At 35.4% G+C, this 144,179-nt stretch overlaps 7 protein-coding genes across 10 annotated transcripts; 3 read left to right on the top strand and 4 right to left on the bottom strand.

Moving 5' to 3' along the window:
- Positions 1–4,633: 4,633 nt before the first annotated feature.
- LOC123541845 (procathepsin L-like) lies at positions 4,634–11,425 on the top strand. Its single transcript, XM_053531394.1, has 9 exons — positions 4,634–4,777; positions 5,266–5,411; positions 6,169–6,274; positions 6,815–6,961; positions 7,596–7,719; positions 8,456–8,556; positions 9,299–9,459; positions 10,105–10,215; positions 11,100–11,425. Exons 2-9 carry the CDS (start codon positions 5,266–5,268, stop codon positions 11,197–11,199), a joined length of 996 nt encoding a protein of 331 aa, XP_053387369.1. The 5' UTR covers positions 4,634–4,777; the 3' UTR covers positions 11,200–11,425.
- A 1,734-nt stretch (positions 11,426–13,159) lies between these two features.
- Positions 13,160–24,319, bottom strand: LOC123542259 (procathepsin L-like). The gene is made up of 9 exons (XM_053531983.1): positions 24,162–24,319; positions 21,607–21,737; positions 19,255–19,360; positions 18,093–18,251; positions 17,163–17,286; positions 16,008–16,112; positions 14,976–15,132; positions 13,940–14,050; positions 13,160–13,688 (listed from the first exon to the last, which is right to left on the bottom strand). Exons 2-9 carry the CDS (start codon positions 21,735–21,737, stop codon positions 13,589–13,591), a joined length of 993 nt encoding a protein of 330 aa, XP_053387958.1. The 5' UTR covers positions 24,162–24,319; the 3' UTR covers positions 13,160–13,588.
- A 4,461-nt stretch (positions 24,320–28,780) lies between these two features.
- Positions 28,781–53,457, bottom strand: LOC123542260 (procathepsin L-like). Of its 3 annotated transcripts, XM_053530853.1 has the most exons (11): positions 53,299–53,457; positions 51,802–51,932; positions 50,176–50,281; positions 38,499–38,629; positions 34,567–34,672; positions 34,051–34,209; positions 33,187–33,310; positions 32,688–32,788; positions 31,694–31,854; positions 29,613–29,723; positions 28,781–29,390 (listed from the first exon to the last, which is right to left on the bottom strand). In XM_053530853.1, the coding sequence occupies exons 2-11, from the start codon at positions 51,930–51,932 to the stop codon at positions 29,291–29,293; spliced, it is 1,230 nt and encodes a 409-aa protein (XP_053386828.1). In that variant the 5' UTR covers positions 53,299–53,457; the 3' UTR covers positions 28,781–29,290. The 3 variants fall into 3 exon arrangements, with proteins under 3 accessions (XP_053386828.1, XP_053386830.1, XP_053386829.1); XM_053530855.1 differs by lacking the exons at positions 50,176–50,281; positions 51,802–51,932; positions 53,299–53,457 and adding an exon at positions 40,476–40,636; XM_053530854.1 differs by lacking the exons at positions 28,781–29,390; positions 29,613–29,723; positions 31,694–31,854; ... (3 more) ...; positions 34,567–34,672; positions 38,499–38,629 and adding exons at positions 44,410–45,408; positions 45,648–45,758; positions 46,475–46,635; ... (1 more) ...; positions 48,798–48,921; positions 49,241–49,399 and having other exon boundaries at positions 53,299–53,455.
- A 1,799-nt stretch (positions 53,458–55,256) lies between these two features.
- On the bottom strand, positions 55,257–62,452 carry LOC123542652 (procathepsin L-like). The gene is made up of 9 exons (XM_045328591.2): positions 62,302–62,452; positions 60,636–60,766; positions 59,193–59,298; positions 58,867–59,025; positions 57,883–58,006; positions 57,397–57,497; positions 56,733–56,893; positions 55,807–55,917; positions 55,257–55,571 (listed from the first exon to the last, which is right to left on the bottom strand). The coding sequence occupies exons 2-9, from the start codon at positions 60,764–60,766 to the stop codon at positions 55,472–55,474; spliced, it is 993 nt and encodes a 330-aa protein (XP_045184526.2). The 5' UTR covers positions 62,302–62,452; the 3' UTR covers positions 55,257–55,471.
- A 2,155-nt stretch (positions 62,453–64,607) lies between these two features.
- On the bottom strand, positions 64,608–72,716 carry LOC123542641 (procathepsin L-like). Its single transcript, XM_045328576.2, has 9 exons — positions 72,564–72,716; positions 71,839–71,969; positions 70,273–70,378; positions 69,135–69,293; positions 68,474–68,597; positions 67,676–67,776; positions 66,632–66,792; positions 65,547–65,657; positions 64,608–65,062 (listed from the first exon to the last, which is right to left on the bottom strand). The coding sequence occupies exons 2-9, from the start codon at positions 71,967–71,969 to the stop codon at positions 64,963–64,965; spliced, it is 993 nt and encodes a 330-aa protein (XP_045184511.2). The 5' UTR covers positions 72,564–72,716; the 3' UTR covers positions 64,608–64,962.
- A 5,653-nt stretch (positions 72,717–78,369) lies between these two features.
- On the top strand, positions 78,370–128,812 carry LOC123541847 (bifunctional coenzyme A synthase-like). 2 transcript variants are annotated; one of them, XM_053531526.1, is made up of 11 exons: positions 78,370–78,454; positions 86,659–87,230; positions 89,020–89,176; positions 90,816–91,030; positions 92,038–92,169; positions 92,764–92,890; positions 94,068–94,195; positions 95,415–95,496; positions 97,756–97,856; positions 98,967–99,113; positions 126,909–128,812. In XM_053531526.1, exons 2-11 carry the CDS (start codon positions 86,685–86,687, stop codon positions 127,017–127,019), a joined length of 1,746 nt encoding a protein of 581 aa, XP_053387501.1. In that variant the 5' UTR covers positions 78,370–78,454; positions 86,659–86,684; the 3' UTR covers positions 127,020–128,812. The 2 variants fall into 2 exon arrangements, with proteins under 2 accessions (XP_053387501.1, XP_053387502.1); XM_053531527.1 differs by lacking the exon at positions 126,909–128,812 and adding an exon at positions 102,155–106,701.
- LOC128550964 (galactose-3-O-sulfotransferase 2-like) lies at positions 127,135–128,037 on the top strand. The gene has a single exon (XM_053531165.1). The coding sequence runs from the start codon at positions 127,135–127,137 to the stop codon at positions 128,035–128,037; it is 903 nt and encodes a 300-aa protein (XP_053387140.1).
- Positions 128,813–144,179: the final 15,367 nt, after the last annotated feature.

The raw sequence follows: 144,179 nt of genomic DNA, 5'->3' as shown, positions 1-144,179 counted from the left end.
GTTTGAATAGGAAGTGAGAGTGTAGAAGCAAAGCCAAAGATAAAAAAGATCGAAACAGAAATAGTGTGGTGAATTTTTAGAAAAAATGATGCAAATATCGCATTAAGAGCTTCGGTGATAGAAAATCTATTTCTTGAAATGAGCTACTTAATTAGAAATACCTAAACTATGATGATAAATGCCTGACTTAAAGTAATAAAAGAACTATATTACAGTAAATCAAAGGAATAGTGTATAGACTAACTAGTTGAAGTCCTACAGATCTCTTCTGATTAGTTAATTACCGTACATGTACTGTGTAAACATATGCTCTGACCAATATTTCAGTTACTCTTCTAAAATGGTCCTATTTAACCATCGTCACGCGGACAAAGTAACGTAAATATATATCATATAATGAATCATCACCAGATTTGGAATCATTTGTTTAGGGGCTGGAGAAGGATTCCATATGATATTATAAATGTTACTTTCAACATTATTTCAGTCATGTAACGGCGGTCAGTTAACTTAATCAGTGTTTCTGGTGTCTCTACACTTACTAGCCTTTTCCCTGCAAGTAACTGCCAACATCTCCAAATGATTCAGAAAGTGGAGGAAGAAATCACTCCTGACAATGTCTATTATCAAATCATCATTGAGAACATTCACCTCTCCCGTTGATCGAACTCACGACCCCGCGATCCATAGATCTGCGCTCTACTGATTGAGCTAAAAATACTTGTTTGTATACATGACAGTAAAGTGATTTTAACTATTTACGTGAGAATTTTATACATTTATATGTAATTCATTTTCCGATGTAGTCTTCTTCCTCAAAACCTGTCATATTTTTTCTTTCGCACACAAATCTCAAAAGGTGTACACCATGTAAATGTTCTTTTTATAGTCAGTTCAAAGCTTAAATTCAAGTATTATTGCTGCCTGAAATGCAAGAAATGCATTTGCAGTGTCATTTTGTAATCATTTGATCAACAATTTTTCTAACTGCACACCTGACTTGTTTTTATCTCTGCCAAATTTTGACAGATTTGAATGAAAATTGGACACATTGTTTAATGACCAGCTCAATTAAATAAACATAACAACGATATCAATTGTTCATACATTCGTTGTGCCATGACAGTTTAAATAAGGTACCCCCGCCTCCCTACCAAAAATGTCACTGAAGGAATGCAATTTGGTGCTGGTCTGTATGTGGCAAATACTGTCATCTGCAGGATTAAACAATTTTGTCATTAATTTGGTGTCATTAATGACGTCACAAACCTGATAAAAAATTAATATCTACATATTGAAAATATTAACAGATGTTCCATTACAACAGTTGAACATTCAGAATGTGATAATTTTAATATCATTGAATTAATAGGATCAAAGTGTACTACTGTGATTTGGAATTTACTAATGTGACTTTTAATTTAAGGGTTACCTTATTGTTACCCTTACAGTTAAATGAATTTACATCAGGCTATGATCGTTTTTATGTTATATTATAATAGAATAATCATTTAACATTGTGTAAAACATTCATCAAATCTGTCAACATTTGGCAATAAAGGGAAAAGAACAGGTGTGGAGTCAGAAAAGTTGTTGAGTATATTGTTAATATACGCACCATTTTGCTACCGTTAGCAACTTAGAAGTCATTTTTAAAAGTTCAGTTTTGACCTTGAAAATACATTAAAATAACCCTTGGATACAACATTTCCAAAAATATTTCTCTAGTTCATCCACATATAAAGATTAGCAAACATGTCAAGTAAAACACACTTTGCCATCGTATGCCACTTTCCCCAGATATATAAAGATTAGCAAACATGTCAAGTAAAACACACTTTGCCATCGTATGCCACTTTCCCCAGATATATATTAATATATATAATATATTATTATATATATTAGATATATATTTTATATATTATCATCAGTTTTATTTACAAAATAGTAAAGGGCATTGTGACACAATATTTAAACCAATTTAGATGGTATATGAAAATAAAATAAGTGCACAGCGGCATAGTTTATTTGTAAATGCACTTTTTTGACCTTTGACCCCGTTGTACTGTAATGAGGAACCCTAGAAGGCGACAGCCCCTTTTGAATTTAATGTTCGATTCTGAGGAACACTTGAATACTTATATCCGAGCATTAACAAAAAATGCCATCAGAAGTCACATTTTCCCAAGATATTGGCAGACTATTAACATTCGTTCTTGTGCGGTGGACCAGATTCACGACCGCTTGTTCGTCCTTCATGTATGCGTTAATCTTGCGGTCCTAGTGCGTTTCATGCACCCAATACACCGATCGCGGGAGCAACAAGCAGCAGCGGGGGATGCCTTTCGTCACCGGATAACTTTCTGCCGCATTTTGTTTCTATTCCTTTGGAGTCTGTCAACGCTATACGGTGTAGTGTGACTGATACTTAAGAAATAAATCACCCTGGAGTCTCACACTTGAATAGCCGTCGCAGAATCCAGTAGGAATGCGTAGTGTCCAACTCTAGAGGGGATCAGTTACCACACGCTGTGCTTATCGAACTTGGCATTTTATTATCTTTTCATAAATGTACAAAATACAATGACAGATCAAAGCAAATATCATGTTTGGTTCTTTCGTATCTTATAAAATACATTGTCACAGTATTCAGAGTGTGGAAGAGCAATTTCAGTGAGTCAGGTTTTACGGTGAATCGACAAAAAATTGTCAAATATCGTCGAGTAAGTCCTAGTTAAAGACGCCCTTTAATGGTTTAAAAGTTGTGACGACCTGTAGCACATACTATATATATCATGATGTAAGCATGCATCTCTTATTGTAACAACAACAACATACCGTCAAATAAGTGAACAAAATGTCTGATGCAAAATGCAGTGCATTTTGAAACAAATAAAATTATATATGCAGTGTCTGTAATAGTAAAATGTTGATCTTTGAATGATATAAGAAAAAGTACACACGTTAATTATACCACGTGCACGACTGTTGTTCGTGCTCCTTGTCCTGAAAAATGACCGGTGTTTTGATAACTTATTTTCTACACAACACTATCAGTGATAACTACATTTTATTCTGTTAAAGTAACCCTAAACAACTTGAAAAAATCTAGTTAAAATATGATATAACATATATGAAGTATCATCTTGCTATATTCAAAAGTAAGAAGGTTCATGTAACAATTATTCAGAAATTTGTTGATGTCATAACAAGAGTATGAAATATACGTATTATTTTATGGACATGCTTAGCTACTAAAATTATTTCATTGATCTTATTTTTAAACTGACTTAACCGTGACTTCACTGGTGTCAATTTTTCATGTTGTTGACAAATTACATAAACTATAACACTTTTAATCTATGTCATGCTATTATTTGTGAATGCTTGATTTTACATAATGTACCGTGCAAGTTATATGCTTTAAAAATTTGATAAAAATTGAAAAAAGTAGTTTTAACTTAGAACAATGTTATTTTTTTAGGCTTAGCGGCATTTTCTACAGATGTTATAACACGTAAAAACATGCGTTATCTCTACAGTATTAACGTCCTTTTCAAACGTCTGCAACGGATTTCCTTGATTCCGTGTTAGTAAAATCCTAGATATATATAGTCAAGTTGTTTTTGATGATTTATATCGCACATGCACGTTATCTCGTGTGCACCTGTTGCAGATAGGTCAACTGAAAGTAGATTACTTCCGTGCAGCTGCTAAAGCCAGCCAGCTTCCCCTTACAGAACTGCCTTAGAGGAAGATGTCATTGAAAGAGCTGCAGATCCATATCGTGGGCGGAGTGTGAAACTCTTGTGACTGTAAATATCAACTAAACAAGAAGATACACTAGTTTGATAAGTCTCAAACGCCTGAATTTTGTCCTCAGTGTCATTGACACTTAAGAAAATTGATGAAGATGGGGATGGAGAGTGGGTGTAAGACTGCAACATCAAGCAAAGTTAGGATTTGGTCTACAGTGGTGGCTCGGCGCTGTGACAGTAATGAGGATCAAAAATATAGTATTTTACTGATATGTCCACAGACCATTCAAAATTTTCATAATAATTATTATGTCAAATTCGTCAAACTGACCCTCTTTTAATGTATCCGCCAGAAACAACAGTTCTAAATATTATTTATTTTTTGCTACAAAACGGTAGACTTTTAATGCTTTCAGTTTAGTAAATGAAATTATAAACAATAATTAGGTCAGTAATTTAACTGAAGTGAGTTCACTTCTGATAACGGTGACTGTTGAAATGATGGGAGCACGGCTTTGATAACGGACGTTAGTTTTAAAGGGACACATCTCCATATGAATGTCAAAATCCTCCACATTAAGAAGTTCACAGTGTTGGCAATAGTTTGTATTTACAAATGAAAGGAAATATACCTACATACTATTTCAGTGAGTTATACAGAGGCTTTATCTATAAAAAAAAAAGATAGAAAGACGATTGTTTATCACAGCTTTCTTAAGCTTCAGCCACGCAGTGCAAATTGTTTTTTAAATTTTATTATTTGTAGAATATGATCATTTCTTATGAATTTACGCTATTTTTTGTTCAGACAAAAGTTTTAAACTTCAATCCTCGTCGTTATGCGAGCCCCTTTAAACAGACAACACAACACTATCATACCCCACTCATAAGACCGTTTGTTTAGTTCATTATCTAAGGGTACACCTGATAGCAGGTCATATGATAAACACGAGTTATAAAGTATTATAAAGTAGTTTGCAGGCGGACAGTTTGACATACAGACGTACAAAATTACAACGGTAAATTCTTTTCTTTTTTTTATTTATTTTGCGTTTGTTTTTTTAATCTATGTGTTTGGAGTTGATGTTTTCTTTTACTAATTACTTAACAAAGCATGTTTGGAATTGAATTATGCTTAACTGATCTTAAAACTTTTACTTTAAGATTAAGTACGAAGTCAGATATGCTTCGAAATGTAACACGTAACATCAAATACTAGTAAACTAGATCTACAGTTTTAACTTTATTTATAAGATTTAAGTCTAGCAATAAAACTTCTATGGAGCTGAAATCTGCGTAACACTAGAAAAAAATGTTTAAGGCGTACAGAACGTATTAATGCGGCAGATCAATTAAAGGCTGACAAAATTATACATCATTCGAGTTACAGATGCACTAAAATATAAAAGCTACAAGTACAAAAAATTGTATGTCAAATCAACCATGTGTTATACCATTCGTCTTCTATGTCACATACTGATTTACAAATTCTAACAATCTCTTACAGATGTTCCGATTCGCCGTTATCGTGGCTCTTATAGCCTTTGCCGCCGCCGCCAGGATGGCAAAATTCAACCCTGCACTCGACAACGAGTGGCTGGAATACAAGAACTTCCACAACAAAAATTACCAGTATGGTGAGGAATTTACCAGGTAAACACATTTTGTATTTATTAATAGAAATTTTCTGTCTGAATACAAGCTGTACTTCTCTAATGAATTAAATACCCTGTATTCAGCTCCCGCCGGATACGGAAAATATTAAATGGTCGGACCTATTATTTTTGTTGCAATGTACCAGGCCTTAAGAAAGTATCAGCATATTCAGCATTATTAAGAGTTCTCAGCATAACTGGCCTTATTTAAGAACATTTTGGCTGAAAAAAACAGTGGAAATACGTAAATGTGTACGATAAAGTTGTCATTAATGCAGTACTTTAATTGGCTCGGGTTTGATTTTGCCAGATCGCATCACACTTGGCTCTAGCGTCTTGTGGGGTCCTTGAACATTGCATATCAAGGCACTGTTATACTAATTTTAACCCTATCATAACAAAGTTGACCTCTATGGGCGGCGTAGCGTTTACAAAAATGCTCGAGTTATTTATATTATCTAATTGCCCAAAGTATATGAATATGGAACAAAATACTTTTTAATAAATGCGTTTTCTGACGTCTCATACAAAGAATTTTTCGTAGAAAATCTGAAATCAAACAGTATCATTTTATTTTATAGATTAGAATGTAAAATTTCTAATTGCATCCACTGTCGACACCATCCCTTTGAAATTCTTTCATCTAAGCTTATTTAGGAGAATTTTATTTCTATATTTCATATCTAGAAAACAATAAAGTAATGAAAATCGAACGTACTACCAATTCCAAAATACTGTAAAATTTGTAATTGTAGACGTGCAATCTGGGAGAAGAACCTGGATTACATCAAGCAACACAACCTGGAAGCCGACAGGGGAGTGCACACTTTCTGGCTGGGAATGAACGAATTCGGAGACATGGTGAGTTAAACTCTACCACTAACTAATGTGTGAAAGTTGTCACGTACTTGCGGACAAGTCAGTACAGAAACTTTTGCAAGATTATCTGACCGTAGTTTATACTCGTCCACAGTGTAGGTAAATTTGTCAACAAGTTCGCTGCCACAAATTTAGCACACTAAAATGTATATATTACACTGAAAAAAATAAAGATGAACTTGGTGAAATGAAAAGTTAGATATTTGTTAAAATGCAAGAAAAATCTAAGTGCTCTGTATCATTTCAAGAGCGTTGCAACGGTTTACTACCTTCTGCAAAACATAGTTGGTTATCTATAAGAATATCTCATAAAAATCTTACATCAATAAGTTTGTACCTCTAGTCACATTCAGAGTACTCACTTTCAATAGATTTTTTTGGAAGAAATTATTTTTCACACAAAATGTGTGGGCTGGTCCCTTTAATGTCTTAAAGTTACGAACAATGCAAGCTGAAACAAAGACTTATTTCAAAACAAAGTATTAAATTTGCTACATTATCTGGAAAAAAACAACTTTTCAGACCAACGAGGAATTCGTACGTGTGATGAATGGTTACAAAATGGCCACCAAAACTAACGGTACAGCATACTTGCCCCCAAGTCACGTGAGCCTACCAGACAGCGTTGATTGGAGAAAAGAAGGATACGTTACACCGGTGAAAAACCAGGTACGTGGTTTATCCAGAAAATATATAGGTATCAAGTAGTCAAAATTACAAAACTGTTTGAGGTCACTTTATTTTTCACCAACGTTTCGGCTACATTAGCTTTCCTCAGGGTACAAAATAAACATTCTAAAGGAAATGACGTCAACGTCAATTACGACGACGTCAAAATTTAACAAAGAGTTTGGATCATAGTATGATGCATCAACATGATCAATACTGGTGAAAAAATGCAGTATAAATGCAGTGGTTAAGGGAAGGCACCAGTAAAAACTGATTATGAGATATACAAAACATTACTATATAAGTATACAACAGTACCCAAATGATACATCCAGGAAGTCAAATTTTAAAAGCCTTTTCAAGAAAAGGAACCGGACAATTTATTACTTTGACATTGGAGCGAACATTATCATATTAGATCTACACTTAAATCAATGAATCAAGCCACAACGGTATGCATAAGCACTCAACCGGATCAAAAGATAGAACAACTTCAGTTTGTCGGCGAACTCTCAAAGAAATCCCTTTTGGGCAAGTGTGTTTTACAGTTTATTCAAATATCAGTTTCAGAAACCATTCAAGTCATTACCCAAGGCAAATAACGTTTTTCACGAGTCGCCTTGTCTTATTTCAGGGCCAATGTGGTTCATGCTGGGCATTTTCCACAACTGGATCACTCGAAGGACAAACATTTAAGAAAGCTGGAAAACTCCCATCACTTTCAGAACAAAATCTGGTAGACTGTTCCACTAAACAAGGTATAGTTAACATTCATGTATCAGGAACTTTCATTTGTTCATAAGGTACAGTCTTTGTTGCAAATAAACTTGAAAATGCGCACCGCTAGTTCGAACAACACACCAGGCACTGATCAATGTATGGTTACTGGCCTCCGCAATTCAACAGAGCACAGGTAATTTGGAGCTCCAGAAAAATACATCGTTTTCAATACACGTTTCTCGCACCACCTAGGCAAAACCTAAGTTATAGCACATCATCCAATCGGCCGTTTTTCTGTCATGGTTGGCTCTTTAAAGACTAGAAGGGCAAAAATAAAAAGGAACATGGCAACAAATACACTGTGTCATAATTAATTCCTCACTTATTTATCTTTATCAACTTTGTTTATGGTACATGAATTCCTGGTCAGTTTGCTAAAAACCTATTGCTCGCTGTCGTCCCTTTGGCTCTAGGGGCATATGTTTTGAAACTTACGAACAATTTCCCAATTATACTATTTTGGAGAACCGAAGCAAACTGTTCGATTTTGAAATGCGAACCATTTAGCATAATTAAGTGACATCAGAAATAGTTTCAGAATTATTTTCTTTAAGTTTTGACTTAAGCCAGTGCAGCAAACAAACCGGTCATATAAAACAAAGTATAAAACAACGATTTGTAAAATGTCATGTAATCAAAAATATAGTCTTGTTAAGTACTGATGAAAAAAAAAATTCAATGATTATAATGTTATTATAAGTATCATTATGTTAGGTAACCAGGGTTGTCAGGGTGGTTTGATGGACCAAGCCTTTAAATACATCAAAGAAAACAATGGTATTGATACTGAAGCCAGTTACCCATACAAGGGAGTTGTAAGTGAAAACCTATTACAGCTTGCGATTTGATAAGTGTACGCGTATGTGAATGATGTGTGTCCAGTGGGTACATGTCAGCCCTGTATCTGGAATTTTAAACATTTAGTCTTACTCTTTGGAGGGAGGAGTTGGGATACTTAATATTTTGTATAGTGGTTTATTACACATGCACGCACGCGTATTTGCATTGAAATCGCTCTGTTACTAAAATATTTAAATTATCATCTTTCATTTAGTTCTAAAATATTATGTATGAATATTGGAGTAAATGCCGAATTTGACTCTTGCAATACTGCTGGTAGTGCTAAAAGCGTTGTACATCTTTTACTTGTTGTAAAAACACTGTAGCGATGAAACAGCTTAAACAGATTTCACGTGCACTTCCTTGGTTAGAATACACTACTTTTAATATTGCGCGTGAACTGTTATAGTCATGGCCTCAAAGGGAGATGAAAAAAGGCAAAGGATTCAGTAAAACATTCTGCAATATTCAAATCTTTGACGAATGGTAATGAAAGTAATTATCAGAAATAGGATTTAATAAGAAATTAACGTATTTTATGTTCATAACGGAAATTGTGGCAGTCATATTTATTTTAAGAAGAAAGGGCATTATTGGCCTTTTATATTCACATTTACTCTTCTGATGCTACCAAATAAAAATGCTCAATTTTTCAGAACGAGGATTACAAGTTTCGATGCCACTGACAATTATAAGTCTTAAATGATCTTTTTACAGAACGAGAAATGCAAGTTTGACGCTGCAAATGTCGGTGCCACTGACACCGGTTTTGTAGATGTAAAAAGTAAGAGCGAATCAGATCTCCAGTCGGCTGTTGCCACAGTTGGACCAATCAGCGTAGCCATTGACGCCTCACATATGAGCTTTCAATTATACAGGTCGGTTACCTTTCATATCTGTATTCATTTGACAGACTATGAAACAGTGGACTGTTCTGCTCTGGTAGCCAGCACTATTGAGTTATCCATATAGTTAATAGGAACCAATACTTGCTGTCCAGTTTCATAATATTTAATCATGTGACTGCTCTGTCTGCGCCAGGCTATATTTAGAACAGGGTGCATGCATTGTAAACATTTCGGAAGTTGGAACACTTATCTTTTTACTCCGTTGCGCAGAATGTTCGAAATACTCAAGGGAATATAGTTTATATCACCAGATGATGTACTAGTAGCATCTAGTAGTATAGTCTGTTAGCAATGGGTCTTATAGTGCCTCACGTGAACATAAGGAAAAAAATGTTGCTACTGTTCTTACGTTTCGTTTTAAAACCTACATGTGTATACATGTGCCATTTCATGACTCGGATGATAGTCCTGCCTGTCTTGATTGATTTTGCCAGTCCAGTCCATGTTTTAGTATACTTTTTTTTTACTGATATAATCGATATACATGTACCTCGTTTAATTGTTTTTGTCAGGGAACTTGGACCATTTGCAGAACGATGTCTTATCATGAAAAGTCCATTGGAAAAACATCTATTTTATATCAAGTTCTATTTTTAGATCAATTTCTATTTTTAGATCTGGAATCTACCACAGCTTCTTCTGCAGTCAGACAAGACTAGACCATGGTGTTCTTGCTGTAGGATATGGTGCTGACGGTGGAAAAGATTACTGGATCGTCAAAAATAGGTACTTTTTATATACGTTTCAATATCTTTGTCGCTCACCTGTGTGTTAGGGTGTGCTCGATTGCCTTGTCGGAACTTAGGTGGAATTGGAGTCTATATATCGTACTATTTCCCAGTGTTTGTTTGTTTGTTTTTGGGTTCAATGCCATTTTTCAACAGAATTTCAGTCATGTAACGGCAGGCAGTTAACCTAACCAGTGTTCCTGGATTCTGTACCAGTACAAACCTGTTCTCCGCAAGTAATTGCCAACTTCCCCACATGAAATATCAGAGGTAGAGGACGAATGATTTCAGACACAATGTCTTTTATCAAATTGTCGCGGAGAACATACTCCCCACCCGGGGATCGAACTCGCGACCCGCGATCTGACGCTCTCCCTTCTGAGCTAAGCGGGCGGGCTATATTTCCCTGTGAGTTGATTTGGAATTAACGCAACAAAAGTGCAACTGCATTAAAAGAAAACCAAACAAAAAACAACACAGTTCAAGACTTCATTACTGAAATAATCGTGCTCTGCACATTTACATTTTGCTCACGAAAGCTTCGTCTTTTCACATTCCTCGGCAAACCTCGATTTCTGTTTTGGCAAAAGCAAACAAGTTGCTCACGTTTACAATAATGCCATTCAAGCTACTTATTTATATAGAGCTTTTTGAACTGGACATACACTTATCTGCATTGAGATGTCCGACAATGTCCAACCCAAATGTGTTTAAATGAAATTTTTAAGACGTTTGATTTTTGGAGGTGTGTCGCCCTTCCTCTTGCTTGTGTTAGCTCTATATACTGTTCTTCCTTTAAACAAGCAAACCTCACTTCCTTTTTTTTAAAAGTCAACAGACTTTATGTTTTGCCATCTAGTCATACTCTGTTTATCTTTACAGCTGGGGAGAGAGCTGGGGCGAGCAAGGATACATCAAGATGTCCAGAAACCGCGACAACAACTGTGGTATTGCAACACAAGCCAGCTATCCAACCGTATAGACAACTATCTTAACGTATAACGCAGCTATCCATTCGTATAGCATGACGATACAACATAATAACTACAAACTGCAGATGAACTATATGAAAACTTTTAAATGTCTACGATCATAAAATTAATACACAGTGCGACAATATTATCTCGTGTTTTGCTACGTAAAAAGCTGGCAATGTTGCCATGTTATGTTCAGTTTTTGTTACGAAATAAAAATATGAAAACATGCAACGTTTTCTTTTACAGAGCAACTGAATAAGTACATGTCAAATCTTCTTGGCAACATTCCTTTAAGCCTAGATGTCATTTTGTATATGAAACCATAACAGTATCTGCCGGGTTAATACTTTCTAAGGTGAAAGCAATGCGGGGAGAAATATCTCATTTTTAATGTTAAGATGAATAGAATCTAAATTCTAATATATAAATGTTGTTATAAATTAAGTCACTTCGGGTTACGGTGAAGTTCATCGATAAATGGAGCAGGGGGAAATTGATTTGACAGGCTAAAAAAATTGCTAAAAATGACGAATTCACTATTGTTTACAGTACTAGAATAAGCCGAGGTCACCCCGTCCCCTCAGTAGGTACTAGGTAGGGAATAAAACATTGAAATTTCAGGCCTTGACTTTGATCACTGGGGTAGGTTTTTGTTCTCTGTAATGATAAGAACAGCTAATCACATTCGTCCTTCAACTTTCATTCATGCGGAGAAGTTGTATATTACAAAGCTACCGGCCGCTTACACGTTTTATTCCACAGCTTATATTTTCTATATCGTGGCAAGCATTCCATTTCAAGTTTATTGATTAATCAATCCTTAGGAAGGAACATAAATTTGAATATTTTTTGGTATTTTGGTGTCCTTTTTAACTTGCATTCATGTACAGCTCATCGCGTAATACAGGAAACCACGATGGTTTCTTCTTTGTTAATTACCCAAATACGTAAATGATGTACTTGTAATAGGCAACACTGACCTACCCACTGAAAACAGCCTGCTACTGACCACGTTATTCTAACTCAATTTTATAATATTTTCTTATTCCCTTTGACACGTTATATTAAGGTCTATAGGACCCTTAATGACACTGTAATGAGCAATTTCCATGTGAATACCATGCACGTCGGCACTCTTCGGGCGTAATCAGGGTGGGAGGGGGGGGGGGGGGGGGGGGGCTCTTTGATGGACTGGTTAATTTCACAGTTTTTGCCAGTTACCGCTGTGGGTTTGCAACCCAGCTAGAGATAAAACGTCACTTCAATAAAGAAAGCCAGCCACTATCCAGGAGGCCAGCTAGTCCAAAGACACGTTAATCAAAAGGCTCACAGCCCACAGTCTGAAAGTTAACATTGACAGAAGACCCGGTGAGCGGTCCATTCGGAATTCCCCTAATTTAAAGCCCTCTGTTCCAGAATTGTGCAGCCTTCGTGGCCGGGCAGTTAAGTGTGCTAATTTCAAATCATCGTGTTAGGAAACTATCTATGGCATCCGGCTAACGGAAGTTTAGTGGTTCTGCCCATGACTGACACAATACCCAGAGAAGCAACTGGGATCACCCTCCAACATCAAAAAGCTTGACAATGTACAGACACTATTATGTGAGTGTGACTCTAAGCCGAACAAAACAATATCGGAAGTCAGCATTCCCAACAGATCCGCCCATTAGTCAAAGACTAATCAGTCCTACGGTCCGCTAGTCTAATGTTTGAAACATGGCCTCATATGATAAGAGTTAGGGAGAGTGTAAGTTCATTGGTCAGTTTAGAAGGTTTAGTTAAGGGTTAGGGTTAGTTCATTTTAATTCCATTCTGGGTTTGTTTTCGGACTGGCGGACCGTAGTACCAGCAGACCCCTTCTGGCCTTGTTATGGAAAGGGCGAAACAAACAATAAGTAAATTCGGACGTTTATAATTCAATCAAGACAGACAATAGCACACAATGAAATGAAGTAAAATAGTAGCTGATATTTCATGTATTTTATTAATATATTAAGTATAGTATGTGTTCCGATCTATATGATATATTTATATACATGGTGTGATCCACAATCTATTTCTTTGCCGTTCAAACAACGTATTGAACATGCTATTTTCAATGTTTGAGCCTAAAAATGATATCAATAATGCTGGGGAAAAGATACATCTAAAATTATATGTGTACAATAGTTTAAACACCTATTTACAACAATTTGCAATAAATACTATGAACAGAAATAAAATCAAGAATTTACAAAATCATTTATTGCAGAACGAATAGAGCAATGAGAAACATTACTTTCCAAAATGTTACACAGCACGTCAACTATATTCAGCAATCCAAGAAACAATGATATTGTTTATTCAAATCAGCCAATCAGAACTGTCAAAACCCAAATTTTCTGTCTCGTGTGATTACATGGTAGGAAAACTTGCTTCCGTGGCGATTCCACATTGGTTTCTCTTGTTTCTTGACATCATGATGTAACCTTTCTGTCCCCAACTGTTGCCCCAACTGAAACACCAAAATAAGGAAGTGTATGCATTGATATAATCCCGTGTAATACATCAAGTTATTTGTCAGACATCTTGACGTTTAAACTTCACAATTAAACGGGCTGGGTTTCAATGTAAACTCGAATTAGTCATAATTGTTTATTATAAAAGTCTGCATTCCAGATTCAAATAAGTGCTATCCGAAATATGGGATACATCCGAACGGTACCATTTACAGTATTACATTTTTCATAAAAATTAGTTCCCGACCTGTTCTTTACCAGCCAATAATCATCCATCTTTTCCTTTCCGTAACCGACAGCAAGAACAGCGTGGTCAAGCTTCGTAGAGGAACACATCCTTTCACTGTAAACGCCGGATCTAAAACAGAAATTACGAAATATCTTATTCGGCCAGTTGACAAAACGTCGCTAATTTTTGCAACAAAGCCTACCGTTCAATATCTTATTACGTGTGCTAGACAGTGTTCCCGATACCAAATCGCCCTATCGAAACATCACGGCGCATGTACCGATCACATGATCGGAATAGCCCGATGCTGTCCGAATCAAGTCAAACGCATTATAAAGCGTACTACGTCACACTTACTGTAGATTTAGTTTATAGGCTGAACACCACTAAATCCAGCTGTTCTTTATTTCATATAAAATCCACTCACTTCATAACGGTGTTTCGACATTTTCTAGCGTATCAGATTTTCAGAGACTTATATTCCCATAAAGAACTAGATCGCTACTTTAGAAAAACAAAAAGAAAAGGGGGTGTTAACTTTTATATAAGAAAACTACAGTTCGTTAAATACAACCCGCTGAATTTACTACTTTTAGCTTCTTTCAATTTCTCTTTTCGTGACATTAAATTCTTACGCCGCCATTTTTATCTAGCATGCGATAGGAACATGCCGATTTCATTACAATGCAAAGTGATACATACTGAAACGCGGTAGGGTAAAAGTAAGCACGTTGCTACCGAGAAAATGCACTAGGAAAGGATAAAGATTAGTACTATTTATAATTGGACTACTAGACCTGCGGAGGCTTACATTCTATTTGGTAGTGATCAGCCTTAATCATATTTTATTGCTTTCTTCAGTACAAATTTTCAAGACATGCATACAAAAGTCGAACTAAATTTAAGAATAATATAAATGCATAGATATATAGATTATATATAAAAACAAAAGGGTTGGACCACAAGAAAACTTACTGTAGATGCCGCTGGCGAAGTAATACACATGTATTAGATATTAGATAATATTAGATGAGCATGTGCTTTTATGATTTACCTGTACAGTTGGAATGATCGATGATTAGCGTCAATGGCGACAGAAACTGGACCAACAGTTGCTACAGCAGATTTTAAATTGTCTTCAGATCCAGATTTGATGTCCATACAGCTTCTCTCTGTAGCTCCAACACTCTGTTGTTTGAACATACACGGTCCTTCCTAATATACATGTAGAACAAAGTAACTGTTATAAAAGCCGGAAATATAGGCTTTCGGATACAAATCATATCGTTTACGATACCTTAATCACATCCGTTACGAGGCAGGAAATAATTAGAGGATATTACATGTCATTGAGTGTCTTTTCATATTGAATTTATCTTAAATGAGTTGAATAAAATGCGAGGCTATGTCGAGCATTTTATCAATTTTATTCAACGAGTTTAATAAATTTCATGTGGAAAGTCACAAATGTAATATTATTTTTGTCACATGTTAGCTTTTCCTGCCGAAACATAAAAAAAAAAACTTTCTTTAACTATGATTATACACAAGTCAATATGACCAACGTCTCCTATATTGTAAACGACGCCGACGTCAAAGCTTTGTTACACTAGTGTATTATCATTTTTATGTAATGGCTTTCAATGATTACACTCCTGCGACGTCAAACATGTGATAATATGAAACTATTTGGTATAAGTACTTTACTAAATATGCTGTAACTGGTTGAAATATAATCTGTTTGCTTTCGAAAAGGATATTCAGTTGAAAATCATAACTGTGTTTCGGGTAGGAGTCCTGGCCAAGCTGCATAGGGTATCTTCTGTTGTGATAAATATACAAGAATGGAACAAAGGTATCTTGCCCTTTTCATTATCACTTTTATAAATGCTTACGCAGTTAAATACAAAAAGATACACTGATTTGTACAATAACACAAAAGACAAAACCACATGGAAACTTGTATTTAAAAGTTTTAACCCTGGTTTTTATATAATGGCTTCGTAAATGAATCTGAAATTTACAGAAGAAAATTTAACCGGACATAGAAAGAGACCAGGAATATTTCTAGAGAAAAGTATACAACTTGCTTTTGGTTCGTACGGGTAGGACTTTTCAGTGTCAATTCCCTTATTTTTGATGACGTAAGCGAAAGCTCTATCCACATCTCCACCCTTACATCCTTTATTACCTAAAATATATGATATATATAAGCATAAGAACTACATTGTATCATTATTCAACATGGGTACTTTTTCTATTACATGAACAGTATCAGTTCGATGTGACGTTCAATATTAAATCACGCGCTACGTTCTTAGCGTTACGTATTCTGTGACGTCGAATGTTGTGACGTCGAATGTTGCGTTTCCACGCTAGCCACAAAAGTTATGGTAACAACATTTAAATTCCTTAAACATTGAAGGGCGCAACAACTTTATGGCTATCACATAGCATTTCAGGTACTAGTCTCGTGACGACAATCGGTAATCAACGTCCGGTATCGTACGCCGCGTTTGCGATTTCGGCATGTCCCGGCTCGTATGGAAAGTCTTGAGTCTATTTGAGCCAAATCAATGGCCGAAGAATACCGGAATATGATACAGAGATTACGTAATATCACGGAAATTACCGAGCATCATTACTGGTTCATTACCTTGAATGTTATGGTACCTGTAGCAAAGGTTAACGGGGTGTATAAGAAACTCCCTTTAAAGCACAGAATTCAACCTATCAACTGTTTAATTATATCTGTTCATGAGAGATGGTGAAAATACATTTTTGATACTTTGAATCATTTTGCAGCGATAAAAGTTTTATTCGTAGACACCTGTCGACATTTTTTCCGTGTTCATCTATCAATAAAAGAGAACAGATACATGTAAAATACAGATTTTCAAAATTCTTAATATCTGAATTAAACTTAAACAGTCCCTAAATATGGGATTTGAACATTAACTTGAAACTATCATTTCACAAATAACATGATATCATTCTTCATTGAAAATGTATGTTTTATATTGTATTAATTCATGATCACAACGAACTCGTGTACTTCTATATAACTTATAAACCCAATAGGTCCGAAGATAGACATTACATAGGAAATGACTTTCGTTTTTTTTCTCTCAAAATATCTTACTTTAGCCATGCAAACTTGTGTTGAACTGTTAACCGGTTAATAGAACAAACTATGGACTGTCAATTGGGCAATAGTTTTATGCCATAGTACAAAACCTACCTTCAGACTTGGAACAGTCCATTAGGTTCTTCTCAGAAAGGGAAACTAGTTTTCCTGTTTTCTTGAAGTTTTGCCCCTCGAGGGAACCAGTGGTTGAGAAAGACCAACAGGATCCGCATTGTCCCTTTAAGAACAAATAGATGAGATTCCTTACAATCTGCTATTGAGTATTTGTAAGTTAAGCTCTATTCACACAAGACCTTTATTTATCAACTCAACGTTTTAAAGTTGTAAACATTAACTTTAAATAAATAAACTCTAAAATTCTATATTCCTCTTTGCCACAGGTTGTTATGAAACTTTACATGAATGTGCTTTTAACAGCCGAATTTTATTATTGTAAATTTGCTAAAGACAAAGTTAGGTTGACAAAGTTAGGCAAATGGAATATTTGCTAATGTCTATGTCTACATTTCAAACTTTAAACCTTTATGATGACAAACATATTATCTTATTTGTGTGCTGCTTGTGTATGAGCCTACATAAGGCAAGAATAAACATTTAAAACTTCAAGGATCTACTGTGCTGAAAGACACGTTTTTATATAATACTTTATGAACAATTCATGATTTTATTAAAGAAAAACAATCAAAAAATATAACTGATTAGTTTTAACTACAAACGCATACATCGATCATTCCCAACCACTTGAGCAAAAACCTAACCAGACATTGTCTACACGCCAAAACTTTGTACAGACCTTTTGTTAAGTGTACGAACAGATCAGAATTTTCATGCAAAATTGACCAGTTATAAAACGCCAGGAAACGTGTACATTTTATTTACTCTGCGGACCATCTGTCAGCCTCACTCTGAATTGCCCAATCACACAACGCTAAACAAGGTGTACAGACCAATCATAACAAGCCACAATGTTTCATGCAAAATTGACCACCAAGACTCTTGCACAGACCAATCAAAAACACATACTTGATCTTTTACGTCAGTAACATATCCTTTCGTTCTCCAGTCTACTGTCTCTGGCAGGGATGATAAATCTACGTTCATTGGTGGGTTATATGTACCACAGGTAACTCTTGTTCCGTTCTGTTTGTATCCATTCATTACAGATACAAATTCGTCGATTGTCTGAAATATACTTTTTTTGAGAAAATGATATTTTTACACACTTCCAACACACTCCATGAGAATGGGTTAGGTCAACTGAAGCAAAATATCTTAATACGGCATCCTGATAAAGTTCCAAGATCAAAGTATCTGTTAATTAAGGTATAATAAAATGCGTTAAATAAACTTTTCAAAGTTTTGTGTATTTTGCAATATACATTTAGAAAGGTCTTCGCAGAAACGAAATTAGTTGTGAACTTCGTTCATATTGATGACGAGTGAGACATTTTATATGGTCATAAGCTGTATACGAGTGAAATTCTGTAAAGTATTAAACGCAACCTTAAACTAAATATTGTTGCCAAAATAGTCACAAATTGTCAAGTGCTGAAATGCCTGTTGCGTTGAATATCTACAGGGAGAAATCGTCTAAATTGTTCAAATATTAATTAACAATCATTAATTAAGAATGGTACCGTGTAGGAGAGATGACATGGGCCTTAATAAGTAGGGTATTACTGTATACTGATAACGCACACATTTTCGCTGGGTCAAAACTTCACGAATTTGAATATGTTCGCGAGGTTATATATTCGCGAAACCGTAAAAATGGTATCCTGCTAGAATTAGAATTGTACTAATGGTGAATATTTACGCGAGGATTATTTTTCGCGAGATGTAGGGCCTCGCGAATATAGCGAAAATTAAACCCTCGCGAAAATTTCTGCTTTTACAGTAGTCAATATTATCTCTTTAAAAAATCCTCGGACGAAGACCTGCGATTATATGTAAATGAATAGTCTATTTGGAAATTTTATACCCAATTTATTTTACATATATTGGCTTTACAACAGAGACAATTAAAATGACTTTATGAAATAGCATATGGTTCCACCATTCTTAACAGAAACACAAAAATATTCAATATTCAATTTAATGTGAAATGTAAAGCAAGATTTCCCTCAAACAATACGTAAGTTTTTTTATAATAAGAAGTGTTTTTTACAACTTTAAGCTTTATTACCATGTCTCCGTATTTGTTCATGCCCAGTCTGTATGTATGTAGTCCTCTGTCTGCCTCCAGGTTGTGTAGTTCAATATATTTGATGTTATCCTCCCAAATCTGGCGTCTAAAAAAAAACAATGAACTTTCGATTTCACATTGTAGTCTAGATAGGGATACGCGGTTTAAGGTAACCGGCCTGTAATGAAAATCGGCAAACTTATCCATTTGAATACGTATCTTCCTGAACTATTCCGACATCCCTCGGCAATAACAGAAAAATTTCTTTCCTATTGCCGAAAACGCATAGTTACGGAGAATACGGAATGGAACGGGAAATACCGGTTTCAGTACGGGTCCACTACCTAAAATTGTGTACTTACACATGTTTTCACCTATACTGCAATCGTATTTAATGTTATCTACCATATTTGTTTTTCCTTTAGATTTGTTGTTGTTGTTGCTGTTGTTGTTGTGTGTGTGTTTTTAACTTGTGTGTGTATGTGGTGGTGGGGGGGGGGGGTATCTTTAGTTACTAAAAGGTTGTTCAATATATTCTACTAAACTGTCTTCTACGGGAATTCTTATGCCAATTCGAACAAAAGCAATGCGACAACACTGATCAATATAATTCATGTTTAGATTAACGTTAGCAGAAAATATAGCAAGAACTTTTTAGAACAAAGTTATACATGTTCTTATGTTTTTAAGTACACTATTTCATCTAACAAGGATTATGAATTGTACATGTTTCAATCAGTTCCTAGTTTTTGTTTTGTTTGTTTGTGTTGGGTTTAACGCCGTTTTTCAACAGTATTTCAGTCATGTAACGGCGGGCAGTTAACCTAACCAGTAGTCCTAGATTATGTACCAGTACAAACCTGTTCTCCGCAAGTAACTGCCAACTTCCCCACATGAATCAGAGGTGGAGGACGAATGATTTCAGACACAATGTCGTTTATCAAATCGTCACGGAGAACATACGCCCCGCCCGAGGATCGAACTCACGACCCTGCGATCAGTAGACCAACGCTCTACCTACGGAGCTAAGCGGGCGGGTGCCAGTTCCTAGTATGGATGGCAGTTCCTTTAAAGGTGACACGTATGGATGGATGGAAGCAGGCATTTTTTTTAACATGATCCGCATGGGTAGCGGCTCATCATAGCTGCTTTTATAACAATCTTTTAAAAACGTTCCGAATTATTTTTTGCTGACACATCCTCCTTGCAATATCTCAGGTTAAGTTTAACTTACTTATCTTGATATCACCTTCAACACTTAAATCAATAATTTAAAACTAGTTTTTATAGTGTCTCGCCGATAACGGACTGCCTTGGTGTCTTATGAGAAAACTGAATCATATCGTCCCCTGTTCCGGAACCACTTCAAACGCGGAATTTAATTTCAGTGGTAGTTTTGAAACAATTATGAAGTCACACGTCAATGACATGTTTTGCGTGAACTTGGTTTGTATCGCCCACATGTTATATTAGTTTTATGTATGCGCTTGTAGACGTAAAGAAAAAGTATCCAAAATAATGTTGAAAACTTATACGACATATTTTGTAAAGGCACAGACACACTAAAAAGTTGGTCTGCTTAATTCTATATAAAAACGAGAAATTTCCAATGGCTGCAGAGCACACCATGTCTGTAACTAATGTTTTCTTAATTGTCAGTGCTGAATAAAAATCAAACGGAAATGTTAGGATCATGTTTGATGCAAGATACAGTTTATTAAACATACTGTAAATCAGCTAAAACAGACCAAAAAAGCTGGAGTGAAATTGTCACGCATACTTTCTGTCATTTAATTTCAGGAAAAAAAAAAGAAAAAAAATCATTGGAACTATTTCAATCCGACATCATGGTATGCCACTTTTTTCGCGCCATTTTCTTACTTACTTAGTGCTTGTGTTGTCGCACCATTGTCCTATTTAGTGTCTATATTTCCGCGCCATTTTCCTATTCAGTGTCTGTATACCTGAGTATTATCTTACAAAGGACGATCTAGTTAACTATTAAAACCACACTTAGGTGGATTTCTTTTCGAGCAGTTTAATGGTGCATCCCTCGAGATTTATATCTTAGTTTTGAAATTAAAGAAGTTCTTTTAATTCCTTGTTACTGTAACTAAAAAGTATTAAATCTCGATAAATCTAGAAATAACCAAATGGGATCTCACTTAAAGACAGCGTCTAAAATGCAGCACATAGTGAAAAATCTCGATAACTCTTGTAATAAGCATATGGAAACTTACTAAGGACAGTCTGTTACATGCCATTTGTCCGAGAAATCTCCAGAAATCTACATAAATCTCGTAGTTACTAAATGGGATATCACTGAAGGACAATATACTATCAATATATTACCTTAATCCCTCCACGTGAGATTCATACTGCTTGCCATAAACTGATTTGTACGACTCCCACTCTTTGTCGAGGAAGGTTGTAAAAGCCAGTGATGTTGCCAGTAGGCATCCGTAGATAACTGCACGAATCATCTAAAAAATGAAAGATAATAGTATTGATAATTTTGATAATCTTATGTATCTTGTAACATAATACTATAGAGATCATGAGAAGTATATAAGAGCCGCGCCAGGAGAAACTAACATAGTGCGTTTGAGACCAGCATGGATCCAGACCAGCCTGTGCTTCAGCGCAGTCTGGTAAGGATCCATGCTGTTCGCTTTCAAACCGTTATCGAACAGCATGGATGCGCAGGCTGGTCTGGGTCCATGCTGGTCGCAAACGCACTATGTTGGTTTTCTCATGGCGTGGCTCATATACTTTGCTGACCTTTTCAAATAGTCTTCGTAGTGTAAAATCAAACATTTTCTACTTGGACTTGTTTTCGCTATTTGCTAACTGACAGAATTCGCAAAAATAATTACTCGCGAAAGTGGTCTTTTATGATTTCTCTAAGAATTCCATAAATTGCGAATATTCTACTTTGCGAACTTACTCTATATGTGACAGGAACTGCGAATTTTGAGCTTTACAAAAATATCTGATTTTACAGTATATTAATTTAAGCCGTGCCATGGGAAAATCAACATAGTGGCTTTGCGACCAGCAAGGATCCAGACCATCCGCGCAGTCTGGTCAGGATCCATGCTGTTTGCTAACGGTTTCTCTAATTGCAGCAGACTTTAAAAGCGAACATCATGGATGCGCAGGCTGGTCTGGATCCATGCTGGTCGCAAACCCACTATGTTGGTTTTCTCATAACACGGCTCATATACGTATTCTTCATAATGACAAAAATAAAGCATAAACAATGTCTCAAGTATACATTCATTCAAAATCACTTGTCTTAAAACACTGTTCACATGCGTACGCAAACTTTACGTAATGATTTTTTTTGTTGTTGTTGTTTTGTGTGTGTGTGTGTGTGTGTGTGCGTGCGTGTGTGTGTGTGTGTGTGTGTGTGTGTGTTTTTTTTCACGCTTACAGGACCTTGTGTAAATACATTTATATAATTCATAATTATACTCCTACGCAAATGTTGCACCTGTTGTATTTTTTCGTCATTTGAAATAATTAGTTGGAAATCTATTTTGGGATTGACCTTTTTTACTTTTTACAGCATTAGCTTTGTAAAAGGAACAATCATTTTCCAAGGCTTAAACGACACTATTGAAAAATTTACAACAAAATATGTTTTCGCGTTAGTTCTTTTTTTCTAGTTTAGACAATCGATAAAAAAAAAACTAAAGTAATATGACTTTTAAGTATAGCTTCACAAGGGAGATAATTATACTGACACCGTTGAATCCTCAGAACATGTTTTCATCTGTTTCTTAAAGCAAAACAAAAATGTTTAATTTATAATGGTTTCTAGAAACTTTTAGTGCGTGTGAACTAAAGCTTTAAATTTCTATATTTCTGTTTGCGTCTGTTCTAATATTGCGCAGGCGCCGATTTCAAAACCGGATGTAATTATCTTATCATGTGAACATGGCTTTACATTGTTAAAGAAACCCCCGATCTTGAAACATAGACATTTATCACAATGGATTCGTCATGAGGAAATTTAAGTTATAAGTTTGTGTTTTATCTTCCGTGTGAATCCTTGTATCTTTTTTAATAGTGATATACGACCCGTTTCTTTCTGATAAAATCACCAAAGTATTACATTGTGATTTTGTACGGTTATATATATCTTTTAATCATGATTACGACCTTTTATTTCTGATAAAATCACATACATTATGCACTGTTAAATACCAAAACAAAACATAATCTTCAATCACATTGATTTCATACAAGTTATGATATAATTAATACTTAACCTGCTAAATTTCTGTAATGAGCATGTCCATCTTTCAATTTAGACAGTACACCGTTAACTGCTAAAAGAGGTGCTTACCAAAAAAAAAAAAAAGATACTGACTGAATGGCGAACAGTGCAGATCATGATCAGACTGCATGGATGTGTACTGAGGCTGATCATGATTTACACTGATCGTTTTGTGTCCAGCATGTGAAGGCTTAACATGATTTATTGTTTCGTTATACTATATACTATTTAGAATTAATCTACAATTATCAGAACTACAATAAAAATCAAAAATATTTTTACATGACTTTTTTTGTCAGATAACCAGAGAATGAAATGGCCGCAAAATGCGACCCTAACAAAATGCGACCCTTTTACGCTTAGCTTCAGATATAAAAAAAAATAATATGGTATGGTTACAAATATATAATTTATTTACTTGATAGCAAATAAAGCTTAATTATAATTTCCGCTGCGGTTTTTGGCGTAATTAAATGTAGCACTTCTGAGTTGTTCAACTCAACAAGAGCAGAATTTAAAAGATTACAACAAGTTGTTTTAAATCGTTCTTATCCATACACTTAAACTTGAGTAGTTGTCGTTTGATTTAAGGATACTTGAAAATAATATTTCAAAAACTTACCTTTAAAAGTATTGTATCTTGACAATAAGTACTCCAGTTAAACCCACGCCGCCAACTGGTTATACACTTTCTTAAAGTTTATACGTCCGTTTTTCGAAAACCACGTGCCCACAATGAATCTTCTTCCTTGGTGATCATGTTGCATGATCATATGACACAGTATTATGACGGCGGGATGTGTTTATTTTTAACTTTGGGACATTGTGGGGATTGCCGTTCAATGGCGATGTCTCACTGTTGTCTTATTGTTCACAATTAACTTTGTATTTTTGGGCAATACATATCTCTACAAACACTGCTGTAGGGTAGGGTGTTAAGCGTTTATAAAAATGACTATTCTAATTGAAACTTTATCCATCTTTATTTGTCCATTTCTTTTCTGTAGTTGCTTCGAATCACTTGCCCCTCAGTGATGTGGGTTCGAACCTCAATCAGGGCGTTGAATTCTTCGTGTGAACGTAAGGTCGGTGTGTCTGCTCAGGTACCCGCCTTTGATAAAATAATGCACGGAGGGACGCCTGGTGTCTATATACACCATCAAAGCAAGAAAGCCGCTATATAACCTATAATTGTGTCAATTCGACGTTAAACCCAACAAAAACAAATAAGATTCTGTTCTCGGGGTGATGCGTTCTTGGAGCAATGAGTTTGGCTTGATATTTAACCCTTTACCGTGCTAAATTTCTATAATGCATTTGTCCATCTTCCAATTTGGACAGTACCATTAACTGTTAAAAGGGGTGCATACCCAAAATATACTGGCTGAATAGCGAACCGAACAGATCATGATCAGACTGCATGGATGAACAGATTTAAATCTGTAAACAATAAAATACGAGTTTTCAATTTAACCCACCTTCCTTTGCTTTCAGAAATCCGACCCCGCGACTTGTTTCAGAAAACTTCGTTCAATACTTTTATCACGTTCATAAGCAATTCTTACGATTAAAAGTAGGCCCTAATTTCACTTCCACTTCGCGACAATCAATGCAAGTTTAAGAAAATATTTACAAAAAGAAAATCAAGAAAAAAAGCTGTCGCACGGACTTCATATATGTATCAAAACAGTATTAAAATGCAAAATATAATTTTATGCTTTGTGAAGGCATTCGAAGTCCGTGGATTTTTAATATTGTTTACATTATTGCAACACACATCCTGTTAAATATTGAAAATACCCCAACATAAATATTCGTTATCGCACTATATTGACTTCATGTCGGGATTTATTGACAAGAGTCGGTGATAAAAGTCCCTCTCCACATACCCAATGCAGCTATGTTAAAATTACTCTCCCTATAAATTTGTTTTTATGTTTATGGGTAGCAGTATACAAGGATGTATTGACCTCGGGTTGAACTACTAACAATTTTAGAAACGACAGACACACAGAAAAGACCCATTCACACAGTCGTTTAAAGCCTTTTCAGACCCCCCCCCCCCCCCACCCCCGCCCCCTTTCTGGTGAACTGGTGAATTTTTGTTTTGGTTTTCTACGCCTTATAGGCCTTGGTTTATAGTAACTGATACACCATACTGTTCAAAATAAGTGGAAGAAACTTTAAAGACAGGTTAATCTCTATTAAACAATATATTTTGGCCTATATTACTTGTTCTTCGACTGTTCAAGTTCTATTTTGTAGAAGATATCGAGTTTCTTTTTCAAAAGTGATTTATTATTACCTTTATGATTATTGTGTATCTAGTATGTCTCTCAAGGTACTCCGGGACTTGAAAGTGGAAAATGAAAGTGAAAGTAGAGCTGTCAAAATGACAAAAAATAACCTGCGATGTTTCAAAAATATTAAATTTAAAGCTAACTATTTTTGTAAGGAACAAACAAAGTGGTTCTTTGTTTTGTGAAATTCTATTCATGTTCCTGTCCAGTTGGACAATCAAATGCATAAGAAATAGCTACAATTTCTTTGTGAAATTTTAGAGTCAAGTTTCAAAACCAGTTACAACAGGGCGGCACACCTTTCAGGCTCGGTCTGAATGTTCGTTAGCAAGTACTACATTACCAGGCATGTTTAGTCAACTCAAACATTCAGACAAGCTGTACTCGCAGAAAACAACAGAATATTGAAGTGTCAAGATAAAGGATAGTCCACAATAATTCTTACGTGAGAGTGGAAATGCAGATTAAAGATTTTTATGTTGTCCAATTGAATCACATGGTAGGGAAACTTGCTTGTGACCATGTAATAATATACCTTTATTCAAATGACTTGTCGGTCAATAGTAAAAGCTATTGCCCGTAGTTCAAAGGACGTATTTATCAATCTCGAGATGAACGATTTCCTAATCAACTATTGAGGCATGCAACATTTTTATAAAATCCCACTGCCAAGTAACAATTTTTAACAAAATTTTAAATCAGAAACACACGACCTATTAATACACGAACTCAAAAGTTTCTTCTAGACATTTACTTCGACTGATTCTGTATACAATTTTTATTGGCTATATAAGACAGTTACATAACTATTTTTTATCGGCTATGTAAGACAGATACATGCCTATATCTTCAAGTAAGCAAATATATACAGTTATAATATATTCAAAACAGACACGTATATAAGCCGCATTTTGATTTCCTTAAGTAAGAACTCGTGCTACCTTTAGGTTTTCGAACAGTCAATAAATGAATTATACTAGCTATCTTCAAGACTGGAACAGTGCATTACCGAAAACAGTGTAATGATAAGAAAATTAGCATTAAAACAGTCCATATTTGAAGTCTGGTATAAAACGATCTATAATTTACTGAATTAGTATACCCTTATCATGCTAACACGATTTATTCTGCCTTTGCGACCAGTGTAGATCCATGCAGTCCGATCATGATTGCACTGTTCGCCATTCTGTCAATATATTTTTGGTAAGTGATCGCCCCTGTTAACAGTTAATGGTACTCTCCAACAGTGTAGATCATGATCAGCCTGCACATCCGTGCAGTCTGATCATGATCTGCACTGTTCGCCATTTAGTCAGTATCATTTTGGTAAGAACCCCTTTTAACTGTAAACGGTACTTTCCAAACTGAAAGATGGGCAAGTTCATTATAGCAATTTAGCAGGGTAAGGTTTAAGCTACATAGGATTTGGAACAGTCCTGATGTATATGTATAAGCTTACTTCGAGTTAGGAACAGTCGTAAGCTGTAGTATATTAGCTACCTACGGATTTTGGAACAGTCCATTAATACATCATTATATAACATTAAAGTTTAAGTTTAATATTATTTATTAATGTGTTTTTCTTCCGTCTCTTATCAATACTTTCACACAGATGCAAATGGATCTTCTTAAAACAAAATGATACAAAAACCATTCATTTCTGTTCAAGGCAAACATGTATGTCATATCTGACATTGTATCTATAATTAGTAGTATACTACTCGTCTATTAAAAATTTTTTATATCACACAAAACTAAATCACCTTGTAAATAGAAATGAGCCGCGCCATGAGAAAACCAACATAGTGCCTTTGCGACGAGCATGGATCCAGACCAGCTTGCGCATCCGCGCAGTCTGGTCAGGATCCATGCTGTTCGCTAACATTTTCTCTAATTGCAATAGGCTTTGAAAGCGAATAGCATGGATCCTGACCAGACTGCGCGGATGCGCAGACTGGTCTGGATCCATGCTGGTCTCAAACCCACTATGATGGTTTTCTCATGGCACGGCTCATATTGTTTTGCATTTCTTTCTGATTCAGATTTTCTTTTATTAAACAATTGTTCATCGTGGTCGCAATATTTGATACTTAATAGATCCACTTGAACGCAAGTATAAAGTTTATGTGTTTATGTGTCATTCTACCTTCTGCATGTGAAGTTTATCAATTGTATTTAATGACTTCAAGAGGTACATCTTGATTTGGTTTACCTCGCACTTAAATCAACTTAAAAGGCTGTCACGTTGTGACTCCCTATGTTGAGTATTAGTAAGGTTTTTTCTTCAGGGTACTACTCACTACACGGCCCCGCCCTATAAGCTAAAACGGACAATAAAAGATTTCAGTTGGATTTGTAAGTGACCCTCCACGGAATGAAATGCGGGGTTTTCTCCAAATATTTCCTCAGAAGGTCACTAAGAAAAGCCCTAGTTTAAAGCGAAATTTCCTATATACATGTTTTATTACTAAGGATTTATTGCAGAACGAACAGAACAACAAGAAAATGTTACACAGCAGGTCAACTATTGACCAATCGAAGAATATATTGTTTATTCAAATCAACTTTGATTCCTGCGGAGAAGTTGTAGATTGCAAAGCAGCTAGCGGCCGCTTACACGTTTTCTGCCACAGCTTATATATTCTATACCATGACAACCATTCCATTTTAAGTCAATTGATTAATCAATGCTTAGTAAGTAACATAAATTTGTAATGTTTGGTATTTTTTGTCTCGTCTTTCACTTGCACTCGTGAACATGGCCTCATATGATAAAAGTTAGGGAGAGTGTAAGGTCAGTTTTGAAGTTAGGTTTAGCTTAAGGTTAGAGTTAGGGTTAGTTCCTTGTAACTCCATTCTAGATTTGTTTTCGGACTGGCGGACCTTCATACCAGCAGGCCCCTTCTGACATTGTTATGGAAAGGGAGAAACAAACAATATGTAAATTGGGACGTTTATAATTCAATCAAGACAGACAATAGCACACAATGAAATGAAGTAAAATAACAGCTGATAGTACATGTATTTGATTAATATGTCCAGTTTTAGTATAGTATTTACTCCGATCTATATGAAATATTTATATGCATGGTGTGATCCACAATCTATTTCTTTGCCGTTCAAACAACGTATTGAACGTGCTATTTTTAATGTTAGTGCCTAAAATGAAATCAATATTACTGGGTTACTGGGGAAAAGATGTCTAAAATTATATTTGTACAATAGTTTGAACACATATCTACAACAATTCGCAATAAAGTCCATGTACAGAATGAAGATCAAGAATTTACAAAATCATTTATTACAGAACGAACAGAGCAATAAGGAACATTACTTTCAAAAATGTTACACTGCACGTCAACTATATTGTCCAATCCAGGAATGATATTGTTTATTCAAATCAGCCAATCAGAACAGTACTGTCAAAACCCAGATCTTCTGTCACGTGTAATTACATGATGGGATAACTTGCTCGGGTGGCGATTCCACACTGGTTTCTCTTGTTTCTTGACATCATGATGTAACCTTTCTGTCCCCAACTCATGCCCCAGCTGTAACAAAACGAAGAAGTGTAATATCAAATTATTTTTTAAACATACGTTTTTTAAACTTCACAGTTAAATGGCTGGGTTTCAGTATAAACTCGAATTAGTCATAATTTTTTAATATATAAGCCTGCATTCCAAATTCATATAAGCGCTATCCGAACAACGGGCTACTTCCGAACGATGCCATTTACACTATTACATTGTACAAAAGAAATAATTCCCGACCTGTTCTTTACCAGCCAATAATCATCCGTCTTTTCCTTTCCGTAACCGACAGCAAGGACAGCGTGGTCAAGCTTCGTAGAGGAACACAGTCTTTCATTGTATACGCCAGATCTAAAACAGAAATTATGAACCAGTTGACAAAATGTCGTTTATTTTTGAAGCAAAGTCTACAGCACATTGTATTACAGTTTAAATGCAAAATAATTATAGGTTATGGGAGAGATCTATCGAGACCTCTCCATAGTGTTGGCTTTCAAACTAGGAGGATTTAGACTAATCTAGTAATTTTACCTCGTTAGATTTCACTTTCTAGCGCAAATTACGATGAGCAAGTCTAAAATGGCCATGCGCTTGCACCAGTAAGTTTTGAAATCCTCTATAGTAAGTCGAAAATAATTGTTCGTCTAAAATAAAGAAATATAGTGTAATACTATTGTTTCAGATGTTGGAAACGGTTGTTACTAATAATAAAATATATAGATGTATATTTACTATTCTTTGTTTGCAGTTTTCAAAGATATCCATATGAATTGGATAAAAATATTTCGTTCAATTAAATAAATTTATTGTTTAACTGGCGGTTCTTTTTGCCGAGGAAGCTTGCCCAGCTCGTTTTGGGCCACGGAAGATCTGCCGAAGAAGAGCTCTTCCAAGATGTTCGATTGTGTGTCTTTTGTATATAGAAGACTTTTTGAGTCTTCAATCTTCAATCCGATACGGAGATGTTAATCACGTGATCAAAACAAGGCGGCAATTCGACAATTAAACCTTACAAAGTGATTGATAAACTAGAAAAAAATAAAATATTACATAAACAACAAAAATCTATAAAAAATACATTTAAAAAAAAAAGAATGATATATTTTTCGCTTCGGGCAGACGTCCGGATGATTGGATTTTATTTTCAAGCTTTTCTAAAGCTTCTCAAAAGCTATTTTATTGGGCCCAAACGAACGGGACAGTTGACAAACAAGCCTGTCAGGTGAGGTTCTTGCAAAAATGGTAAGATGAAAATTTGGCAGTTTTCACAGCAGGGCTATGTTCGGACCTGGAGCCAAAGATTTCAGTGTACAATTATTGCAGTGGTAGCTTTTTAAACCTTTTTAAATGAAATTCAGGAACTAGTAAATGCTTGGGCCTACAGACCTCGAATTGGCGGAGGTTGATCATAACCTGAAGATGACTTTTTGATTTAGAGCATTAGGTCATGGTCACAGTGACATGGACCAGGAGAACAGTTTCCAGACTTTAACACAAGAAAGCTTTGGCCTAGGATCTCTAAAGTGGATACGTAGGTTGGCCATCATGGACAAAATTATGACCCCTAATAGGTCACAGTAGCCTGCATGAGGGAAACTGTTTTTCCGTCTTTAGCACAATCTATCATATAACCAGATAACAATTATATAACAATTGTTATCTATGTCTCTGATATAACTTTTAAAGGAGCAACACTGGACCTCTCCTAGGTTTCTTTTTTTAAAAGAAGCCTACTTGTTAGCTTTGTATCTTGAAATATGCATGAGTTCTGCAGCGGAAACATTGCGCGACTTCAGGAGCGTAATATTCTTCCGCTTAAAAACGAGTGCATATTTTCCGATGCAAAGATAATAAGTTTTTAATTACAGACGTGTCTATACGTATAATTGTAAATGTAAACATTATGGATTTGTTCATTTGTTCAGTAGTCTGTATAAGATTTACAATACTGAACTAAATAAAAGACTGCATGCAGCGATACACATTAAATGACGTCATGTACCCGATCAATGTATGGAAAAAATGTTGACGTTTCCGGTACCATTGAAACTTAACGGGGAATAGAAACGAGTATGTAATAAAGCAATGCCTACGTCACACTTAAATGCGTTTGGAGTATAACCGACGGAATGGGCCAACTAGTTTTCCCACATAGCCTATCTCGCAAACCGTAGCACAGCGGCTTACCCCAGACAGACCGGGTTAGTGCCAATGCTGGAAGGCCAAACGAATGCCTTGTCGGTTCCCAGAGGCGAAACGCTGTACTCCGCAAATAAGAAACGAACTGGTCTATTAGATAGCAAGTACTTTTCGTGATTTACCTGTACAATTGGAATGATTTATGACTAGCGTCAATAGAGACAGAGACTGGACCAACAGTTGCTACAGCACTTTTTAAATTGTCTTCAGATCCAGATTTGATGTCCCTACAGCTTCTCATTGTGGCTCCAACACTCTGTCGTTTGAACATACATTGTCCGTCCTAATATAATTATTATATTGATATTAAATATAGAACAATGTAACTGCTATACAATCAGGACATATATAATTTCGGATATAATATATATCGTTTACGATACCTAATTGAGAGTGAATAAATTATATGTAATTATCTAGAAGTACTACTCCCGCACGACAATTTAAACGACAGCATGCTTATATTATTGTTTCATTGTTTTGGTTCTCATGCATTGTTGAACTAAACAAGGTTGTCATATGCAATGATAACAGTTAAGTGCACACTGTAATGTTATACACAAATATTTTCTGTATTGAAACGTTTTAATGAAGAAAAAGCATAATTAACAAACATGCTATCGTTTGAGTTAATGTGCGGGATTTATACAATACTAAATATCTTGTAATTGGTTGAAATATAATCTGTTTGCTGTTTGTCAATATTATAATACGCGGGCACGATCTATATCTCAGTTATAGAATATGGATAGATCTAAAATGTGTAAGCGACCAGGAAATTCAGTTGAGAATTATAATTCTGTTTAAGGTTGAAGCCCCGGCCAAGCTGCATAATTTCGCGCTCTGATGAATAAACAGAAATAGAGCGAATGTATTTTCCGTTTTAATTATCACTTTTATAAATGATTACATAGTCAAATACAAAGAGGCCCGCTGATTTTTTGTTTACAACTGCACAACTTTTTAAAGAGAAAATCACAGAAAAATTTGTATTTAAAAGTTTTAAGCCTGGTTTTATAAAATACCTTTGTAAATGAACCTAAGATTTACAGAAGTAAATCTAACCGGACAAAAGAAGAGATTATGGATATTTCTAGAGAAATGTATAAAACTTACTTTTGGTTTGTATGGGTAGGATTTTTCAGTGTCAATTCCCTTATTTTTGATGACGTAAGCGAAAGCTCTATCCACATTTCCACCTTGACATCCTTTATTTCCTAAAATGCATAAGAATAACATTGTTTCATTATTCAACATGTTTACTGTTTCTATTATATGAATGGACCCCTTATAACGGTATCACTTAGATCTTGACATTCAAATATTCAATCACGCGCTACGTTCATAACGTTACGTATCCATTGCTTCTGTGACGTCAAATGATGCGTTTCGACGCTAGATAGGTAAAGAGTTGAATTGGATTTCAGCATAATTTAATGTAAACGAAAGATACGGTAGCAACATCTTTTTTCCCTTAAACAATGAAGGGCTTGGCAACTTCGTGTGTCTATTTGAGCCATATTAACGGCTGAAGAACACCGGAGTAGGAATAGAGATTACGTAATCGTACGGAAAATTCCGAACATCATTAAAGTTCTTCTCGGACAAAACCTACCTTCAGGCCCGGAACAGTCCATTAGATTCTTCTCGGAGAGGGAAACTAGTTTTCCTGTTTTCTTGAAGTTTTGTCCCTCGATGGACCCAGTGGCTGAGAAAGCCCAGCAGGATCCGCATTGTCCCTTTAAAAACAAAAAGGTAAAATTCCTTTAGATGTTAAAAACACATTCTCATAAAGTTTCATAACACCTGTGGCGACACAGCAAAAAAGAATTTTAGAGTTATGGTTTACGACTGACGAATATAGGTCTTATGTGAGTAGAGACTAACTTACAAATATTCAGTAGCAGATTGCAAGGAATTATAAAATTTTGCTACAAACAAAGTTAGGTTGACAGTGTTAGGTAGACAAAGTTAGGGCAAATGGAATATAGCCTCATTTCAAACTTTAAAAGTTTATGATTACAGACATATCCTCTTAGTCGTGTGCTGCTTGTGTATGAACCTACGTAAGGCAAGAATAAACATATAGACTGCTGCGCCATAAAGACACATTTTATATGATATTTTATGAACATGATTTGATTTAATTAAAGAAAAACTATAACTGAATAGTTTTAACTACTAACGCATACATCGATCATTCCCGACGATTTTAACAAAAACTTAACTAGCCACTGTCTACATGCCAAAAATGTGTAGCACACCTTGTTTTGAAAGTGCGAACAGATCAGAATATTCATGCAAAACTGACCAATGGAAACGTGTATATTTTATTTACTATAGTCTCATGCAGAATTGACCAGTCACATCACGCTTAACAAGATGCACAGACCAGTTGTTACAAACCACACCGTTTCATACAAAACAGACCAATCATTTCACGCCATGAACCTTGCACAGACCAATCAAAAGCTCGAACCTGATCTTTTACTCCAGTAACGTATCCTTTCGTTCTCCAGTCTACTGTTTCTGGCAGGGATGATAAATCTACGTTCATTGGTGGGTTGTATTTACTACAATCACCTATTGTTTCATTCTGCTTGTATCCATTCATTACGGACACGAATTCGTCGATTGTCTGAAAATAATGTTTCAACACACATGAGTTAGGTCAGCTGATCTGCGGCATGCTTAATCCAAACATCATCCTGATTAAGTTTCAAGATCAAACTATCTGTAAAGGTTGCATATATTGCTTTATGCAAATTTATTAGCTAAAATTTTCAAAGTTCGTGTATTTTTCATTATACATAGATTAAGAAAATATATAAACCTCTAAATTATAGAAAGGTTTTCAGCGACAAAACGAAATCACCAGAGAACTTATTTCTACAAAAAATGTACTTAACGCTATAGAGAATAAAATGACAAACTACTTACAGCATGGTAATGGATAATATCAAGAAAATGTTTCTTTTCAAGTTAGAGTTATTACCATGTCTCCATATTTGTTCATTCCTAGAGTATATGTATGGAGTCCTCTGTCTGCCTCCAGGTTGTGCAGTTCGATGTATTTGATATTGCTCTCCCAAATCTGGCGTCTGAAAACAATGAATAAATTTCTAGTATACGGTATCAAATCGTAGTCTAGTTAGCGACACCCATTGTATTTTGGGCTGAGTTAAGGCAGTTCGCCTATTAATGACACTCGGCATATTTATCATTGGAATACATATCATCGTGAACTATTTCGACATCCTTCAGCAATGACAAATAAGTCCATTCTTGTTGCCGAAAACGAATACATAGAATACGGAATGGAACGGGAGATATCGGCTGCAATACGGTACCCCTACCTTAATTATGTTTACCTATACCGCAATCGTTATTAAGTGTATGTGTATTTGGTTTATTCAGAGTTGGAGTGTAAATTTTGGTTTATTCAGAGCGGGGGTTGAGGGTAGGGGTAGTGAGTGGGGATGTTATTACCCTCGGTTACATAAAGATAGGTCCATATATAACGATGTGTTACTAAACAATCTTTTGCTTTACATATCATTTGAATGTGTTACGCACGTTCGAACAAAGGCAATGTGGCAGCACTGGTTAATATAATCCACATTTACGGTCACATCTAGTCTGTGTTCAAACCCTATGTTTTGTTCACAGGAGATAAATCCTGAGTCAATACAAATTTTGTATCATTATGTCCCTTTTATTCTCAAAACATACGACTGATGAAGTCAAACTATATAAAAGAATTATTTTTTCTAAAAAAATAGATTATGTAGTCGGTACCCAGACTAGGTCACATCAGTAGATACATGTAGCAATTTTGCATCTTGCTAGTACCAGGGTTTTTTTTATTCTATAGCAGAGGCAGAATATCGGCCTCGTCCCCCAGCCGAGGATTTCCCCCACAGCCAAGGATTTCCCCTACCGCAGTCGAAATTCCCCTACGTCCGAAATTCCCCCCTCCAAAATCGTAAACAAAGCAATGGAGATTACTCCCAGCGATTTTCCCGACCGAATATCGGACCCGTTCACAATTGCAGACGGTCTTTCACAATTTTCAATGGGTGTGAAAACCTTTAGAAATAGTAGAAAAATGTTAGAGAACCGTTCAGTGGACCCGAGGTTCCGGTTTTGACCAGCGAAAATCGATAAAAACTCGTATCTGGCCCGCACATAATATGCCGTGGGCGTCTGCTTGTCTCGCGGTAATACTCTTTGATGCGTAACGAGTTCGAAAGCTCTGTCCCTTGTCAATCAAAATTCCGGTGAACTTCATACTGTTTGTCGACACCAGCGTAAGTATGACAGTAGGCGGAGCGTCGTATGTTAATTAGCTACTGACAGATGTCAATCACGCCACGCGCGGACTGACACGTGGTTATCATCCGTATGTAATAAAGATGATTGATAAACAATGCAGCGTCAGATTATCGTGTTTGTACCTCTTGTTAATTAGCGGTAACAGCTTATGCTGTATTGTGTAATATGTGTTGTTAATTTAAAGTAATTATTTTATGTGCTTGATTCGATTAAATAAGCCGGTCGGCCGTTACGCAAATTTATTATCTTTGCCGAGGTATTTTGCTAGAGCAAAATTAAATATAAATGTTTTAAGTAATCAGATATTATAAGTATGGAATAATTCTGGTGAAAAGATGAAATTTTATCAAGAATTTTTAATGTTTGCTTTCGTTTCTTTTTTCATATTTGTCACACGTTTTCGCGATCGTGATTTTCGGACTTTTTTATCCTTTCTTACAAGATTTTCTAGTACAATTGAAATAAAAAGCCAACAAAAGTATGCATTTAATGATAATATGATGACTCTTGCAAAAGCAACTCTTATTTTAAAGCATTTTTTGTGAATAAAAGCATGTGATCTTTAAATATTCAATGATTTGAGCATTTCAACTCTCCCCACCCACCTTGTTACAATGATAAGTGAACATTAGTGCAAGTCCATCTAAGTGACAGTGTGTATAGTTGCTAAAAGTTGCAAGAATATGTAATAAAAACATAGTTTAAAGTGTTTATTATGCATAATTGTAAATTCCCCCCTGAGTGAAAAAATTCCCCAAAACTGCTTGTCGCGCGCTATTTTCTTCCCCAAATGACAGGCTGGGGCCTCTTCCCCCAGTCGTAAAAAAAAACCCTGAGTACTGTAAACGCACATATTTCCGCTGGGTCAAAACTTGAAACAGAATTTGAAATATTGAAAATGTTCGCGATGGTTAATATTCGCGAAATCGTTAAAATAATATCCAGCTCTAATTTTTCTGATGCTAATGGTAAATATTTATGCGAGTATTATTTCTGCGATATATCCCTCCACATAGGGCCTTGCGAATATTGCGAAAATTAAACCCTCGCGAAAAGTTCTGCTTTCACAGTAGATTTTCGTGTATACTGATTAACTGAAAATAAAGCAAGAATTTATCATTTTGATCAAAGTTTTATATTTTCTTACATTTTTAAAGTACACTACTTCATATTGTACATGTTTGTCTTAGTTATTGGTTGAGCGAGTATGACTGACAATTAGTATTATCATCTCATAAAGATGACATGTACGTATGGCAGTTTTTTATTACAATCTTTTAAGCATGATCCGTATAGAAGGCATTTTTATAAAAATCTTTAAAACATGACCCCCTTGAATGGCGGTATCTATTACAAGTTTTAAAAATGTTCCGCAAACCTTTTTTTCTGACACATCTTCCTTGTCAGCTCATGTTTACATTAACTTGCCAAAGAGCTACAAAAATTCAACACTTAAATCAGTTAAATAATTATTTTAATATCTCGCCGATAACAGACACGTATTAAATGAAAAATTCGTTGGTGTCTAATCAGTAAACTGAATCATATCGTCCCCCTAACCGAAACCACTTGAAATGTGGAATTTTATTTCAGTGGTAGTTTTGAAACATTATTTTGTTTTCAGTCACACGTAAATAGCATGTTTTGCATGCCATTGGCTTGTATGGCAAACATGTTATATAAGTTTAACGCATGCGCTTGTGCACGTTAAGAAATAGTATCCAAAATAATTTTGAAAATTCCATGACTGATTTTGTAAAGGCAAAGACACACTAAAAAGCTTGTCCTCTTAATTCTATCTAAAACAGAAAAAAAAAAATCCAATAGCTGCAGCGTACTATTGGACTCACTTCTGTTCTAAGTGTCTGTAACTTAAGGTTTCTTGATGATTGTCATTGCTGAATACAAACCATAAAAGTAGGTTGGGGTCATGTTTGATGCATGAAAAGTATTTTCAGTCTATCAAACACGTTGTAAATTAATCAGCTAAACAGTGAGACCCCGAAATTGCCGTTGTGGCGTATGACCAAAGTTTCCATACCAAAATATACAAATCTATTATTTCATTATGAAAATGTTATTTAAATGTCATGTCATGCATAGATCTGCCATGTGATTTCAACAGAAAAAGAAAACAGAAGAAGAAAAAATAAGTCTGAGAACTATATGGTAGCTTTATGAGATACCACTTTTTTCGCGCCATTTTTTAGTGTCTGTATTTTTGCGCCATTTTCCTATTTCATGATACCACACTCAGATAGATTTAAGCTTAAGGGTGCAACCCTTGAGATTTATATCTTAGCTTTGAAATAAAAAAAGTACTTTTATAACTAAAAAGCATTAAATCTTGATAAATCTAGTAATATCCAAAATGAGATATCACTAAATACAGCTTATAAAATACAACCCGTGTACATCACATAATGAGAAATCCCGATAACTCTTGTAATAACCTTAAAAAACTCCATAAGGATAGCCTATTACATGCTATTTGTCCGAGAAATCAGGAGAAATCCCGGGAAATCTCGTGATCACTAAATGAGATCTCATTAAAGGACAACATACTGTCAATATACATCATATATGTTTCACCTTAATCCCTCCATATGAGGTTCATACTGCTTGCCATAAGCTGATTTGTATGACTCCCACTCTTTGTCGAGGAAGGTTGTAAAAGCCAGTGATGTTGCCAATAGGCATCCGTAGATAACTGCACGAAGCATCTACAAAATAAAAGATAATAGTATAATTGATAATTTTGAAAATCTTATATCTTGTAACAAACTACTATATAATAGAGATCATAAGAAGTATATATATACTTTGCTTAACATTTTCAAATAGTCTTTGTAGTGTAAAATCAAACATATCTTAAAGGGACTAATTTTTGCTATTTGCTAATTGACTGAATTCGCAAAAATAATTACTCGCGAAAGTGGTCCTATATGTTTTCTCTAAGAATGCCATTAATTGCGAATATTCTACTTTGCGAACTTACTCTATTATATATATGTGACAGGAATTGCGAATTTTGAGCTTAACAATAACATCTAATTTTACAGTATAACTTATATATGCATTCTTCATACTGACAAATAAAACATTAAAACACAAACAAAGTCGCAAGTACATGTATACATTCATTCAGAATTACTTGTCTTAGGCACTGTTCACATGCGTATGCATTTTTTTGCGCTAAGAGGATCTTGTGTAAAACATTTAAAAATAATACTCTTACGCAAATGTTGCACCTGTTGTGTTTTTCTTCATTTGAACCAATAACACACCTACACAAATTATTTTGTAAACTATTTTTGGAATGATTGTTTTTTTACTTTTTACTGCATTAGATTGGTAAACAGAGCTATTATTTACAAAGGAAAAATGACAATATTGAAACATTTACAACACAATATGTTATCATGTTATTTTTTTCTACTTTAGGTTATCGAAAAAAATTTTGGTTACGATTTTGAAGTCTAGCTTCGCAAGGGAGATAATTATACTTACAACGTTGACCACTTTAAACAGATCAGTATATTCATCTTTTTCTTAGATAAAAAAGTGTTTAATCCATGATGTATTCCATAAACCTTACTGCGTGTGGGCTAAATCCTGATATTTCTGTTTGCGCCAGTTCTAATTTTGTGCAGGCGCAGATTTTAAAACCGGATGTAATTATCTTATCACGTGAACAGGGCTTTACATTGTTAATTTAAAAGAAGAACACGATTTTGAGACACATAAAGCCTTTATCACAATGAATGCGCTATGAGGAAGTTGAAGTTATAGGTTTGTGTTTTAACCGCCGTGTCTAACAAATAGAATGAACCCTTGTATTTTCTAATCACGAAACATGGTACCCTTTTCTTTCTGATAAAATCACATTTATTGTGTACTGTTATTAAAACAGACAGTATATATCATAACAAAATATAATATTCAATCACATTGATTGCATACAAATTATAATATAATTAACCCCTGCCCCTGCTAAATTTCTATAATGAACATGTCAGTCTTTCAATTTTGACAGTACTATTAACAGTTAAAAGGGGTGCTTACAAAATAAGATACTGGCTGAATGGCGAACAGTGCAGATCATGATCAGACTGCATGGATGTGCAGGCTGATCATGATCTACACTGGTCGCATTGTGTCCAGCATGATAAGGGTTAAGTTAAACATGATTCATAATTGTGTTATACTAAACACGTAAATTAACAATGGTCATAAAGCAATTCAGTGAATAAACGGCCGCAAGAAGCGGACCTTTGATAGGTCCACTTGAAATATACGCTTAAAATTAAACGTATACATTGACGCTTCGAATAAAATGAATATGGTTACAAATATATATTTACTTGACAGTAATAAAGCTTTAATTCTAATTTCCACTGCGGTTTTGGTGTAATTAATTGTAGCGCTTCTGAGTTGTTCAACTTAACAAGAGTAGAATTTAAAAGATTACTACAAGTTGTTTTTAATCGTTCTTAACCAAACACTTAAACTTTGAGTAGTTGTCGTTTGATTTCATGATGCTTGAAAATAATATTCTAAAAAAATTACCTTTACAAGTGTTCTTGAAAATAACTACTCCAGTTCAACCCACGCCGCCAACTGGTTATATTTTTTCTTTTTACGCCGTTTTTCGGAAAACCACGTGCTCGAAATGAATCTTCTTCCTTGGTGATCATGACATAGTATTATGACGACGGGATATCTTTTATGTTTAAACCTGGGACATTGTGTGGATTATGAGTAAGATGAAAGCGGCGATATGTTTATTTGCCGTTTAATGGCGGTGCCTCACTGTTGTCTGGCCCTAGTTGTGTAATTGTTTACATTTATGACTTTGTATTTTTAGGCAATACATATCCCTTCACACACTACTGGGGTTATTAAGCAGTCTAATAAAAGGACTATTTCCATTGAATGTTTATCTATCTGTTAATTCTTTACTGTGTCATACACATTTACACAGTAAGGGAACCGGTATTATGGAGACCTCTGTAGCCATGGACCTACACAGATGTAGGTCCGACCCTCACTAGGGGCGTTGAATCCTTTATATGAGAAATCCATCGAACGTAAGGTCGGTGTCTTTGTCCAGGTTCCCGCCCGATGAAATAATGCACGGAGGGGTTCCTTGGGTCTGGGAAATCACTATAACCTATAGTAGTGTCAGTTCAACGTTAATACCCAACAAAGAAACGATTAAGGTTCTGTTCTTAGGGAGAAGAGTTTGGGGAACAGTGCCAGTTCAGCTTGATATTTAACCCTTACCGTTCTAAATTTCTATAATGAACTTGTTCATCTTCCAATTTCAACAGTAACGTTAACTTTTAAAATGGGTTGCTTACCCGAAAGATACTGGCTGAATAGCGAACAGAGCAGATCATGATCTGACTGCACGGATGTGCAGACTGATCATGATCTACACTTGTCGCAAAATCAGAACTAATCGTGTCCAGTATGGTAAGGGTTAGACTTGTTAATCATGCTATAAACAGTAAATTATGAGTTTTCATTTTAACCCTTAGCCTGCTGCAGGTGAATTCAACAACCTTTGCAAACAGCTTGGAACCAGATCAGACGCCGATTAAATCGGCGTCTGATCAGGTGCCAAGCTGTTTGCTACTCTGACAATATTTCTTCCAATTTTGGAGCAAATTGAATGAACTTTACAATTTTAGCAGACGACATTTCCAGCAGACGACAATTTATCTAGCATGCTAAAGGTTAAAGCACCTTCCTTTGCTTTCAAAAAAACCGAGCCCGCGAGTTGTTTGAAAAAACTTCGATCAGTACTTGTATCACGTTCACAAGCAATTCTTACAACAAAAAGTAGTTTCTCTTTCAGTTTGCGACAATTGGTGCAAATTTAAGAACATATTTTCAAAACAATCAAGTAAAAATAGCTGTCGCACGGACTTCATGATTATATGTATCAAAACCTTATCATAGTGTAGAATATAGTTTTATGTTTTTAATATTGTTTAAATTATTGCAAAACACTTCCTGTTTAAGCTTGAAAATACCCAAATATAAATATCCGCTACCGCATTATAGTATTGACTTCCTGTCAGGGTTTATTTGACAAGACTCAGTGATAAAAGTTCCTTTCTACATACCTCATGTATCTATGTTAAAGTTAGTCTCCCTATAAATTTGTTGTTATGTTTATGGGTATACCCATATATGTCTATAGCAGTATGCACGGATGTGTTAACGTCAAGTTGAACTACTAACAATTTTAGTAACGACAGACTCGCAGAAAAGAGTCACTCAAACAAACATTAAAGAGTCGCGCCATGAGAAAACCAACATAGTGACTTTGCGACCAGCATGGATCCAGACAAGCCTGCGCAGTCTGGTCAGGATCCATGCTGTTCGCTTTCAATGCCTATTGCAATTAGAGACACCGTTGGCGAACAGCATGGATCCTGACCAGACTGCGCGGATGCGCAGGCTGGTCTGGATCCATGCTGGTCACAAAGCCAGTATGTTGGTTTTGTCATGGCGAGGCTCATTTAAGGTTCCTGTAAAGCCTTTGAGACATCCTGTAAAGCCTTTTGAGACCTCCCCACAGACGAATTCTTGTTTTATTTTTTTTCTACGCCTCATAGGCCTTGGTTTATCATCAAGAATTTACCAAGCTCTTTAAAACAAGTAAAAGAAACTTTCAACACAGTTTATTCTCTATTTAACAATACATTTTGTCCTATACCACATGTTCTACGACTGTTCACGTTCCCATTTGTAGAAGATATCAAGCTTCTTTTTTCAAACGTTTTATGATTATTGTGTGTCTAACATATATCTCAAGGTACTCCGGGACTTGAAAGTGTGAATGAACTATGTATATTTCAAACAAATGCAAAAACTGGAAAATGAAAATGAAAGTAGAGCTGTCAAAATGACAAGAAAATGCGATGTTCCAAATAAATTCTAAAACTTACAGTTTTTCATTTCTCGGATTACCCAAATAAGTTTGTTAGACACACAACAAAACAAATTTAGAGAAAAAAAATAATAAAACATAATTTATAAAGTCTAAGTACGTGAGTTTTAAGGCAAAATATATGTTGCCGAACAATGTGTCCTTTATAAAATATATTTTTACTTCATCTGAACAATCCCGTATAGATATCGCACACGAAATATGTCAGACACAGATGTGCGCTAACGCAATCATAATTCGTTTAGTTTTGTTTTTTTTGACGTAAAATCGATCAACAAAGCATTTAGCTCAGATGCAAACTAAGCATAATATAACATGTTAATATCTCATTTTAACATTATCTAATTAACCTTCAGGTGCATGCCGAAAAAAGATTTTTTGCTATAGTCTCCTTTCACGTGCATAGATACTTAAACCGCACATTGATTTTGTAAATGAAAGGAGATATTTGCGCGGTATCTTTATTTGTTCTGTTAGATACGGGTGCGCAGACTGTACTTTTAGTGAAAGCAAGTACAAATATAGATCAATGTCAGTACTTTCATTTTCGTTTTTTACAACGAACCAGTCGGGTATTTTGTTTTATCAAGATCACTAGGATCAAGACACATGAACGCGTGAAAACGGTGACCTTGTTGAAGGAATTGAATTGGAAAGTACGCAAGTTTACAGATAGATATCAATCTTTTGATTAACTTGGCAGATAAAATAGGAATCCGAGCATTTCGGAATGACGAAGTGATATAATACGGAAAAAATGACATGGCATGCATCAATGCCAAACTACGGAAACTCTAGAGGGATAGTCCTGATAACAACTTAGTTAAGTTTGAAACTCAGTCATTTCTGGTGAACAATGACGTCATAAGACTAATTTTTAGATTACCCTTGTGTACACAATATTTGTTAATTTCATTCCATTATCCGAAAATTAGATAAATCCATGTATCGATGGAACTTAAAAGGCAACAATGGTTTTATTATTAAATCCAGTCTACTCATAATCATTAAAATCAATTAAATACAATTAAATATCTACAGCCTTTAGTCTTTTTTCGTGGTAAATTGTGCACGACGTCACATTGTTTTGACGTCAAACCAACGATAACGTCACAGCTTCCGGTCAATATGTGTTTTTGGCTCCACCTTCGAGTCAGTATGACTTTTTATTGTTGATCATGTGACTATATCTAGACCAATGGAAAGGACTATAAATGAGCCGCGCCATGAGAAAACCAACATAGTGGCTTGTCATCGATTTTTAATTGATCGATTCTTTTCATAGAGGGTAATAAAATGTACAACAAACCCTTATTCCACCACCACGACGCCCCCCCCCCCCCCCCCCCCCCCCCCCACCTTAGCTAACACAACGGCTTCGGCAGAGTTCTCTTATAAAAAATACACCATGTTCGTCTGAACTGGATTGCAACTGTAGGATCGGAGTACAAAAGAAAATGACGGATGGACATTTGAACACTATATACACTAGTCTTAGCCACTAAGGAAATAATAATAATAATTAAAAAAAACCATATATTCAAGCCTTTATAGCAATTTATTCCTGCTTTGTTGCTAGATTCAACAATACATGTATTAATAATGGAATGTATTAATGTTTACACCAAATATTGTTTACAGTTTTAACAATGAAAAACGTTTCTACAAATCTATTTGTCAATGAGTCGTGCCATGGGAAAACCAACATAGTTGCTTTGCGATCAGCATGGATCCAGACCAGCCTGCGCATCCGCGCAGTCTGGTCAGGATCCATGTTGTTCGCTAACGGTTCCTCTAATTGCAATAAGCTCTGGAAGCAGACAGCATGGGTCCCGACCAGAGTGCGCGTAGGCGCAGGCTGGTCTGGATCCAGGCTGGTCGCAAAGCCACTATGTTGGTCTTCTCATGGCGCTGCTCATTTTTTCATTACTATTTAGTAATTAAAAAACGAATCAAAGATAATACATATCCTCCCAGAACAACATAACAAGATTAAAGATATACATTTGATACAGTATATTACATATACAAATCTACAAATGTGCTAAATTGGAAGACGACAAAACAACAAACAATTTGTATCATATTAAGCTAAGGAACAGACTAATGTGACATTCTATTCATGTTCCAGTCCAGCTGGACAAATACATTAAATGACAAAAAGATTTTTTGTGAAATTTTAGGGTCAAGTTGCAAAACCAGTTAGAGACGCTGGCTTTCACACATTTCAGGCTTGGGCCTGATTATTCGTTAGCAAGTACTACACTACCAGGAATGTTTAGACTCTCTATCGATCAAATTCTAACATATTCAGACAAGCTACACTCGCAGAAAACAACAAAATATAGAAGTGTCCGGATATAGAATAGTCAAGAATAATTCTTATGTGAGATTGTAAATGTAGTTTTTTTTAATGTTTTTTATGTTGTCCATTCGAATCACATGGTAGGGAAACTTGCTTCTGAGGCAATTCCACACTGGTTTTTCTTGTTTCTTGACATCATAATGTAACCTTCTTGTCCCCAGCTTCTGCCCCAGCTGTAACGGCAATGAATAATTACATGCATTTATATAATTACATCGAGTTAGATAAAGTCATTTCCAAATTTCTCTTTACATTTCTCAGTATAAAATGTTGTGATTAATGCATTTACTATATGACCAAAAGTATTCAATACAAAGTAGCTTTCCAGACACAAATAACAAATATCCGAATGAAGGACGATATCCGACAGATGTTACTTTCAAAAGGGAATTTTACGTAAGAAGTCTATTACCTGTTCTTTACTAGCCAATAATCCTTGCCCATATTCGTACCGTACCCGACTGCAAGGACACCATGGTCAAGCTTCATGGTGGAACATGCTGCCTCGCTGTATACACCAGATCTAAAACCAGAGAAGATTACGTCACTACATTGATTTGAAAGTATCTGTTCATATGGTCCGTGTCACTATTTAGTAAATGCAGTAATTTTGAAACCTGAAAAACTTTTTACTACAAAAATAAATCAAATTGGCCACCCCTGTTCTATTATGTATCACTACTGAGCCGACCGTTACGCTCGCGAAATAATGTTTGAAGTGAAATCTGGTTGGACCAGTTATCAAACGTATTAATTATATTTGTGTAAATTTTCTGTCTAAATATGTTGTTCACTATAACATTACTGGGAGCAATCAAGACTCACAGACATTAGATATGTGGACATTGAAAAATGTAGTTAAAGCAAACATGTGCATCGATGATATGATTATTTTTAGTCTTAATCGAGTTCCAGAAAATGTTTATCGCTGATTGCTAAAATAATGCTGCAGAGCCCACAATTTATGTCCAAAAATGCTTGTATCACTACAAATTAACCCTTAGTCTGCTGGCGGCAAGTGAATCTGCCTTTGCGACATCCGTTCAGTCTGACCATGACCTACACTGTTCGCTATTCAGTCGGTATTTTCTTCTTCTTTTTTTGGGAGAAGGGGGGGGGGGGGGGGGGGGGGGTAATCATCACATTAACTTTTAACAAACTGAATGATAGACAAATTCATTATAGAAATTAAGCAGGGAAATGGTTAAAGAAGTCGACATCTAATGTGCTTGAATTAACCTGTAATGTTGGAAGGAAGGGTGGCCAGCGTCAATGGCGACCGAGATAGGACCAACTGTTGCTACGGCTGCTTTTAAATCGTCTTCAGATCCAGATCTTATATCCATACAGCCTTTCTCTGTTGCTCCAACAGTTTGTCGTTTGAATTCGCATGGTCCGTCCTAAATATAGAACAAATAAGTGTTATAACTGTCGTATATACACGGTTTCGGATATGAAATATACTGTATGCAAAGAAATAATTTATTCAAAAATTATGCCGCACCACGGGAAAACCAACATGGTGCATTTGCGACCAGCATCGATCCATACCAGCCTGCGCATCCGCGAAGTCTGGTCAAGATCCATGCTATTCGCTAACGGTTTCTCTATTTGCAATGAGGCTTTGAAAGCGCACAGCATGGATCCTGACCAGAGTGCGCGGACGCGCAAGTTGGTCTGTATTTATGCTGGTCGCAAACACACTATGTTGGTTTTCTCATGGTGCGGCGGTATTTAGTCTATTTCAGAGTTAGAAAGATAAGAAAACATGATGCAAGGTCGATATTCTGAGAGGGATAAGTTGATGAAAAATAACTGATATGGTCTGAACGGTGTTTGTAGAACAAAAATGCTGAAGTGACTCGGGAGCTCAGGTGGTTGAGCATTGGTACGGTTAACGACGGTAAGGCATTAAATCACGATTTTGCTGCGCATATTCTAAGTTTGTCATGCTGCTATCATACAGTAATATTAGCACATTGAAAGGCATTTATCTGAAAAATGAAATATTTTACAGAACAATCATGTTTAGACATAACAATTAAGCACCTTTGGTTTATACGGGTAGGATTCCTCAGTGTCTATTCCGTTATTTCTGATGACGTAAGCAAATGCGTTATCCATCAGTCCACCATTACAACCTTTATTTCCTACAAAAATAAAATATACTTCAGTAAACGATCTAGCATAAAATTGCTATATTTTTGTTGTTTTCGTAGGATGTTTTATAAAGAGAGAAAATGTGTGTAAACAGATTCTCGCACTCATGCGCAGTTAACATACATCTCCGCAATGGTCTAAAATCTGTAAAGACACGGAAATATGATTTGTAAGAGACACGCCTGAAAGTTTGTATAACAAAATCAAAGTCTAAAAACAACATTTCACGATGGATGAACACACCCTGGTTAACACCTAGTACACAATTACTGAATGACCAGTCAGTAGTTAAAACATTCACAAAATATCCGACAAGCAATTCAATAAAAGCTTTAACATCTGATATCAAGGATTTTTTTTAATTTTAGCTCAGTAAACCTATTTTTAAGTATTAACCAATCAGTAGATAACACTGTAGACTAGAAGCAATTAATCAAACTTCTTTATAGTGATCTCCTTTGACGCTAAGCTCTCACTGATCACAGTGACCTCCCTTGCCGCTACGCTCTCATTGATCCCAGTGATCTCCCTTGCCGCTACGCTCTCATTGATCGCAGTGATCTTCCTTGCAGCTGTGCTTGCTCCCATGGACTCTCCACGAGATAAATGCAGCAGACTAATGCGCCCATTGATCGCAGTGACCTCCCTTATTGATCACAGTGATAATCAATGAGAGCATAGCGGCAAGGGAGATCACTGCGATCAATGAGAGCGTAGCGGCAAGAGAGATCACTACGATCAATGAATGAGTAGCGGCAAGGGAGGTCAATGCTTAGAAATGAGAGCGTAGGTTCAATACACATGTCACGATACAGTTACGTAAAGGAGATCACTGCATAGGAGTTTGGCAATTTATATCATGACCATGTAATAATATACCTTCATTTAAATGACGTATCGGTCAATTATTATAGTAAAAGCTATTGCCCGTGGTTCAAGGGACGTATTTATCAATCTCGTGATGAACGATCATTCCTAATCAACTGCTGAGGCATGAAATATTTTTGTAAAATCCCACTGCCAAGTAAATATGTTCGACATAATTTTAAATCAGAAACACACGTCGACTTACTTCGGGTTAGAAACAGTTGAAAGCTGCAGTATATTAGCTACCGACGGATTTTGAAACAGTCAATTAATACATTATATGAGCCGCGCCATGAGAAAACGAACATAGTGCGTTTGCGACCAGCATGGATCCAGACCAGCAGGTGCATCCGCGCATGCTGGTCAGGATCTGTACTGTTCGCTAACAGTTTCTCTATTTACAATAGGCTTTGAAATCGTACAGCATAGATCCAGACCAGAATGCGCGGATGCGCATGCTGGTCCAGATCCATGCTGGTCACTAACGCATTATGTTGGTTTTCTCTTTACACGGCTAATATAACATTCAAGTTACCTTCAGCTTTGGAACAGTCCATCAGATTTTTCTCGGAGAGTGAAACCAGTTTATGAGTTTTCTTGTAGTGCTGTCCCTCGAGGGAACCAGTCGATGAGAATGACCAACAGGAGCCACAGTGTCCCTTTAAGAAAAAAGACTTTAAATGTGCACGTTGTTAAACATTTACTTGAACATTTACTGTTAATCAGAGATAGATTTATATAAATTGTAGGACAGGCTTCACACTGGACCGACCTAAAATAAATTGATAAAAACTCTGGCCAATCTCAACGCATCAAGTGCACGGACCAGCAAAAGCAAGTCAAGTGTTTGAAACTGACACATGTCAAGGGTTCTGACCAATCATAAAATGTCATGTGTATGGACAAGTCAACGAATTTGATAAGTGTCCAGACAAATTAGAAACGTGGCTGGTGTACCAACCAATCAAAACATCTCACCTGATCCTTCACTTCAGTGACGTAACCTTCTTTTCTCCAGTCAACGGAGTCCGGCATGGACGATAAATCTACGTTCATTGGTGGGTTAAATGTACCACATTCACCTCTTGTTACGTTCTGTTTGTATCCATTCATTACAGAAACAAATTCTTCATTTGTCTAAAATATAAGAACGTTATCTTTGGGAAAATGTTTCTATACTCAGAACATGTCGTGAATACACCGTCCAAGTTTTACGTAAAACTTTAATCACCTTATACGTATACAGTAAAACATTGTAAAGGCGCTTGTTATGGGTGAAACTTGCATTAAGGGAAGGTAAAAAAAATGTTTATTTGTTCCTTAACAGCACAAAAGAAGCTGAAAAGAAGTATCTTAATGAAATTGATAATTTGAACCGCACCATGAGAAAACCAACATGGTACATTTGCGACCAGCATGGGTCCAGACCATGCAGCCTGCACACCCGCGCAGTCTTGTCAGGACCCATGCTGTACGCCAACGGTTTCTCTAATTGCAAAAGGTTTTGAAAGCGGACAGCATAGATCCTGACCAGACTGCCCGAATGCGCATGCTGGTCTGGATCCATGCTGGTCGCTAATGCACTATGTTGGTTTTCTCACGATGCGGCTCATTTGTTTCCTTTTCAGGATCAGGAATACATGGACATTCAGCATATATTAGAAAACTGTTTCAATGTAGTGAACACGTAACGACACTCGGCAGTTTCCGTGTTTTTACGTATTCATGTTCAAACAATTCGGCTTTCTTCGGCTGTAATTGTAGCTCAATGCATACATGACTTTCCATACATATCGGAGACTGCAAAAACAGTATACGGAGCCAATAATCATTACGGGTCCACTACCTTAAGCAAATAACGTGCATGTGTTCACTGATAAAAAAAAAGAGTTGTCTTCTCGGTATTTTATTACCATGTCTCCATATTTGTTCATGCCCAGTCTGTATGTATGGAGTCCTCTGTCTGCCTCCAGGTTGTGTAGTTCGATGTATTTGATATTACTCTCCCAGATCTGGCGCCTGAAATTAATCAAATATGCATGATCAACACTATTAACTAAAACTCTCTCTAAATTTTTTGATAAACTGTGGCGATCCTGATGTAATCTGAAAGTGTTTCATGCACCGTCTCAGACATATGAAAACAAAGTTCCTCACAACTTTTATCGCTTTATGTACAACGCTTCAAATTAAACACTGTCTGTCAATAGTCAAAACTATTGCCCGAGGTACGAAGAATAAAGACAGATGGTTTTGACTATTGATCGGCAAGTCATTACATATTGGTCCATAGTTCAATCTATCGCCCGAGGTCTAAAGGATAAAAACAGATGATTTTGACTATTGATTGGCAAGTCATTACATATTGGTCAATAGTTCAAATTATTGCCCGAGGTCCAAAGGAGAAGACAAATGGTATTGATTATTGATCGGCACGTCATTACACATTGGTCAATAGTTCAAACTATTGCCCGAGGTCCGAAGGAGAAGACAAATGTTATTGACTATTGATCGGCAAGTCATTACATATTGGTCAATAGTTCAATCTATCGCCCGAGGTCCAAATGAGAAGACAAACGGTTTTGATTATTGATCGGCAAATCATTACATATTCAATTTGGTCAATAGTCCAAGCTATTGACCGGCGATTTACAGAATGTGTCATGTAATAATATGTACTATATTTAGAAATCAAGTCAGACTCATCTGATAGTCACAATGTCGACAGTTTAGGGCTGATAAATCTTTTTAATTTTTTTTCTTTCCTTCTCTAAAGGTCTCCGGAAACATGGTACATATGCATATCCACTAAGCGAAACGCGGAAATTATCGTTTGATTTTAAAGACGGAAGACTTAAATATATGTGACAAGGACATTATTTATAAACAGGATTCTCCAATTTCTTTCTTAAATCTTATAGTATGGCTTTTCCAGATATTTGGAGAGGATGGAAAGAGAAATAGTCCTGGACATGAATACAGATCTATGTAAACGAACGTACAGACAGTTCCTAATTCCTTTTCAAAGAAAAGTCAATCTGAACAAAATGTAGGGAAAAAAGCCTTTGAAAGCATAGAACGAAACAGAACAAAATAATAGCAGACACGGGTTGCCTGCGACTTTAAATGTGATAAAATGAAATGTGCAAATTCTGTCCATGAGAGGTAATAATATGTACAACACCTCTACATATCGCTCCCTAACACCGGCGAAAGCGGAATTCTATTATAGAAAAATGAATGTTGTTAAAGATCCCAAAGGACCAGAACATATAATAGCACTGAGTCTAAGTATGCTGAAACTTGTTTTCAGCTACCACACGGCACTTCAAGATTGCTCCCTTAAGTCAATCTTAAAGAGCCTTTCTAATTCGATATCCGGGATAAAACCCGGGATAAAAAATGTAATATGGACGGTATAATCTGTTTGCTTACAATACGATACTGTCGTGATCTCAGCGAGATTTTAAACCTCGGCATTTGTACGAAAAGAACAAAACACGTTCTAGATTCTATACAACTTTTCTAGAATCTGTTACCTGCGTTCCTCCTCATTGGACCCATATTGTTTGCCATATGCTAATTTGTATGATTGCCACTCTTTGTCGAGAAAAATATTGAAGGCCAGTGATTTTGCCAGAAGGCATCCGAGTATAACAGCACGAAGCATCTGCAATACGGAAGATATAATTATTACTTATTTTCACACTGTTACAATTGAATTTTACAACTGCATTTTACAATCACTAGAATTATTTTGTACTTAAAATTGTTGCACCTCAAATTGGTAGCAACGCGTTTTAGTAGTCACTATCAAACTTCCGCCGAGTCACTACCAAAACTACCAACCATTTAAAGGTGTCACTTCTCTAACAGGTCAGCCAGTACAATTTTGATTACATTATGAAAAGCGAAAAAATAGTACTTAGTATGGTAGTGTTCCCGATATGACGATCGGCAATTTCCGTACTGTTCCGTATGCTCGTATACTCATGATTTCGGTACGCTTCGGTCTTAACAGAAAATTATTGCCGCTTTTCATAACAACTGAAGAATGTAGAGGGCTTTTGGACTACCTATATTGAGATTGCAATTTCATCACAAGGAAGTTTAATATTTGTAAGTGTTTTTCTTCCGTCTCTTATCAAAACTTTAACACACACAAAAAAAAAAAATAAAATAAACCATGATACATAGCCCATTTATTTCTGTTCAAGCCATACATGTATGACATATATCAGACGTATCTATAATTTATATGAGCCGCACAATTAGAAAACCAACATAGTGTGGCTTTGCGACCCGCGAAGTCTGGTCAGGATCCATGCTGTTCGCTAACGGTTTCTCTAACTGCGATAGGCTTTGAAAGCAAACAGCATGGATCCTTACTAGACCGCGCGGATGCGGATCACAAAACAGAAGTAAGTCACCTTGTAAATAAAAATAATGTTTTGCATTTTTTTCTGATTAGATGTTCAATTGATACAGAATTCTTCATCGTGGACGCAATACTGGGTCCTTAATATATCCACTTTAACGCAGCAAGTGTTTTTTTTTTTTTTTCATTCTTACTTCCGCATGTGAAGTTTATTAATTGTATTGAATGACTTCAAGAAAGTACATCTTGATTTGGTTTACCTCACACTTAAATCAACTTAAAAGGCTGTCACATTATGACTCCCTATATTACTGCTAAGCGTTAGCAGGGGGTTTTTTTCGGGGTACTACTCACTGCCCGGCCCCACCCTAGGCTAAAACGGGCAATAAAAGATTTCAGTTGGATACTGGATTTGTAAGTGGCCCTCCATGCAAAGAAATGAAGTGTTTCCCCAAATATTTCCTCGGAGGGCCACTAAGAAACGCAACAAGTAATAATGAATATAATAAAACCACACCAAGAAGAAGTTTAAAACACTGCAATTTTAAAACGTCCTGATTAGTTTAAAACAAAAGTACCTAATATGTTATAACGCTGAACACTTGCCATTTCATATACTTCACAAATAATACTTTAAAAAATAGAAGTTTAAAATTACCTTTAAATGCCTTGAATGTGGGCAGTATGTCTCCAGTAAGCAGTGGCCGCGCAGTGGTGATACAAGTGCTTTATAAGTCTATTGTGTGAAATCACGTGATAATGATTCTACTTCCGTGATGGTCATGCTGTACAGTCATATGAGTAAGAACAATGCAAAAAATAACTTTTATTTATAAGTTTAGAACATGATGGGGATTATGAGTGAGATTTTATGTTACATTTACGGCCATATTCATAGTCGTCACAGAAACTCACACTTGACTCAAACTCGGGTAAGTATCACTCAAGTGGACGTCGAGTAGACATTGCGTATGTCATTTCATCCCACTCAATCTTAACTTTCGGAATGGCAACTCAAGTATTGGTTTCATTGTAACAATCGATTTAGCGGATTATAACGACTGTCGGTATAATATATGACAATAACATCAAAGGTATGGCAAAAGTGCTGATCGTTATTTTTGTAGATGTATTTGCCAAGTCGGAAGTTGTCATATTATTGCCTGTCTGCATTTTTGTTCATCCATTTGTTTTATAATACATCCGTCCGTCCGTCTATTCGTCTGTATTATTAGAATGAAATTTATATTTAAAAACACGAGTTTATTTTTCGCTGAAATTGAAATTAATAATACTCGTGCCTTTAATTGTAACAGTTGGTGTTTTCCTAAAGCCAGTCTGCGTAAATTTCATTTATTACAAATATATCATTTATAAAGTGAATGTTTTCGCTGTCATTTAAAAAATGAGATTTAATAAATATCAGTTTTCGTAATGATACATTAAATTTGAGGGAATGTATATATTTTTCAGTATTTTTTTTTTAAATTCGAACAAAGTTTTCAAGCTATTTGGGTTGTATTTTCCTCAGTCAAAAAAGTTATTTTTACCCAAGCTTGAAGTCAATATTGGATCTACAAAGATATATTGTCTGATATATTATAACAGGAAAATGTTGCAAAAGCTTACTTTGGTAACAGTACATGTATAATCAAACAAACAGGACGGATGATTTTCCAATTTTGTCTACATCTTTTTCTCATGTTTTGATATACCAGATTTCAGATAGTAGAGTACCATTTTGAATGGAAAAGTTAAGTACTTTCCATTGGGAAAACTAACATGTTTGGCACTTAAAGGAAATACTAATTGTTGTAAATGATTACAGTAGGCAGTATACTAGTGTGTTTGTTTGTCTGTTAAAATATGTGTTTCTTAGTCTCAGTGTGAATGGAATTAACTATTATTATATGTCAATTTTATATATGTCTCTCACACATTTGTAGTAACATACTTTTCTCATATTTTGTATATATAACCGCCATCAATTGTAGTATGGCGATAGACATTGTAAAATGTTTGAGCCAATAAAAATCTTGAATCTTGAATCTTGAATTAGTTACAGCCTGGCCTCAAGGCATGACTGCTAAAATATTATTTTAGTCTTTCATTTTTTCACACAGATTCTTCCTAATTAGTTTATACTAATTTGATTTAGCTCGATTGTGATTGGAACCACTCTCGAGTCCGCTTCCTGGAAAAAATAGTACTGGTGTCATATGAGAAGTCATGGTCGTGACCCCACACGACCCATGGATTGAGCGGCCGGCACCTAATCCACTTGACCACCACTCCCCTTAAAGCCCTGCTCCCGATCTACGTTTTAACTTTGAAATGTCACTGAAAAAGCATGAAAATTCTGACTATGAACAGTGACACCTGTCAAAATAGAGGTTATTTATATGAAATTCTGTATGAAATACCCGTGGTTTTGCGTGCTTAGTGTGGCACGTGGCCGTTAACTGTTACCTATTGTAATCATGGGTTGTATACACACAAAAGAATTTGAATACCCGCGGAGCAGGGCTTTAAAATACTAATTACACACTGCCAATTCAATAATTCAAGCTCGAATTAAGTTTGCAAAATGTATCGCAAGGATAACAAACAAAGCCGTCCAAGTTCGATCAAGTCTTTTATTTTTGAACTTTTATTTCAACAACATTTTGTATGACTTGTCAACATGTGATAAAATACGCATTTAACAACGCTTTTGCACAACATAACAAATTAACCAATCAGAGTAAATTTTAGTTTAATTATTCAGATCAGTTTAATCAGCATATCAGATTAACGGTTGTTACTCTTCGCAGATCTGTTGCCCAATCCAATTACATGGTAGGGAAACTTGCTTGTGTGGCAATGCCACATTGGTTATCTTTGTTTCTTGACATCATGATATAGCCTTCCTGTCCCCAACTTTTGCCCCAGCTGTAACGAGAATGAAAAAAATTGTGTATCAACCTGGTCCTGTCAAGTTATAACAAATTATCTTTTCCCAATTTTCACTTTTCACAAAAGAAAATATTTATGCTATTTTATACGCATTAATTAATACAAAATTATTCGGTGCAAAATAGTTACCCATATGATTGACATCCGAATTTAAGACTTTGTCCGAAATATGTTGCTTACAAAAGACCATTTTGCATAAAAGATTACTTACCTGTTCTTTACAAGCCAGTAATCCTTCATTAAATCTTTTCCGTAACCTACAGCAAGGACACCATGATCAAGTTTCTTAGTGGAACACCTTCTCTCATTGTATACACCAGATCTAAAACAAAAGAAGTTACGTCAGTCGAAATGCTTCCATGCTTCGTATCATTGTAAAAAAAATGTTCGCTCAAGCTCTTGCTCTTTGTAATGAGGCAGTACAAAGGCAGTAGTTTGCTGTACTGAAATATTTTGCGACAACATAAAATAAAGGAAAAGAAGGGAGCTTAGCAAATGACCGTAGTTACTTAAAGTATGAGATTTTCAGTTTGCGAACTCTGATACAGTTTGTCAAGATTTTGTACGCTACGTTCTTCTGTTAAAACGGATTAGTTCAGTCAAATAGGCCAATATTAGGATCTGCTATGGGCAAAGGAACAGACGCCATCTTAGATATCTTAATGTTTCGGCAACACTTTAATTTTTGATCACGAATACAAAGGATTAATCAGCTATTGCGTTTTTCCCTAAAGAAGCGTGAGAGCATCACAAGCCATTAAATGTAGGACCGGAATAATTAATGCTACTTATTTAGTACAGACATACGGCTTACATTTACGGTAACTTCATCTACTTTATATAGATCAATATAAATCAGCTGCCCAAGAAAACATCCTGATTAACTACAGAATAGGGTAAGTCTCAGTTTCCGATCACTGCCAAATAAAGTGTACGCCTACGCCGCTGGTCTAGGAGCCCAAATAAAAGTAGTCCTAGTCTTTCTGCATTTCCTCTTGCCTTCTCTCAACAAAATCTTGTTTTCTTTTACTCTACTGCGTTTTAGTCTTATTTTATTTGAAGCATTTTTTCGAAATCTATATCCTCCTATTGCATGATAGATAAAAATGGCGGCTTCATATATATCTACAGCAATACCTGTACAGTTGAAAAGAAGCATGGCTGGCATCAATGCCGACAGAGATTGGTCCTACAGTTGCTACTGCAGCCTGTAAATCGTCCTCAGATCCAGTTTCTATGTCCATACAACTTTTCTCTGTTGCTCCGATATCTTCCGACTTAAACTCACATGGTCCATTCTAGAATATGTATGCGTAGTAATATACGGATAAATATAATTCGGATATAAAGTAATCTCAAATACAAGAATTGGAAAAAGGCATCAAATTCACTTTCGGTAAATGTGGTTTAAACATATATTAATAACATATAAAGAACCACTTCTGTCGTTCTTTTGTTATATTATAATATAGCTTTAATTTGTTTTTCTACATCAACAGTGTGCGTAAGCAATTTTCGTGATTTTATAAACTTGCGTGTGTTAGGTCAGAATAATACTTGAAGATTGTAATAACTTTTCCTTTACAACTTGACATATTTTCATGTACCACAGACGAAATAAAATAATTAGGAGCTGGTGGGTCAGATTATTGACTGGATAACTTGTACAATTTGTCACATGTTTCCGCGACTTCACATAATGGCGGATGCAAGTGTTTTATTTAATTGACTGTTTAAAAATATGCACAAATCATTAATCTTTTTCATGGAAATATACCTAAGTATCCTTTGAACAACTAACCTTTGGTTTGTATGGGTATGACTCTTCAGTGTCAATTCCTTCATTCTTTATGACGTAAGCAAAGGCTTGATCCATCAATCCACCTTCACATCCTTTGTTTCCTAGAAGAGACCAAAGAAAAATTTCAGATTAGTGTGATTTCTCATTTACCATATATTTTCGCTTATAAGACGCATTATTAGGAGTGGGAAGCATCTTATAAGCGTGTACAACAAGGAAATTAAAAGAAAAAGAAACCCTAGATTGCAAGTCTAATGGTTGGGTGCGTCTTATAAGCGAGTGAGTCTTATAAGCGAAAATATACGGTAAAGAGGCTATTTTAGTAGTGACTAACCCCGAATTCTTGGGGTTGGAAGAGTACAAGTCCCAAATTTTCAACCTTTAATTCATAACATGCAGGTTTTGAATAAGCCCTGCCATTTCAAAACTTAGATATTCTATTGCTATGCTTAACTTTTATTCCACATACAATAACTATAGACCTACCCTCTGGTTTGGAACAGTCCATTAGGTTCTTCTCAGAGAGGGAAACAAGTTTTCCAGTTTTCTTGAAGTTTTGTCCCTCGAGGGAACCAGTAGCTGAGAATGACCAACAGGAGCCACATTGTCCCTTAAGAAGCAAACAAACAAATTCTTAAGAAATTAATAACAACGCAGTGGAATGATAGTTTGTTTATTGACAAGATTTTGTTACTGTTATTGTGTTAATCTACCCCGAGTCTTACTGCATGTGAAAAAAACAAAACAATGTTAACTTTTTACATTGGGTGAGTCGACAGCAAATATTCTAACTGTAATTCTCAGACAAGAAGGTTGTCAAGAAACCATAAAAGTACAACATAAGTTCATATGAGCTTCAAGAACCGACTAAAGAGTAAACTAAATATAAAGAATATACGATAAATGTTTCTTAAATCTTGACTTGTCTGACATTGTATGTCAGCAAAATAAAAATTATGTATTATGAATCTAAAATCTTTAACATAATTTTATTATTAGATTTTTGAAGTTTTCACAGTCTTAAGTATTGATGTTCTGCTTATTTTCTTTTTGCTTACAAATATTAAAGGTATGAAAATTGAGCAAGATAATTTCGGAACTACCCTTGTTGTAATTATTTCATTTAAAGACCTGCTCCAGTCCTACCGTTTAACGTTAAATTGTCACTGAAAAAGCATGAAAATCCTGACTATGAACAGTGACGCCTGTCAAAATAGAGTCTATTTTATATAAAATTCTATAAGAAATACCTGTGGGTTTTGCGCGCTAATATGTGGCGCGTGGCCGTTAACTGTTGGATTGCATACACACAATAGAATTTGAATAGCAGCGGAGCAGGGCTTTAATTTGTCCTTACACTTCACGTTTGACTCTTTAGTACGTTTGAATAAGGCTGGTAAACGGACCAATCAAAAACTTCGTGAAGAGTTGACCAATCAAAATATACCGCGAACGGTCGACAACTCTTACCTGATTTTTTATTTCTGTTACATAGCCTTCCTTCCTCCAGTCTACTGTATCTGGTAGGGAAGATAAATCCACGTTCATTGGTGGGTTAAATTTGCCGCACACTTTCTTTGTAGCATTTTGTTTAAATCCATTCATTACGGATACAAATTCTTCGTTTGTCTGAAAACAGATGTCAAAAGCTACAGCTTTTTGTGAATATACAATAATACTCAACACACATCTTTTGATGAATACAGTCACATGCCGCATTTTATTTAAAAAACGTGTGTATAGCACACAGTTTCCATATTTGATACAAAGTGATTTTCACAAATGAGTATTATTACCAAGTCTCCGTATTCGTTCATTCCCAGTCTGTATGTATGGAGTCCTCTGTCCGCCTCCAGGTTGTGCTGTTCGATGTATTTGATGTTACTCTCCCAGATCTGGCGTCTGTAAATCAAATATACAGAGCATTGTTAAAATATTGGTTAACTTAAACCTAGGCCCAATGCTAGGAAGCCAGCCCAAAAACTCAAGCTTACTGGTTAGTTGACTCTGAGTTTGCGTTCTAAGACTTGCCTTCAAACCTGAGGGGATGTGCTACTGATCTTGCCTATTCTATAGGCATTGTCACCGAATATCTAAAATATCCATGTCCATTTAAAATTCCTTAAGGATTATTACTTTTCAAGAATTACCTATAAAGGTATAATCTTCTGTTTATAGGAATTAAGCCAAAACAAATAAACGGGTCACGTATCTTTAACAGCTTAAAGCAAATTTCTGACTTGACATTGATACAGTACGGCAGGGCACGGCAAAATACCCTCGATAAACGCTTCCTAATTTTCATATCAGTCTTTGGAAATTGCTGTTAAGTTCAGCTCTCAGCAGGTTTTGAACTCGCGGCGTTAAGATAAGGAGTCCGACGCTCTAGTCCTGTACCCTTATGTATTTGTAAATTTTGTAACAACCCCATCTCCATCTCCGGCGGTACCAACCCGTATCAAGCTACAAATGTTGACATTTAAATGTTTATCATACGAAGATGATCGCTATCTGTCAAATATTACGCACATCTGAAATATGGTTGATAACAAAATCTTTCTCAAGTTCGTTTCTTAAACAAAACCGAAGTATAATTATACCACTTTTTATTATATACCTGTTAGTGTATTTCATTAATGAATACAAAAGCCTGTATCCAACTCCCGTCGGAAAACTATTCAATGATGGGACTACTTGTTTTAGCGACTTTCCATGCGTTACATAGATCAACGTTTTGAACGGGGTTTCAACCATATCTGTCATTTTAAGCTAATATGACAGTAGAAATATATATATGTATGTAATAAAATAGTCATTAAAGTAGTACCTTGATTTGCAATGGGGCATTTGGCTCTCGTGGACTTTGCCAGGCCAGATCATACTCGACACAAGCTCCTCGTGGGATCAAGGCCTGGTAAAATCCACTCCGACCGGCGAGCCGAATACAACATTGCATTATCAAGGTACTGTTATGATAATCATATTGTACCGAGTATCTTAAACCTTTTTAAAATGCAGGCGTATATCAAACAAGGAAAATATAAAGTTTGATTGTAATTCGTCAATTTTGAAACGGAAACCGGACGAAAAATATTCATTTTCCATAAATAAAAAAGATCTGAAACTGTCACGAGAACATACTAGAATAACATCTCGCTAAATCTCGTGACATCCAGTTGAGATCTCGCTAAATAAAAATCTGTAAGGTTCATCTACCGAAATCTGTAACTTTCTGTTACCTGAGACCCTCCACACCGTGTTCATACTGTTTGCCGTACGCTGATTTGTATGACTCCCACTCGTTGTCAAGGAAACTGTTGAAAGCCAGAGATGTTGCCAGAAGGCATCCGAGCACAGCAGCACGAAGCATCTACAATATTTTAAAGGTGAAGAGAAAGGTTATAATTGTGTTCATACTGTATTTTCTCTATACTATTATTATTATCGTAGTCACTAACTACAATTTACAGTCATTTTTTTTTTTAATCAGCTGTAAAGAATGTCTCATAACTTATTAACTACGCCCGATAACTACGTTTTTGATTTTACATCAGTTATCACGCCCGGGAGAGGGACTGTGGAAGCCGCATCAAATACGTTCTCAGTAGTATTCGAACTTACCACCTCCGGGTAACGCGTCTAACGTTCTAACCCCACCACCGTGTCTCCTTAGTAAAAGTTATGCAGTTTGATGTAATATCGAAATAATGTTGAAGCATTTTCCTCTTATTGTATTTAGAAACAGAACAAAGCAACAATTACTAGCCATGTGCACATTGCTAGTAGTATTTACCATTGTTTATGTCTAAATGCTGCATCATGCATTCGACTGATAAATGTTCTGTTCTGTTCCGTTCTGTTCTGTTCTGTTCTGTTCTGTTCTGTTCCTATAAATATTTCAGCCTAGTTTAAGGCTACTTTCATTCAATTAATATAAACTCTTTGGTTTAAGTGGTTTGCATTGGTTTTGTCGGGTTTAACGTCACACCGACACAATCATAGGTCATAGTGTGACTTTACAGATTTTTTATTATGGACAGTAATCCAAGTGCCCTCCCGGGCATCATTTCAATTACGAGAGAGCACCCGGGTGGAACCATCGACCTTCTGTGCGGGAACTTGATGGCTTTCTCACATTAAAAGAATTCTAAACCGCAAGCGAGGTTTCGAACCCAAAGTGGTGCGGGACAAGCGATTCAAAGTTGTTGGGTTCAACGTTACATCGACACAATATTTAGGTAATATAGCGACTTTCTCGCTTTTCATGGTGGAAGAAGACCTCAGATGCTCCCCCGGGCATTTTTATTTTCATCACAGGCGTGCACCTGGGTAGAACCACAGACCTTTCTTAAACCAGCTAGATGGCTTCCTCACATGAAGAATTCTACGCCCAAATGAGGTTCAAGCTCACATCGGTAAGGAGCAGGTGATTTGAAAATTTCGACTTTAACCACTAGGGCAGTTTCTTTAAGTACATTGCTAAAAAAAATCAAGGACATAGATGACAATATAAAGTACACAGCCTATTGTTTAATCTAACTATTTTGAAACCTAGTTTTTATCACAATAAATTTGTCATAACATAGCTCACGCTGTCAGTATGTTTTTTCTTCCGTCTCTTATCAAACATTCAAACAATACCCACTTAAAGATGCACTTTATCGCTTTTGACATGTGTGGGCGTTACAGAGTCATTTAATTGACTGTAAACTATCTTTATTAAAAGTGAAGACCTTATTAAACTTTTATTCTCAACAAAAACGGGATTATTCCTAATAGAAGCCCGAGGGAAAAAAAGAGTTCTTATAAAAAACAGACGTTACATATAATTTAAACATTACATAATATTTTGAGTTACTCTGACAGTCATAACCTGAAAAAGTAAGAATTTAAATGTTTTCATACCTTCAGAATTTTTGTGTCCGTGCGGTGGGGTACTCCAGTTAAAAAGTGGTTGAGAAACGGTTATCAGCTATATTTAAGGTCGTTCGATGTCCTAAAGAGTAGCCACGTGGTCACAATGTGACCCTCATCTTGGTCATATGATATAATCTTGTGACATAGTCCATCTAACTTGTTTGATTTGCTACCCTTGATAGAGTTTCCGTTTTCAGAAGACCTCTTCTGTAGACTCTTACTTGACGCTTTTATTTACATGGAAACTCATCTGCATCTTCAGGCCAAACAGTAGAAGAATATTAGCAGAAGAAAGAAACGGAACTGCCGCCATATTTGTCCAAATTTCAACCATGCCCAACACCACCGACACCGCCACTCCTGCCCCCTCCCATACACCATTCAAACACAAACATAACAACCAAAACAACAACAACAAGAGTTCGAATGATTCACTTTCAAGACGAGATAGGAAACTATTTGAGCCACGCCATGTGAAAACCAACATAGTGGCTTTGCGACCAGCATGTATCCAGTCCAGCCTGCGCATCCGCGCAGTCTGGTCAGGATCCATGCTGTTCGCTTTCAAAGCCTATTATAATTAGAGAAACCGTTAGCGAACAGCATGGATCCTGACTAGATTGCGCGGATGCGCAGGCTGGTCTTGATCCATGCTGGTCGCAAAGCCACTATGTTGGTTTTCTCATGACTCGGCTCATTTATTGAGATTATGTTAGAGAAAAACATCTAATCACGCAAAATAATATATCAAATTATGCTCTATTAAAATGGATGGCAACGATTTCGAAATATATATAAAAAAAAACCATAAAAAATACCAAGTGTAAACAGATTTTCCTAATTTCATGAAACATCGGGTATTTCCGTCTTCTCCGGTTAATACGAAGCATAAAGGCCGAGGGGATCAGACTGAGCTGAACATAGAAGAAAGCTTGCACAAATTAAATTTACAAATCGCACGTGTGTTCATACACATACATACTGACAAGATAAACAGACCTACTTCATTTTACATTCTTTGAACAGAGTTATTCTTTTTTATTTTCATATTCATTTACAATAGTTTACAAATGAAAGTACCTCTTTGAAGCTAAAATAGTTTATAAGGTTGTCGTCAGTACATCTGTTTTACTAACAATTAAATCCTAAATTATGCATAAAAAGAGTGGTTTATTTTCTCAAATAAAAATGCATTTGTGAAGTCCAATACCAGAATATTGTAAAAGTTGACAAAGATGGAAAAAATGTAAAACAGCACGTATATAAATGATCGCCTGTGTCCCAGTGCGTGTGTAGTTTTAGGTTTACATCATGTTGATATAATGATTATGAAATGATAGATAAATAATAGATCTATAACCTCGTTAATGATAATTCCCGTATTATCAATTTTTTTTTTTTGAAGTAGGTTATTCTGTTTGATAACAGTGTATCAAAAACTGACTCCTATTGTTCCTTTTAATAGGGTATATAAATATATTGTGATACTGTAAAGATATTGACTTCTTTCATTCTGTTTATAAAGTGTTATATGCTGGACGCAGGACAAAAACCCCCAACTCATACTAGCCAAGACGGACAAAATCGCGCCTTTGATTTTTATTATTAACAGAAACTTAAATATTAGAAACTACTGTTAAGACAATAATTGCCATTGAAAAACAGAATGAAATGAACATTTGGATGCAATTGAAAAATATGTCAGAGGGGAGGGGTGTGAGGGGGTGGGGGTGTAGGGTTTTTATATTCCCTATGTCTGTTTGTTTCTCTCATTCTGTTTAAAAAACTGTACTTGTGCATTTTATATCACATCTTGAACGTTTAGTTCATTCATTCCATCCTTTGCTATTCAGTGACACATGTCTAAAATTAATCTCCATTTACTGAAATGGACAACAGCCATTGTCACATTTTAAAGCTGTTTAAATGCAGTACTGTTATTTTTGCATTTTACTTATTAATATTATGCGGAAATAAAATGTCAGCAGTATATAGAGCAGACTCTCTCGGCGGTATTAAAAACACCAGTAATGTTTACACCTTGCCTCAAAGCCAAATAGCCAAACATTTACAAATGAAAACTCTCCTTATAGATTCTCGTTTATCGAGATCTCAACTAGTTGCCACGAGATTTCGCGAGATCTTGCTCTATGTTTTTGTTTTTGTTTGACGGTGGTCTCTCAACACAATATTCACCTTTATATTTGAGCGTATTTTATGGTAGTGGCCATTATTCTGAGGTGGTATTTAGCACATATTTGGCTATTATAATATTATGTAAAAAAAGAAAACGATCATTTTTATCAAAATATTTTATTTTTCATTTCTTAGAAACATTATAGTTATCAAACAAATAATAGAGACAAAATTTAAAAAAAAATCACAACACATCAAACAGTGGAGATCTTTGTAATTAATCATTTTACAAGCATAAACGTTTAAACGAATTTGGGTACAATATATATTTTTGACGCTCCCAAGCTGAATATGTTGAGCGTACATACCCTAAATTTTTGATGTTTTAAGTAAAATGTCATTTAGTAATATTCTCGTCACCCAATCACAATCAGGAATACTGTGAACTTTGGATCTGTCAAAACAACCAATCAAATAACGTTTTATTTAGCACAGATCTGTCATCCAATCAAATTACATGGTAGGAAAGCTCGCTGACGTAGCGATTCCACACTGGTTTTCCTTGTTCCTTGACATCATGATGTAACCTTCCTGTCCCCAACTTTTGCCCCAACTGTGATTAGAAAAGAAGCAGTAAGAACAAGGTCATGATAATTCTGATGATAAAACAAACAACATCAACATCAATAATTTACTCAGATCACCTACTACAGTATTCCATCATGATTCAGCTTCCACAAGGCTGTAACCACTGTCTGCAGTTTAAGAGCTGGTTTACTTAAAATGATTCATGCTTGACACGAATATAGCAATAGTATCTCATGAATAGATATTCATATACTTAGCATCCAATTTATATCAAACAGTATTTAGTGCAACCTTTTTCGGCAAATCACAAGCTCGTCGGAATTTCCTTCCCGTTAGGTTTATATTTTTATATCAAGACCTATGCTATCGGCGAAAGGTGACTTATTTAAAATACCTCGTAAATGACCGACGTGAGGACATAAATGTAAGAAAAGATAATCTCACTGTAGTGCTTTACCCGAAATACTCTGTCACATAAGTGATAAAAGTAATACAACTATAGACAGTACCTGTTTTTAACAAGCCAGTAATCTTTGGATTCCTCTGTGCCGTAACCAACTGCGAGAACACCATGGTCGAGTTTCTTTGAGGAGCACCTTCTCTCATTATACACACCAGATCTGAAGAAATATGTGAAATGTAAGAATAAAATGATATTGCAACTTAAATTCAGATATACCAAAAGTTTCGGTACTATTTAAACTTTCTGTCACTGCATTCGTTAGAGGATTGTTACTATTATTAAGCAACCCGTCTATAATATTTTTCCGTTACAGAATTTTGTTGTGGGCCTACTTTGCAAATGCGTGGCTCTGAGGCTGTGTTTGTGGTGCTCCGTGCTTCCGAGAAATCTACCCTTACTTATTATGGAGTATTTTTAACCATGTGCACATGGCATTTAGGAACACACTGATTCTTGTATCATACAGCAGCTTAGATTCATATAACTTAGGTAGATGTTCTACCAGACATCAGTAAACAAGGGAGCAAAAAGGTAATTGTCGCGAGTCCATATCTACAATGGGGTTACGTACATAACTCCGTTAAGATAGAGGCAAATTTTATTTGAGGTGGCATGTAATCATTAGACAACATGACCTACAAAATTCACTTAGACTAACGTGTTATCCTTTAACAGATATCAACCAAGATGGCTTCCTAGTACAACCCTTTAAAGCCCTGCTCCGCGGCTATTCAAATTCTATTGTGTGTATGCAACCAATGATTACAATAGGTAACAGTTAACGGCCACGCGCCGCACTTTAGCAGGCAAAACCACAGGTAAGTTATATAGAATTCATATAAAATAGACTCTATTTTGACAGGCGTCACTGTTCATAGTCAGGATTTTCATGCTTTTTCAGTGACAATTTAAGGTTAAAAGGTAGGACTGGAGCAGGTCTTTAAATACTGAGTGTCAAGCAAGGCATTTTAATACCAGTACCAGTTTTTTACGTACATGGTCTGACGCGACCAGAGATCGAATCCCCGATGTCCTACACTCAAAGTGGACACCCTATCGTCGAGTAATTGAAGCAGCTTAGCTTTCTTTGTAATACAACAAATTCGATCCGGGTGAAATATGACATATTACCTATATAGCTGGAAGGATGAGTGACTGGCATCAATAGCAACTGAGATAGGACCAACTGTAGCTACTGCAGCCTGTAAATCGTCTTCAGATCCAACATCAATGTCCATACAGCTTGTCTCTGTGGCTCCAATGTCTTCAGACTTGAAGTGGCATTTTCCGTTCTAAAAATAGGTATTTTCGAGTTCATTTTTGACGAAATGCAAATGGTTTAAAACAATAGTTTCTGGAATCTACATCATTCGTTGTATGTTTCAGACTTTTTATACAATTTATATGTCTTGGTTTATGACTGAAAATCTGTTGAATTTGTATTTTTGGCTGATCACGTGATATTTAAGTGGTTCGAGGTATGTATATATCACTCGACACACGAAAATGAAAATTGGAAAATATGCTAGTTTATAGCATAACCTCATTTTCTGGGTAACTAATTTGCAAGAAAGTCTGACGTTATAGCCCTGAAGGTCATGCGATAAAAGGTCTGAAGCTCATATGCTAAAAGCTCTGAAGTTCATACATATATGCTTAAAAACCTAAAGGACATGCGCTAAAATCTCTGAGGCGCGTATGCTAAAGCTCTGAAGCGCATAGGCTAAAAGCTCTGAAGTTCATGCTAGAAGCTTTGAACTTCATTTACAAGGTGATCAGAGGCTCATCCGACTAAATGTCTCAGGCTCATTTGCTACATACTCCAATCCTAATTCATTAGAATGTCTTAAGCTCATTCGCTAAAATGTCTGAAGCTCAGTCTGCTAGAGGCTCAGAAACTCAATTGATAAAAGGTCTAAGGCGCATTTGCCTGAAGGTTGATATAAAAAGACTGCATTGTGTAGAAATTGGGGCGTAAATACAGTTAAAACCTGATATCTCGAATTCATTTATCTCAAAATTCCGAATAACTCAACAAATGTTCGAGTCCTGTGCATTAATTATCATATTAAGTCGAATTTCGGTTATCTCGTTGTAAAACGCTCGATCCCTTGGAACCTGAGATACGAGTTTTAAATGTATATATTTGTGAATATTATTAGAAATTGCATTTACTCTTGGTTGGTATGGGTAGGACTCCTCTGTGTCGATTCCCTTATTTTTGATGACGTAAGCGAAAGCCTGGTCCATTAAACCTCCTTCACAACCCATATTTCCTAAATAAAGAAGGAAAAACATGGTTATTAATACACATCAGTCCATAATAAAACAACAATAACATAGTATTTATTATGGAAGCGCCATTGATATCAGCTTTGATAAAAGTTTGCCGCGGCATATATGTACAGTATTGAATTGGTCCCGTAATGACACTCGGCAGTTTCCGTGTGATTACGTAACCTCGTTATACATTCGGCGTTCTTCGGCCGTCAAGTAGATCAACGCGCACATCACTTTCCGAAAGAACAGGAAATGCCGAAATCGCAGACAGAGGATACGTGAGCCGCGCCATGAGAAAACCAACATTGTGCGTTTGCATCCGCGCAGTCTGGTCAGGATCCATGCTGTTCGCTAATGGTTTCTTTAATTGCAATAGACTTTGAAAGTGAATAGAATGGATCATGACCAGACTGCGCGGATGCGCAGGCTGGTCTGGATCCATGCTGGTCGCAAAGCCACTATGTTGGTTTTCTTATGGTACGGCTCACATAATTACTAATTTGCCGGTTCTCATATTCATATGAAGTTGCAACTCTTGAATCCTGTTTTTTATTTTTGAACTAACCCTTGATATATCTTAATCATAATATTTTCAGGTTTGAAAAATTAATAATATTGGAAAAACTGTCTTCAAAATTGAAAACAGTTCATTATCGTCAAGTTTAGAACAGTTCATTATCGTGCAAAACCTACCCTCTGGCTTGGAGCAGTCCATGAGGTTCTTCTCGGAGAGAGAAACAAGTTTGCCAGTTTTCTTGAAGTTTTGCCCCTCAAGGGAACCAGTTGTTGAGAAAGACCAGCATGATCCGCATTGTCCCTGTAACAAGCATTTTATTTGGTTTTATTTAAGAAATAGTATATCGCAAACAGTGATTTGTCCTTGAATAAATTTATTGTTTGGAGTTCAGTTATGAAAGAATTATATCACGAGGGCGCAGCCCCGAGTGATGAAATAATATGCATCTAACGACAAAACAATGATTACATTCAAGAGGAAATCACTGTTTGAGATGTATATTTTCGATTCTAACACGTTATTAAGGGTTATTATTTTCAGGGTGTCACGTCAACAAATATTTGTCTGCTTTGTGCGGTTTTCTTTTCCAGCGCGCAGCAATGACGTCTGACGCTATGACGTAATAACTGTGGCGTCCAAACAGTGCTTGTGTTACATAATAAGACTACTGTTTCAGACGGTTATATTTACAGCGCAAGAACCAATCATCTGCTGTGGGCGGGCGTTGCAGCGGTAAATAATCATCGCATCTTACTAGATATTTATGCCATAAGCTGACCAATCAACGATTCAAAATAATTATTTACTAAAAATAATTAACCAATCACAAGTTCTCACCTGATTTTTAATTTCTGTGACGTATCCTTGCTTTCTCCAGTCAACACTGTCTGGAAGATCTCCGAGATTGACGTTCAGTGGTGGAGTAAATTTACTGCAGACGCTTCTGCTTACATTCTGTTTATATCCGTTCATCAGAGAGACAAATTCATCGTTTGTCTGAAAGAAAATGACAAGTCAGTTTCTTTTTTCTTATACGAAACAATCGTACTTACAGTAAAGATGAAAAGGATCAAGTTTTTAAGCCGCGCGCTTTGTTTTCGTCAGACATGCAATTCCATCACCAATGTTAGCCTCCGTGGGATTCAGGCGTCAATATATTTTGATTTTTGTTAAAAACAGAACTGTCTGTGTCTTGGGAAAATGATTTTAGTTTCTGATAATGTATAAGAACTGTTGGATAGAACTACATGTACATGAAGAAAATAGACAGACTGGAACCAATTAAGGATCCATCATTACATGTAAATTTTAATTACGCTCCTAAAAGCATAAAGTTGTAAATAACTAGTGCAGGAAGGCTTTAAACATACGTCGAATGGTAGAATGTATAATCAAAGAAGCATTAACATGCTTGGTAATTTTATCTGAAATAATGATTAAGTCAGAAACAGTTTTGGGGCAAAAGAAAACGGACGTTATGCTAAGATATTAAAATTATGCATATACTATTTTCTTTGTGATTTAAAACACTTCTAGACTTAGATGTATCATATAATAGGGTAATTATAACAGTAGCTCGATCTGGAATTTTGTATTCGGCTCTCGTGGATTTTGCAAGTTCGGATCACACTCGGCGCTTGCGCGTCTCGTGAGATCCGATCTGGCAAAAATCCACTCCAGCCGAATATAGCATCCCAGAACTAGCTACTGTTATAATAGCCCTATTATATTGTTATATTTTGTTCGGTCTATCACGTGACACAATTATTACCCTTTAGCCTGCTGCCTTTGTGACCAGTGCAGACAAAGATCAGCCTGTTCGCTCTTCAGACAGTATATTTTTAGTGAACACCCCTTCAAATAATAAATGGTACTGCAAAGCTGAATGACAGAACAGTCCATTTTAGAAATTAGCAGGGTTAATTCTGATTAGGGGAGGTAACTAGAGTTACCTGTTGACACTAAAGGTACTAACCATGTCTCCATACTCGTTCATTCCCAGTCTGTATGTATGAAGTCCTCTGTCTGCTTCGAGGTTGTGCTGCTCAATGTACTTGATGTTTCTTTCCCAGATTACACGTCTGTAAAGTTAATTTGAGCCGCGCCATGAGAAAACCAACATAGTGGCTTTGCGACCAGCATGGATCCAGACCAGCCTGCGCATCCGCGCAGTCTGGTCAGGATCCATGCTGTTCGCTAACAGTTTCTCTAATTACAATAGGCTTTGAAAGCGAACAGCATGGATCCTGACCAGACTGCGCGGATGCGCAGGCTGGTCTGGATCCATGCTGGTCGCAAACCCACTATGTTGGTTTTCCCATGGCATGGCTCATTCAATGTTTAGATATTCGTACGCAGAGACCCGTTTTTAAACTTCGTTAATTAAAGGGACATACCCTAAATGATGTCAAACTAAAAAAAAACAACACCAAAAACATAAATAGAATATTCGAAGTAATATAACTTATCCTAAACGTCTAAGTTATGCATTCCAGTCATTATCGACAAAATTAGCGTTTTAAAATACATGTACATGTATGTACCATTCTATGTAGAAGTTCTTGTTGTACAATTAATGGGTAGATTTATTACAGAAGGCCTCTATATTGATTAATTGTGGTAAAATGGGGTATTTTTCGCCATAACATTATGCTGTTCTTTAAAATTTTATCTATTTATTATTTACGTTCATTGAGCACATTACCTATGTTTCGAGAATATAGGCTAATCTGCCAGATATAGGGTATGTCCTTTTAAGTATGTTAATTATCTAGTTTCTGTAACTGCACACATATCGAAGGCGAGCTCGTACTGCTCCAATAGATCATTTGTATTTGAGGTAGTTTAAAATGGAACAAAACTAGACCTTAAACGAAAAAAAAACTCTTGAAAAATGTATAACACTTTGAATTATACGTGGCTAGACTACACTGAATTCGCCTCAATTTTTATGGTCCTGAAAACGTTATTTTGCTCGTTTTGTCAGATAAATTCGAAAGGATTTGAGGATTTGATTTGATTTGAGGTCAAAAAGGGTATAGTTGAATATGGGGTAAAAGCAAGGCATACATATCTGGCTTTATCTTTTGATTTAATTGTACTCATTTCTATCTGATAAATATTACAAATTATCTAGATTAGAAGGGAGAAACAATTGCACTAATGTTTAGTTTTGTTATCTGTGAGATAAGTTAATACTGATTAGAGAAGAATGTTGACAGATTTTTAATATTACAAAGTAAACAGTTTATTTACAAAAAAAAAAAAGATCAGCAGTAAGATAAAAATGTCAGCAGCATGTGCGCCTTGTAATTTTGTATTTGCTGACAACTCCGTATTCTGCTTTGCCTTTGCGACCAGTGCAGATCAAGATCAACCTGCACATCCTTGCAGTCTGATCAAGATCTGCACTGTTCGCTATTCAGTCAGTAAATTTCCAGTGAACACCCCTTTGAATAATAAATGGTACTGCCCAAACTGAATGATTGACCAGTCCATTTTAGAAATTTAGCAGGGTAAGGTGTATGAATTGTACAAATACCTGAGTCCTTCCACGCGTCTTTCGTACTGTTTGCCATAGGCCGTCTTATAGGACTCCCATTCATTGTCGAGGAAAGCGTTGAAGGCCAACGATGTTGCCAAAAGGCATCCGAGTACCACAAAACGAAACATCTGAAAATGTATATAAAGTAATTTATTATGTCTACGAAAAGTCTTTGTTCAACTTGGTACCATACAGATTGTGCCTTGATATCAAAAGGTTTCAGTAGTACACAATACAAACTTAGTCAACATACATCTTAAACCGATTTTTGAATAGCAGAAGGTATATTGTAAAATTATCTTAATTTTGCGGGGATATAAATGCTGACTATTGCTTGGGGACAAGAGTACGCTGATTAGCAGATTTTAATTTCTAATAATAACAGTCACTGCGATTTTTTATGTTAAATTTTGCGGATTTACGCAATCAAGAAATCCACGAAATCAGTCCCTGCTAATATTATTTATTTTACAGTAGCATACATACAGGTTTTTAATAACATAACAAGCTCTTTTAAAACTCGATAAATCGAAGTGTTGTAACCAGAACGCAGTGAGAGTTAATGAATCTCTTTTCCTTACAATTTTGTATTTTCTCAGTTCCGATAATTTCAAATTCGAAAATACGATCATCCGTGATGAAAGAAAAGTATATAATTAGTGAAATGTATCAGTCTTTACAAGTAAAAGTAAAATTACGAATTGTTATGTAGATTCTCTTACCTTTATACTTTAGAGGATTCTTCTTTAACTCCACTAAAACTAGTGAGGAAGAACTTTTCGGTTGTCGTATTTATATGTTTCAGCTGTCCCAAATCTGACACCTCATATGAGGACAATAGGGATCATGCGGTTTTTAATGGTCACATGATCAGTGATCAATTGTTTTTCATGCAATCTTTAGGAAGAGATAGTGGAAATATTTGAGAACATTGTAATGATATACATCGACCTTGAAGAGGCACGCTCTCGTATTTATACCGAAAGTTTAAAAAAAGAAAGAAATTGCGTCTATCAGTTAGCTATTGAAATCACTCGTGTTGGATGCTAAATGAATTAACAACTTTCAAAAACGGTATTAAAAATATTTTGCAAAAATAAAGTTACACCATATACACATTAAAACATCAACAATAATATATTGATTTTTCATTTTTGCATGACTTTTGTGCTATACATGTATATCAAAAACAGTTGTTTAGAGTTTGTGCTGTATATCAACAACGGTTGTTTAGAGTTTATTGTATTTTCGTATGAGCTATATGCAAAAGAAACTGTTGTTACGTTTAGAGCTTTAGAGTTTTAGAGCTTTATAATTTAGAGCTTTAGAGTTTAGAGTTTTAGAGCTTAGAGTTTTAGAGCTTTAGAGTTTTAGAGCTTTAGACCTTAAAGTTTTGGCTAAGTGAAATTATCTTTGACGAGCATTCATTCCTAAGCAGGCATCAGTTGTTGGAAACTTTTGAAATGTTTCTAACTGTTTTAAAATCGTCTTTGATAGAACTCTGTTTTAACGTTTACCCTTATTATGCTAAACACGACTGATTCTGCCTTTGCGACCAGTGTACATCATGATCAGACTGCATTGTTCGCCATTCAGTCAATATTATTTTTGGTAAGCACCCCTTTTAACAGTTAATGGTACTGTCCAAATTGAAAGATGGACGAGTTCATTATAGAAATTTAGCAGGATAAGGGTTAACATTATCTCTTATATCTGACTAACATTTTGATGAGGCCAGGGAGAGAAAGGGTGTTTTCAAAAAATATTTTAGATTAAATATGGAGAAAAGAATCGTTTTTACAGATTTCTTGATCCAAACAGACTTCATAAGTCTAGTGTCTATGAGGCTTAAATAAAAATAGTACCATGTCTGTACGGTAACGGTTTTATTATAGTAGTACAATGTCTGTACGGTAATGGTTTTATAATAATAGTACCATGTCTGTACGTTAACGGTTTTATGGTAATAGTACCATGTCTGTACGGTAACGGTTTTATAATAATAGTACCATGTCTGTACGGTAACGGTTTTATAATAATAGTACCATGTCTATATGGTAACGGTTTTATGATAATAATACCATGTCTGTTCTGTAACGGTTTTATAATAATAGTTTCATGATTATACAGTAACGGTTTTATGATAATAGTCCCAAGTCTGTACGATAATAGTACCATGTCTGTACGGTAACGGTTTTATGATAATAGTACCATCTATGTACGTTAACGGTTTTACAATAATAGTACCATGTCTGTACGGTAACGGTTTTATGATAATAGTACCATCTATGTACGGTAACGGTTTTATAATAATAATACCATGCCTGTACGGTAACGATTTTATAATAATAGTACCATGTCTGTACGGTAACGGTTTTATGATAATAGTACCATGTCTGTATGGTAACGATTTTATTGTAATAGTACCAAATATATACGGTAACGGCTCGTTTTCAGTATCAAACTTACTTAGTAACCATTTGCTAACTCAATATGTACAAACACTAAAGGCTAGCGCATCTTGTTATATATGCCGGCTTATTTTAAGTCAATGTTTGAGCTTATGCATTTATGCTAGTCATTTTAACCCTCGGGGTTGAACTAATTCCAACATAAAATTTTTGGTGTGGAATAAGTAGTATGTAAGGAAATGAAACATAGAAAAATGTCCTCAAAATTATCAAAGCATTTTTTGAGATATTGCGTCTGGAATTCTGAAGTAACGTCTGCTTCTAATACTTATTGTGGCCGTTACTGTAGACCATATGCAGTGTTATTCGGCTTCTGGTAAACCACAGCATAGATGTGTTCTTCGAATATCAGTAAAAAAATATATTTTAAGATCTCTAGCACTTTCTCGTAGCCTACCTTATGTATTTTACTATCTTGGGGTCTCCGTGGCCGAGTGGTTAAGGTCGCTGACTTCAAATTACTTACCCCTCATCGATGTCGGTTCGAGCCTCACTCGGGGCGTTGAATTCTTCATGTGAGGAAGCCATCCAGCTGGCTTACGGAAGGTCGGTGGTTCTACCCAGGTGCCCGCTCGTGATGAAATAATGCACGGAGGGGTACCTGGGGTTTTCCTCCACCATTAAAGCAGGAAAGTCGCCATATGACCTATCATGCGTTTGCGGTGTCAAAATTCAGAGCACAGGTGTCAAAATTCAGAACAGAATTTCTAACCAAATCGATTCATACATATTTCTAAAACAGACTAGTCGGCATTCGAGTTAGAAGGTTTAAACACTAAACATATCAAAGTCAGACACAAGAAAAAAAAAAACATTCATAGGGGATAATGTATTCACATTGATTCTGCAGATCGGTGGGGGTACTTGATAATATCAATATTTGCTCGAAATTCATAAACAGCTACAACTTCTTTAACTGCTTTATTATGCAATGCATGCATGTGAATAAACAAATAATACTAATATTTTGTTTAATTGATTTTATTGTAGATAAATTTGCAATATTGCTTTGTGAAATTAAAATCTAAAGGAAGCTGTCCTTAGATATGACCTAATTTCCAGGGTTTTGCTTAGATTTCTTTTGAGGGCTGTTTTCCTGTATTGTATACTAAATCAGCAATAAAACTCCATATTGGAATTTGTTTGAGGTTCGGACATTTTGTCTGGTAATATAACCTGCCTATTTTTGCCTGATAGAGTTAGACACGAAATATCGGCCAAGGGTTTTGTGTTGCCATTAAAAAAACAACATTGGCATCTGTTTGATCAAAGTCAGTGGCCATTAATTATAACCTTATTTGAACTATATAATCAAATCTCTTAAACATCTCAGCCATTGTACTTACATAAAGAAATTGTATGCAGTAATAAGACTGCATACGTTATATCTCTCTTATCACAATGACATTGCTGTCATTTATTAGGACAATGCAACACTTCCTAATCTAATCAGTGACCGATATTTCGGATAGTGATACTATACTTGTATATAGGGTTACTCTGTTAATAGATGGTCGCCTTTAAAGACCCATAAATATTAATATTTTGTTACCTAAGTCATGAAGCCCGCCCGCTTAGCTCAGTAGGGACAGCGCCGATCCACGGATTGTGGGGTCGTGAGTTCGATCCCCGGGCGGGGCATATGTTCTCTATGACGATTTGATAAAAGACATTGTATCTAAAATCATACGTCCTCCACCTCTGATTCATGTGGAGAAGTTGGTAGTTATTTGCAGAGAACAGGTTAATACTGGTACATAGAATCCAGGAACACTGGTTAGGTTAACTGCCACTGTTACATAACTAAAAAACGGTGTTTAAACCCAAAACAAACAAAACCTAACACAAGGACATGCGCTATAATATCCATCTAGGTGGTACACCGGTACTGAAATGGTACTGGAATTCGTCATTTCCTCTCATTAATAATTATTTCGGCACTATTCGGTCGTAAATGGAGGTCATACTTGCAACTGTTTGCGTATAACGGAAAATGCCGAAAACATACGAAGGATACGTAGTTTGCCGATTGCCATTGCGTGTCCAAAAGCAGACATTTTCGTTTCATCTACGCCAGCATCTTAGTTAAATGATATCCTGGATCATCAACCTCCAACGAAAAAAAAGTTTAGTGGCAGTCTCCTCTGAAGCGTCTGTTCCACAGACTTTGCACAATTATACAGTGCATATGAATTCAAAAAATGGTGCAGTGAAACCAATATGAGCCGCGCCATGAGAAAACCAACATAGTCAGTGGCTTTGCGGCCAGCATGGATCCAGACCAGCCTGCGCATCCGCGCAGTCTGGTCAGGATCCATGCTGTTCGCTTTCAAAGCCTATTGGAATTAGAGAAACTGTTAGCAAACAGCATGGATCCTGACCAGACTGCGCGGATGCGCAGGCTGGTCTGGATCCATGCTGGTCGCAAAGCCACTATGTTGGTTTTCTCATGACGCGGCTCAATTATGGATTATCTTCTCGACGCTTTCCGTCAAAGCCCGGTATCTGCAATTCGAGAGAGTTAGATTGGGAGGAATTTGGTTGGGGATGGGGATACTGATTGAAATTCTGGACGAAAACTCTACAACAGTATAGACTCCTAGAATATGACAAGCTCAAGAATTTTGTGCTTTTCAGTTGTTCTTTGAGATCTACCGAGGGAGGTATTCGGAAATTTGAACTTTAATGAAACTGCCACTTTTGTCCGTTAAAAGTTCATTTTCGTTTGTTAAAATCAAATATGAAATTTAGACAAATTACTTTCAAAGATAAGAGGTGGTTTACTTTAGCACTCTGTTTTTTTTGTGTGTTACGCCTCATTTGCATAACTGATTGTATGTTGCATAGCTTAAACCATTCTCATCCATCACAGGTTCGTCAAAATCCAGAGACACTACAACTAGAAACCATGGTAAACCTATGCTATGCGAGACTGAGCTTAGTTTATACTAATTCATTTTAGGTCGATTGTGAAGCAAGTTCTACAACTTATATATTAATCACTCTCGACGCCTCATTCCTGATGGCGGAATCCATTGCCTCGTGGGTATGGGAGAAGAGAAGCCAGTTTCCCTTTTTAATGCTGAGCGCCAAGCAAGGGAGCTACTGGTACCATTTTTCGTGTTGAAATTGCGTTGTTAGATTATTTTACAACTTTTAAAAGCAAAAATGACCTTTCGAAATAAATGAAAGTCTACCACAGAACAAGATAAGTATTGCCCTTGATGGAATTTGGTCAATATGCTCAAAACAAAATTATTCAGATTGTTTTAATGTTCTAAATTCTAAAGTTACCATATATGGCACTATATCAAAAATGTCACGAAATTCCTTCGGGGTTATTTTGGTGAGCCACATGTTAAAATCCTGGTTCTACAATGTCCCCGGCGAAATACCTTGAATTCCATTCATCATATTAAATAGAAGATAAAATACTGCAACCATTTTGTGTATGGCATTTCATAATAACACGATTGTTGTCAGCTGCCTCAGCAATTATAAGAAAGACAAATCTTGTCATATTTGACCTAAGCGTGCTCTCAGTACAAACATATTAATAAATTAAAAACTTCAAATTTATATGGGTCTAAAATGACTAGAATTCACATTCAGATGATGTGGGTTTTTTGTACAATTTTTTAATATTTTTATTTGATTTAAACATATCTAAATTTACGTTGTACAAAGAACAAAATACATTATAAATTAAGCAAAATAAAAAAAATCAAACGGTTCCAGCTAGATGACATCTACATCTACGGTGTATTGCCCAACAATCAATTCTGATTATGTTAAAAAGAACTACAATTACTTAGATTGAAATCATAGATATAAACAAAGAAGTATAAAATACAATTTATAGCTCTTTGATATAAATTAGATAGTTACTGTGTTCTAAAACTCTGTGTACGAGACAAAATTCCATTTTAATTATAATGTAATAAAAAAACATGACTGCTTAAAACTATTAATCACATTACGTTTGAAATGCACATGACCATTATAACGGTACGTAATAATACGGAATTTAACATCTACATATATACCAAGTTACCTCCCTTGCATGAATCTCCGCCATTTACATCAAACTTTGAACTGTTTTGGAAACGGGAAAATAATCAGTATCAGATACTATTTTTCGGGTAACTTTAATAAATTTATAATATTTCCTTTATATTCGACAATACAGATATGAGATAGATGGTTGGCAAACAGTATAATCCTCAGGATGACCCGTAATTTCATGTTGTAACTCGCTTTGTCTACATCGCAAGTCCATTCAATGATTCATAAGTTCAGAAATGTGCAGTATCGTTGCTGTTTTGTTGTTTTGAAAGACGACTAAGAACTTTTACATACTTATAATTACCTAAACAGTTGAGATTTTTATTAAGCAGCTTTTGAGAAAGTTTCAGTGAATAGATGTGCAGACTGTGAGTGTCCTATTTTATGACATAAGCTGTTCATATCAAGTCAACTCGGCCCCTTTTAGGTAATTTCATCCCCCAAATTTGGTCATTTCATTCCCCCTCGTGAAATATTCGGCCAACTCGTCCCTTTTTTTGTCATTTCGTCCCCCACTCCCCCTGCACATAATTATTTTATTTCATCTAAACTCTTTACTTTGAAATCCTTTATTTATACCCACTTTATTTTAGAAATAGTGATATTAGAATAACTTCTATTGACTAAATACATGTATAATAAAATCTTTAAAACAATTTGAGTATTATATGGCAGAAAGGCGGGATAATGTATAAAGATGAAATAAATTAACATTGTAAATACACAGTTACATACATGTCATACGTCCCGGATTGTCCGGGATTGTCCCGGAAATCACATACTCTTCCCGGTGTCCCGGACAGTGTTGAAATGTCCCGGAAAATTAAAAATACAGAAAACAAAAATTACCCCCCAAAAAACTAGTTTTTTGGTCTATAAATTGTTGAATTTTACATTAATAAAACACAGTAAACAGTCCCCGGTGTCACATTGTTTATTCCTAATTATCCGATAATCAGTTTCATGCCCTCGAGCGGGACAAATGTTGATTAAGCCAGCTCCGATCAACACTCATATTGAACGCGCCCTGCGGTCTTTTGATGGCCCAGATTAATTTACAGTCGGCTATTTTGATGACCCTGATTATGAATTGACAAAATTATGCAATCAATAACAGTTTTATGATCATTTAATATTAGGAACAATAGCCGAAAATCTCGTTGTTTTTAGCACGTAGGCGGTGAAGCTACATGTAGCCTTGATTGGAAGAAATGGCTGATAACGGTCAATTAAACGATAATTATTTTAAAAGGTTGTAATCTTTCAAAATGTAGATTGATTGTCACACATATTCTAAATTAAGCTTGACTATTGAATGCCTTTGCCGACCGATCCATGAAAATTTCCCCAACCCGAAATATTTTATATCGATTTTATCAACAAGATTTATTTTATTCCTTTGAGGATTCCATTTTATTAATGATTAGATAAACGTTTAAGCATACCAAAAATAATACCAAATAAGCTTGATTCTAAATCACGATGACCAGGTTAATTCTTCTTATTCACCTCGGGAACGCAACCAATATTCACGTGCCGAACTATAGACGTGAATTACCCTATTTACCCCCCTTAGAAAGCTAGACGACATTTGCAGAAAATTATTCCTAAGCGAGGGAACAATGTTAATCTCCGGAAACTGCATGTAATTTTATGATATTTATGCATGAAACAGACAAATACTAATGTCACGGTGTATGTCCCGGACAAAGGGTAAAAATCCCGGAAATTTTAACTCAGAATCCCGGAAAGGTCTTGAAAAATTATGGCATGTATGCAGTTACAGGTTTATAATAAGAATGAAAGAAGAGTTACAAAACACCATATTAACTGTAAATCAATTAATGGATAAGCGACAGACACATATAATGAAGCATGTAAAGATTACTTTGACTGTAATAAACATGTTAATTTGTTACGTTTATTATATTTTATATTGAAGTAATTGTAGCATTTAATAAGTTATGATACCCATTTTTAATAAATTTATAAAGACACATTAGTCTGCCAGATTTTCTTTTAATTATAACATTCCTGCCAATATCAAAAAAGTTACCTGTCAATCAAGTAAGCTACCTGATGTTGTTTTAACACTTGTACTGTTATACAAGGGGTATTTGAAAAGATGTTAATAATTATTAATCACCTTTAAAGTGGATGCTCGCACTAATTTAAAGATGTTGATAGTGATTTATCAACTGAAAGTTGATTGGGCTAATCATTAAGGGAATGATCGGTTATACTAAAATGATCTATTCAAAGGTTTATGAAAACGAAAATGCATGCAGATATTAAATTGCTAGAAAGAACTTATTTATCATACATAGTATATTTATTTTATGAATGAGAATCCACTTCTAAAGACAAAGCAATAAGGATACAATTTTTGCAACTTCACATAAAATAGGACATTTTTTTTATGTAAAAAAAAGCAACAAATCTCTTTCTTTTTTTTTATAAAACCTGACAGTGTTAAATATTTGTAATTTCAAAAAATCATGGGTAAAAATTGTCATTTTGTTATGCAGAACGTATTTTACAGAACACATATTTTACATCATAATTATATAAAAAAGTATTAAAAAAGAGAAGCTGAAAGTTTAGGGATGAAATGACCAATCTGAAATCGTCAATGGGGATGAAATGACTAAACAGCCATTCCGAAAAAAATGTCCCATTTCAGAATTGAAAAAATCAAAAAATTATGGTTTGCGGTTTCGTAGAATACCAACAATTTCATAATGTACGAGGTGTCAAGTTAAAAATCTGAAAATTCCATCCACCAACTAATTTGCGTTTCAAAGATATGAATATTTATTTATAAGGACCTAAATTTACGAGTAACAGAGGTTAATTTCTGGTTCATAAGATTTCTTTGGCAACGTATATGTCATTTGATACAACTAATGCACAATTTCAACACTTCTGTACTCTACACACCCTGAATAAGATAATAAATGTGCTATCAGTTCAACTTAGACAAAAAGTTGTCTAGATGTGCCTATTTTAATATTGCATTGTTTCCCAACAAACGATTTTTATTTTCTTCTGTTAATATTTTGTTCGCTAGATGAAATTATTTCATATAAGGTATCTTTAGTTATGCAAAAATAAAATGTCAGAATGTGATCAAAAAGAAGGTGTCATTTTTTTCTGACAATTGATTCAATTATAATGTAACCGTTTGTGATTTTCAAACCAGGTGATAAGTAACGGATGTTAAACTTTTGAATCAAGTATTTTTATTTTGTAATATTTATATTTTATAGATTACACAATCTTTTTGTTATCATAATGCAACTGTAATGATACTGCCGAATCTGTAACGGAACAGATGCGGCATTTTATAAGAGAAATTTGATACATGTACTATGTTTACTATTTCTTGAAGAAATATAGAAAATAGGGAATAAAACCGAAACGAACTGGTGTGATCGTATAACAAACCACTACTTTATGGTATTATCTATTTAATAAAAACTGTTTATTATTGGGAGCTAACATCACGTATGTGCCCAAACTGATATTAGCCAAAAAATATACTTAAATGAATTAACAGAGATTGTAACGAATGTTAAACACAGGACAGTGCTTTATGTCGATGGCAGTATAAATATAATTTTAAAGTCGGGAACTAATATTTTAGTTCAAAGACAAAATAGTCATTCTTAACCAGGTATAATGACGCATTTATATATCTAAAGAAACTTTTATATATCCTGTTTAAGGCAGTGATCTCAGTGTTTCGATAAATTCTTTTTCAGGAAGTGATATCAATGTTTCTACATATCCTGTTTCATTGGGTGATCTCAATGTTGAGGGCCTACATATATTCCGTTTCAGGGAATGTTCTTAATGTTTTGATACATCCTGTTTCAGAGAGAGGTCTCAACGTTTCAATATATCTTGTTTCAGAGAGTGGTCTCAGTGTTTCTACATATCCTGTTTCAAAGGGAGTATTCTCAATATTGTCAGTATTAGGAGCAAGAGTAGCCACTGCACTGTGATGTTTAAAAACATGAATTTCAGAGCTGGTTATCTCATGCTGCCGGGTCTTGGTTTCGCGTGCTATGTTACTTTTCTCAGCTTCAGCAGGTAAAAGAAACAACAGAACTACGAGAAATTGAGAAAGTGAAAGATATATCTTTTATTCCACCATAAAATAAGTTTGCATGAAATGAGCAAATACATACACCAATAAAATCATACATACAACACAAATACAAACAAAAAATAATTTCAAAGTTATTTGGCAATGTTGAATAGATGGGTAATTTAAGTGGAAAAGTGAGAAATATCAGGTATCTGTAGGCCTGTTGAGTTCCGCATTGACGAAATACACTCCTACAATATGGTAAATAGTGCCTATATAGCTGAGCTTTTTTGTATATCTGCGTGCATGAGTGGCATTCCAAAATAAAAAAAAAGAAAAACAGATAGCCGAGTCTTTGATCATTGACACTAAGAGTTATTGTAATCACATCTATTCAACTTACTTTTTATAGTCGAAGCTTTATCTAAATAATGCAGTGAAATTATATTTCATGTTCACAGTAGTATTAAAGCATTACAACATTCTTTCAATGTCCGATTGGAAGAAACAAACATCTGTATATCAAATTTTAACTTCCGTTACATTGTATGTCATATTCAGGTTGTCGCTGTTCGGTTTATGGTTTTTTCCTGCTATAAAAACAATTTTTGAGTGAAAGGAATTAAGATAAATGTTATGTTTCAACAACAGCTCAAGTAGTGTATTGGTAATCCTTAACTTAAGTTTCAAAATATTGTAATATATTTAACCTCCGTTACTATTGGCACCAAATGGCACCTACAATTGTTCTCCATTAAAATATTAACCTACAGTCACATTACCACTTATGTCTTTAACTGGTAGAGTAAGGAGAAAATACATTTCCAAGTAACTGGAATAAGGGCAAATTAAATATATTTTCTTTTTAGCTCACCTGTCACTAAGTGACAAGGTGAGCTTTTGTGATCGCGCGGTGTCCGTCGTCCGTCCGTGCGTCAGTGCGTCCGTGCGTCTGTAAACTTTTGCTTGTGACCACTCTAGAGGTCACATTTTTCATGGGATCTTTATGAAAGTTGGTCAGAATGTTCATCTTGATGATATCTAGGTCAAGTTCGAAACTGGGTCACGTGCCATCAAAAACTAGGTCAGTAGGTCTAAAAATAGAAAAACCTTGTGACCTCTCTAGAGGCCATATATTTCAAAAGATCTTCATGAAAATTAGTCAGAATGTTCACCTTGATGATATCTAGGTCAAGTTTGAAACTGGGTCACGTGGGGTCAAAAACTAGGTCAGTAGGTCTAAAAATAGAAAAACCTTGTGACCTCTCTAGAGGCCATATTTTTCATGAGATCTTCATGAATATTGGTCAGAATGTTTATCTTGATGATATCTAGGTCAAGTTCGAAACTGGGTCACGTAGGGTCAAAAACTAGGTCATTAGATCTAAAAATAGAAAAACCTTGTGACCTCTCTAGAGGCCATATTTCTCAATGCATCTTCATGAAAATTGGTCAGAATGTTCATCTTGATGATATCTAGGTCAAGTTCGAAACTGGGTAATGTGGGGTTAAAAACTAGGTCAGTAGATCTAAAAATAGAAAAACCTTGTGACCTCTCTAGAGGCCATATTTTTCATGAGATCTTCATGAATATTGGTCAGAATGTTCACCTTGATGATATATAGGTCAAGTTCGAAACTGGGTCATGTGGGGTCAAAAACTAGGTCAGTAGATCTAAAAATAGAAAAACCTTGTGACCTCTCTAGTGGCCATATTTCTCAATGGATCTTCATGAAAATTGGTCAGAATGTTCACCTTGATGATTTCTAGGTCAAGTTCGAAACTGGGTCATGTGCTTTCAAAAACTAGGTCAGTAGGTCTAAAAATAGAAAAACCTTGTGACCTCTCTAGAGGCGATATTTTTCAATGGATCTTCATGAAAATTGGTCAGAATGTTTACCTTGAAGATATCTAGGTCAAGTTCGAAACTGGGTCACGTGGGGTTAAAAACTAGGTCAGTACATCTAAAAATAGAAAAACCTTGTAACCTCTCTAGAGGCCATATTTTTCATGAGATCTTCATGAATATTGGTCAGAATGTTCATCTTGATGATATCTAAGTCAGATTCGAAACTTGGTCACGTGGGGTCAAAAACTAGGTCAGTAGGTCTAAAAATAGAAAAAACCTTGTGACCTCTCTAGAGGCCATATTTCTCAATGGATCTTCATGAAAATTGGTGAGAATGTTCAGCTTGATGATATCTAGGTCAGGTTCGTAACTGGGTCATGTGCGGTGAAAAACTAGGTCAGTAGGTCGAAAAATAGAAAAACCTTGTGACCTCTCTAGAGGCCATATTTTTCCAAGAGATCTTCATGAAAATTGGTGAGAATGTTCACCTTGATGATATCTAGGTCAAGTTTAAAAGTGGGTCACATGCCTTCAAAAACTAGGTCATTAGGTCAAATAATAGAAAAACCTTGTGACCTCTCTAGAGGCCATATTTTTCAATGGATCTTCATGAAAATTGGTCAGAATTTTTTATCTTGATGATATCTAGGTCACATGTGCTCAAAAACTAGGTCACTATGTCAAATAATAGAAATAACGATGTCATACTCAGTTGAACACTGGGTCATGTGGAGATAGATGAGCGATTCAGGACCATCATGGTCCTCTTGTTCAAAGATTTTAACCTCCGTTACATTGCCGATCTGTTGATTGATAAACCATATATTCAAGTACAGTGGAATTAAAACTGTGTTTCTCTTTTGTCTTGGATCTATTAATACAAATCAAACATTTACAACCACTCTGAAACTGTGACAAAATAGAATGTACTAAAATCTATCAAATTTATCTTAAAATAATTACCTTACCCGTTAAAACGCCGTGTCTTTAAAAAAAATATCCAATGTTGTCAGTTGCAGCTACCATGTACGATTATGATGTAGATTAACCTATGACGCAACTATATAGTAGTAAGAAAAACCACGGGTGATGTTGGAAAAAAAACTAATAGATCATCACTAAATTTGTAACGGAAGTTAACAGTAACGGAAGTTAAAAAAATGTGCATTTTCTGGCAGATTTATCACAAAAAAAGCAAAAAATCAACTGGAGTTACATCAGTACTGGCAAAACACATTGGCGCATCACTCTCACTAACCTCAGAATAATTCGTAATATCAATATTTTCTCAAAATCCTGGTCACGGAGGTTAACTGACATTTTCAACGATCCCAGTCAAATATACATTTGATATTCATATCAAAATATTGTAGGATGTATCACTAAAACTTAATAGTTTAATGAAACAAATGACATAAAAGAAGGGCACAAGCACCTTTCTACTGTTATAACAAATATTTATGTGGTACTTTTCATCGTCTTAAGTGTGATAACGGAGGTTAAAGCTATTTTGGGGACAATGGTATAATAGCTGATGAAAATTTTTATCTTCTGTGGCTACAAAATAAATGATATTCATCCAAACTATGTTTTGTTTGAAATTATTTAGAGGTAGTCTTTTCTACTCAGCATTGTTCGTGCTTCTTTATCTCTTGGTTATATTTATGCACCCTTTCGTGGGACAGCCAAAAAATGCAAATTTCTGCATGTTTTAGCTGACATTTTAAGGTTTAATGACCTTCTATCTGAAAATTTCCATTTTTCAAAGACAGCACATCTATATACTGATAATTCAACACAGTGAACATCCGTATACAGCTCTTTTTCTACTAGTAAAATGACAAGGACACATAAAAATGTCAAATGGGACATTATTTCTGGAATGGCTGTAAAATGGGGATGAGTTGACTGGGGGAGTTGTATAGGGGATAGGTTGACTGTAAATTAAGCTGTTAGCCCATTCATATTATGCTAGCCTAGCCCCCACCCCACTCTGCTTTACATCCTCCATCTTCTATTTCAATAATTAACCTTTACCCTGCTAAATTTCTTGAATGGACTGGTCCATCATTTAATTTGGGCAGTACCACTAATTATTCAAAGGGGTGTTTATTGAAAATTTACTGACTGAAAAGCGAACAGTGCAGACCATGATCAGGCTGATCTTGGTCTGCACTGATCACAAAGGCTTAATCAATTGCTGCCAGCAGACTAAAGGTTAGTTAAACCCCTGCATATTTTGCTCCGAACTACGATAATGATTATTTCAATTCTACTCTTTTTACAGAAAATACAAGTTAGAGATTGTTAATAAACAAAAATGTTAATTGTCTTTCCAGGTTGATTTATCCAGTCTGCCAGCACAATGTTCAAGACGGCATTACTCATCCTTACACAACCAATGAATCAAATTTGTCAGTGTATACCGCTGTACATGACTGAAATCAACAAATTAGCATCAAAAACCGCATATATACATATTCAGCCAAACACTTTGTCACAAACTGTAGATCAAAACAGTGCTGATGGAGAGGCTGGCTCAAATTCAGCGGAACACTACTCCCATTTCGAAATGCTCAAAGTTCCTTTTTCCGTAGAGATTAGAAATCTTGTGAAAGAATTTTATGTATCCAATGCTAATATTTGTAGTAATCTAGATATCAGGGTACTGGTTGGGCATATAGGAAATGCAGAGATGAAATTCAAGAAATACAATTTTAAAGATCCATGTGATATAGTCTTGATTGACAGAAATATACAAGATGATGATAAATCCGGTTTGCTGAAATCAATTAGTAGCACATTTACTGTAAGTTCATCAGGCATTTGTCAACATTTGGACATTGCAGAGAGTGTTAGTACAGCAGGGACACCAAAAAGACAAAAACTAGATGATTCAACTTATCAAGAGGTATTAACCTTTACCCTGCTATATTTCTAAAATGGACTGGTCAGTCATTCAGTTTGGGCAGTACCATTTATTATTTGAAGGGGTGTTCACTGAAAATTTACTGACAGAATAGCGAACAGTGCAGACCATGAGCTTGCATGGATGTGCAGGCTGATCGTGGTCTGCACTGGTCGCAAAGACAGAATCACTTGCTGCCAGCAGGCTAAAGGTTAATCTGTTACTAGTAAATGTTGTGCTCACTTACAATTAGATCCATTTTCTACAATTTCATAAAAATGGCTCAAACATTTTCATATGGCTTCTAAAATGAGGCTGTTTGCTTATGAAAAATAAGTAAATTCCATCTTTTTCTCATAATATGTGACCTTGTCTTTTAGTTGGCTTAAAATGTTTTTAGCCAGTGTGACCCCCTTGGTTTAATAGTACCATGGATGTGTGCAACCAAAATTCATGGCAGGTCTGTTTTTATGTGACTTCTGTCTTAGAAGCTCACAACAGAATTTCTCAGAATTATGCCATTAGATTTTTTGAAATGTTTTTCAACTACTAATTTGGTAATTTTCTTTCACGGATCTATAGTTAATAGAAATATATTTGTATTTTTGAGGTACAATTCTTGATACATTATCTGTTTCTAAAAATGATGCATTTATTCTATATGTTTCTGTAATAATAGGATTCGTTCTGTCTACCCCAGTGATGCAACAGCTGTTTTGTTCAAATATAAATCAGTACTTACAGGACATTCACCAAGGCCTAAAAAAAAAAATCTTTGTTTCCGGTAACATGCTCAAAAAAATTAGGGTAGGTAGGTCGAAAATCTTTTTTTATTTGGATTTTTTTTTTTTATTAAGGGAGACTTTTCGGAAATTATTTTTGTGTCAAAAAATGAATACAAATCAGGGGGTTATCCCTTTAGAGCATCATTAAGTTGATTTCTAACATCACTGGCCATGTTTAAAAAGCATAAAAAGTGCAGTTTTGCAACAAAAAGTTGAAAAATTTATTCTCCCAGGCCATAAAAACATTTAGGGTCGGGCCAAAAATTTAGAGTAGGTCGGGATACCGGAAACAAACAGTTTTTTTTTTATGCCTAACCTGATAAATAGAATATAATTTTTTTTATTGGGTTAGCATGTTACATCTCTTAAAGCGACTGGCCTCTAGATCGTTCAGCAACAACAACAACAAAAATTTTTAGTTTTTAGATATCTTGAAATAAATACCATATTTCTTAAGAAGGCTTTAAAACTTGATTTCTGACAAACTTTACATTAAGGAAACACATGAGAATTTTTGCTGTTTTTACTACTTTTTACGATGAAAATCGAAAAGCATTTGTGGTGCTTTCACTTCAGGTAAACTGTCTCGATTATAAATATCTATATTTTGAAGTCATTATTCACTACTTCAGCTATAGCACTATTTGTTACAATGATGGGAAAATGTCTTTATTTTGCTGCGTTGGTCTGGGGTTCGATTCCTGATACGGTCATCTTTTTTTCTTAATTTGGAATTTTTAAAATATTTTAGAAACAAAAGTTCATATTTAATGTTCGTAATATGACCAAACTTCAGTTTGAAAGAATGATTATTTTTTAGCCAAATCTGAATGTCAGTGCCTTTAACCAATAGAAATGCCAGAATTTTATAAGAGGTGAGAAGATGTTAACTTTTCTCAACTTGTCTTATATTGAGTAGCCGTACAGTCTCAAAATCTCAGCAAAAAATTTTAAGATTTTGAATATTTTCATGTGTAGAATATTGCTAAGTTATTTCTTATTTTCAGACAGAAGCAGCAGAACTTCTGAAACAGTATCCACACACTGTGCTGGGTGGGACATTTGACAGACTCCATGTAGGTCACAAGATTCTGTTAACCGAGGGCTGTATGTTAGGAACTGACAAGCTGACAGTTGGGGTAACTGATGGCAAAATGAATAACAGTGAGGTTTTTGTTTGATATATATTTGACCTATTTGTTAAACATATATTATGCCTCAATTTTGAATTTGAAATTATGAATAGTTAGTGTGCATTGTTTATAAATTAAAACACATCTTATAAACAGGCAGACAGTACTCATCATTCGTTGGATAAGATCTTAGATAAGTTACGTACTAGGGTAATGCGTGTTTTTTTGTGTTTGTGGGATGACTGCATATGTTATAACACAAAATGAACATGTGCTAATGCTATTCTAGCATAAAACGTGTAAAAACTGATAAATGAATACAATGTCACTCAATGTCATTAAATTTCCAAGAAATGCATGGAAATGAGGATTTTTTTACGTTGATGTCATTTTGTTTTGAATTATCTGTTTTTGGGCCAAATGACGTTTACTCTTTGCCAGGGAACCCGTATATATAAAAAGGTGTTGTAACAGCATGCGAGGGCAAGAATCTGTGTTAACACACATGTTCTCTCCTTTGAAAACACCCCTGAAAAGTGAAAAGAACAGCAATTTTATGCTAGAAATTACATGTATACATACAGTGTGTGAATATGTAATACCTCTAAAGTAGATGGACTTGCTTTTTCGCAATTGACAACTGTCCTAAATCACAGGTGAAGGAAGAACTAACCTGCTCTTTTGTAAAAATTTTCGCTGACTACACACTTTGAAATCATTGATTTATGTGGGAAGTCAGTTCATTGAAGTTTGCCCAAAAAGGTTGTAATTAGAAAATTGTTTGTTCAAAAAAGAGGTATCATGTCCTACTTCAAGCTTTTTGTGTAGGTAAGTAGGTAGGGAATATTGTTTTTTTGCATGTAAACATATAGGAAAATTTTTTTATTCGTCTGGCCGGCTAGAAAAAAAAGTTGGGTCGCAGCAATATTCATGGGTAGGTCATGCTACTGCAAACAAATGTTTTTTAATGACAGCCCAAAGCAGTAAAATTCCTGTTCACTTTATGTTCAAAGATCAAAACCCCCTCAAAATAGCCATTTTGGCCAGCAGAACTTCAAACTTTTATGCCCACAAAATTAACCAATTTCACCATAAGGCTCTATCATTAAAAAATCATTTATTTGCAGTAACGCAACCCACTCGTGAAAACTGTGACCCAACTTCCTTTTTCTGGCCATTCAGATGAAGAATTTTTTTTTTGCCTATATGATTATATGCAAGAAAAAATACCCTACATACCTACCCACAAAAAAGTTTGGGGATGCGCTACCCGCAAACATTTTTTAGATTACGGCCTTAGTCAAGCCCATTGATCAAAATAATAGTTTCATGACCCACAGTCTTTTGTCCTACCTACTGAGTGACTGAGTGGACATGGGTTAAGCCTGTTAAAAAAATAATAGCACTTACTTATTTTTCAGCAGATAATATTATTTTTGTGTCAGATGACTTCGGAAAAAATTCCAAAGATCTGTTTATAAATAAATGAGATATGTAAAGATCTTGGCAGTGAGCCAAGGGATTTCTGTCTCCATTTGCACAGTTGGGGGCTGATGACTTTCACAGTACATACTGGTGAAACATAGTATTGAAATTGAAAATTCAGTAAACTAGATGAAACACAATAATTTGATTTTACCGTGTCATATTATATTCCTTCTTAATTTCAGAAAAGACACTGGTAGAACTAATCCAACCCATTGAGGAAAGAATATGTATTGTGAAAGACTTTCTCAATGATGTGGATCCGTCCATGGAATACAGCGTTGTCCCAATCACTGACGGGTTTGGGCCGACAGTCACTGACCCGACCATGGACTTGATTGTGCTAAGCCAGGAAACAAAGAAAGGAGGAGAAATGATAAATGATGAAAGGAAAAAGAGGGTAGGGTGTTTAGCTGTAATAATAGTTACCTCCCCTTATGGTTGTTTAGATACTCTGATTCTGCTGTAATATTACCTCCCCTTATGGTAAATTTATTTATGGGACTTTGCTTTTTGTTACTATACTATAAAAAGGTAAACGTAAAGGTCTTGTTTATTATAGTGTCACCCATATTGAAAGGGCCAGCCAATTTGGCTTATGAGACATTTTTATTGTGCTAACCAGTTACCTCCCAACTCCTACCACTATGCCAGATGCCAGGTGGATTGAAGTCGATATCCATTCATTTAACTAGCTCGCAGCTCACGAACCGGCCTTTTCGGAACGAGTCCCATGACAAACATCCCCGGATGAACGCTTCCCCTTGGGCTTGATCCTTCGACCTCCCGATCCCGAGGCGGACGCCTTAACCACTGGGCCCCGTAACCAGTCTACTATATATTGGGGGCATGGATTAAATTAATGACAAATCATTATGAAATCATTGTAAGATAAAACAGCAATTAATCCTTCTAAATTTCTATAATGAACTTGTCCATCTTTGAGTCTGGACAGAACCATTAACTGTTAAAAGGGATGCATACCAAAAAGATACGGGCTAAATGTCTGGCAGTGCAGATCATGATCAGACTGCACAGATGTGCAGGCTGATCATGATCTAGAGTGGTTGCAAAGGCAAAATCAATCGTATTCAGCATGATCAGGGTTGTTTTTTTTTAAAGCAAACAGTGACTCAAACCTCAGATGTTTCTATTACGGTTTATATATAATAACAAAATATGTTTCCTATAAATATGGATATAGCAAACTCTGGACATAGCGTCTACTTTTCTTGTGACCCGGACAAGTTCCTTAACCAAGTTTAAAATTTTACAGTAGAGGACCCATACTTGAAGAGAATAAAATTAACTCTTCTTCATGCAGGAAATGACGTGTCAGAAACTGTTTAAAGATATGTATTCTCCTCAGTAATTTTGGTAAATTTTGATTTTAAATCTGTTTTTCAGGATATGAAGATACTGGAGGAGTACACTATTGACCTAGTTGAAGACACATGCCATACACAGTATGAGGAGAATAAGATCAGCTCGTCATCATACAGGAAAAGATTACTAGGGACCTTGTACCATCCTTTGAAGGTAAGTGCTGTAAAATCATCTTTATTCATGTTGACTTACTTTTGTTGATTTCATACTAGCATCAATCCACAAAATTAAACCTTTATGTCATTTAATAGTAATTAACCTTTAGCCTGCTAAATTTCTAAAATGGACTTGTCCATCATTCAGTTTGGGCAGTACCACTTATTATTCAAAGGGATGTTCACTGAAAATTTACAGACCTAATGTTACATTCCTATTCTTTTTAATCCATATATGAGCCGCACCGTAAGAAAACCAACATAGTGCATTTGCTACCAGCATAGATCCTGACCAGCCTGCGCATCCGCATAGTCGGGTCAGGATCCATGCTGTTTGCTAATGGTTTCTCTGATTGCAAAAGGCTTTGAAAGCGAACAGCTTGACATTGTTTTAACCATATATGTTCTGTATGTAGCCAACAGAAGATCCGTCCTGTACACCATAAATTGCCTGTTACCATACACAAGTGTATTTTGTAGACAAAAGAAAGTCTTTCCATTATACCATAGTTACATTGTTATAAGCACACATCTGTTTTCCTTGAAATCTACTCATAGGTTGTTAAAAACCATACTTCTATCTTCTTTGTAGCCAAAAGAAGGTCTGCTCAGTACACCATACATTATTGGGCTGACTGGTGGAATTGCCAGTGGGAAATCTTCAGTCTGTAAAAGATTGGAAGGGCAAGGAGCCAAAATTGTTGACTGTGATAAATTAGGTAGGTTTGTATGTCAGGTTGAAGTTTGCTTGAAAGGAACACGCTTCAAGTTGAACACTGAAATTTCAGATTAGATGTTTTGAAACCATTATTGAAATTAGAGATGGAAAATGATAAAAAGTAAATGTTTTTATGTTTTATATAAAATACATGTACCTCAATTTTTTACTATTTTATATCAAATTTTAGTAGCATATCAAAGATTTTTAATAGCTTTCTATGTACATATTTTATTTTCTGAAAGGATGGAGTTTTTTTTAGCCCTCTGGCAGAAGCAAAGAGTCATAGTTGGCCAAATGGCAAGTGTCTGTCCATCCAGATTTGTTCGTCCGCACCAGAACTTTGACATGCATGGAGCAATCTTGTTTATATTTGACATAAATGTTAACCTCAGTGTGACAGAGTGTCATGTACAAATCCTAGGTTCCTATCTCAAAGGTCAAGGTCACATTTGGAGGTCAAAGGGCATATCAGATATTGTCAGACCCATAACTTTGACATGCATTGACAAATCTTGTTCATATTTTGCATGAATGTTAACCTCAGGAGACAAGAGTGAAAACCTCAGGCTCCTATCTCAAAGGTCAAGGTCAAAGTTGGAGGGTAAAGGTCATGTTAGATCTTGTCAGGCCCATAACTTTGACATGTATTGAGGAATCTTGCTTATAATTAACTCTCTCTTAAAGGTCAAGGTCACAGTTAGGGGTCAAAGGATGGGCTCGACATGTTGCCCGTAGGTGTCTAGTTTTATGATACAAAGTCTGTAAAACTCTTATAATCACCTAATTTGTCTTCTTATTGTAATTAAGCGGTGATGGAAATATTTTCTCTATTTCGAAGACATACTTAAATGTTTGTTTGTTTGTTTTGTGTTTAACTCTGTTTTTCAACGGTATTTCAGTCATGTAACAGTGGGCAGTTAATCAAACTATAGTTCTTGGATTCTATACCAGTACAAACCTGTTCTCCACAAATAACTACCAACTTCCCCACATGAATCAGAGATGAAGGACAAGTGATTTCAGACACAATATCTTTTATCAACTCGTCATTGAGCTAGAACAATAACTATGTATTACTTTAAAGTAAAACACTGATCTTCTCAGCTGCAAGAGAGTTAGCAAAGTTGTGGCAGTATTAAAGGTACTGTTGCTTATATGTTACTTTATTTTTATAGGTCATAAAGCCTATATTAAAGGTACTCCAGGGTTTGACAAAGTTGTTGCAGCCTTTGGTCAGCAGGTTGTGGGAGAGGATGGGGAAATCAGCAGGAAGGAACTTGGAAAAATTGTGTTTGGAAACAAGGTTTTATGTTTCTTTCATTATATCTTTTACAAAAAAAAAACTGTCAAGAGCCTTTAATAGTAAAGAGCAATAATTGCTTCACTTAAAAACATTCTAACTGTATTAAAGGTACTGTTTTTAAAGCACATATTTTCTGAATCACTGAGTCAAAATTGCGCAAATTTGGAAAGAGAAGTTGCACCATACTTATTACACTCAACGGCGACTGTAAAAGCAGAAATATTTGCGAAGGATTAATTTTCGCTATATTCGCGAAACTCTAAATCTCATGAAAACTAATCCTTGTGTAAATATTTACCTTCAGTATAATTCTAATTCAAGCAGGATACCAATTTTAAATTTTTGCGAATATTAAACCCTGTGAACATACTGAAAAATTCAAATTTGTGAGATTTTGACCCCGGGAAAATATGTGCGTTTACAGTAGTTAAAATTGTTGTCATGGTAATATATAGAATAATATCAAACATGTATTATACAGTCAGTCAAGGGAACGATACAAGTTGGCTGTAAGGCAGGTGGCTGCCTAAGACAAGTTGAAATTAGGAAAAGAATTCATCAAGGAAGTAGTTAATTGGTTATTGACCTTAAGCCTGCTGGTTGCAAGTGATTCTACCTTTGCGACCAGTGCATACCAAGATCAGCCTGCACATCCACATCTGCACTGTTCAGTATTCAGTCAATAAATTTTCAGTGAACACCCCTTTGAATAATAAATGGGACTGCCTAAATTGAATGATAAATCAGTCCATTTTAGAAATTTAGCAGGATAAATGTTAAAGGCAAATGGCTGCTCTATACTGGTGGCAATAAAAACTTGTTCATCTTTACAATAATGAGGAACATTAGCTTGTTACTTCCCTTGAAAAGTTGTATGATAAAGCACAAGGATAACCAAATATTATATTGGTCCCTTTCAGTTGGATTCCTCTGACTTTTTCGTTATAACCTTTATCCAAGATGTTGCGGTTGGTCAAAATAAATATGCTTTTATGTGTAGGTTTCTAAATAAAAATGATTAATCAAACCTAAATTTAGCAGAGGACCACTAAAAGAAAACATGTCCTTAATCATTTTCCAATCCAAGGAAATTTAGTATAGATATTGCTTTTGAAAATTACAAAGAAGTCAACGATAAAAACAAAGGAAGGACCAATCTAGGTCTTGGACATAATCAGGGGACGTAACTGACTAATGTTCCTCATTGTATATTAAACAGGAAGAACTGAAAAGACTGAATGGTATAGTGTGGCCAGAAATTGCTCAGCTTGCTAAAGAACAAATGCAAGAATATTCGAAAGGTAAGATTTTTATCTCGGAGATAAAGTTCTCGGATGTTATAGGTTACTGTAAAAGCACATATTTTCGCTAGGTCAAAATTTCGTGAATTAGAAATTTTGAGTATGTTTGCAAGGTTTAATGTAATTGTAAAGATAGTATCCTGCTTAATTTGAATTAATATAAATGGTGAATATTTACGCAAGGATAATTTTTCACGAGATGTAGAGCCTCTGGGAATACAGGGAAAATTAAACTCTTGTGAAAATGTTTGCTTTTATAGTACAAGATTTGTCTTAAGAAATATGCAGCAGGAGTTCTGCAGCGGAAAAAAGATACTGCTGGTACAGACTCCAGAAACACATGCAAGTTTAACCTTTACTCTTCTAAATTTCTATAATGGACTGGTTCATCTTCCAATTTGGGCAGTACCATTTATCATTTGAAGGGGTGTTCACTGAAAATTTACTGACGGAATAGCAAACGGTGTAGACCATGATCAGCTTGCAAGGATATGCAGGCTGATCTTGGTCTGCATTGGTGGCAAAGGCAGAATCACTTGCAGGCTAAAGGTTAACTGACTGTCATTTCATAACTGAAATACTGTTGAAAAATGGGTTTTAACCAGAAACAAAGAAGAAATGTCATGTTTTTAGATGTTAGCTGTGTGAAAAAAACCTCTTGAACCACCTAACTTTCATGGAGAGAAGTTGCCTGTAATTTTAGAGAGTAGATATTTCAACAACTACATGTATAAATGTTTTTGTGAATAGAAATTTCCCTCAATTTATTTATTTATTTATTTATTTATATTCTGTAGAGAACAAAATTTTTAATAAGAGGTCAAGCAACACATGTGTGTAATCACACAAAAAATAGTGCATACATAATATATTTTTAATTTTGTGAATTAGTGGAAGGGAGGTAACCATTTTTATTTTTTTGAACTGTCTGATGAAACATCTATCTATAAGCATTTACTGAAAATTGTATTTCATCAGAATGTAAAAGTTCACTTCTTGTTTACATTGAGTAATAAATGTTTGTAAATAGATCATATTGCTATCTCGAGAAATTTAATAAATAATTTAAACAATTTCTGAAAATTGGGAAATGTTCACTTAGCTTTCATTTTGCAATTTGAAAGGCAACAGACTTATTCCACTTTTTTTGTTAATTTTACTATTAAGATCCTGATATATCTTTTAGCAATATCCATGGGATTAGGCATTCATACATGTGATAAGTTCAGAAGTTTGCTATTTTTCAGCTGGAGTTGGGGTCTCGAAAGTTTTTTATTGACATAAATTAAGCACATGAACACACAATTTAGAGACAAAATCCAAAATCTTATGTTATTTTTTATTCTTCTTTTAAATAAATACACTTCAAAAACCTAAAATATAGTATTTTAACAACTTTTAACAAGAAGAACATTAATTTTCATGTCTCACTGGTAGACATTCAAATAAATTAAAAATCAAAAGTATCCCCTAGTAAAATTTAAAGAGTTTATTTTTCAGTCTATACATGTATTTGTATGCTAGTTTGGTACTGTAAAAGCACATATTTTCGCTGGGTCTAAATTTCGCGAGTATGTTCGTGAGTTTTAATATTCACGAAATTGTAAAAATGATATTATACTTGAATTTGAATAATACTAATGATGAATATTTACGCGAGGATTAATTTCCGCGACATGTAGGACCTCGCAAATATAGCAAAAATTAAACCCACGCGAAAATTTCTGCTTTTACAGTATCCTTGGGCCATAGCATAAAATTGTTTTTTTATGATAAAACAAAGAAGTATAAAATACACAGAATGGCAACTGGTTGTAATCTCACGTGATCTCGTGTCAGAGCTTGAATCGGATAAATGATGTTACACCATCACTTCCGGTTAAAACTTTATCAAACATGCAGTACTACCTTTAATAACAATAATACTGTGAAATCATTAATATCCGTGGGGAATGAATTTTCATGGATTTTGTGGTTGAGTCAATCCACGAAATTTAATCCCAATGAAAAAGTAAAATTCCCATTAAGTTAATGTTCAAAATTTGAAATCCACGAATTCATATCCCCACGAAATTGCCCACAGAATTAAATGATTTTACAGTAATTGATTTTTCAGACCAGTCTGTCAGTATAACTTTTCTGTTGGTCAGTTTCCAACTTTTGGATAGAAACAGCCAACCAATGATAGGAATTTCAGAATGGTTCCCGATTTATTGTTTTGCTCCTATAGTATGTCAGGCTTCACTTTGCTTTTTACAGATGGACATAAAGTCATAGTGCTGGATGCAGCTGTTTTGTTAGAGGCCGGCTGGGATGATATGTGTCATGAAGTTTGGACAACCATTGTGCCGCAGGATGAGGTTTGAATCTTGTTTCATATCAGTGGAATTTATAGCATGAAATACATGTTTTCAAAATACAGATTTTCTTGGAATACCTTTTACTTTATGATGCGTTTTACATGGGACTTATATGTTTGAGATGACTGCTGCCATTGCCTAGTGGTAGAGTGCCAGCTCAGAGTGCGGGAAATCATGGGTTTGCCTCCTGGCCATGTCATACCAAAATGTACTAGTAGCTTCCTCGCTTGGCACTCAGAATTATGAGGAGAGTACTAGGACTGGTCAGACAAGTGTCAGTATAATGTGACTGGGTGGGGTATCATGTCACCAGTCTGTTGTGGGATATTCCATTGAGGCAGCACTATAAAGTTGGGCATTGCTCTCAGTGCTACAAGTAGACACCATCATTTATATGATTGAAAAGTTAATGAAAACACACTAAGCAGAACACATACCAGTTACTGAGATAGCACAAACATGTAGCCCGCCCGCTTAGCTCAGTAGGTAAGAGCGTTGGTGTACGGATCATGGGGTCGCGAGTTTGATCCTCGGGCGGGGCATATGTTCTCCGTGACTATTTGGTAAACGACATTGTGTCTGAAATCATTAGTCCTCCACCTCTGATTCATGTAAGGGAAGTTGGCAGTTACTTGCGGAGAACAGGTTTGTACTGGTACAGAATCCAGGAACACTGGCTAGGTTAACTGCCCGCCGTTAAATGACTGAAATACTGTTGAAAAACTGCTTCAAACCACAAAACAAACAAACAAACAACATGTAGTTTAGTTCAGCATTAGAAAATCATAAACTTTTTATTTGAAAAACCTTTACTTAGCATATGAACTTTTGTTTAAGTCTAAGCAAAATGAGTCAATTTTAAAAAATATTGTTCTGGGCACAATTTATCATGCCTTCACAACCAGTGCAGATCATGATCAGCCTGCACATGTGTGCAATCTGATCATGACCTGCACCCCTCAGTTCACCATTCAGTCAGTATCTTTTTTGGTATATACACCCCTTTTAACAGTTAATGGTACTGTCCAAATTGAAAGATGGACAAGTTCATTGTAGAAATTTAGCAGGGTGAGGGTTAAAGCACAACAAAACAAATACATACTTTTGCAGGCTGTGAAAAGAATGATAGAAAGAAATAATTTAACAGAAGAACAAGCTAGACAGAGGCTGAACTCACAGATAACCAACTTAGAGAGAGTGGAAAAATCCAATGTCATACTGTGTACATTATGGGAGTATGACTACACACAACAACAGGTTAGAATATGTCGCCGTGTAAATCTGCTGGCGACAAGTGATTCTGCCTTTGCGACCAATGCAGACTATGCAGCCTGATCTTTGTCTGTACTGTTCGCTATTCAATCAGTAAAATTTCAGTGAACACCCCTTCCAGTAATAAATGGTACTGCCCAAAATGAATGATAGACCAGTTCATTTTAAAAATTTAGCTGGGTGAAGGTTAAGGTTAATTTAATCTTGATGTGGCCTCCATGTGCAAAGGGTAATGGTATATTGTCTGTAATGCATTTGCCAGTGACAGTCTTTGTTGTATGTTGAGACAGAGCGGGATATTTACCCACTGTTTTATTTGTTAAATTTGAACAGGTTTTTTAGCTTGACTTTTCGAAGAAAAAGTAAAGCTATTGTACTTGTCCAGGTGTAGGCGTCGGCATCGCCGTTGGTTAAAGTTTTTGATAAAGTCAAATATCTCTGTTACTATCAAAGCTATTGACTTGAAACTTAAAAAAGTTATTTACTATCAAAGTCTACACCAGGAGAAACAATCCCCATAACTCTGTTTGAATTTTTATAGAATTATGCCCCTTTTTAACTTAGAATTTTTGGTTAAAGTTTTTGATAAAGTCAAATATTTCTGTTATTATCAAAGCTGTTGACTTGAAACTTAAAATACTTGTTTACCATCACAGTCTACATCAGGAGAAACAATACCCGTAACTCTGATTTGAATTTTGACAGAATTATATCCCTTAGAATTTTTTTGTTAAAATTTTTGATAAAGTCAAATATCTCTGTTACTATTAAAGCTTTTGACTTGAAACCCAAATTTTTTATTTACTATCAAAGTCTACACCAGGAGACACAGTTCCCATAACTCTGATTTGAATTTTGACAGAGTTATGTCCCTTTTTAACCTGTTTTTTTTTTTTACTGGCAAAGCTCTAATTCAGAGTCAAGCACTGAGAAAAGTCGAGTATGCTGTCTTATGGACAGCTCTTGTTTGTGTGAATTGTTGCTTGATTATTTAAGGTCCAAATACTAGTCATATATCATTTTAAAGATCTCTTTATGGCTAAGTTGGGCCACCGTGGCGGAGTGGTTAAGATCGCTGACTTCATATCACTTGCCCCTCACTGATGTGGGTTCGAGCCTCACTCGGGACGTTGAATTCTTCATATGAGAATGTTGTGCAGCTGGCTTACGGAAGGTCGGTGGTTCTACTCAGCTGGCCACCCGAGAGGAAATAAAGCACGAAGGGGCACCTGGGGTCTTCCTCCACCGTCAAAGCTGGAAAGTTGCCATATGACTTATAATTGTGTTGGTGCAACGTTAAAGGCAAACAAAAAGATCTTTATGGCTAAGAATGTATTTTTCCTTGCGTATGTGAAATTCTTGGTCATGAAAAAATTGGATAACATTTTAGAAATACACAAGTTTTAAAAGGAGGTGCTGCTTTTGTTTGCTTATTAAGATAAGCTATTAATCAGAAGTAAGAATGAACATTCTAAAACCTGCTTGTGTCCAAAGTGGCTGAAAATTACATTGAAAATGCCATATAACTTTATTTTATAAGTTCAAAACTAGTGAAGTCATTTTGAAACGCTCATAGTACAGAAAATGGACTTCTTTAGAATAATGTATAATATAAATTGAATAGTGCAATCTTCAATTCAAATCATGAAAATTTTAATAAAAGCCCAGTTGTTGTGGGTTCATTCCTGATTAAGGTCATGACGACAACTTCTCATATATGACACAAAGTGCTTGTTGTTCCAGGAAGCAGACGCAAGAGTAATTCAAACATGCTTAATGCTTCATCACGGTCAAGCTAAAAATAAATTCTAGCATAAAACTGTTGTTTTTGTCACTTTTCGGGGATGTTTTAACAGAAGAGATAACGTGTGTTAACAGAGAAATTCTCGCGCTCACGTGCTGTTAAAACACCTTTTTATATATGCGTGTCCCGTGGCAAAGCGTAAACGTATAACGGCCCAAAGACAGGAAATGACATCATGGTGAAAAAACAACTAGGACATTCCAGTGCATTTCATGGAAATTTAATGACGTTGAGGGAAATATAATACATTTATTTGTCTTTACGCGTTTTAGGCTAGAATAGCGTTAGCGCATGTTCCTTGAAAGTTATAACATCTTCTAAAATCCCCTGGGATACGTTGGTACCATCGCCCTTTCGGGCTCGGGCACCAACCAATCCCTGGGGATTGTGCAGGTATTCTAACACACAAAAAAAAAAAACATGCGTTTTCCTTACATTAGTATAAGGTGAGCGTTTCTTCAAGAATTCAGCTTTTCAGTCTTGATCAGGTCACCAAAGTCTTTATTCCTTACTCTTCTTGTTATGATTTATCAGCACTTTGTCTATAATAGTGATATAATTATGTAATGTTATTACATGACTCTTTGTATGAGTTGTTGGTCCATAGTTTGTTGATCTAGTCCTGGTCCATAGATTGGTTGCAGTTCATGTACTTACTGTTATAGTAGAGAAATTGGAAAAAAATATCATTCTGCAATTTTCTTCTGATATTATGTAATGAAAAAAATCAGACCTCGTGCAAATAATATACACGTATTGGCCAGCAAGCCAATCAGTAAGTGCATACTTCAGAAATCAGAAATTCTGGTAAATTTAAAAGTTGATTTTGTAAAATTGTAACCCAGCAAACTTGATTTGATATATAAAAAAACTACAGATCACAGCTCTGTTAAAGTAGTCATGTAATGATTTTAAGCCATTTGAGCCACGCCATGTGAAAACCAAAATAGTGGTTTTGCGACCAGCATGGATCCAGACCAGCCTGCGCATCTACACAGTCTGGTCAGGATCCATGCTGTTAGCTTTCAAAGCCTATTGCAATTAGAGAAACTAAAAGTGAACAGCATGGATCCTGACCAGACTGCATGGATGCCCAGTCTGGTCTGGATTCATGATGGTCGCACTATGTGTGTTTTCTCATGGCGCGGCTCATTTAAAGATTGTATAATTGTACATGTCTTCTGTTTGTTTGTTTATAGCGCTGTATGTTTGCTTGTTGCAGGTTGAGCACGCTTGGCGTCTGCTGCTTGAAAGAATTCCATCCACCATCTCAAAATCCAATCCAAAATCAAACATGTAAATTACGTTCATTATTGTTTACTTGGATTGGATATCTTAACTTGCATTTGTGTTACAGTCTGTTATGATATTTTAGCCAGTACTTAGATATAGATATTTTTATATGTAATTCTACAGGACAGTATGTGGTTATTTAGCAGAAGCATAATTATATAATTACTGTGAAATCATAAATATTCGTGGGGGATTAATTTTCGTGGATTTCGTGGTTGAGTCAATCCACGAAATTTAATCCCAACGAACAATGTATGAACAGTATAATGGTTTGCAGGCTTTACTGTGGCAGCACACAACAGTGTTTTAGCTATACCGGTATGTTGAAAATGTGGTAGAATTGACATATACTCAGAAAATTGTTATTTTACGTTGGAAAACAGTTTTACAAATTTTAAGCAAGTTTTTTTTCTGGAATATGTATATCTCACTTCCTGACTTTACCAGGTTCGTATAGAAGTACCTGAAAATATACCCTAGGATGATTTGTTAATAGCACTTATCACAATCAACAAATGCTGTAAAATGTTCCTATGCACTAGCAAATAACATTTATTCCGATGGTATGATACCATTGAAATATAATGAGGGTTGACGCACAAGAACGCGTATATTGAAAAGAAAGTAAACAGAATCTGTTATCAGATTATTTTTTAAATATGGTAAAAAAAAACCTGCTCACTTCTCGAGATACGAACATTTATGAAAATCATGGTAATGGCAGTTTCTTTTTAGTGCCAATAAGTTAAAGGTCAAGGTAGCAGTGACCTTGTTTTCACTGGATAACAGGAGAAGAATTTCTTCAACAGTGACCAGACGTTGTCGGTCTGTAGATGACGTCTATTATTTCAAGGTCATTAAATCAAAGTTAATTAGCACAGTGACATAGGCACTGAAATATGTTTGTGCTAAATATCTAGAGAGTGTTTTGGCCTACAGTGGTCAAATTTTACAGCATGATTGCCTTTGACCAGTTAAAACACCATTTCTTTTTGGGGTCATTAGGTCAAAATCAAAGTGACATTAAAACGAAAAATGGTTTCTGATCAATACCAATGGAACTCTTGGTTTTTATGTCTTCAAACTTTTCTAACATGACTGTTTTTAGTCAGTATTTGACTTTTACAGTTTTTTGGGGTCATAAGGTCAATAGTCACATTTTAGTTGGGACTAAAAATCACACCCCAGCCACCTCTGATTGGCCATTCTAGGAAGGTTAATGTGTTAATGATATTGTTATCATTTGAAAGAATTGCGTTGTTAACAATTTTATATTTATGATATAATGCAGTTTATTGTACAAAAGTTTTTATATTCAAAATTTAACGATATACAGATCTACAAATGTGTTGAGTACTATGCAGTTTCCTTTGTGTTGAACATGCAGAAATATTATTTTATCTGAACTTATCTTTTGTTGTGACATCAGTTGAATATTGTTTAATGTTATTGTACCCCTCGACAACAAAGTTGTAAGGGGGGTATACTTATCTTTTGTTGTGACATCAGTTGAATATTGTTTAATGTTATTGTACCCCTCGACAACAAAGTTGTAAGGGGGGTATACTGGTTTCAGGTTGTCTGTCTGTCCGTCCGTCCGTCCGTCTGTCTGTCCGTCTGTCCGTAGACACAATCTTGTGCGCACCATCTCTCCTCATCCCCTTGACAGAATTTAATGAAACTTCACACAAGTGATCAGTGACAACATAAGTTGTGCATGGGACATGTTAGGTTCTTTCAGAAAAAAAATTGCAGAGTTACAGGACTTTGTTTTTTGTTACTATACTATATACATAGACACAATCTTGTGCGCACCATCTCTCCTCATCCCCTTGACACAATTTAATGAAACTTCACACAAGTGATCAGTAACAACAGTAGTTGTGCATGGGACATGTTAGGTTCTTTCAGAAAAAAATGTGCAGAGTTACGGGACTTTGTTTTTTGTTGCTATACTATATACATAGACACAATATTGTGCGCACCATCTCTCCTCATCCCCTTGACACAATTTAATGAAACTTCACACAAGTGAACAGTAACAACAGTAGTTGTGCATGAGGAATGTTAGGTTCTTTCAACAACAAAAATTGCAGAGTTATGGGACTTTGTTTCTTGTTAACATACTATGTACATACAGTCTGCATATGCAATCTTGTGCGCGCCTAATCTTCCGAACCCTTGCACACAATTTAATGAAACTTCACATGAGTGATCAGTACCAACCCTAGTTGTGCATGGTGCATGTTACGCTCTTTAAGATAAATATTCTGCATAGTTATGGGATTTTGTTTTTTGTTACTAAACTGTATACATACAGTCTATATACATACAGCCCACATCTTTATGCAATTTTGTGTGCGTCAAATTGCAATGTACTGTGTCAGTGCATGCGGGGGGTACATTCATCACCTTTAGTGATAGCTCTAGTTCTGTTTGTTTTTGTGCTATATCATTTTTATACTACCATTATTCCCATGAAATGGGGCTCGGGTGACTCTAGTTACCTCCCCTGACGGTCCGTCCACAGACTGAAATGAAATGAAAGTGAAAATTACGTCACAAATTCGACTAATATCAGACTGAAATGGAATTAATGCGATAATTACGTCACAAATTCGACTAATATCAGACTGAAATGAAATTAATGTGATAATTACGTCACAAATTCGACTAATATCAGACTGAAATGAAATTAATGTGATAATTACGTCACAAATTCGACTAATATCAGACTGAAATGGAATGAAAGTGATAATTGTGTCACAAGTTTGACTTGCGTGTGGCGTGCGTATCCATTCAAACTGTCAGCTCTCTGAGATGAGCAGTCCATACATGTATATGTTCACCAAACGTGTTCATAGTGTTTATGGCATAATATCTGAGAAATTTTGATAACCATTCAGATCTTCCAAGTCTCCTGAGATATGCTTCTCAACTTGCTTAAGATTGATATTGCCTACTCTCTTGAGCATGTTGAGGAGCTCTTATCCGGTGTTCACCAAAGTTAATCAGACCAAGCTGGAAAGTCTTAGTCCTCTTTGAGTTATAGCACTTAAATAACTGGAAATTGTGAAAATTCAAACTGCTCGGCCTTTAATGCAGTTTTCAACAATTTTCAACACACAAGGTCACATTGTTTTAAGAGTGAAGTATTTCTGCTGGAAAAACTGCTGGATTGTCCTAGTCACTTTGGAGTTTATATATATCTCTATATAAAACCTATGCCAATTTCAATAACCAGTCAGATTGGATTAGCGTCTTTAGAGTTATGACCTTTTTAATTCATCAGAATTACGAAAATTGATAGTGCTCTTTCAGTTACTAGTCTAGTTTTTTCTTAGATGTCTCAACCATATTTGGAAACCCACACGCTTAGCTCAGCTGGGAGAGTATATGTATATAACATCATGTACATGAAATACTAGTCACAATCCAGGACTCTAGTTACCTCCCCTGACGGTCCGTTCACAGAACATATCAGACTGAAATGAAATGAAAGTGATAATTACGTTACGAGTTGGACTAATAAAATACATACAATAAATAGACAATTAGACAAAAAGAGCAAAAAAGCTTGGTGTAACAGCTTCCATATAGGAGGTTAGACAGTTAAACAACGTTATTAATTATGGGATTTCTTACAGTAAGAGCTTCTTTTACAATGATAGTTTCACAAGAATATTTTTATCAGTTGATCTTAACAGTTGTAAATACTTATAAACAGACGGACGGATGGAGTAAAAGTTACTTATATATTTTCCTCGAATATCAGTTTATGCGGGACAAATACATACGAAATGATATTCGTCTTCTATATCAACACTGTTGCAAATCAAACAATATCTCTCTTCACGTGGTATTCTATTTCTATCGAATCTTCCAGTTTGTATTCTAAGCGGATGCACTCCAATGGAATGAGTCAAAATCTTTTGTAAAAAACATTATTCCATCGTCATACATTTGTTATTTAGTGATTTCGGCTTGTTTACGATTTAAGAAATAATGTATCTGTAGAAAAAACCGTGTTTTAACGTTTTTAATACACGGAAAGAGCATATACGTCCGCGGAGTAATTTCACAAGGGCGTAGCCCGAGTGAATTATTCTGGCGGCGTATAACCAATTTTGAGTGTATTAATTTAGGTAAAACACGATTTTGTTATACATTATTTTGATTCTAATATGCCCTTAATCTAAAACAGTAGATAAAATATTGTAGCACTCTTTTTTGGTCGCAGCGAATACATTGACCTAATCACACGTTAACGTGTCGTCATTTTAGCGTAAGCTTGTTTTAGCTGAAACAAGCATGTTAGATTCTATGATAAACTTACTTATGTACTTGCAATGTGTGTTTGATATTATTTTCGACTATTGTAATTGGTATGACTGCATAAAAATAAAATGTGAAGGTATATTTATTTATGTGAGCTAATTGTAAACTATCAGTTAAATATATAAACAGAAAATCGAATATTGTTTTATTGGTCTAAGTTTGTTACTTCCAGGTTAAATGGTGTTGATCCTTACAACCATTTCTCCACTTATCAGAGTTTGATATATCCAAATTTCACTATATGAGGTTTTACATATCAAGACTTCCCTATATCAGGATTTTATATATCCAGACTTCTCTTTTCTTTAATTTTTTATATATCCAGACATCCTTGTATCAGGATCTATCTCTGTTTTCGATATATTCAAACCGATATGTTAGGGTTCGATATACCCATGCTTCACTGTATCAGTGTTTAATTTAGCCAGAATTACCCATATCAGCATTCAATAATCCCGACTTCCCAATATCATGGTTCGATACATCCAAACTTTTTTTTATCCAGACTTCCCGGTACCAGAGTTTACTATACTCAGTCTTTCCTAATGAAAGAAAGTTTTACCAATAATAGAATTTCGTCAGACTTTGGATATTGAAGGACAATAGATGTGCAATAAAAGTGATAAGGTCAGAAGTATTGAAAAAGAGTTATCTGCCCTTGGAAACGGTATTTCCACCTCCCCCAAAGTATACTAAAACATACTTAGGAAGCATATACATGTATAAGGTACTATAATCATCAATATGAAGCATATATAAAACACTAGTGAACTATGATAAAGCACATATAGGAATCCCGTAATTACATGAATCAGAGACAGATACGGGTCTTGGCTGCTTTCTAATTTTGGTAAGAGAAAATTTCAAGGCAAATATTGAAAAAAGGTGAATTCTGATACATTATAGCAAAACAAAAAGGTCAACCCAGAAATACTATTCTTAGCACAAAAAGGGTTCTGATATTTGCAAAAATATCAGAGGATCAAACGGGCCACGGAAATACTCAAGTGCGCATGTGCTTCCGTTGCTACAATCCGAGAAGCAAGTCGATTGAACTACATCAAAATATTGATGCCTCGTCATATATCTTTTAGTATCATTTTAACGTGTATTGTCTACCGAAAAAGAATTTTTGCCGATCGAGAGATGCTGTGTTATTGCAGCTTTCTGACGTACTTTTAAAATGAATCGTCCAAAAACAGTGTATTAACAAACAAAAAACGCCGACGGCCATGTCACGACAAAATCTCGGTTTTATGATACATTCAATCTAACACAGATGCATTTAATTACACGTTTCTGTATTATTTCAAAATATTTTTATTCGTCACATAAATATTGCATCTGGCTCATTTTGTAATAAACGGTCGTTTCCGTTTTAAAGCACACACATATTGTCCTTAAGTATTGACCTGGTACTCACTTGTATTTCGTATGTTTTCGTATGCCCGGAACTATAAGATAGCAACATAACTATTGAAAAACCAATACAGGGAATACAAAAAAGTCAAGTAATGTTTTTGTCTATTATAGTGTCACCCCTACTGAAAGGGCCAGCCAATTTTGTTTATTAGACACCTACATACATTGAACAGCATTACTTCCCGATTCCTGTTTCTAATGCCAGGCACCAGGCAGGTAGGCAATCGGTAACCATTATTGAACAAGCTGGCGGCTCACCAACCGGTCTTTCTTCAGTAACAAGAGACGCGTCTGACAGGGCTCGAACCGCTTTAACCTCCCGATTGCGCGGTAGGTGCCTTATCCATCAGGCACAGCAGCTCGGTGATATACATGTACATCACAAATATTCGGATAATACCAATTTGAAAGTTGTGTGTTTTAGACCTCTGTCTGACCATCATCATTTTATTTCACCCTTAAAACCCTGCTCCGCGGCTCTTCAAATTCTATTGTGTGTATGCAACCAATGATTACAACAGGTAACGGCCACGCGCCACACTTTAGCACGCAAAACCACAGGTATTTTATATAGAATTTTATATAAAGTAGACTATTTTGACAGACTTCACTGTTCATAGTCAGGATTTTCATAGTTGTTTTTTTTTCAGTGACAATTTAAGGTTAAAAGGTAGGACTGGAACAGGTCTTTAACAGGCGGGAAAATACTAACACTTAATATTGTCCATTTATGGAAAAGAATGCACTAATATTCAATTAAAAATGAAATATTATTTTCGGGGTTCATGCGAAATGAACGACAGAATACTAGTAGGATCGGCAAATCCGTGAATCGCGCTGTTGATTCACCATGTTTGATTTGCCGATCCTATTCTGTCGTTCATTTCGCATGAACACCGAAAAAAAAAACATTTCTTATATTTACATTATAGTTTCTTTCCATTTGTAAACAAGATTATATTATAAATTGCACACAGTGTGTTACATTTAACATTATAATCAGCTTCTAAGCCAGTCTGTTTCACCAGGCGGAATTACGGTGACGTCATTTAAGGTCTGTTTTCCCGGACTGAGCGCGGACATCGTCAACACTGCGGTCCGTTATCACTAAGCAGCGTTAGCGTAGATTTCGCGCCTTATCTTTAGCTGTTGTCATCATCTTCAGTGGAAAAGAACTGCGCGAATGTAAATATCATTCTTTTACAAACATGTTTGGAGACCATTCTTCTACCTGACTACTAAAATCTTCAGGACTAGGCAAAGTAAAGTGTTCGTCTATTCAGCGAACAATTTACAGTAAGCTACTGATATCAAGGTTGAATGAAACCCAGCATAATTTTCATCAAAATATTTCAATGACCATGCAATAATGAAAACAATCGCTGCCTTCTTGTGGTTTATCGTCTTATTTACCACGGTTAATCGTTCAGATTGATAGTTGTTTAACCTCACGGGCTGAAACCCTCGTGGTTCAATTCGTACGCATCTGAACTCTGAACCGTCACGGTGGTAAATCAGGCGACAAACTATTCGAAGGCCTCGATTATTTTGTTTTTATATAAATACTACAATAAACGTGAAATATGTTTCACAATATAATGTAAGAATATAAGCAAAAGCGATGAAATTAAAAAATACATAGAATTAATAAAACGGTCTGAACTGAACTCAAATGTTAAAGACGGAGAGCTTATCACTACGCCATCGTACCATTGGTTAACCATATCGAATATAGTATAGCGTAAAATAACGAAAATGTCCGAAAGTGCTGGCGAAGATTAACAAGTGCCAGCAAGTAACATTGGTATATGCTATAAACATTGTCATGAAATGTTTTATGCTTGAATAAGTTACTTGTTCGTATGACAGCTGGGTATGTTTGTTATGTTTTACTAAAATGTAAGTAAAAAATCCACCCACTGGTCAATTTAATGCACATGAAGGAAAGACATTGTGTTTAAACAATTTAAAACCATTGTATGCGGCGGTACTCGCTAAGTGTAGCTTTGGGCAAATATTTCGTATATTTGTTATATAATTATACCTGCATTATTTAATCTACTGTAGTATTTATAACAAGTATATCAGGGTAGTTGTTTACAGAAAGATGAGATAAAGAAATGTCGATGGTTTTCAGATAAAAAAGAAAATAACCTGATACATATTTTTTCTTTTTTCTCACTTCTTGAGTTTTAGTTGAAATTTCTTTATTACACGATCAATGCCTTTGTTATAACGTAAAGATTTACTAAGTTAACATAATATTTGTTAAAAGGAATGGTTCTTAAAGATAATAAGTTTTCAAGTTTTTTATTTCTTGCCCCCGGCCACTTCATGTACATAATCAATGAATGTTAAAAAATGAAAATGCCCTAACAGTGTTACACTATTGAACAATATATGAGCCGCGCCATGAGAAAACCAACATAGTGCGTTTGCGACCTGCATGGATCCATGCTGTTCGCTAACAGTTTCTCTAATTCCAATAGGCTTTGAAAGCGAACAGCATAGATCCGCGCAGTCTAGTCTGGATACATACGGGTCGCAAACGCATTATGTTGGTTTTCTCATGGCGCGGCTCATATACAGACCGCCTCTTAATAAGCTTAAAATACTATAAATGCTTGTCAACCTTTAGCCTGCTAAATTTCTATGTAATGAACTTGACAATACCAGTAACTGTTAAAAAGGGAGCGTGCACTAACGGATGTGCAGGCTGATCATGATCTACACTGGTCGCAAAGTCAGAATCAGTCGTGTCCAGCATGATAAGGGTTAACGATAATAACGACATCGTGTTTTCTTTCTATGTCACAGCCTCTACTATTTTCATGTATATTTCTTGAAAACGACAAGATTTTACTTTGATATTTATTAAAGTTAGGACTCGCATTGTAACAGCATTGAGAAGCATCATTCTGTATAAAAGAAGACAAAATTTTATGGCATCAATGCAGACCCCACTCCTTCCGTTGCTTACAAAACCTCCTACGTCATTCCACATCTGTTCATCAAAATACAAATCTTTTCCAGCAAGCCTGCTTATCAGCGTAGCTTCTCTTTTTCCTGTCGCTGTTGCTTGCCCCCATCTGTAGTAGTTGTTGTTGTTGTTGTAAATAAACTGGACCGCGTCTAATTAAGGATTTTTCGAAATGACACCCACTCATTCTGGACACCTAGACGATGAAGATAGATGATGATTTTTATTGGTGGGACTAGAAGTGATGGTCATAAGAATGATGATGTCAATGGTGATTTTGGTGATGGTTATAATAATAACGATGATAATATCATGGTGGTGGCGATGATGCTATTGTTGTTAGTGTTGCTGTTGCTGCCGATGATGATAAGTGAGAAAAGAGCTTATGATCACTTTGATGTTTTGATGATGATGATGATGATTATGGCACAACTGTTTCATGCAATACACGAATACGAATAATTTATTGCATTAAACTATTTACATTTTTTTCTAGCAAATATACAAAGTACAAAATCATGCCGAAATAAAATATCATATCATTTAATTAAAGAACGCGGCCGCGATAAACATATACAGAACTTTATAACTGATCAATAGAAAATCAATGTTTATTATATCTTTATTAATGTTAATGTTACACCCCACATGCCCATTGTCTGTTAATCAAATATTCGGATTATATCGGATGTTTTGGTTTGGTTTTATCTGGTTAATGCAGGTCAGTTTAAACTCTACACAAAAGTGTACGCAATATGACAAAGAAAAATGTTTGAGAACAGGAATAAAACTTTTGGATTAATTCAGTGGTTAAAGTATGTTGTTTCTAATTTAATAATAATTCTTTTTGACTTGGAGTAACATTGTTTAAAAACATCTTTTTTTTTTGTATTTGCTGTTTTAATATATTTCGAAAACATGATTTCTCTGATTTCTCCACATTTTTTTATTCATTCGTTGTAAGGATGCACATTAATTTGTTATTATACAATGTACCTAATCTTCATGTTTACAATATCTTTGCCGGTTTATATTAAGTTGTATGATATTATATCTTTTCGTCATTTATTTTTTCATACACATTTCAATTTGAGTTAAAAGTGTTGTTGTAATTACATGAATCAAACGCAGAAAACTTCCACTTTGTGAATTTATTTAAATGTTAAAAAAATTAAGGGACACATAAAAGACAATACAAATAAAAAATCTACTTGCATTATTCTGAAAAACTTTGAGGCTAGCAATAATAACTTTTTTTTTTACTTTTCCAGTTTCTTTTTTAGATATTTTCTTTTCAGTTAATTGTAAAAAAAAAAGAGTTTTGCTGAAAATTCCATCCATTTTTTGACAGTGAAAAAGTGATTTAAACACTTTTTAGCTTTATTTGTCTCAGATAGTTGTACTATAACTATCCGTGACGATATCTTGGTTAGCCAAAAAAAAAAAAAAAATAAAAAAAAAATAAACAAGAATAAAAATACCATTTCTGAACCAAGTTAAGTTTTCGAAGAAATTAATGGGCCAAAAGCGTATACAGCGTCAAAACATAATATTTTTGGTCAAAAATGAGATTCATATAGATTCGTATCAACGTGAAGACAGTTTGCACTCGTTCTTTGGTGGACAACATTACTTTTTCAAAGTAGCGCAATGTCTCCATTAATCTAATCCGTACCCTGCTAAGTTTTTACAATGAACTTTTCCATCTTTCAATTTGGACAGTGCCATTAACAGTTAAAGGGGTTACTTACCAAAAGGATACTGACTGAATGGCGAACAGTGCAGATTTTGATCAGGCTGCACGGATATACAGGCTGATCATGATCTGCACTTGTCGCAAAGGCAGAATCAGTCGTGTCCAGCATGATAAGGGTTAAGTGCGAGGCATATCTCATATAATCTGTACATATTGTAGCATTATTAACTGTTTTATTTCCTGTTTTGAGAGAAATACATAATCGCCTTAAAATCTCAGTTTTAAATATGTTGGACATATAACATTTGACAAAGAGTGCCATATATACAAGTGTTTATCGCAATACTGAGTGCAATCGACTAACCGTATTGTTAAGTGTTGAAAACAGTTTGCTTAAGCCATTTTACTATGTACATAACTGACTAATATTATGACATAACTATGCAAAATTCCAGCCGAATAAATATGAAAAGAGCGGATTATTGACCATATTGAAAAGAGATTTCAAATAGGAGGTTGTTTTGTATATCAAACAAAAGCATTTATTAGTGGGTAACTTCTACAATAGCATAGAGCTTTCAATTAAAGCGGCATGCCTCCAGATCGCTCGACAACAACAATTTTTTTTTTAATGTTTTTAGTTATCTTGAAGTAAATGCTATATTTCTAAAGAAGGCTTTAAAACTTAATTACTGGCAAACTGTACGTTACGAAATCACATGAGAATTTTGCTGTTTTTACTACTTTCTACGATGAAAATCGAAAAGCGTTTGTCACGCTTTTACTCCAGGTTAGCTGTCTCGATTATAAATATCTTTATACTTTGCAGTCATTATTCACTACTTCAGCTATTATAGCGCTACTGGTTACGACAACGGGAAAATGTCTTTCTTGTCGCGGCGGTCCGGGGTTCGATTCCCGACGCGGTCATCTTTTTTTCTTGATTTGGAATTTTTAAAATATTTTAGAAACAAAAAACCATATTCTAATGTTCAAAATATGACCAAACTTCAATTTGAAAGAAAGATAATTTATTTTTTAGCCAAATCTGGAGGTCAGTGCCTTTAAGGGCGTACATCACTAAATCCATACATAATCCACTTATTTGATATACAATTTCGACGTTTTTTTAGAATATCAGCTTTTCGGAGACTTATATTCTAACAAAGAACTTATATCGCTACTATAAAAAAGAAAAAGGAGTGTTAAGTTTTATATATAAAAAAGTTACGCTTCATTATAAACAACACACTGAATTTACTCCTTTAAACCTCTTTCAGCGTCTCTTTTCGAGACATGCAACAGTCACGTCGCCATTTTTATCTTGCATGCGATGGGAGCATTCGAACGAATTGTGCAAATTCATACTTCAGGTCCCTTTTCTGTAATAAACGGTGACAAAATTGCCAAGAAATGGCTTAAAGATCTAGCCATATATGACTTACTGCTAAGCAGGTTAGTCGTTTGCGGGCATACTTTAAATAAGTATGGGTGGCGGTTACCGCCAAAATTAGTAAATATACAATCCATTCATAAACAAGTCAGTCAGTCAGTGCAATACAATTCAATGTCGTCTAGTTCAAAACTCCATCCCGTCCAATATATTTACACTCAATGTATTGTATTTTGAAACTATTTAATACAAAACTTCATTCCATCCATTCAAACATGGAACGATGCATTGAAAAACTTGTTGCGATGCACCGTAATATGAAATCATCCAATAAAACATGAATCCATGCTGCTTAATGTGAAGCCGTTTAACACAACGTGAGTACGTGCAGTGTAAGATGAAATGATTCATTACAACTTGACGCTGTCTAATGCATATTGACACCGCTTTGTGTAATTAAGAGCTGTGTATAAAAACGTGATGCTATGCAGTCCAATGTGAAGACGTTTAACGCAACATGAGTTCGTGCAGTGTAAAGTGAAACGATTCATTAAAGTTTGGCGCCGTCTAATGCATACTGAAGCCATGTTGTGTGATTTGGAGCGGCGTATCCAAATTTGATGCCATGCAGCCATGTGTGAAACCGTTTAACGAAACACCAGTACGTGGATTGTAAAAGCTTAATAAGACTATCAGTTTATAGTTTTGACCTTTCATAAATATTGTTTCTGGATCAGTTTAACATTACCAGGGTGCATGTACCACGTGACTTTTTCGCTAATCTGGGGTGCCAAAAACATGGCGGATTCCTCGATAAAAGTGACATTTTCTTAAATAGCTTTTAACCAACTTGTTCAAATAAAGGGAAACATGGATGAGTGCCGTCGTACATAAAAATCCAACACTCGGCTACAAGTTTTTTGTTTCAAAGTCCGTTCGTTTTCTCTTAAAGTGCAACCGTGCAACTGAAGTGAACAAAGTTGATGATGTTAAGACGGGGGACATTTTCGTAAATTCAATAAATTAACCTTTTAAAAGACCGAAAAAGACTACTTTGCGACACATATATTTGTATGAATATTCTCGCGACATATACACCTTAAGAAATTACAAAATAAGAGCCTTACATAGCTTCCGGGGCCAGATTTATGAAATTGCTAAGCAGGGGTCCGGTTTTGTTAATGCTAAGACGGGGGCATGATTCAACGATTTGGTAATGGAAGTCTTTGGTATTTTATTTACCCGCTTCGTTAAAGTTTTTCCATGTTGATACTGCTCATTATAGAGTAATCCCGTTATATGTATGTTAAAATTAAAATAGTCATGACAAATGAAAGCTTTCTACCGACTTTAAACTGCATATTTTACCTAAAGTGAAATGCTTAATTTGACTGATTTAATGAAAAATGCACCAACTTTCACTCTGTGGTGTTGGCCCTGTACAATTTCTCCTTCTTTGCTGTATAGTAAAACAAACACTTTTGGAAATGGATTCAGCGGCGAATTTCACAACAAAAAGTTTACAGCATTGAGAGCTCTGTATTTCTGATCGTATTCAATAAATAATAAAGGAACACTATCATCAACAATGAACTTCTTTGCTACATATCAAAGTACACAGTCACTCTTTATGATTTCCAACCCACATCTGTCATGGCCGCCAGTCTGGAATAGCTTTCCGCACAGAAATGTAGTCCTGAAAAAAAACACGAACAAAACAACTGTTAAAGACATCAGAAATGATAAAATGTTTAACAAGTCAAAGTAGAGATGGCTTCAAATTGGGAACTTCAAATTTCAAAGAACTGCTTCCTAGGATACAACGACCTGGAAGTACTTCAATACCTGGGTGACACCCTATGTGTCAAGTTGACGCTTCTTAACAATATTACTACATTTCCAAGTCGGCTTTGGAAAAGTCTGTTTTTTATCGCATTCGTTTTGTCTTCATTGTTTAAGTTAATTGGTTTCTTTGGTTTAACTTTCGATAACTCTAGATGAAACAGGTCTCTAATTATTAAGAATGTGAACCGTTCTTGCTTTTGCTTTGCTTCTGAAAATGGTTTAGAATCTGCACAGCAATGTTAATCTCAAAATTTGTCTTTTTAGATCTTGTGTGCTATTTTTACGGCTTTTATTGGAATATATATCTAAACTGCAGTTTGAAATGAAATAAATTATCATACTTTCAAAGTCTTAATAATGTTATTTAGATACATGCGTTGAATTATCAGAGTATGTGCCGGTAATTTCTTCACATGTGTTGTGAAATCATAGTAAATGTTCGAAGGTTAAAGTTTAAAGAATTTTTTAAACCATTGAATAACCACAGAAGAAAACATAATTCAGAGCAAATATTTATCATAAAACACATTGCAAATTTAATAGACGCAGTGATCATCTTGATACTTAATCATACTATCAAGAGGTCAAGTTCTAAGATCTCTCTCACATACGACCGTGATTCGAAGCCCGAAACCGACCATGTCTCTTATGAAAGAAAGTGGACATTTTCTTTAAGAAGATTTGAATATGGTGCCGGTTCTTCCCAGGAACGATGGTTCGATAAACTGACCACAATACAATTGGCATTAAATTTCATAAAATGAATAAAGACTAATAAGTTAAAGGTAAAATCATTTATGAATGCGTGCAAAAACGTTGACACTATTTAGTTTCTTAGTAAGTTGTTGCAAAGCTAATAGCACTGAAAAAGAATTAAAGCCAATTTCAGTCCCTTTCGATCTACAAAAAAAGATGAGAATCGGTTTCAAGCGTATACATCGCAGACCGATTCTTCGTTCAAACGACTTGAGACATTTACAGGCTCAATAAAATGATATTCTGTGGGCTGTGTAGGCTATTGGATACAAAAACATATATTTTTACCAACAATATCATCGAAACAAAAACGTGTCTAGCAATAAACTAACATTTTTGGTAACAATAATTGCAAACATTTGGTTACAATCAAGGCAGTCGGGTACAATCATTCCAGGTTGTAATGCCTCAATTCACATTCAAGAATAAAAGAACTCTTATCAACAAGAATTTTTCTTAAATGCATTTTTGTCACAGAATTTTCGTTTGAACCCATTTATTAATATACTAAATGCACTTCAGTTGAAATTAATGAAGAACAATAATTAATAAAAAAATAAAGGGGAAAAGCGCTACCTTTCCGACCAAAAGTAAATCATAAATGACCATATTTTGAAATTCGAAATGATTTTCAAATTTACTTTGATTGAGAAGTTGGGCACCAGATCATACTAAGGGTCATTGAAACATAGGACCAAAATATCCACCCTTTACGGTCTCCTGTAAACCACGGCAGTATAAGCTGTGAAAAATGTAAAGTAATCCAAATTATAGTCAAACCAATTTCTAGAAGTAAGAAGAGATGGACAAAATGTGCAATGCTTAAAATATGCCGATGTGAGATCATAATATAATAATGTTATTAGTCTCACCGGAAAAGACCGCTCGCCGCAGTTATACATGTAAGGTCCAAGATTTCTGTGGCCTTTTTCGTGGCACAGAAGGCTTTTTTTTTGGAATTATAAGCCCTTCCGCATTCCTGGCACACAAATGTCTGAAATGTAAATGCGCTTTAGTACTACAATGATAATAATAATTCATATTTTTAAACCAAAAAGGACATTCCAAACAAAATGTCTTAAAATAAGGTATCTGAAAATAACATATACATTCCGATTTCTTTTGACAACTTACTATCGCTAATGTCAGATGCGCAAATGTATTTTATTCAGCCTAAAAAAATTAAAGTTAACGCGGCTGGAACAGAATTCAATATAAACTGATGCTTTTTCAAAAACTTAACAGTATTCTTTACATGGTTACTATAAAATTATCTAGACATGACACTTTAATCGCGTTAGAAATGTAGTACATAAAGTGAAAGTTGATGCATTTTCAATTAAATCAGTCAAAGTAAGTACTAAGTAGTTCACTTTAGGTAAAATTTTACAGTTTACAGTCGGCGAAAAGCTTTCATTTGTCATAACAATTTGAAATTTACCAGACATATAGCTAGATTTTTCTTAAAGTATGCAGTATAAACATGGGAAAAAAACTTAAATGAAGCAGGTTAATGAAATACAAGACTTCCAATTACATATCTTTTAATCACGCCCCCGTCTTAGCATCAAGAAAAACGGACCCCTGCTTAGCAATTTGATAAATCTTGACTCGGAAGCTATTGAAGGCTCTTAATTTGTAATTTCTTAAAGTGTATACGTCAAGACAACACTCGTACAAATATCCGTGTCGCAAAGTAGTCTTTTATGGCCTTTTAATGGGTTTATCTATAGAATTTGCGAAATGTCCCCCGTCTTAACATCCTCAAATTTGTTCACTTCAGATGCGCGGTTGCACTTTTAGAGAAAACGAGCGGACTTTGAAACAAAAAACTTGTAGCCGAGTGTTGGATTTTCATATGACCTATTCATATTTTCATCTATGTTTCTTTTTATTTGAACAAGTTGGTGAAAAGCTATTTAAGAAAATGTTACCTTTATCGAGGAATCCGCCATGTTTTTGGCACCCCAGATTAGCGAAAAAGTCACGTGGTACATGCACCCTGATTACGTGCCTTCTGTTGCCTTAACGTATGTTAGGGTTTCACCTGGCAGCTATGTATAACTTTTATTTACACTGTCTTGTGACTTTGGAACATGGGGCTAAGGGTGAGGTTAGGTGCACCATAAACCGGTTTAAACTCCCCAGTGGTGGTTTTGCCACTGACCGTTCCAAAACGGTGCCCCACTGTGTTCCTGTATTGTTTGTTTTGATTTGTGTGTTTATTATGTTTGTATGTGTGGTGTGTGAGTGTTGTTCGTGTGTGCCATTGGGAAGGCTGTGTATTTGGAACGTAGTTTTCCCTGTTGGATATTCTTCCTTGTTTTCACATAAAAATATATTGAAATTTATCCTAAAACCGACCTTGTGGTAAAAATCTAACATTTAATTTTAAACATTTCCTGCGATTTATCTGAATATTTAAAGGGACCTTATTTCGTGAAACATCTTTCTTCTTAGTTAAAGCTTTGTCAGAAGTATGCTTCGTGAAACAGAATCAGTAAAAGAAAACATAATGACAAAATTGAGTTAATTTTTAATACTATGAAATTTATGTTTACATGTTTATGCTTTTAGACAGTATATATATCAAACTTACATGTACTTCACAATTTTTGTTTGTTTGTTGTTTTTTTCGGGGTCGGGATGGTGGTGGTTGGGAGGGGAGGGGGGGGGTGTTGTTTGATTGTTTTGGTTTAACGCCGTTTTTCAGCAGTATTTCAGTTATGTAAATACAGGCAGTTAACCTAACCGGTGTTCTTGGATTCTGTACCAGTACACACCTGTTCTCAACAGGTAACTGCCAACTTCCCTACATGTATCCAAAGACCTATAATATACAGACCTATAATGTATATCTTTGATGAATCTGAGGACGAATGATGAGAGAAACAATGTCTTTTATCAAATTGTCACGGAGAACATAGCCAAGCCCGGGCATCGGACTCGCGACCCCAAGATCTATACATCTGCGCTCACCCTAATTGAGCTAAGCGAGCAGGTTAGAGGTGGAGAGGGGGAGGGGAGTGGCGGCGGAAAATCTTAAGCCGTTTTTAAACAGTCCTTCGTTTAAGTTGGACAGTCAGTTTCCTTGATTTCATACTAGTATTAACTTTATACCCACAAGTATCTGCTACGTTCGCTCGGATCCCCTAACAGTTGTATGAAATCCTGGAAACTGACTTTCCAACTTAAATGAAATATTGTTTAAAAACTGAAAAAGACCCTGTGCCACCAAAACAACAACAACAACAACAAAAAGGCTTAACATAAGAAGAAAGATGTTTCACGAAAGTATGGTCCCTTTTAATATTCAGATAAATCGCACAAACTGTTCAAAATTAAATGTTAGAATAGTACCACAAAGTTGGTTTTAGGACAAATTGCAAGATGTTTTTATGTAAAACCGATTCATAATTTATATTTATAACAGGTCAAACTCGTGTTTCGTTAAACGGTTTCACATTTGGCTGCATGGCATCAAATTTTGATACGCCGCTCCAAATCACACAACATGGTTTCAGTATGCATTAGACGGCGCCAAACTTTAATGGATCGTTTCACTTTACACTGCACGAACTCATGTTGCGTTAAACGTCTTTACATTGGACTGCATGGCATCAAGTTTTAATACACCGCTCTCAATTAAACAAAGCGGTATCAATATGCATTAGACACATCAAGTTGTAACGAATCATTTCATCTTACACTGCACGTACTCACGTTGTGTTAAACGGCTTCACATTGAGCTGCATGGTTTCATGTTTTGTTGGATGATTTCATATTACGGTGCATCGCAACAAGGTTTTCAATGCATCGTTCCATGTTTAATTGGATGGAATGAAGTTTTGTATTAAATAGGTTCAAAATACAATGTGTTGAATGTAAATATATTGGACGGGATGGAGTTTTAGACTAAACGGCGTTGAAATGCACTGCAGCGACTGACTTATTTATGAATGGACTGTATATTTACTAATTTTGGCGGTAACCGCCGCCCATAAATAAGCCCACGTATATTTTATTCGATGTACGTAGCTCATTGCAGAGTTGGAGCGGTCGTCTGCGCATGCCCGAAAGTGATTATCAGTTAACGCGCACGACAAAAATGCGCATTTTTTTTGCATGTTCGCACGCATTTAGTGTATAATATGCATGATATACTGACTAAAGGTTACGGTTAGTATCACCATGGTTACAAAATATATACATTTTAAGTACTTTTAGTTCAAACTGCTTGAATCCGGTATATACCGGAACCGGTAATTTATACATGCGCTCCAAGTCTGCATTGAGTCACACACTGGCGCCAGACCAGAAAGATAATGTCTCTATACATGTTATACCCTACCCCTAGGTATTCTATAAGAACCATGGTCATGAGCGGGAAAATATACTTACCCGTTTCAATCGTAAATTTCTCAACTTAAACGTGCAGTTCGGTGAATGGGTATACCTAGTATATTGAACAAGCGATAATTTATCTACCATCGTGCACCAGTCACATTGTCTCAATATTCCATATACTGCTGAGACAAAGAAGTATAAAATACTTATTAATTAAAAATTTATTTTTATAGCTCTTTGGCTGTGATTATCAACATATTTTATGCTTTCGTCAACGTTATAGAAAAAACTTGCTTCACCTTCCCTAATGAACATCCGGTCTAGAGGTCACGGCAGTGTGCACATGTTTTGCGAAATGTAAACAAACAAAAACAGAATTTAAAAAAAATCACATTTTTACAATAAAACCCGAAATGATGAATGAAATTCATCTACTATATGATCTTCAATTTGAAATCGTACATTTGTCTGTATCTGTTCTGTTTATTTTATTCATTTTGCACATCTATGCTGCATTTTCACATTTTAGCGAACACGTGTAGTAAAATGACGATTGACGATTGACATACATTTTCACATTAGCCAATCAGAATGGTTTTGTAATCTAGAACGGAACTTCACCAGGGAAGTTCAAGCAAGTTTTTTGTGTAACGTTGAAATAATTATAAACTACGCGTTGTTTTTCTAAGTTAAGATGTATTGAAGAAATGTGACCGGTAAACAATGGAAGATAAATTACCACGTACTTGTTTGATATCCATAGTACACATTTACCGAACTGCGTGTTTTAGTATGAAATGCGCGATTGAAACGGGTTAGTATATTTTCCCCTTCATGACCATGATTCTTATAGAATACCTAGGGGGTTGGTATTACATGTACAGAGGCATTTTCTTTCTGTTCTGGTGCCAGTGGAGTCACAGTCTGTTTCATTCAAGTTTGAGATTTCACACAGGGATCGAGTCTATAATTAAGTCCGAGTAAAGTGTAATCATTACACAGGTAAAATTAGTATCATTCCGCAATGTTTCGGACAGTTTATATTAAGTATGTCTAGATTTTATGATAGATCATCATTATATTTATTTGTTTAAGGTCACTGGATTTATCAAATCAGCCCGGGATTATCAATTACTAGCCTGGCTCCCTGGCTGCATGGTTATTTTTTAAATATAAATACTGCAAGCAAAATAAGAATATCTTAAGCCTCCAGTCTGACTAAAGTACTTGATCTTCTAAACGAAGATCTGAGAACGACCCATTCACATTCGTCTTCTGTATATTTTGGATTTCCAGTATTGCTATTTTTATTTTATCCAATCAGACGACATGTTCGAATGTCAAAGAGTAAGAAAAATGTGCAGTTATTCCAGGGCTCGAACCCAGGACCCCTCGCTTACAAAGCAAGTGGCCTACCGACTGAGCTAACCGGCTATCTGATACATTATGACATAAGAATTGTAAATATCAAAAGTCAAGGCTACAGGTAGATTTGCAAGATGTTGTAAGTTAGGCTCTGATTGGCTAGCGAAAGGGTCGTCAGAACGAGGCAATGAATAGGTCGTTCTCAGATCCTATGCGTAGCGTAATAGGATATGTACTTTAGTCAGATTGTTAAGCCTCTAAAATAGCACATTTTATCTGATGGCTGAACCACCTATGTTCGGAGCCAGGGGCAATAAAATATGTCAATGTAGAAACAACCTGCTGGAGTTACTTCCCTCTAAATGAATAAACATATATATGTAAATAAGAACAAACATAGGGACGGGAGCCAGTCTAATCAATTACAATAATACCCTTTATCACGCAATGTCTGAATTTTCTCAAAATATGCGGCGTTTATCTCAAAATCAAGCTTTAAGTTACATCGTTTTTCATTATAGAAAAAAAAAACTGATGTAGCGTACACAAACACGACACAACACGAGTCTGTACATTTTTGATGTTTATTTACACAGTAGAATATTTCGTACATACTTTCATAATTTATTTCGTAACTTCTTAAGTCTTAACAAATGTCATATCTAAACCTAACTTAATATCCGCGAGACCCATTCCTAGGTCTAAGTCCAGCCGGACTTCTAAGCCCTTCTGACCACTTCTGCCCATCTAAAAATATGTAGCTCTATTATATAGCTACTAGTATATCATAACATCGGTTATATGTATTGTCTGACAATTTGATGTACAAAACGTGAGGATGTGATATAATAAACAATTAGATAAATGCATCAACAATATCAGCTTGACAGGTGTGTAGCTGGTGTACTGTCTAACCTTGATTATTTTACACTCGTTACCCACCGAAAGAAAAAAATTGAATTGCAAATTTAAATTTTTCAGACTTGAAGTACTATCTATCGCCTTACAATATGACATGTAGAATGATATTTAATATGATCAAGAACATTAGAATACAATCTGAAGGAATGATATTAAAAAAACAGTGTTAAAGAAAAAATCTTAAGTCATTTATGCAATTAATGTAAACAAGAACAAAGGAGAATAGTATTTAGAACTAAACAATTTTCACATTTCATAGAAAGTCTTTTTTTCATTTTATATCGGCCTTTGTAGTGGCACTTCTCCTTTCTTCCTCCAAGACTTTTTCTTTAACCCGTGTTACATCCATATTTCACGACCCAATATCTGTAAAATAAAGCAAAACACAGGTGAGCATCTTTTAGAATATATATGCTATATAAGAGTTAGGAAAAAGATAACAATTTCGTTTAATAACATTGCTAAATTGCCTGTAATTATTGTCGCGTGTAAAAATATTTATCATGATATTTAAATTTCACTTATTTATACAAAGATTTTATTCAGCATATTAATCTTACTTTCGAAATATTTTGATATTTGCTACAGATCTTAAATAAATAGTAAAATCGATATGTAATGACCAAATTGTATTAATTATGTATTGATAAGTAGAAAGAAAGGAAAGATAATTAGTTGTTTTTCAAGTGTTCTGCAATTCTCCAGCTGGACCATTTTCTTCGCCAAACTCCACAGGCTTCCCAGCTTGTCAGTCCACTTCACCAATGTCCCTTGGTTCCGACATCCACATCACCATCAATCTCTGGTACTAAGGATTTCCCGTCATCGGCCATGTTTTTGTTATAACGTTGTACCGCACTTTCCAGGTTATGATGTTCATCCATCTAATTTCACTTGCTAACTTCTGAAATTATCTAGAGTTCTCCAAGTTATAATATTATTGTTTCATTAACGTCATGTCCAATATTCCGATGACCTCCGAAAATACTTTGTTATTCATTGTTCCCATTTGTCATAAATGACAGTTTATGACAGATAAAATCAAGTCTGCATGTTTACAAATTGTCATAATACACAAATGTAAATGTCATCATTTTGTTTTGACAGGTACTTCTCGATATGTAACCGTTACATGTAATGAGTCTCCCTTTGGCTATTATATAATGACAGTCCACAATATGACAAGACTTATAATGTTGACTTGGAATACACTTTTTCCCATGTTAATTTGACAGTTTGTTGGTATTTTATTTCGGACAGTTCGTATTTTATTCAAGGCAGTTCGTTCGTACTTTCTTTTCATAAGTGGTATCTGTACTTCGAATAAACCGTTATGTTACCGAAAACCTTACTTCTTTGTACTTTTTAGCAAGCTATGTCCTACGTTTTACATTATTCGAAAAATAAAGATATCAGCCAAAATATGTTCCTAGCAAAAAGCAAAATATGTTCTTACATAAACAATCTAATTATATAATATTTAAGAATTCATACGAAAGCTACAAAATAAACTACAAAATAAAGCGCCCAGTCATATCTAAATACGAATAGACATAACACAAACAACCAACACCAATATATAACAGAATAACTGGTCATGATTTCTTCCATGATCTTTTACACAATGTAACCTTTCTTGATGATTCGACAGATATATTATGTCGTCCGCGAGAAAATATAAATTTTCCGACAGAATACCCTGCTTAAAACCCATGAAAGGTAACCTAAAAGTAACAGCACGTTCAACTGTTTTTGCAACTCTGACAAAAATACTACATCAGGTCTCATAAAACAAAAGCTATTGCGCTTAAAATATCCGGTACACACATGTACCTCATAATGCAATATATGCATCGATTTCACGCTATGATAGTAAGACTCCGATTAAATATTTCGGAAGACAGTATCTGTGTCTGTATAATAGTATACATCTTACAAACAACTGGGATCACAACTTCCAGTCTCACAAACACAATATCAAGTAACTCTAAGTATCTCACAATATATAAATTCAACCTTACTGGAATCCACATGTTCCAGCGAAAATATCAAGTCATTTTTGCATAATAAACATATTCTTGTGCCATATCAGGCTTCAATATATTTCCAGCACAACAGACAAGACCAACCTTTTTATTTACTGAGACCTGAAGTAACCATATTTTAGTACAATAACCATGTACACATTTATTCAGCAATGACACTTTAACCCAACGATGCATTATCATGCATTAAACATCTTAAACACGAATTCCACGTATTTAACTAGTTTTCAGCCGTTCCTTGTATTTTCACATATATTCGTGATGAAATATTACCCATAACCTCAACAGAAACTATTTACAACTCAATGTTTGCGCATATCTATGAATACAACACAAGTTTCATAGGACAATCCATCTTCCTTCATTTAAACAATTTGTCAATGCGGGAATGCTCAAAACTGTTAAATGTGGCCATAAGGGAAACAAATATCATATGGAACAAGTAAAATAAACATAATATGACAAGTAAAATTTTCGAAAAACAAATATTTTCACATTTGCATTTCTTAATTTAGTCTTTTGAGCATGTGTTGAGTATTTTCCTCAATGCATTGTTTCTTACTGTTTTTACGTATTTTTTTTTAACTATTTTACTCTTTTTTTTAAGAATTTTGTTTATAATGAGTTAGGTTGTATCCTTTATAATTTTGTATTTTCTTTTCATGTCTAACAATTAATCAAAAATAAATTTACCTTGAAATTTTGTTCAAAAATAGAAACAAAAATTTAATAAAAGAAAAGACTAGCTTGCAAAATTGTACTAGAAGATAGGTAAAATGGCAACTCACAGTTTCTTGAAGGCGTGTCGTCGTCGTCGGAGTACCTCGCTTCGTAATGTCGCAACAACCCATTTTGAAATTCGACATCCTGGTCACGGCACCAAAAATTTAATAAAGGTTGTGTAGCGTACACAAACACGACACAACACGAGTCTGTACATTTTTGATGTTTATTTACACAGTAGAATATTTCGTACATACTTTCATAATTTATTTCGTAACTTCTTAAGTCTTAACAAATGTCATATCTAAACCTAACTTAATATCCGCGAGACCCATTCCTAGGTCTAAGTCCAGCCGGACTTCTAAGCCCTTCTGACCACTTCTGCCCATCTAAAAATATGTAGCTCTATTATATAGCTACTAGTATATCATAACATCGGTTATATGTATTGTCTGACAATTTGATGTACAAAACGTGAGGATGTGATATAATAAACAATTAGATAAATGCATCAACAATATCAGCTTGACAGGTGTGTAGCTGGTGTACTGTCTAACCTTGATTATTTTACACTGATGCAAATATGCAGAACATCTGTTATGCAAAGTGTACACAAAATCTTATTTTAAATATTAGCTTGGTCACGACGTCATTACCCCAATAGCCGACTCAGAAAATTTACTAACATAGACCCTTCTTACACTTTTCGTTTAATTTTAGAACTGTGGAAATTTATACTACTATTTAGGATACGTGTCAATAAAATTGCCGAGTTAGAATTATCTCTGTTACGTCATAACTTTTTTTAATTTATTGATTGTATCTATTTATAATAATTATTGTCATTTTCAGAACTGGGTTAACTACACTGCTTCTTGTTTTGGCCACTGGTGTTATCCTCTCCTGTTATTTTGGTGTGCTGACAATAACTTTTCAAATAGAAGACACAGCCGGCATAATTAATCAACCGTTGTTGGAACGTAACGCTTCTGTGAAACCCATCGAAAAGCGTAAACTTTATGGAAAGCCAGCCACACGTCTTGGCTTTCTGAAAGTAGAAAAAGCTAGTTCATCAACTATGTCTGGAATATTCTTCCGATTTGGTATCAGACATAACTTGACGTTTGCTCTACCGAGGACAGGCGTTGTTTTGAATTCAATGAACGACCTAGTTACGAAAAACAAAGATGGCCGCTTTGACATTCTGGCTGTTCACGCGCTAACAAAGGAGCTATTTGATAGGTTATTGAATGATGACGTCATTCAGTTAGCTGTTGTGCGTCATCCATTGAAACGGATGATCAGCGCAGCCTATTTTTACCGTGATTTAGCCTTAAAGAACCACAGGACTAACTACCTGAATAAAGTTCCGCAGAAAGATTTCATTCACAATCTGATCAATAAACCTGAGTTATACGAGGACAATGCAAACTTTACCCTTACGAGAAATGCCATGGGAAAAAGATTCGGATTTTCTCCATCTACGCAGAAGAATGACACAGGCGCTATCAAAAAGCAGCTGGATAGTTTAAATAAAGAATTCAATTTAGTCTTAGTTACGGAAAGACTTGACGAGTCTCTGGTCCTCATGAAGCGGACGCTTAACTGGACATTTAATGACATACTGTATGTAAGTAAGAACGTCCATTCCCATGAAAGAGTAAATATATCAGAAACCGAGGAAGAGAAATATAGAGATGCTTCGTTTTTAGACTACGCTATATATGATTATTTCACGGATATTCTTGACAGAAAAATAACGTCTGAAGGCGCCGGCTTTATAGACGAAGTGACCTGTTTCAAAAACATTTTACTGAAGGTTAGTAGGTTCTGTGAAAGAAAAAGTTCCTCTAGACTTACAATTGAAAAATCTAAGTGGAATACACCATTTCAGCTATGGAGGGACGATTGTAGACTGATGTCAAACGGTAATCCGCAAATTATCGCAAATCTGAGAAACAAAATAAAGAGAAGGAAGTGAAAGAAAATATCTGCGACTCTCCTGGTTTTTCACAAAACGGAATTGTTAACGTCAGTCAATTCTATACGGTGAATATACCTTAACAAATAGGATATGACAGAACTTCTGAAAAAAAAAAAAAAGATTTATTGCAAGATAAGATGTATTTTAATCGACCTGGTGGGGCGGGGTATTTTAATCGACCTGGTGGGGCGGGGTATTTTAATCGACCTGGTGGGGCGGCGTTTCGCGATGGTCCACTGCATTATTGTGCAGGATAAGTAGTATATTCGACAACCTGATTTCTTATTCACTGGCCATCTACCTTACACTGGAAACACTGTGGCTCTACCTTATTTCCTCGTTTTGTTTTTAGATTACCATTATTTGCATAATCCAGAGGTTAACTCCGCCCCGCCAGGTCAAATATAACGAACTATAAAAACGTGCAGCTAAAGTACTGAGAAACTATAATCCTGAAAAAAAAAAAAACCAAACAACATTATAATTCAGTATGATTTGTTCATTATGATTTTAGACAAGTGATTTCATATAAATTCATTGGTAAAATGTTGAATTATGTATATAACATAAATGATCTCTTATAACTCTGCTAGAGTGGCGGCATTGCATACACATGTACTTTATTGTGGTTTTCTTTTAATATAGTGTGCATACTTACGTCATGCCGATGAGATCTAAATAAACAAATAAATAAATAAATAAATATGATAATTTGTCAAGTAATTAAAACTTCTTATTTGCTGATAAATCCCAGGCTACCTAATTTGTGACTAATATGTTCAAGATCTTTTTTTTTCTGTATTGGTAACATGGAAACTTTAATGTACATATTATTTTGTTAGAAAATACAATAGAAATACTTGGGTTTACATTTGCTTTAGTTTCGAAACTGCCATTACTACTATGTTAACCTTTACCCTGCTAAAATTCTAAAATGGTTTGGTTCATCATTATATTTTGGCAGTACCACTTTATTATCAAAGGGGTGTTCAGTAAAAAATACTGACCATATAGCAAACAGTGCAGATCATAATCAGCCTGCACCGATCGCAAAGGCAGAAACACTTGCCGCCAGCAGACTAAAGGTTAAAAAGAATCATATGATTTTGTAGCCCAGATGAAGTTTAGTGTTTATGGTTGTCAATTTTAAGTCACTTGCTACTCACCACTGCAAATGTAGGTTCAAACGTTTCCGGGAATAACAGTCCTTCGTGTGAGGAATGTGTCTGTTTGCTGGCTGGAGAAAGAGCAGAGTTTTTTTTAACAGGACCCAGATTGAGTCCGAATAATGCTATAAGTGGTACCATTCCCCTGTTTGTTTGTTTTGAGTTTAACGCCATTTTTCAACAGTATTTCAGTCATGTAACGGCGGGCAGTTAACCTAACCAGTGTTCCTGGATTCTGTACCAGTACAAACCTGTTCTCCGCAAGTATCTGCCAACTTCCCCACATGAATCAGAGGTGGAGCACTAATGATTTCAGACACAATGTCGTTTATCAAATAGTCACGGAGAACAACCATTCCCCTGTTAAAGCTGGACTACCTTCGTATCACCAGATGGAATGAATCATGTGCCGGTGCAAGTTAACACCTATCAAAACGTGCTTATGATATAGTTAAATAAAGCTTTCGATTGAAGAATAACTTTTTTCTAACCGATAAGTACACGAGTTAATCATAGCTCATCGTTCAGAATTTGTAAATATGGTGAAGCCTTGGATAAAGTTGAACAATGTCAAGAAGCACTTTAAGGTAGGGCACAACGCTTTATGAAATTTTGTTTGCTAAAATCTCTGAAGGCTTTTGTCATGTCAAAGTAAATAGATATTATGTAAACATACTCAGTTCTGACAAGCACAGTTCCGTGTACTGTGAGGACCGTAAGATCTTACGATTCTCACGGTCTGACGTTTTTCATGATTCACCGTCATGCGGAATGTTTGCAAATAGAGACAGGACAACTTTACTTAAATTAGCTATTTTTGTGCAAAAGATTATGTCTGCATTTGATTAATGGTATTACACCTTCCGGGTCAACAAACTTCACATACTTAAATGCTCAATTTTTATACCATCCCACATTAATGCAAAGAATTTTGTATTTGAGTAAGAAAGATTTTGTATGGGCTCTGTTACTTTTGGTCCGTCTCAGGGATTCGTTGTCTGGTTGGGTCTTGGCCGGGCTGTGTATCTATGGGGTTTTGGTGGAGCTTAATCTGTCAGTTAAGATGTCTTTAAATTTCTGCAGTGACTGCGGGCGTTTTCTGGGATCTGCGCAGATGCATGGGCTGGTCTTGATTCGCCATGGTTGTGGGGTGGATGGGTCGGTTTTCTTGTGACAGGGCTTATGCATGCTACTATGAGTTTATGTTGGTCACATTCCTGTTATGTTAGTAAATGTTACTAATGTTTAGATGGTTCGTGATATTTGTTGAACTGTTTTGGCTGTTAATTTGTACATGCATTTATCTGTAATGCTGATGCCCTTAAAGGGCCGAGATTTGAAATAAAACTTGAAAACTTGAGACTCGGAAAAGTGTATAGGTATGAAGGTATTAAATGTCTCCCCTACTATTTTCTATGTAAAATTAACAGTCAATAACGTTTATTATCAGTATTTCTAGCCTTTCACTTCCTGCGAGACTATCCTTGTCTTGAAGATCTGTCTTTAGGCAATCACAAAATGCCAAAACATATGGGGTTTGCCATAATGCGGTGAAACCATGGTCACGTGACTGAGACACGTGATAAAAACGCTAATATTGCGTAGGTAGCGTCGGAATACTACTTTCACTTTCATTTCAAGAAACTTGATATGCTTTTGAGCATTTTAGATTGCAATTTAAAATTTGCAGACTTTCCTCTTAGAGCTCAAGTGAGCAATGCTCAGGTGAGTTATTGTGGTCGCTCGATGTCCGCCATCCGTCGTCTGTCGTCTGTCGGACTGTCTGTCGTCTGTCAATATTGAGCTTGTGTATGCGATAGAGACTGTATTTTTCAATTTATCTTCATGAACTTTGATCAGAATGATTGCTTTGATAAATTCTATGTAGAATTTGAATATGGGTCATATGGGCTCAAAAACTAGGTCACTAGGTCAAATCACAGAAAACCCTTGTGTATGCGATAGAGGCTGTATTTTTCAATTGATCTTCATGAATTTTGGTCAGAATGATTGCCTTGATAAAATCTAGATCAGATTTGAATATGGGTTATCTAGGGTCAAAAACTTGGTCACTAGGTCAAATCAAAGAAAAACCTTGTGTATGCGATAGAGGCTGTATTTTTCTACTGATCTGCATGAAATTTGGTCAGAACAATTGCCTTGATAAAATCTAGGTCAAGATTGAATATGGGTCATCTGGGTTAATAAACTTGGTCACTAGGTCATATCAAAGAAAATTTATATTTGTTTAAACTCAAGAGACCACATTTTTGGTCCAGTCCGAAAAAAAAAATGGTCAGAATATTTGTTTCCATGAAATCACTAGGTCAGATATGTTTACACTGTTATAGTGTGTTTCTCAGGTGAGCGACCTAGGGCCATCTTGGCCCTCTTGTTACAATAAAGCATCAATAAAGTTTATATCTGGCATGAAAATGACCATAACTATGCGGGAAAATTGCACTATATATCGATATGGACTGCTTTAGTGCGTTTGCGACCGGCATGGATCCAGACCAGCCTGCGCATCCGCACAGCTTGGCTGGTCAAGATCCATGCTGTTCGCCTTCAAAGCCTATTGCAATTAGAGATGCGCAGGCTGGTTTGGATCCATGCTGGTCGCAAATGCACTCTGTTGGTTTTCTTATGGTGCGGTTCATTTGTGTATATAATGGAAATAACGGAATGCAGAACTCATAAACCGGGTGTCTGGTATAAAAGTCAAGCTCACCATGAGGTCATTGTTAATTTTTACATTATTTCTTGTCAGAGCTATGAATTTTGCACCCATAAAGGGATTTTGAAAACACTTGGCACAAGTGATCACCCTACTAGAGATATTACAGAAGTCATTAACTCGGTATTTACCTTAAATCAAGGTAACTGAGCTAATTGCCACCAGAGGCCAAGTTCACATTATATACGCTTTTTTGACATAGAAGAAGACATTCACAAAATAATATCCTTCCACGGGGAACCCCATTCCAACGAAGTTACTTGTTGCCTCTAAAATAACCAAAAAAAAAGTTTATTTCAAGCTTGTGGACACTGTAGTAGGTTCATGCTTTAATTTATATCAAACGTTGTTAAATCTAAGGTTGGCAAAAGATCTAGGCTCCTTTCAAAAACTGGCCCTTTCCAAAATCAGTCAGATTGTTAATTATTGTCCAAGCTATATGTTATAAGTTATAGAGACATATATGTATTTGATATTGTAAAAAATAGCTACTGTTAAGTTAGACTAGCTCCTAGACTATGATATACCTTTTTTACATTTTTATGATTAAATGTAGTTAACTGAGCCAGTCTATATCCTATGTCCAATATCATGCTTAGACTAGCTCCTAGACTATGATATACCTTTTTTACATTTTTATGATTAAATGTAGTGAACTGAGCCAGGCTATATTCTATGTCCAATATCATACATCATTCCTCTGTGAAAATCTCTAAAATAGACTGGCATTTGTCTCTATGAAATTGAATTCGTCAAAAAGGGGAAAAATAGAAATATATTTATTATCAGTCTAGTAGTCTACTGTTAAGTTTGTTTGCAAAGTAGCGCAGTCAGTTATCAACTGACTTACATCAAACTTCACTTGATCGGCAAAAGATCTTGGCTCCTTAGGAACACTGAGCAGATCTGTTGAAAATTTACAACAAAGTAATGCAACATCAATAAACCGTTCTGAAATTCATTTTATAATAAATAGTTTATCTTATAGATAATACCTTGAAAATTATACTGCAACAAGTATATTCTCGTAAATCAAACGTGTTATGAGAACCGTGTCTGTAAAAAAAAACTGACCGTTTTTATGCCCCCGGCATCAACTGATGCAAGAGGCATATAGTGATTGTCCTGTTCGTTTGTCCGTCCGTACGTACGAGGTTAACCAAATGGGACCGTTTCGTCTAGCATCAATACCCCTTGCTAGAATGACTTGATACTAATGCAGATGTAACCTGTGACCATTCGTCATCTTCAGACATCACCTGACCTTAGTTTGACCTTGACCTTGACCTCATTTTGGACTTAGGTTGCTTTATATGGGCCATCTCTTGGTTAACCAAATGGGATCGTTTCGTCTAGCATCAATACCCGTATACAAGAATGAATTGATACTAATACAGATGTAACCGTTACCATTCCTCATCTTCAAACATCACCTGACCTCAGTTTGACCTTGACCTTGACCTCGTTTTGGACTGAGGTTGCTTTGTATCGACAAGGATGCCACTGGGGGCATCAAGCGTTTATTGAACGCAGCTACTTGTTTAATAATATATATAACTAGAAAGAAATATAAACATGTAAAAAATTATATGTGTTAACTCTCAAAAATATAGAAATACATGAATATGATATTTAAGAGTTGGCGAATTTATCTACTATGAATGTACATTTGGGGGTCAGTACACTCTTCCCTAATTTTATCACGTGTCACGCGCAGTCTGGTCAGGATTCATGCTGTTCGCTAACGGTTTCTCTAATTGCAACAGGATTTGAAAGCGAACAGCATGGATCCTGATCAGACTGCGCGGATGCGCAGGCTGGTCTGGATCCTTGCTGATCGCAAATGCACTATGTTAATTGGTTTTCTCATGGTGCGGCTCCTATATCATTTTAAGCCGTGTTGAAGCAGTAAAATGATATACATGTTGCATATATTGCACATTTGTTTTGGTTAGAAGAATTAAAGGACTGCCATCAATTACCATCTAATTACAAGGAGAAGCATTGAACAAATATTTTTTTATATGAGTGGGAAATTTTTAGGGTTAACGTTACTGAGTCTCAATGACAATGGGTGTAACTAAAAAAGGACATGGAGCGTCTGTGATAAATAACAGACTCCTGATACCGGATTCAAGCAATTTGAATGATAAGTATATTAAATGTATATGTCTTATAGCCATGGTAATCCTAATCCTAACCTTTAGTCAGTATATGATGCATATTATACAGTACATACGTGCGGACGTGCAATGATTTGCGTATTTTGCCGTGCGCTGCGATTCATAATCACTTCCGGACATGCGCAGAAGACCGCTCTAAGTCTGTAATGAGCAATACCGAATGACAATAAGAAGATGTTTGATTATGTTTCCAATATTTACTATTTCGGCATTTTTTGTTGCAAACTCTGTACCGACAGGCTTCGGTTAGATGGGCACATAACTGTTCTATTATGCGTCATGATCGGACATAATTTGGAATGGGAAGGTTTATGAAGATATTTTTCGGGGTACTTTACGAAACCAGTTTTAATAAGCCTCGCACAGCACTCCTATTCTACATATATAAAAATGTAATGTAATACTGATGTTCTAAAAATAGCACAAATGTGAAACATTTTTTCAAAAAATCGGTTTGCTTAATTTTCTTCTAATTTCATTTCTAAATTCATTTTTTTTTTGATATAATAAAACGAGCAACATACACTATCGAGTGTGTTAGCCGACAGATTAAATATTAAACAAGGGCGATTCATCTAAAAAGAAAATGATTGTGAAATAATCATTATTTTGTTGTAGAAATTATTCTACAGTATACATGCAAACCCACTAATTAGATCTGTAACCTATAGTTCCTTTAAAAACTGTCGAACTAGTGTTGTGATCTTATTATCGTTATCAAATAATTAAGACAATTTCATAACTGTTGTGTCTAAACACATTTTATAGCTTAGTGATAACCGACCGCTGTTTTGACGACGTCCGCGTATAGTCAGGGAGAACGTTCCTTAGATGACGTCGCAGTTGTTCCGTCTAGTGAACAGAATGGTCGGGAAGCTGATTTTAATCTTAAATTTTACAAATTATAGGCAATTCATATTATTATATAAGGAAAGGAAATATAATGTAAATATAAGAAATGAAACTACTTTGTTTTGGTGTTCGTGCGAAATGAACGACAGAATTGGATCGGCAAATTAAACATAGCGCGATTCATGGATTTGCCGATCCTATTCTGTCGTTCATTTTGCATGAACACCGGAAAAAATCATTTCATTTCTTAATCAAAAAAATTTGTACTGCAGAAATTGTTCATGTAAATTAAATTAAGACACACACGCGATACTGAGTACTGAAATCGTTATTGAAGAAAATTATTTCAGAGCCATTTTGCTACCCAACGTTTCTATAAATCAAATGAACATGTCAAGATTTTAAAGATTATTAGACATTTGAATAAGTGATTCTTACTTTAGTCTGGTATGACACATATATATTTATTTTGTAGTGACCGTGCCCCTTACATTCGTCGTGCTGGGATCTGTTATAATTAGTGGAATAGACTCGAGTAAGGCGGAGCTGGATAAAGGTAAATGAGTGAAGTATTAAAACTCATTAAAAAAATAACCCGGTCATCTAACGGTAAAATGTTCAAAATTTATCAACTGCCGATTGGGTTAAATATTATATCGACACAATTTCAGTTCTAATGGCGACTTTCAAGCAGAAATACCCAGGATACAACCACAGGCATTGTTTCAAAAACTACGTTCGTTTCTCAAGCCAAATAGATAGTGTCAACACAAGGAAGAAGTCTTTATCCAAAGCCTGGTTTCTAAAATACAGCGGACAGGAGCAAGTTATTTGAAGCCATCGATCTAAACCACTTGAATACAGAAGCCTTCTCCACATTTGAAACGTTGGTCCTGTTTGTAAATTACTGCTAATAAAATGCATTTCATTTTGAGTTCTAAAGTCAACCTAAATCATTGAATCGGTTATTGAATACAAAGAAAATGCTTTTTTATTTAAACATTTTCAGTAATTTCTAGTTACGTTTAGCAGCCCATATGTGTGTTTATACCAAGTACTCCGAAGAGCTTATCTTTAAAAGATCCTAACGTTTCTTTTTCAGATACTGAAAGCATGCTTGTCAATTCTAGAAGATTTATCATGACTCATCATTTAAATGCACGTAAGTTGCGTAAGAACAGACAAATGAATATGCATTATTTATCATATGCCTACAAAGATGCTGTCAAAAATACGACTTTTCCATAACTAGTAAATACGAACGGGCAGAAAAATTCGTATTGTAACATTTGTTTTGCATATATCTGGCAACTTCCATTAATTAATATGTATCTATGAATAACACACTAAAATAATGATAGACCTTGAAGCAAAACTGTTTATATTTTCATTTCATTGTTCTATAAAATGAATTTTATTTGTTTAAAGCTATATTTAGTAATCGAGAGATTTATATTTCGTTCTTCGAATTAATATGAAAAATTCTTCTAAAACCGTTGACATACAAAGACACTTGCCACAAATATAAATTGGACGCTTTGTACGGTTAAAGGCAGTCTTAAGTATGTTAGGCGATCCTTAAGATGTTTGGCGTTCCTTAGTATGTAAGGCGATCCTTAGTACGTACGCAACCCTTAGTATGTCAGGCGATCCTTAGTACGAGGGCTCTTCAAAAATAACGTAGACTTTTTCTCTAGCTTTTATATACTTTAATGAAGCAAAACAAGAAATTTAAAATCATGATTTGCAGTTTTTCTACTAACTGCACTGTAAATTGGCGTGATTATAACCATGCAGACAGGAGTTACTCTTCCTCGAAAAACAGTCACTTACACGGACCCCGCGCACGGCGATCATATTTCAACGACGTTAACGACGTCGTGCCTTCATTGTAATGCTTTCATTAAGTTTGCATTAATTCATATTTATAAATTTCTTTTATAAATTTTCATGAGCAATACTTAAGACATACTGAAAAAATGCATGAACACTTGTGTCATGCATCTCGGACAGGGTACTCAGCGTGAGTACTTGGTCTTTATCTACGGTGTCACAAATTGGCGTTAACGTCCATTCGATTGACCGTTTCCCCCTACTTCTTCGCTGTCTTAAACAATTCTGGACCATTTGAGAATCGCTTGTACCGCTTGAAAATAAAAACAAAGATGACTGAACATTGTTGTAGCGTCTGCTTCATTAGGTTATGAATTTCAGTTGCTGTTCGTCAAACTTTCACCATAACTAAACAGTTGTCTTACTATCTATGCGAGTCGATGACGACATTACATGCATTATGACCAGTAACACTAACTTAGTTTAAACGTTGTTTTCTTACGCCTCCCCACGTCAGAATGACGCCATACTCTAGGTGCATGTACATGTCACCCTGACATGTTGCCGCACTTTGCTGTATTTTTGAGCAAACAAGTTTAGTCTTAGTGCGAATATTAGCAATCGAATTCAGATCACGACAGATCAAAAAGCGACTACGCCGTTTATGCGTAGCTATGATAATAAAAACGTCCGACGCGCTTCGCCTATCAGCATAGATGTTACAAAAATGTATAACCAAATTACAGAAATATTGCGAATTAAAACGGTATATTTCACATTGCTATTTACACAATATGCGACATTTGACAGTAAACGTCTACGTTATTTTTGAACAGCCCTTATATTGGCGATCCTTAGTGTGTTAGGCGATCCTTTGTATGTTAATGTCAGGTGATCCTTTGTATGTTACGCGATCCATAGTATGTTAGGCTATGCTTAGTATGTAGGCAGTCCTTGGTATGTTAGGTGATCCTTATCATGTTAGGCGATCCTTAGAATGTAGGCAATTCTTAGACTGTTAGGCGATCCTAAGTGTGTTAGGCGATCCTTGGTACGTTGGGCGATCATTAAATTACATTAAAAACATTCAAAGATATAGAAATTGAAATTTAATTTTATTTTCGAAAACGACTTATGAGATCCGTTCTCATTCCGATCATTTCGGTCTTTTTGCTACACAATATGTATTATACGAAGAATACGGAAATATCCGATGCATCACAATTTATCCGGTCTGTCAAAATACACTCGACGAGTCGAATACATTATCCCAGAAAAGCCACTATACATAATTATGATAACCCTATCATATTTAAGATGTTGAATCGTGTTCAAGAACAAAATCCATCTCTGATTACATGTTATAATATAAACATATTTTGAATACAATACAGATTGGGTGTCATGGCAACAGCACGTGGCGTGCCTCACCACCTGTGTAAAAGGATACGAAGCAGAAACTGTAGCTGGTTGTACAACCGGTGATAATAGATTGTGCCTGAATCTTCCATTTGGACTTCTTAATAGTTCCATTGGGAGTTGTCAAGGTTTATTGATTTGCCAACATATGAGCCACGTCATGAGAAAACCAACAAAGTGGGTTTGCGACCAGCATGGATCCAGACCAGCCTGCGCATCCGCGCAGTCTAGTCAGGATCCATACTGTTCGCTTTCAAAGCCTATTGAAATTAGAGAAACTGTTAGCGAACAGCATTGATCCTGACCAGCTTTTATTGGTGACGGATTGGTTTTAAGCACTGACAGGCATCTTGATGGAACCATGAACTTTTCATTGGCAATCTGAATAGGTCCTCAAATAGATAATTCTACAACTTTAGCGACGTTTCGAACGCATATGGATGAGTGGCAACTGATTCGAACTCAGCTACATAAGCCATTCAGAAACGTGAGGACCTACCTTACGCATATTTTCGTTTAGAAGACGCATTATTATTAGTCATATTTCTACTTCACAGAGTGATGAGAATCTTATAAGCGTGTGCTACATAGAAATTAAAAGAAAACGAAACCCCAGATTGCATGTCCGACGTCTTATAAGCTGGTGCGTCTTATAAGTGAAAATATGCGGCATAATTTCCTTTAAAGTTTTAGAACTAGAAAGAGGTTGATAAACTCTCAGAGCACCAGTTCTTTTTTAATTAGTTAGAAACAAATGAAAAACGGGCTTTGTTCATGATTAAATAAACCAAATACGAAATGCTGTTATATAAGTAGGAATAACTTTACCTTATTGTTTACACCTGTATTTTTTAACTAAACAGGTTTCATATTTTAACAGAAAATGTGAATTTAATAATCCATATTACTGTTACAGATTTCTGTCAAAGAAAATCTGCGATTAATTATGGCACACAATCAGACCAAGTTTGCGGTTCAGATGGCGTGAGATATGCAAATATGTAATTTTCTTAAAATCAAAGAATGTAAATTGATACTAATAGTTAAAAGAGGAAAACTTTCAGTCTACAGATTAATTTCAAGGGTAGTTATTTAAAGTCATGTATGGCATGTAAATTTTGATTTTGACATTGCGTTCTATTGTCAATATTTTTATCTATTTTTTTTTTGTGTCCGTATACGGCCAACATCATTAGCTGATTAAGAGCTGAAGAGCCATCCTCATTCCCTTACAATGTTAAGCATGATTAGGCCTAAAAGCCCCGTTATTTCCGGGTCGGGCCAAAAATTTGGGTAAGGTTAGGATACCGGAAACAAGCATTTTTACGCCTTATGTGGGTTCGTGGGTGATGAACTTCACATGACCTTTCATAAAAAGATTCAATGAAACTTTTTTTTTGTTTTGTTGCTTTCTACACTTTCAATGAATTTTGTTACACCTTTTATTAAAAGTACATATAGAAGATAAACATGTTGTATTTAGAAAACGCATTCGATATACGTTTTAAAGACTATTTCCAAAACATATTTTTTGTCGAGATATTAAGGTCATTTATTTGTACTCGATCTATTTGTCATGGAATGGTTTTTAATCTGACCGCCGGTCACATATTCTTAAAACATTTTGTTTTTATGGCACACCAGCATAGCTCAGCTTATGAGGACAAGTAGGACTAAATATTTTGGATTCTCATCTCATTAACATCGAAATAATTTTAGGGAAATAAAAAAGTTTAATTCTACTGGAATCACACAAATCGTGGAAGTTAAAGGCAGTGGACTTGTTTGTTTGTTTTGGGTTTAACGCAGTTTTTCAACAGTATTTCAGTCATGTAACGGCGGGCAGTTAACCTTGCCAGTGTTCCTGGATTCTGTACCAGTACAAACCTGTTCTCCGCAAGTGACTGCCAACTTCCCAACATGAATTATCAGAGGCGGATGACGAATGATTTCATATACAATGTCTTTTATCGTCACGGAGAACATGTTACGATTACGGGAAAAAGAAAACGATTCTTAGTAAATGCATTCTCGCATACCAAGGTACGTGTTCCGATGAACTCTCGATTTTGACAACTTTTGATGGATGAATAGTAAATGAGTTGAACATTATCCTCATTAAGTATTAATTTTGAAATTGAATGATTAAAATACATGTACAATTTAATGAATAATAATTCATTTTGTACAGGTGTGAATTTTCAAAAGTGGTTTGCGACAACGACGCATTAATAGAAGTTAAAGGAGGTCATTGCCAGTAAGCATGATTTATGTGTTTAAAAAGTTTGTACATGTATATTTCAAACTTAGATGGAGAGCTGTGATATTCTAAATTGTCTGATATAAAAGGTGTTGTATAAAAGGGATAAATTCCGAGTTTTCTGTAATAATTTGTATGTCAAAAAGATTGCGTGTTATTTTCAATAGCAAAGACTAAAGACGGTAGCTTATCACACGACATAAATAACATTGCATATAGATATATATAGATATACACACACACTACACAGACCGTTTAATAGCCGGAAAAAAGAGCATTTGACTTAGAATATCTAAATGGACTTTCATGTCATGAAAAATTACTTTTTCTTCTAGTCAGATAACAACACCCTTGTCAACTGCATCAGTTACCATGGATCTCATATTTCAAACTTTTTTGCGCAAACAAGGACCTTGTGAAATGCCCAAATGGCATTGATCTTGTCTGTGACTCTGGCAAAAATATTTATCAGATCAGGTAAATGTTTAAATGCTTTGCAAGGTTAACTTTGAATTTCGTTTACAGGTAGTCATCAATGCCTCGTGCTGAAATGTTGTTTGAAACTATCTATAGCACTCTCTGTATTGCAAAAAAGAAATGAATCAAATATTGTCAAAGCAGATTTTTTTTTAATTCAATTTAATTTAAGATTACAAATTTAATGGCAGTATGAAATAACAAAAGCGTTTTTAATGTGTATGCTGTTCCGAGACAATAGACGTGTAAGTGATGCTGGTGTACTGAAAACATTTTTTAATATTAAATCTCAAGTTATAGTCATTTCCATTGCTCTAGATGTAGTCACATGATCAAAAATAAAAAAAAGTCGTATTGACTCGAAGGTGGAGCCAAAAACACGTATTGACTGCAGCTGTGACGTCATTGCGGTTTGACTTTAAAACAATGCGACGTCGTACACAATCTACCACGAAAAATGAACAGAGGCTGCAGATGTTTGTATTTAACGTTTATACGCCTTCGAGTCAATGCGACATTTTTTACATTGTTCTAATACATTGTTATGATATGTTTGAACGATTACCCACCCGAAACTATGGGTCTGAATATTCATCGTGTTGTACAATGTGAAATAGGAATAAGAACGACACGATTCTATACAGAAATATCGTCTCAATCGTTTACTGATGTTAATTTTTATTCAATTTATTATGTTTGGTTTAACATCGCACCGACACAAAAAAGTATAGATCATATGGCGACTTTCCAGCTTTGATGGTAGAGGAAGAACCATTGTTTCACTAAGAGCGAGCATCTGGGTAGAACCACCAGCCTCCCGTAAGCAAGCTGGTTGGCTTCCTCACACGAAGAAATCTAAGCCCCAAGTAAGTCCACATCATCCACATCGATGAGGGACAAGTGAATTGAAGTCAGCGACCGAGAAGACTCGGTCACAGAGGCCCCTACAGATGATGAATTTCATACACTTAAAGGATTTTATCTTATGGCTAATATGGAGTCTCAGTGTCGAATTTCCATCTGTTCCAACTTATTCACAAGAAATTTAACTGGACGCTTACAAAAAATCTGTTAATGTTCTGCTTTAAAAGTAAATTATTTTATTGATTTATCAGATTGTCAAGCTTGGTTCATCCATACCATTTATTTTCCTTTTTCAGCTGCCAATTTAGTAAAGTCAGGTGCGACAACTTGACGTTAACGTCTATGCCACTGTCGTTTTGTCAGAATACAAAGTAAAAAAAAATGGCATTTACCACCGTCGCCTTCTTTTTTATACTTTGTCAAGTCCAGTCCAGTTGTATGATGAATAATCCAATATCTATATAAAAAGCTTTTTTGTCAAAGTATATTTTGCTACCTTTATATTAGCATAACCTAATTGAACACGTTATACTATGTGAAAGTATTGTTTTTTTTATTAACCTAAAAACTTTAGACAGCTCAAACTGACCAACTATCTTCTGGTAGTAAACTATCAGGTATGTAAATAGTCTAATATAACGTTTAGTCTATGATGCAAGGTGATTGAACGAAATCATGTCGATACAATTAATTTCAAGTCGACAAAAAGTTATTCCTGTATGGTGTCTAGTAAAACCTGAGACAGATGCTACATAGAATTTATTTACTTACTGTTCTTATATGAGAAATATCGTCTTTATTTCTGATAACGGTGAAGTCATGCCATCCTTCAAGCTTTGTTCTTCTATCTTACAAATACGTCATAATAAACTCAAAAGAGTATACCTAAATTAAAGGGATAGTTATTACTAAATGACCGGAGAGCAAAACATTAAGTGTCCTGTAAAATGATGTCACAAATAAATTTAATTTTGTTTATCTTATTTTTTTTATGTTTGCTTTGCAAACTTGTTGTTAAGCTATAGGCTGGTCAAAAGCATAGGTAATTGAGTAAAGATGTGACATGCGTAATTTTTTGTATTTAATTTTTCAAATAAATAAAGTAATATAAAAATGCCAATGAAATAAAGTCACTGTGGAAAGACACAGCTGTTTATTATTATTATCATTTATCCATTATTTCTTTATCCATTATAGACCATATCAATTTGATCAATGGCTCCTACATTAAAACGAGGTATATCACTGTTGTAATACCAAAACTATGAAATAGCATTATTTCATTTTCACGAAGTCAAACACATGGTAAAAAAGTCACGTTACATAAAATTGATTTTAACACTTCGAATAACCCATTACACGCCTTCCAAGTAATTTACATGATTTTGTACTAAATCCGTGATTTTACTACTGTTTAAATGATTTAAGAATTGACCTCTAATATTAACCTAGAATATCTTGTTGTTTTTTGTATTAAGCCTAATTGAAAAGAGTAAATTTAAATACCAAATATTATAGTATACCGCTACATGACTACTGGCAGTTAAATATCAAGATTAACGTTCTAATGTTTATTGATGTACATTGATGAATATTTATGTCTTCTTCATACAAATGATACACCGCAAGGGGCATGATCATCGCCATGAAACTCAGTTTCATTTCCAAACAATACGAAACAATCCTATCCTCGTCCTCGAAAGATGCAGCACTGATCACGATCTATTCGTATATTCAAGCTGACCCCAACAAAACTGCTGTTGAGATGAAGAACTTTTAGGATTGCAAAGTTGAATGTCCGTCTTTCGTTGTGGTCTGTCATCCGTAATTAATTGTTTATTCTCTAGACTAGCATTACTTTTGCATCGTTACGTTAGACGGTCGAATCTAAGACTGCTTTTGATAATAATGAACAAATGTACAAACATACTGTAACAGTTATTATTTTAATAACTATGACATAAACTAAAATTCTTAAGCTACACTGTACAATGCAGTTCCTGGGCTAAAAATAGAATATTTTCCTTCAGCTATTAATTGCATAAAAGAACTTTCAATTTCTAGCACACTGATATGGCTCTCTCTTTCAAAGTTATTGAAGTTGTTATGTAATAAATTACTATCAAAATAACTGCCTTGGTTTGATATGCATTGTATTTTAACTAGACATGATAGTTCTGTCATAGAAATACTCAATTACCACGACTTTCGATACCTGATTTCCTGTTAGTAGAACAGGTTATAGCATAAGACGCAATTTATACGCGAGAGTGTCAGTGCGAATCACTTACCCTAAACCGTATGGCTACGAAACTTCACTAGGTGAGTACACTTCTTTCATATGATGA

This window comes from Mercenaria mercenaria, chromosome 19, assembly GCF_021730395.1.
Source record: "Mercenaria mercenaria strain notata chromosome 19, MADL_Memer_1, whole genome shotgun sequence".
Taxonomy (NCBI): domain Eukaryota; kingdom Metazoa; phylum Mollusca; class Bivalvia; order Venerida; family Veneridae; genus Mercenaria; species Mercenaria mercenaria.
The sequence above is the reverse complement of the archived record's forward strand: the minus strand, read 5'-3'. Positions and strand labels throughout refer to the sequence as shown.

Coding starts and splice junctions, on each gene's coding strand:
- LOC123541845 (XM_053531394.1), top strand. CDS start 5,266: ATGTTCCGATTCGCCGTTATCGTGGCTCTTATAGCCTTTGCCGCCGCC. Junction 5,412..6,168: donor TATGGTGAGGAATTTACCAG/GTAAACACATTT, acceptor TTGTAATTGTAG/ACGTGCAATCTGGGAGAAGA. Junction 9,460..10,104: donor ATGAGCTTTCAATTATACAG/GTCGGTTACCTT, acceptor TTCTATTTTTAG/ATCTGGAATCTACCACAGCT.
- LOC123542259 (XM_053531983.1), bottom strand. CDS start 21,737: ATGATTCGTGCAGTTATCTACGGATGCCTACTGGCAACATCACTGGCT. Junction 18,252..19,254: donor TGAACAAATACGGAGACATG/GTAATAAAGCTT, acceptor AGTATATTTCAG/ACAATCGACGAATTTGTATC. Junction 15,133..16,007: donor CCCGTACGAACCAAAAGCAA/GTTGTATACTTT, acceptor TATATTAGGAAG/GACCGTGTATGTTCAAACAA.
- LOC123542260 (XM_053530853.1), bottom strand. CDS start 51,932: ATGCTTCGTGCTGTTATACTCGGATGCCTTCTGGCAAAATCACTGGCC. Junction 38,630..50,175: donor TGAACAAATATGGAGACATG/GTAATAAAATAC, acceptor TTTATTTTGTAG/ATGCTTCGTGCAGTTATCTA. Junction 34,210..34,566: donor TGAACAAATATGGAGACATG/GTAATAACTCTA, acceptor CATTATTTTCAG/ACAATCGACGAATTCGTGTC.
- LOC123542652 (XM_045328591.2), bottom strand. CDS start 60,766: ATGCTTCGTGCTGCTGTGCTCGGATGCCTTCTGGCAACATCTCTGGCT. Junction 56,894..57,396: donor CATACCCATACAAACCAAAG/GTTAGTTGTTCA, acceptor TACATATTCTAG/AATGGACCATGTGAGTTTAA. Junction 55,572..55,806: donor TACTGGCTTGTAAAGAACAG/GTAAGTAATCTT, acceptor TTCTCGTTACAG/CTGGGGCAAAAGTTGGGGAC.
- LOC123542641 (XM_045328576.2), bottom strand. CDS start 71,969: ATGTTTCGTTTTGTGGTACTCGGATGCCTTTTGGCAACATCGTTGGCC. Junction 67,777..68,473: donor GGACTGCTCCAAGCCAGAGG/GTAGGTTTTGCA, acceptor TTCTTTATTTAG/GAAATATGGGTTGTGAAGGA. Junction 65,063..65,546: donor TACTGGCTTGTTAAAAACAG/GTACTGTCTATA, acceptor TTCTAATCACAG/TTGGGGCAAAAGTTGGGGAC.
- LOC123541847 (XM_053531526.1), top strand. CDS start 86,685: ATGTTCAAGACGGCATTACTCATCCTTACACAACCAATGAATCAAATT. Junction 89,177..90,815: donor TGATGGCAAAATGAATAACA/GTGAGGTTTTTG, acceptor TCTTAATTTCAG/AAAAGACACTGGTAGAACTA. Junction 91,031..92,037: donor ATGATGAAAGGAAAAAGAGG/GTAGGGTGTTTA, acceptor TCTGTTTTTCAG/GATATGAAGATACTGGAGGA.
- LOC128550964 (XM_053531165.1), top strand. CDS start 127,135: ATGTCTGGAATATTCTTCCGATTTGGTATCAGACATAACTTGACGTTT.